This window comes from Dromaius novaehollandiae, chromosome 19, assembly GCF_036370855.1.
Source record: "Dromaius novaehollandiae isolate bDroNov1 chromosome 19, bDroNov1.hap1, whole genome shotgun sequence".
NCBI lineage: Eukaryota > Metazoa > Chordata > Aves > Casuariiformes > Dromaiidae > Dromaius > Dromaius novaehollandiae.
The window spans coordinates 13,015,109-13,151,483 of NC_088116.1; the positions used below are offsets into that span (position 1 = coordinate 13,015,109).

General features: G+C 54.5%; 5 protein-coding genes and 1 long non-coding RNA gene across 9 annotated transcripts in view; 4 read left to right on the plus strand and 2 right to left on the minus strand.

The window, feature by feature from the left end:
- The first annotated feature begins 8,157 nt into the window (after positions 1-8,157).
- HIP1 (huntingtin interacting protein 1) lies at positions 8,158-84,998 on the plus strand. Of its 3 annotated transcripts, none has more exons than XM_064523494.1 (31): positions 8,158-8,393; positions 54,643-54,706; positions 55,690-55,832; positions 56,568-56,624; positions 58,987-59,067; positions 62,459-62,535; positions 62,942-63,003; positions 66,102-66,242; positions 67,487-67,544; positions 70,886-70,961; positions 71,998-72,129; positions 73,014-73,111; positions 73,850-73,922; positions 74,461-74,644; positions 74,760-74,848; positions 75,053-75,169; positions 75,325-75,426; positions 76,545-76,739; positions 77,066-77,213; positions 77,398-77,484; positions 77,719-77,826; positions 77,914-78,050; positions 78,278-78,388; positions 78,688-78,746; positions 79,032-79,125; positions 79,691-79,791; positions 79,972-80,077; positions 80,524-80,647; positions 80,892-80,953; positions 81,482-81,593; positions 82,161-84,998. In XM_064523494.1, exons 1-31 carry the CDS (start codon positions 8,277-8,279, stop codon positions 82,169-82,171), a joined length of 3,126 nt encoding a protein of 1,041 aa, XP_064379564.1. In that variant the 5' UTR covers positions 8,158-8,276; the 3' UTR covers positions 82,172-84,998. The 3 variants fall into 3 exon arrangements, with proteins under 3 accessions (XP_064379564.1, XP_064379565.1, XP_025966682.2); XM_064523495.1 differs by lacking the exon at positions 8,158-8,393 and adding an exon at positions 42,052-42,430; XM_026110897.2 differs by lacking the exon at positions 8,158-8,393 and adding an exon at positions 45,800-45,818.
- Positions 26,949-33,210, plus strand: LOC135330341 (uncharacterized). The gene is made up of 2 exons (XR_010392326.1): positions 26,949-32,352; positions 33,048-33,210. It is a non-coding gene; the product is annotated as an uncharacterized LOC135330341 (long non-coding RNA).
- A 3,030-nt stretch (positions 84,999-88,028) lies between the features above and the next one.
- Positions 88,029-102,084, plus strand: LOC112989627 (nuclear envelope pore membrane protein POM 121). The gene is made up of 13 exons (XM_064523492.1): positions 88,029-88,392; positions 88,578-88,793; positions 89,330-89,491; positions 91,609-91,689; positions 92,029-92,200; positions 93,298-93,389; positions 94,461-94,531; positions 94,814-94,938; positions 95,338-95,440; positions 95,768-95,941; positions 96,238-97,914; positions 98,330-98,458; positions 98,727-102,084. Exons 1-13 carry the CDS (start codon positions 88,097-88,099, stop codon positions 98,819-98,821), a joined length of 3,393 nt encoding a protein of 1,130 aa, XP_064379562.1. The 5' UTR covers positions 88,029-88,096; the 3' UTR covers positions 98,822-102,084.
- Positions 102,085-102,712: 628 nt separating this feature from the next.
- On the minus strand, positions 102,713-106,765 carry NSUN5 (NOP2/Sun RNA methyltransferase 5). The gene is made up of 10 exons (XM_064523498.1): positions 106,584-106,765; positions 105,863-105,985; positions 105,586-105,760; positions 105,288-105,396; positions 104,861-104,999; positions 104,468-104,583; positions 103,901-104,079; positions 103,591-103,795; positions 103,247-103,399; positions 102,713-103,002 (listed from the first exon to the last, which is right to left on the minus strand). The coding sequence occupies exons 1-10, from the start codon at positions 106,674-106,676 to the stop codon at positions 102,900-102,902; spliced, it is 1,395 nt and encodes a 464-aa protein (XP_064379568.1). The 5' UTR covers positions 106,677-106,765; the 3' UTR covers positions 102,713-102,899.
- Positions 106,766-107,315: 550 nt separating this feature from the next.
- TRIM50 (tripartite motif containing 50) lies at positions 107,316-115,455 on the minus strand. Of its 2 annotated transcripts, XM_064523496.1 has the most exons (8): positions 115,318-115,455; positions 115,129-115,205; positions 113,219-113,665; positions 112,080-112,175; positions 110,940-111,170; positions 110,552-110,574; positions 110,114-110,238; positions 107,316-109,776 (listed from the first exon to the last, which is right to left on the minus strand). In XM_064523496.1, the coding sequence occupies exons 3-8, from the start codon at positions 113,621-113,623 to the stop codon at positions 109,169-109,171; spliced, it is 1,488 nt and encodes a 495-aa protein (XP_064379566.1). In that variant the 5' UTR covers positions 113,624-113,665; positions 115,129-115,205; positions 115,318-115,455; the 3' UTR covers positions 107,316-109,168. The 2 variants fall into 2 exon arrangements, with proteins under 2 accessions (XP_064379566.1, XP_064379567.1); XM_064523497.1 differs by lacking the exon at positions 115,129-115,205 and having other exon boundaries at positions 115,318-115,436.
- Positions 115,456-116,931: 1,476 nt separating this feature from the next.
- Positions 116,932-136,375, plus strand: part of FKBP6 (FKBP prolyl isomerase family member 6 (inactive)) — a 23,561-nt gene continuing 4,117 nt past the window's right edge. Inside the window, exons 1-7 of the mRNA XM_026110903.2 lie at positions 116,932-117,130; positions 118,539-118,628; positions 119,123-119,325; positions 120,628-120,747; positions 121,662-121,856; positions 122,183-122,292; positions 125,379-125,469. Coding sequence (XP_025966688.2) covers positions 116,932-117,130; positions 118,539-118,628; positions 119,123-119,325; positions 120,628-120,747; positions 121,662-121,856; positions 122,183-122,292; positions 125,379-125,457 — 996 coding nt within the window. The 3' untranslated portion in view covers positions 125,458-125,469. The remainder of the gene's footprint in view (positions 117,131-118,538; positions 118,629-119,122; positions 119,326-120,627; positions 120,748-121,661; positions 121,857-122,182; positions 122,293-125,378; positions 125,470-136,375) is intronic.

Consider the following 136,375-nt stretch of genomic DNA (forward strand, 5'->3'; position numbering starts at 1 on the left):
GGCTAGATCGCAATGCAGGATTTGTTTTATGCGGAGCTCTTTGTTTCCCTAAAACAGTGTTTTTAAGCATGACTAACCCCAAGCCAGGGTGAAACTGTGAGTGGGCGTCTTGGTGCCATGGAGGCAGAATACCCACACAAACAAGGAGAGCGGGCAGTTGGGGAGAGCCCGTCTGCAGAGCTCCGGGACCCCAGGGCACGTGCTATCAGTGCCTTTTGGAAAGGATCTTCCTTAGCAGGGACACGCAGCTCCCATCACATAGCAAGAAGGCAGTCCTGATTCAGCTCACAACCTGTGGTTTCTCTGCAGCCATCGTAGCTCTGTCCCCAGCTTTGCCTTTGCAGCAGTAAAGGCCTTGGGCACGTCCTTTCACCTCTGCATCTCTGTTTCCCCATTGATGGGACTGCTGCCATCTCAGATCATGCCTAGGGATTAAATTCCCAGGCAGAAGCCCTGTACTGGTACAGTCTGAGCCAAGGCGGGAGGCTTTACCCATGTATGGCAGAAAGAGACTTGTGGTACCCTGCTCTGAATAGCCAAGGATCTCAGGATTCAGCTGGGAGCCTGTCTGCTCTATAACTTCCCTTGTCCTGTGCTCATGAGTGCCTGTCTGGAGCCCATTTAGATGCTAGGAGGAAGTCTCCCTTCTCCAGGCACATGGGGTCCCAGCTCCCGGGCTGGATCTGCTCACCCCACACTGCACAGAGTGGAGTTAGGGAAATGTCAGCCCGCTGCTGGTCCATGCCTTGAGCAGACTAGGGTTGGCACCGTACCATCAATGGTCATCATCTTACCCATAGTACATAGCTTAATCTAACAAGGAGCTTCTGGAGCTTGGCTTTCCCCAGGAGCTGCTAGGAAGGGAGCCAGGCAGCACCCCAGCATGGGCCATCAGCACCAACAGCAACAGGACTGGCTTGGAAGGAAGGTGTGTGCGGAACCACAACCCCAAACCCACATTACCTCTGCACCCTCACTGCCTCCCCACTCCAGCATCTCCTGCAACATGTGTGTCCACCCGTACTCCACTCCCAGGACGTCTGGCAGTTCCCCTCTATACCAGTTGTATGGCCCAGTTCAGCCATTCTGCACCTCCAGCCCAGCCATGACTGACTCCCCTCGCCCTGTTCCCATGCTTCCCCCACTGCCAGGAGCTACCAGCACCCTTTTTCAGAGGTTGCTGCACAGGGACGATGGGGAAGGCAGGGGCAAAACAGGGCTCCCAGGCAGGGAGCAGGGCACATGACTGGGAGCTGCCCAGGCCTCAAGAGTGCCCCTTGCACCCCCATCTCCCCATGGACTGGGCCACACATGACCGATAGACACAGCTACCTGAGACAACAGACGCAACATTTGACATGACCAGGATAACAGACCAAGACCAATGCCACTGCCTGAGACGACAGACAGCAGATTAATTCTGGGGGTGCTAGAAACGTCCATGGAGATAGGTATGACCGAGAAGCAGACTGGGGAACCACATGGACAGATGAGACGAGATAACTGTGATGCACCAAGATCTTGACAACCTGCTGAGCTGCCACCAAAACCTGCCACTCTAGTAGCCCTACTTCTGCCATTTTTTCAGTGCTCTCACACCCAAACATACACACTCATTCTCCATTCAGACTGATCTTAACAATTCTGTTACACATCTCCACACAGGGACTAGAATAAAACTGACAGGAGGAGAACAGGCTGGGGAATGAGCTGGAGATGTCCTCACTGATGCAGCTAAAGCACCAGCACAGCCTAGCTGGGAGCTGCTTTTAGCTGAATGTTCTGAATGTTCTTGCAATGTTCAAACATGGTTTTGATTGAAATGTCAAGATTCATTTTAAAAATTAACATTTTCTATCAGGAACATATATGTGTCTAGACATTTTCAATGAACTTTCTCTCCCTTCAGGTATACTGGCTGTGTTTCCTGCTCCTGCTCATTGCAAAAGGAATTATTGGTGGTTTTGACATCTCTGTTATTCCCTTGTTTCGCTATTTTTGTCAACTCCATTGCTTCCTTGAAGGGAGATTTTGTATTTCAGTTTTGGTTGCTCCTTCTTGCCAACACAAATAATGTAAATCTAAATATTTTGATTTCTAAAGCCTCCTCCATATCATACATCCTAAATTGTAGCTATTTATGGAACCTGTAAAACCTCTGCCTTATGGTGTTTTTCAGCTTCAATAGAAACCACACATGGTCTCTTTGGACACATTATCAGAACAGATTTTGGATACAGCGGGAAGTCTCTTCTTACCCTGAAGGCAGCGTGCTCCACTACACCTACTGCCTGTTTTTAAGTCACATCTGGGGTCACATTATCACAGGAAAAGAAGCAGTGACCCTCGGAGCGGCAAGATCACTAAAATGGAAAACTGTGGTTTAAATTGGGAACAAATCAGGTGGAAACAGAAAAAGAATGACTGGCAATAGTGAGTGATCAGAGGGTGGTGCAGCTCCAAGAAAGACAAGAAAGATCTCAGATTTATCAGGAGAGGTATTTTCAAGACGGATAGAGACTTATCAGTGAGGGAAAGGGAACCTTGCTGGGGGGATATGATCAAAGTCTGCAAAATTATGAGTGGCCTGGAAAGAGAGACAAACACCGACTATTCATTGTCTCAGCTAGTATAAGAACGAGGGACCACCAAGTGAAGCTGGCAGGAGCCAGGAGCCAGGTTCAGAATGAACAGAAGAAAGTGGCTCCTCATACAAGGAATAATAGACCTGAGGAACTCCTCACCAACGGCAATGGTGATCACAAGGAATTCTCCATGTGTATGAGACTGGACATGGAATTTAAAGTGATAAACTCAGGAAGACTCATAAACTGAGAATAGCTGGAGCGACTCATAAACTGAGAACAGCTGGAGCCCAGGAGTGCACTCAAGGGAGGCAACACAAATACTCGCCTTTCCCTTCAAGGGATCTGCTTGTGGCCATACCTGGAGACTTTAATACTGGGCTAGACAGACCCTTAGTCTGCATTCTCTGGGGCTGTTCGTGTTTGACTTCCCAGAGCAGCCTGTTCCACACGACTGCAAGGTCTGTAGTTGAGTTTGGGAAATTGCATGCTTGAGTTGAAGTATGGACACCAAGGTACACCTCCAGATGAAAAATGTTGGTAAATGCCAGCAGAAAGACACCAGTAGTTTCTAAGCACACAGCAAGGCAGAAATACATTGTTGCAGTTTGTGCTATTACCCAAGATAAATTCTGGGGCTCCTAGAAAAGCCTCACTTTTGGACAAAGAGCCTGAAGAGTGGGAGGTGGCTGGCTGCTGTGGCGGGAGGTGGCTCTCACAGAAATTTGGCAGTACTTTCAAGGACAGACACAGGCTGCCTTTGTGAAGTTACAGCCATGCATATGTATCCTGGATTCCCTGAAGATGCCCTCAGCAGTGAGCACCAACCTGCTTGGAGCTAAGTAGGGTCTGTCCAGCACCTATAGAAGTGTGTGGCTATTCTACCTATGGCAGCTAAGGTTCAGATAAACAAAGAGAAAAACTGTTTGCTCATTTTGGGTGCCAGCTTTGAGACACCTGGGACCTGGTATTTCTCTAGCACTACATGACACTTTGTATTTGCGAAGTCTCCCTGCCATTGCCTTCACTGCAGCTGGATGTACTTGTGACTCCTGCAGATCAGACTGTAGGATTTCAGACATCCAGAAAATAAAGACAACACTCTACATGACCACTGGAGAAAGCTGGATTACCTCCATACCATAAAGGAAGACAGGGATAGACTTTGAGTCTCCAGATCTACAAGCCAGGCCTTCCTCTAGCCCTCACCTTGTTTACTCATGGTCTTCTGCAACAAGAACAGGGGTCTTACTGCCAGCACTGCACACCCTGATTCGAACACAGAACACCTTTTCTCAGTGATCACATACTAGCAGTCGAAGGCTGTCTCATAACACATAAGCAAATTAAGCTTGCCATGTCCTACCTTGGGAGCGGTCAGCCTTTCCCCCCTCTTTCTCCTTGCACAAGCAGCATGTGTGAGGTGGTGACCCTCACGGTTGTGTATTCAACTCTGTGCAGTGTTCCTGATGGACCTGCTGCCTGTGTAGTGGTGGAGCTCTCCAGCAGATGGCAAACACTTCCCACTGCCAGGCCCTGCTCCAGAGCAAGTTTCTGATCCAGGCAGCCAGTAGCATCATAGCCTAAGCTCCCAGTTTGGTTAGGTGCCCTCCCTTAGGCCCAACTGATAACCATGTTGAGCTTTCTTCTTGGACGAACAGAAGCAGATGCTGAGACTTTACTGAGGAGAAAGCACCTGATGATGTTTTGGATTTTCATTCCACAAAGGCCTCCTTGAAAAATCTGAGCAATTAGGAGACCTCACTCAGGACAGAGCAGATAGGGCCATATGAAACCCTCATGCTCTGTAGATAAATGGTCCTTTCCAAGACCATCTTCCTGCCCCCTTTCAAGTGGTTGCCTTTCTTCAGCTGCTCTCCCAGGTGGGATCTGGCATTCCTGCACAAGGACCAGCCCTTCCTTTTGCTGCTCACCATCCCACATAGCAGGCCAGGTAGGGCTGATTCCTGCAAAGGCTCTTTGAACAGCACTAGCAGGCAAGAATTTGGCAGCAGCAACTGTTTTGCCCAAAGCATTAGAAAAATGGGATCAAAAGATCAAAACCCACACACGTGCAGGCTCCTCCTAGTGCACTGCATTGCCCCAGGTGATACGGCGTGTGCTCTGCTCTCCCATGAACCTTCCCACTGGGCCTGGGCCACCATCCTGCACCCGAGACCCTGTTCTACCCCTGCTTCAGGTGGCCATTTTGATTCATCAGACAGTTTTGTGTCTGGGTATCAGCAAATAGCCCTGTCAGCAGGTCACAGTTATATTTGTGGTTGCATGATTGTATTTGGGGAAGGCTTAGCAAACGGCCACTGATCTCCCCCAGTGTGGCTTTCCAGGAGGTGTGCCCTCCAGAGATGGCTCTCCTGCCCTGGTGGGCTCAGGACATTATGTCTTGGGGTGTCTAAGATGGAGACTGAAGCTTCGAGGCAGGGTTGGGAGTTCATGTCCAGGGGGAAAAGAGAGAAGAATCTTTGCACAGAGCTCTGTGCCCGTCTGCTCCGGCACAGCCAGCTGGATAACAGAGGAAGGACTGTGGCTCTCTCTGTGCCTCTATTTTCTTGCTGAAACAAGGGGGATCTGTGCGCTTCCTGAGCCTTGTCCAGGCCATGAGAGGGTGAGGAGTGTTGCAACAGCACACTGGGACTCTCCCAGCTCTGTTTGGAGAGGGAAGGTTGAAAAGGGAGCCTCTAGCTCCCAGTTCTTGGGAACAGAGCCTGTCAAGACCCTCAGCCCTCAGCAGTCCCTTCTGGCCCCACTCCTGCCACTTCATATTCCCCTTTGCTTATGGATCCTTTGGGTCAGCTTTGGTTGGGATCAAGATGAGAAGCAATGTCCCAGGGGAAAGGGAGCAGCCCCCATTAGGGCTGTTACGGGCAGGGGCCTTGGAGCATGTAAGCAGCAAGGGAAGGTCGCTCTAAGGAGCCCTGCAGCTGGGGAAAGGACCAGCTCTGGTCCCATCTCCCCAGCCTGAGCCAGAACTTGCTGAGTGTCATGTGCTGCTGAGCACTAGGCTGCCCTAGAGGAGATCCACAGTCCTTTCCATGTCCCAGCAAACACCAGTCCCAGGATCTTTGTCCTCTGGAAGACACTCAAGTGCAGATATCTCAGGTAGCCACTGAAAGAAAGCAGGGTCACCATGCTCCACAGCCCAAGCCACCCATCAAGATCTCCTGTCCTATTCCTTTCCATCTCCCCACATCACTAGATACAGAGGAACAGACTCTGCTCAGGAACAGTCCTGTGCCTTGTGCTCACCCAGAGCATCTCACAGCCTACCTAAGAGCAGGGTACCTGCTCCCAACAGAAGGGAGCCCCCCACATCCCTGCAGAGCAGCTGAGCTTGGACTAGAGCCCAAAAGCACAATCCAGCAGAGCCACTGGGTGGATTGAGCCAGCCTGGGGTGGTTCGACCATCATGGGCTGGATCCCGGCTCCATCCTGTCGCAGCCCCTGCCTTGGAGAAGACAGGAGCAGCCAGTAGGAGCAGCATGTTGCAGCGCACATCCAGCCACCTTCCTCTGCCCTGCGCAGGCTCAGGCAAGGATGGATGTGACTCTGCTCCTCAGTAAGAGGGAGCAGCTAACCCAGGCCACTGCCTCATGATTTCTCACCTGAGGGTTGATGAGAATCCAGATCTCCAGGATCCAGGCTTGCATGCCGGGGGCGTCATGCTAGAGTTGGATTCCTTTAGGCATGCTGAGGGGTGGGAGACGTAAACATATTGGAAGGGCTTTGCAATCCTTTGTCAAGTGCCCTCCTCTGTTCTTTCTTTACTTCATCTCTATTTGGCAATGACTTCATTTCTTCAATTATTAATCACCTTGCTGCAACGGTGACTGAATTAAACTCATTAAACCTCCTCTGGGACCAGCCCCAAGGAAGGAGGCAGGTTTCCAGAAAGAACATTAGAGAGAAGGCAGACAGGGAGTCGAGACAAGCTGGTGTGGGAGGAGATGGCCTTGCTGCACAGTATGGGCCATTTCCCATCCGCTGGTAATTTGACAGCCAAGGCAGGAGCACAAACTAGTGTAAGAGATACCAGACAAAAAGCCTGTTCACAGGTCCCCCACAGAAGGGTGCTTATTTGGCAAATGTTTCAGCTGAAAAAAAGGCACAGAAGTGAATCACGCAGGGAAGAATGGCTTACACGAGTGCTCATGACACTTCACATTCCAAATGTTGTTGTCAGAGTATCCCGGTCACTTTTGGCGGTGGTGGACAGGATGGTTTTGCACAGCTACTCCCTATGCAAAGATGCTGATTTTGTATGACCTGCTTCTAATAATCCAGGAACCCAGCTGGCACAACCCCAGCACAGCCCCCTTTGCTGCCCTTTGCCATCATCAGGGATTAACCAGGGAGCAGCCTGAGAGGGTTTTCAGTGTCTTTGCAAAAATGCTGATTTGTCAGAATTAAGAGATTTTGCAGATATGTGCAAGGTCCTACTGGGAAAGGCTCCTCTGCTGTGGAACGGGATTCCTGGTCAAAATCACGGGAGCTGGCCACAGCCAGGTAATCCAGCAATTTGCTGGGCTGAGAGAGGGCAAAGATCAGGCCACAAGTCTCGGATGAGTGAATGGACCGGAGAGATGAACCTGGATCATGTTATCCCAAAGAGCATTTCAGTCATCAATCTCTCGACTGTTCAGGGGAAGTAAAAAACTTCTCGTTTTTATCTTTCCTTGTTTTTTGGACAAGAGTAACAATCTTCCGCCCATCTGCCAATGCTACCAGAGAAACGCCCTGTCTATTCTCCTTGTTCTGCTCAGTCACCTCTGCCCGCGGCTGCCTCCTTCCCAAGCGCACGCCTCTCCAGAGCTCCCTGCCCGCAGCTGGGATGACCAAACCAGCACCTATCTCCGCTTGACAAAGCCCCACGGAGCACACTGTCCCCTCCCGGGCAGGCCTGGCGGGGGGCGTGAGGGAACCGCGCTGCCTGGGGTCGGGGCCGCGCCTGGGGCAGGGCTGGAGCGCAGCACGCCGGCTGCTGCCTGCCCGCGGCGGTCCCACCAGGCCCGCCCGGCCCCCCGGCAGCGTGGCAGCTCCCGCCGCAGCTCGGAGCCCTTCGGCCCTGGCCCCTCCGCGCCCGAGGAGCCGCCCCCGGCCAAGGCCTGGCCAAGGCCTGGCCAGGCCCCGCCGCGCCCCTCGCGGCCCCCGGGCCTGCAGTGGCGACGCCGCCCGGGCCCGCCAGAGGGCGCCCCGCGCGCCAGAGCACGGGCGGAGCCCCGGGAGTGGCAGCGGGGTGTGAGCGGCAGGGGCGACGTCCAATCAGAGTGCGGAGGGCGGGGGGCGGGGCCTGAGGTGGGCACGCTGAACTGGGAGGTGTCAAGAGGCGGGATGGGGGCGTGACTCGCGCGGAGGGGCGGGAGCTGGTGCTGAGTGGCATCCGCCCGGACCAGTGAGCTTTCCGGCGATCCCGCGAGCCGGCCGCCTGCACGAGCTGGGGCCGGTCCTCCCGGGAGCTCCGGCCGAGTGGCATCGGGAGCGGCCGATGGCGGCGAGGGGCGGGGCGGGGGGCGGAACCGCAGGGAGGAGGCGGGGCGGGCGGGGCGGGCCCCGCGCGTGAGTGGCAGGGGGGCGGGCCAATGGCGCGGGGTCCGGCCAGCGGCGGCGCCGAGCGGAGCGGTCGCGAGGGCGCGGCGCGGCGGGGCCGGAGCGGGCGGCGGGCGCGGCGAGGCCATGGACCGCGTGAGCAGCTCCATGAAGCAGGTGTCCAACCCGCTGCCCAAGGTGCTGAGCCGGCGGGCGGGCGGCGGCGGCCTGGAGGCGGAGCGCGAGAGCTTCGAGCGCGCCCAGGTACCGCGCGGCGCGGCGGCGGGCGGGGCTCCCGCGGCGGGGCGATGCTGACCCAGGTGGGTGCGGCCCCCTGGGTGGGCGGCGCTTGCGCAGGTGGGCGGGGCGGGGCCTGGAGGGGCGGGGCTGGCGCGATCGGGCGGGGCTAGTTGAAGTGGGCGGGGCCAGACGGGTGGGCGGGGCCAGCCCGGCCCAGGGGGCTGCGTGGGGGCAGGTGGCGGGGCCGCAGTGCTCGAGGGCGATGGCGGCCTCCCGAGAGCTCCAGCGGTGCGCCCGCGAGTTCAGCCTCCGAGCCCGGGCAGGGCGCAGGCTTGGCCCGCGGGGCCGGGAGTCGTGGCCGTGCCGGTGCTGCCTCGGCCGCGCGTGCCCCCTGGCTTGGGTCGTGTTCTGCACAAGCGCCCGCCGCCCCGCGAGAGCCTCCGCGCTGTTTAGGCTGGAGGTGACGCGGCGTGGCTCCCCGGCGAGCTGGCTTAGTGGCCGCGCGGGGTGTCAGCCTGGAGAGACTTCCCGTGGCGCTCGCGGGCACCTGCCCAGGGCATCGCGCTGGTGCAGAAAGGGTGCAGGCTGCGGGGACAGCCCCGAACCGGGCCTTCGAGTGGCTCTCAGGGAGAGGAGGTCGTGTGTTTAAAAGAAGACATAGTTTTCTCACCATCGGCTTCCAGAGCCTTTCTGTATTTCACCTACGTTTCCTATCGTAGGGTGGCTCGGATCCTCTCTGCCCGTTTGCTGGGAGTATTCGGTTCAGTAGCTTGGAGTTTCCCAAACTCCTTAGGAGACCCAAAGCTGAAGGATCCGTGCGCCTGTTGCTTCCATGACGTTATTTGTACGTTGAGATTTGTGCAGTACGCTAACGCGAACCCCCTTTTCCCTGCCTCTTCCCGGGGGCGTGCGCGTGCAGAATGTGCACTTTTTCTCGCACAGAAGGGCTCGTGTTGGCCGGCCGGGCCGGTCACCCGCGTACGGGCCGTGCCAGCGCCCCGGCGCGTTGTTATTTCCTTTGGAGCCTTTTGTATTTTACCATATGCAATTACGGAGTTACATAAATAACGAAGCCTCTGCCCTGCGGAGCTTGTGGCTCTGGGGTCGGGAGCGAGACGACGCGCTCCTTTCCCCGGGAATGCCCGTGGGACACGGGAGCTGCGGGCAGGAGGTGGGGAGAGGCACGTGGGCGCTTTTGGGGGAAAAGCGGGTAGTTTCGGGGAAGGGGCGTGCTTGGAAGCAGTCGGGGGAGATGCTTGAAGGAAGCGTATACACAAACGTAACAAAAATGGGAAGTGGGGCTGGGGACAGCTTGCCTCCGCTCTGCACTTTGTGAAGCCTTGGGAAGTAAATGCAAAGTGGTGCCATTTTGATCTACTAACATTTTACTCCCACTCTACAGTCACTGCTGTCAGTGGCTGTGGGAGGTGTGAGGAAGCAAAGAATTCGGCCCCTCAAGGGGAAAAGGAAGTAAAATTAAGGCAGGAAAGGAGTAGAGATGGTTCAGGAAGGGGATTACACCTCTCTGAGAGTGGAGGAAGGGAGGCTGTGTGACCTGGAAGAGAGGCGGATAAAGCTGGCATCCCACACGGCCGCAGCAATGCTGAGTGGGGATGGCGTGTGGCTCCATGGCTAGGCGGTAAAGAGCAAGGACCGGCTCTGCCTTTTTTACAGAAGGAGAAACATAAGGATTTAAGGTTGAACGTGAGACTATGCATAGGGAGTCTTCTCATGTTCCTTGCTTAAATTACCCAGAAAATTAATTATTTATAGCAGTAAAGGTGGAACTAGGACTAGCTTTGAACTCTAAAGGGAGTGCATGCAATTGTCTGCCTTGTTAAGCGCTGACAGCTCTTCGACAGGATAAGGAAATGGCAAAAGCCTCTTTATTTTAGATTTGAACAATCTTCCTGCAGCTAACAAGGAACAGCAAGTCCCATTTGTCAGTAAATGACCCCATGCTGCATGGGCTAATGGGATCTCTACTTCAAAGACACTGTGTATTCCCTCGAGAGCCTCTGCTTCCCACCCAGAAGGTGATAATTAGGAGAGGGCTAACAGTCTGGCTGCATGGAGCAGCGTACACAGCACAGCACCCGAGGACCCGACTGAGTGCCAGCAGCACCGCAGTCTTTGCAAAGCTTGGAACATCCATACTGTCTAAATTTAATTTTCCTTGTATAATTTGCAGACAAGTGACACAGCATGTATTTCTAGGAGGTGCTATGCCAGCACTGCCTGTCTCTCCTGAAATGCTACCTCAGTCTCTTCAGGTCTTTTATTTCTTCAGCTTCAGTGTATTCAGCTCTGTGCAATTTCCTGTCTTTTACTCCTTCATTTTTTGCCTAATTCCCTCTAGTTTAGGGAACTTGCCAGGCCCCCCTCTGATCTTTCACATATCAGACATTCACAGTTTTTAACTTCTTCTTTAGCCCTCTTTTTAATAACCCCTAATGTTTCTTTATTTGAAAGTGATTTTTTTAACAAAAGTTTCATCTGTTAAAGAGTTTCTAAAATGAGGATTTTCCCTGTGTTTCCTGATGCGCAGGCTCATTCCCTCCTCACCTCCAAACCTGCCTGTCGCATGACAGTGAGCACTAGTGAGGAAGAGTATTTTGGCTAAAGGAGCCTCCACGTGCAGAAGACATGTCAAAATGGGCCTTGTATCAGCCTGGATAACACCTGCTTGGTTTTGGCACAACCCATTTTATACAGTTTGAGCTTTATCTTGGAAAATGAGAATACCCTAGGAAGCTTTGGTGATTGTTGTCACGTGCACAGGCGTTCTGGCTGTAAAGGAGTCAGCCCCTGGCAAAGTCCGTCAGTTGGTTTGGGGACAAATGGGAATACATTTCTCTGGCTTCCTTTCTTCCCCCTTGATTAGAAAAGTGTCTTGGGTTTCTTGATGCAAATGTGATGAACGTGCTGAAATGGTTTAATCTTTTATGTTGTGCTGCCGAGGGCCCTGACTTGTCTGTAGAGAGTTCAGATGGAGGTGAGCGGTGTTGCAATATCTACCATGCTTTTGCAGGCCTTTCACTTTTTGTGATCCACCACTGCTTGTTGCAGCAACTTCAGTGGAATAAGGCTGTGCACAGAGCAAAGATGTATGAGGAGGAAATAAAAGCTTTAACAAAAAGTCAAAATTTTGCTGTCTGTTGAGAGAAATGTTCGTATTTCATGTAGCTTCTGAGTCTGACGTTTGTATCATCTGCAAATTCTACTTTATCTCTTGAGGAACGTGCTACAGTAACAAACTGTTCTGAATGAAAGGCTGTATGTTAGAGGTCTGCATGGAAGGTTTGAAGCTGAAGGCCTAGACCTCCGTATTTAGGTTAGCTATTGCAATAGAGTCTTGCCTGCTTGGATTTCCCTCACCACCTTCTCACTGCAGTTGTCCTCAGTGGATGTGGTGATGTGACAGGGCAGAGAAATGAATTTCATTCAGCAGTGACTCCATTTGCTAGTTTGGCAAAGGCAAGATGTTTAGCAGGTGAATGAGCCAAGAACTTAAGGGTAAAAATGGAGTCAGAATGGAAGAAGGATTTTTGTGGGGTATGGAGGATGCACACAGATGGTGCTAAATACCAAGACACACAACAACATGCTGAAGGATCACAGAAAACTCACTGTACTTCTGCTGTTATGACATCAATTACTCTCCAGGAGATGGATGGGAGAAGCAGTGCAAGGGAGGCACCACCTCACTTGCCCAGGCAGCTTCCAAGTGCACTTTGCTTTGGCTGTGATGTACGGAGCCAGCATTGCGAATGATCCTTTCTGAAGGATGACTCTGCCCAGGGTGTTGAAATGCCAGCATGCTGCTGTCACCCAGCACCGACGCAATCCTCTGTGTTCCCTGGAGAACACCGTATGGTGGATGGCATTTTGCTGTTGTCTCCAGTGGCTTCACATCTTGCCTGCAAGGTCTTTTGGAAATGTGCAGCTCTGCTTGCTGCCATCACAGGCGCCCTTGAGCAGCACCATCCTGACTGTGTTGAGAATTCAAGGAGCATCTCCCAGCACTGCTGTCATGCTGGCAGAAATACTAAGAAAACCAAGCATGAACACGCTGTAGTATCGACCTACAGGAAGACAATTGGAAGGCAGTGATAAAATGCCAGTCACCAGACTATACTAGTGTTTCTTCTTCACTGCTACTTAAGACTGCTGTGGGAAATTTCCCTTAATTCCCAGCAAGGATGTGGCCAGCAAGGCCAGCTGCTGTTTGACATCAGTGCTGACCAGATTTGCGACCTCTTGGAGAGACAGTGTTGAGTAGTGCTGAGCCACCCATTGTGCATGATGCGCGTCCCCAAGCGCCAGTGCTTGAACCTGGGAGCTGCACAGGCACTTGCATCTAGAAACCCTGAAAAGGGGAGGACTGCAATTTGCACATTAGAATAACATGTGGGAAACTCTCCTTCCTTACCTAGGAGTAATTCTAGAACTACTCCTAATTCTACCAGGAGTAAAAAGTTAGCACTGTGCCACAGGCAGAGTGGAAGGGACTGGTTTGTCTTGCAGAGCACAACTGCTCTGAGCTGGGCGGAGAGTGGACTGAGATAAAATGGAGACTGCTGGAAGTGCTCGTGTGTCACAGCCATGCTGCACCTCCTGCAAGGTGTCATGCAGTGCCCCATATCCACAATTTCCAGAAAATGTGCAGGGACTGCTGCATGGGAATGGGTGTTCTGTCCCTTCCCAAAGCAGAATAGAGGTAAAGACTTGTTTCAGGTATTTTGGGGTCAAGTGCAATAGTAGAACTGTCTAACGGAGGCAAGTCCAGCAGTGAGAAGTGGTTTGCTGTGTTTCAGTAATGCTCCTCTCGTTCTTTAGAGCTTTCCCTCTGAGTTGCAGCCATGTCCAGGACAGGGCTAGAGTCACAGTCATGATTCCCATTGCTGCTTCAAGGCTTGAGCAGGTAGCAGAAACAGGTAGTATTGAGCTGGCCAGGGTCACGTACAACATGCAGAATTTGCCCTTGCAGGGCCTGCCTCCCCGCAGGTTATGTGCAGTAGCATGCTGGGGCAGCCCTGCTCCCCTCCAGGACCCCTATGGAAATGGTGTTCTTTGCAATTTTTTTCTTCCGAGAAAGGCACTGAATGCCAAACAGGAAGATGGATTACTTGAATCGTTCACTTCAACCACTTTCTCTTACACAGCTGTGCAACGTGCAGCACAGTGGGCCCTTAGGACAATTTATAACATCATAACAATTTATGACTAAGAAATTAGTCTGCGAAGACATTTATGCAGCTGAGGATGATCACTGAGCTGTCTTCATCGTTGCTCATAATATTAGAGGTCATTTACGTGGTCCAGAGGGGGTGTAAAACCCTGCAGCTTACACTTGTCGCATTCCTTAGATATTCATGTGAATCACTGAACAAGTTGCGAGACAATGATGACTTGAACCTGCAGTGTGAAGGCTGTGCTCCATAGCAAGTATTTATCTGGGTTGTAAAGTATCTACCACTGCGAACATGGTGCTGCCAGTTCAGAGGGACTGGGCCAGCTCTCTCGGAGAGCAGTGCCACGCACGCCAACAGCGCTGGGTGACCAGTGAAACCTTCATCTGCCGTCAGCGTGGTTGGACATGTAGGAGAGAGAAGGCAGGTGAGCACAGGACGTTGGCTGTGCATTGAGGAACGGCCCTGTGCACACACGTTGTATGTGAATCCTCTTTTTTCTTCCTGCGTGTGACCCAAGAGGCTCCCAGTCCTCCATTCCTGAAATCTCTGTGCTGACTTTTGCTCCTCTTGCAGATAAGTTGTTGCTTCCTGCCGCCCTTTGCTGCCCTCCCACACATCCCCTTTGGCCGGCCTCTGCTGCCTTCCTGCAGCTCCTTGGCCTCTTAAACTGCTCCCAAATCTGTTCCTCCTTCTACGTGACCTCGGTGTGCTAAAAACAGATCATTGCCCCATGTCAGCTTTCAGCTTTCTGGTGCAGAAAGTAAATTGAGTGTTAACCAACCGCCGTGATAGCTCACAAGAGCAGAAAGGTCCCCGATCCCTGCCGAAGGGCGCTCGGTACGAAAGGGCCCGTTTAGTTTTAGGTTCTCTGCCTCCCCAGCAGCGCTGTCAGCCTTGAAGAGCGTGGGACTGTGACGGCTTCTGTTTCCCTAGCAGGTACACCCACTCCTGCGTTTTGCCTCTTCCTAGGGCGTGCGCAGCCCGCAGCGTTCGGCGGCTGGGCGAAGGTGGAAGGAGGAAGAGCTGGGTGAGGTGGCAGTACAGCAGCTTTCGTTCCTAAGGGCTATTTTCTCTTTCTTTACCTACTCAGATTATTTCTGCATGTGTCACAAGCACCGGGTGTGAGGAGGAGTGAGCAAACACTGGTCACGGTGACAAATCGGCTTTGCTGGGATCTCCTGTGTGCTCTCGGGGTCTAGCTTTTGCACTGTGCAAGGGCTGGGCTGCATTCAGGAGAAGTTCACTTGGGACTTTCCACTTGAGGTGCTTCACCTTGAAAAGGAGCCAGTTCCAAGCCTCACTTGAAAGTCGCTTCAGGTGCCCTGCGTCCTTGACCGTTGTGCCACCATCTCACAATATAAAGGCTCATTTTCCAGAGTTGGGAAAACTATTTTCTTTCCTATTCAGCCGTTGGAGGAGCACTCCCAAACAGCAGCCCTGGAGAGACTGTGCAGAAGAAAAGGAAAGCCAGTTAGACACAAAATGATGTCAAATGGATTAGGCTCCCCCGTGCCCAGTGTTTTTCCAGTGCAGTATACTGTTTCCAGTATATTGCACTACAGTGCAATGTGGCTTGAAAGCAGATCATTGCACATCCTGACCCCCAGCGTGGAGCAGCCAGGGCTGTTGGTGCTGCCTTTGCAGCCTAAACAATGGTATTTAATTAATTCAGTTCAGTTTTATATTGGACCCAGTTCTGTGCGACTCACAAAAGAGGAAAAAAACTGTTTTGCTACTAACATCTTCATTTTTAAAAAAACAATTTTTGTGGTTCAGATGCTGCAGCCACCCGGCAGTTTTGCCAAGAGCTTCAGCTCTTACACAGGAAATGAGGCTCCTTTTAAAAGTACCAGAGTGTTACTATATATATGTATACACCCTCTCTGAAAAGATATTTAAAGAAACATATTGACACTAGCAAGAACAGGAAAAAATAGCTCCTGTCTGTGGAAAGTGACAGATTAAGCCAGCTGAGCCCATCCTAGGGGAGTAGGTGATACAGTGGATTAATTCACTAGTCTTTCATCTGCAGTGAAATGAACTCTTGTGCTTTGTCCTGAGTGATCCTGAATGCTTTCAATGTCCTTTATTTTAATAGGAATTAGAGGTGCTTGAGATTGAATATGGCTTCAGGAACGAATAAATGAGTCATCTCATCTCTTTTCAGTGAGTGCCTGTTAGAAATTTATTTCCATCCCCATGGCTTCATTTAGGTGGCTGAAAATAGTTTATCTCTTACCAGATTAGCGGTATGTGGTCCGCTTCTCTCTTTAATGTAATCTCAGGTGGTGGGATCTCGTTTCAATATATGCAGAAATTGCGGTGAGCTCTTTTTGCGATCGTGGGCTCTGAAAGTGGCCCCTGTCTCAGGAGAACAAGTCGGTCCGGCAGGAGCCGAAGGTCCCGGTGTGTCCAGCCTCTTGCTGGGTTAGTGTTGCTCTGCATGGCGACATCCCCTTTCTGAGCCAAGGGCATTTCAAGTCATCTAGCAACAAGAGGGGGTCTTGGCCCAGATAACACCGAGGGCTCTGCAGAAACGTGGGGAGGATGCAGCTGAGGGAGGCTGCTGCCATTAAAAGCCTTTGGCCTGCAGTTCAGCGTGCAGCGCTTTGATGGTCTCGGGAGGTCTCAGATTTCTCTAAAACGCAGAGCAGTGTGAAAGGTATGAACGACAGCTGTCTGAATTCAAGTGGGTTCTGAGGTTAGGAAGAGATTTTCCAGTGAGAATTTCACTACTTTAATGAAAATAGGAATTATTTTGGAGGTTCTTTTGGGTTCTCTCACCTTGCTTACCCTCTTGTTTTAATGGAGATTCCGCTTTGCCACCCACATGGGTTGTTTTCCCCAAATGCCCCATCTGAAGCAACAGCTCACCCTGTCAACGCGGTCCCCAGGCCGCAGGGCATTGCTGCCGGCGGTGGAAGAGGGAACCGCTGTCTCCGAGAGGCGGAAGCAGGCGCAGGCGTGGAGGAGCAGGGAGCCGCCAAAGCCCAGCTCAGAGAGAGCCCAGGCTGCGGAGGGGAAAGGACAGGTACACTTTGAAAAGGGAAGGAAGCGACTTCCCCGTCTGCCTGTAACAAAGAGGTTACTTGTGCCACATTTGCTCTCGGTTGTCCCCAGCATCACCTGTCACCTCCCCCATGATGCTGGTGCCTGAACACCACCGAGCCCCTCGCTCGGCTGCCCGTCGAGCCAAGGGTTTTAGCCTCTCGTTGAAGCCGGGCAACATCGGGCAGAAGCAGCCGCCCGCTGAGGGAAAGTCTGCTCGGATTCAGGTTAGCTGCATGTGATGCTTCAGAGCCTGGAGCTGGGGATCTATGTCTCCTCCCGTTATGTTCAGCGCACACTGTTGAACAGACCTCGTGGGGGGCTGCGGGATGCTTTGAAAGCAAACGAGAAGGCAGCAGGCAGCCAGCTGAACACAGTTGGAGGATTTAATTCTTACAGGCTGAAAAAAACCAGGGTTACATTGCTGGGGCACAAAAAGACATTTGGATGAAACTGCTCTAACAGAGCAGGCAATCAGCGGAGGGAGCCAGCACGAGCTCTCCAAGGTTTGGAAGGGGCGGCATCCCCGGGAGGCTCCGTTTCGCATGCAACGCTACGGGGATGCGTGGGCTGGAAAACACGCTGGTTGGGTTCACAGGGGCTTTGAGAAAAATATCAGCACGCTCGGCAGCGGGAGGGCTGGGGAGGATGTTGCCAACCCGCAGGCACAGCACGAGCGAATACTCGGGATGCTGCAGCGCGAGGGAGGCGGCGGCGCGGGGCCGCTCAGCTGGGGCGAGCCGCACACGCAGCCACGGGCCTCATGCTCCCTTTGAGAAGAAGAAAGTTCAGAGGAGGGAAAGAGAGACCTGAGGGGAGGGAGAACTGGTGCTGGGGGGTGGAAGAGATGGCAGAGGTCTCTGATGAGCGGAAAGGCGACGGGGATTAATTATTCTCATTAGTTGCCTGGACAGACCAACAGTAACGGGCTTAAGCTGCAGGAGGGCACACTTGGGCTGAACATTGAGAAAATCTTTAACCCTTAGCAGTTCAGGAGCCAGAAGGGTTTATTTGCAGTTTCCAGCATGTCATCACGTGCAGGCATGCAGGTTTAAGCTGAAGCGAGGGCCTCACATCACCCCCTCCGTGGCCGTCTGGCAGGCAGACAACCAAGTGGTGGGACCTAAAAGACCCTCGAGCCCTGGCAGATGGACTGTAGTTTGTATCATGCCTCTGTTCATTCCATCATTCGCCTCTGTTTTTGTAGTTCTTTAGCTGTTATATCTGGCTGAGAGCTGTTAATTGGCTCAGGAAGTAATGTGTTTAGAAGTAAACGAGAGAAAAAATGTTGGGTTTGGGTTCTCTGTAACCTTTGTAAGCATCTGGCTTTAAATACTTCAAAGAGGAAGCCAGCCCTGTGATACACTGCTGTTGCATCCTTTAGCCAGATACCGAGCTCAACAAACGTAGTTTCTTGAACGTGTTTGTTTCTTAGCAGGAAAACGGAATGTATTTGTGACTTGAATAAGGCAAGAACAAGGGAGCAATGATCAGAACCGGTGCAGCCACACAACCTTATCTTATGCAAATCTAACAGTTTGGCTTCAAAAAAAATTTTTTCTTGAAGGTTTCATTTTTAAAATAAAGAATGTTGATAACTTTGCTCCAAAAAAAAAGAAAAGAAAAACCACCTGTGCACAGCTAGTACCACTGGGAGGGCTGGTGAAGACTTGAGTCCTACTGTGTATCCTTGTGCCCCTTGAACAGTTTTGGTGCGTCTCACAGTTTTTAGTGCCCCTTTAGGCTCCTTCCAGACGTCTGAGATGGGTGTGCGGGTTGTCCCTGTGCTGGGAGGGGGCTGACAGGCAAAGCCATTGCCCGGCAGATGCGCGGCAGCTGTTGGGCCGCTGTGGGAGTAAGCCGGTCGCATCCCTGACTCCATCTGCATTGTGGGACCTTGCAGATGGCCTGCTGGATGTGCTGAGACCTGTGGGTCAAGCAATGCCCTTCAAGGCCGCCTAGGCCTGTGCCTGCAGGTGCTTTTCTCAGTGTAGGCAAGAAAACTGGCTTTGAGGGCAGCCTCAGGCACTGCCGGTGCAGGCGAGTCCAAAGAGCCGTAGGGCAGGATACAGACCAGCTACTGCTGCTCCCTCGGTCAGAGATGTGTGCTATCATATCAAAGAGCAACTCACAGCATCTTCTTTTTGGCACTATCTAATCCTCAATGCCTAAAAGCTCTTACCATTAATGCTCTGAACAGCAGCAGTCTCCAGGTGCCCCGTGGCTCGGCACACAGGCTGCCGTGTCTCTGGCAGAGCCGCTCCATCAGACAGGCTCGCAGGTTGCAAGACCACCACCCCGTGGTCCAGCAGCCTGAGTGCTCACCCAAGCTGTAGAGAATGGACTTAAACCCCCTCTGTCCTACGGGGATTCAGATCCCTCTCTCTGGTTTCCTCAGAGGTGACTCAAGTGCTGAGGTGGTCCAGAAACCTCCTTTGCTCCCGCTGCAGAGCCAGGAGCTCAGCAGTCACCTCAAGGGGTGGAAGAAAAGCTGGTTACTGGCCTTAATCTCTGTGACTAGCTCATATGTTTTATTTTGCTCAGTCACCAAATAAAACAATTTCCTGGGACAAATTGTTCCAAAGGTGATAGAAGAAATTGGTGGCACAGCCAGTGAGTCCCAGACTACTGCTGGATCGATTGTACATTGTCTGCTGTTTACCACGTCTGTAAAATCTTCACGGTGGAAGGTGTATATCCCCAGTCTAAATGCAAAAAGTGATGTGACTGGCTGAAAGTCATACATAGACATTTGATACGTCTTAATGTTTGCAGCTTCTGTTTGTAACCACAGGATTTCATTCCTTTCTTTGATGGCTTGTCTTACACATTTCTGCAGCTTTACAAGTCTCACACCCATGGAGAGGCTTTGTGTAAATTGTCTGTGGTCATAGTAGATGTAGTACCACGAGGATGGGCTCAGCCTCAGGGTTTGCTTGGGGTGCAGGCACAGTGTGCGCTCCCAGCTGACCTTTCATGGCATACCTGGTGGAGATGACCACATCCCAGGTCCCAGGTTCCAGAAACATCTTCAGGGCCAGCAAAGATTTGAATCTAGATAGTCTCAGTCCCCGCCACAGTTTGGAGATGGGCATTTCCTCTAGCTGCCTCTCAGAGCCTGTGCCTTCCCATGGCACGTGGCACACTTTTGCTGAACCCTTTCATGCCTTGCCTTTGGCCAGACATCTTGGCTCGGCATTTGGACTAAGGCACATCACTGCGTTCTCTGGTCCCGCTCAAAGCAAAAGTCATCGGCATTGTGGCTAGAGAAGCAATGCTGTTTTCTCAGCAATTACTGAGAAGTTGTTTAGCTCTATTAGTGAGATTACCAGCCGTTTTTCATGACCTGGTCATGAAATTCAGATTGACAATTTGACTCAAATTGCCAGGTGAGGCCTTCTTTGAGTCTCGAAGTGGAGAAGACTCTGTGTTTCTTTGTTTTTGAGCAAACTGACAAAAAATCTATTAAGCATGGTTGCTGCTTGAAGATCTGATTACAGAAGTTGTGGTTACTTTATTCTAGGAGTTTCCTAATTTTATGTTCTACTTTTACATCATCTGATTGGTAGCCAGCTTTATGTAATTACAATAAAACCAAATTTAACTGCATTAGTCTGTGCTCTTAACAGACTGGCCAGTCTGTGTGTGGTTATCCGTCCGTCTGTAGCAAACGCCTCATAAAAGGCTATTGGTTTCTAGTTTTCTCTTCTTCGGGGTCTCTCTCACAGTACAGCTTTCACTCGCAGGCTCCTGCTCTGCAGACTGGTTGCTCTGTGCTATGGGTGCAGCAGCCCCTCGGAGCCGGGACCGCGGGACAGCGGCTCTCTCCGCGGCAAATAGCTCTCTTTTTCCAGCACCTGGTATTGGCAGCCATCGAGTCCTCTGCAGCGGAAGACGGCACATTAAATATTTACCATACAGAAAAGAGGCAAGTTGCAGCAAACAAAGGGACCCATTGGGAAAACAGGATTCTCTCATCAGGGCCAGGCTAGAGACTTTCTATTTATTGTTAACATTTGTTTCTTTTATTCTATGCAAGCAGCTTAGAGCTCTCTGGAGAGTGTATGGCGTTGCTTTTTATTTTAATTAGCAGATGCTGGCTGGAAAATAGTGTTTTCCAGTCATTGTGTTCTCATGAAAGTGAACAAGAATATGGGGTTTCATAAGCCTGAATAATGCTGCAAGGTGCTTAGACCAGGACATTGGGGACAAGCCGCTACTTGACACCAGGAATTGTCATTCTTCCTCCTGACAGTCCAGAAAAAACGTGATGCAATGAGAACATTGAAATTGAATAGTGTGGTGTAAAAGAGCTTTTGCTTACCATATTGTCTTCCTCACCAGCCCAATATCCACTGCTCTTTCCTAGTGGTATGTGTCCTGAGATTAGAGGTCCCACTAAGCAAAGCTCCACCTTGATCTGATATCAGCTACAGAATCCGGGAAGGAGGTTTGTTGGTTGATAGCTAGCACGTCTGCGGGTAAACCACTGTAGAAAATAGTTGAAGAACAATTTGGGCATTCTTCAAAAAGTGAGTAATGTCCCCAGGGTTCCTGCTGTGTCACTAGTGAGGTTCGTCATTGGTCCAAGTTTGGACTAAATGCAATCCCTGCAATCCAGGAAGTTAAAAAACAAATAATGGCATGCTGAAACACTGATAAGTACTTCTAAATCCCAGTGATCTTGTCAGTAGGCCTTGCTGGTGCTGGCCCATACCTTTGCTGGTCCATGGACGTCATGGTTACCCTTTTCATCCTGGGCCATAATTTATATGTATGCATACTGTCATTAGCCATTTCTTTCTTGTAGCTGTTCAATCAACCAGTGGAGTCTTCAAAATTGACCACAACAAAATCCATACTCCAGCTCCTAGTGACGTAAAGATTTTCTGAGGTTTCAAGATAATGCTGAAGTAGAGGCAAAGGAAGTCTTTAGCTTCTTTTCTGTTGCCTGGGAAAATCTCTTCTGGTAGGGTCATTCCTAGTTCATTTACCTGGTAGAGATCCCATGTTTTCCCAGCAAGAAATTTTCTGTTTACTTCACAAGTGGGAATGAAATGTTCCTACAGAGTCAGCAAGATTTGACTGCTTTTGTGGAGGTAAATACTTGTCTGGAAAGGACAAAGGTACATATTTCTGAGTTTTCTGACATTTCCAGTGTAATTCTGTTATCTGTAACTTGCATGGCTAGTAATATCCAGCTGGAAAGCAGGGGATCTGGTGCCAGATGAGGTTTTTAACCCCTCAGGAATCAGCCTCTGGATGTTCACAGCTTCTTCAGTTACTGCTCGATGTCTGCCTGTCCTTACCTGAGTAAGGCTGGCAAGGATATGACTCAGTTGTGGAGCAGTGACAACTCCGCAGCTCCCCTTGGGTTGTCCCCAGCATGCAGATGGCAAAGGGCTGACACAGGCTAGGTCAGTAAGGCCTCTCTTCATGGAAAGAGGCCCCATTTTTGATTCGTATAGTCGGCCATAGCTTTATGTTGACTCACCCACATTGGGAAGTGAAGTGTTGCCTTTCGGTGTGGCCTCATTCCTTCCAGGAGGTCCCAGAGGGAGGCTTCGTACTCTGTGTTTGTGAGTGGCAGTGTCAACCCTGGATGCTGGCAGCATGTTGAGTATGCACTGGGCTGCGTGTGCTTCCCGAACACACCGTCATTGCTCTGGGAACAGCTCAGTCGCTCCTCAGGGTGTTACATGCAGTATATCATAAAGCCAGACTTTTGCCATTCATCGTACAGGAGGGACGTGAGGGGCACTGGAATAACCTGGGAGACCACACAGACGATGTGAGGATCCAAGCTCTTTCTCACCGTCATCAGCTTCAGCCCAGACAGTGCTCAGCTTTGCAAGTGCCCAGCCAAGGCTGGGGCATAATGAGTGCAAGCTGGCGGGAGCTTAATCCGGATAAGACAAAGGTAATGCTAATGGCTTGGGGATGAGGCGGAGGATGGAAGGTGGGATTCAGCCTGTAGTTGTTAGGGAAGCTTGTCTAATCCTTCTGCAGGAGGCACATTGTGTGGGAAGCACTGTGGGCTCTTTGTCCTGGCGTCAGTCACCAGAGCAGCTTTTTTGTTAGAACTTCTCTCCATCTTTGCAGCCCCTTCACGTGGTGCTCTGACCTTGCCTTGCTCTGATCTGCGTTTCTGTGACTTGCACTCAGCACAGGGCTGCGCTTCAAGACCCCTTTGGGGTCATTCAGCACCGAGTGAGCGGGTACCGCTCTGAGCAGCGCTGTTACGCAGTTCATCGCAGTTGACTGTTGAGGTAGCAGAGCTGCTGGTGCTCCTAGGTGAAACCCAAACGATTTGGCACTCAGCAGTCCGAGGGATGTGCCCCTCAGCTCTCCCTCCTTGTGCGCACTTAAAAAAGTGACGTCAGCTGAGGACTTGGGTTAAATAAGACCTGTTCCTGGATTCGTTTGCCCTGGGATTTCTGGTGAGATATTCTTGGCCTTGACTTGTGGATACACCTCCCCTTCAGCCCCAGCGGAGCTCGCATTGCCTAGCCTTAGTGTGTGTTCTCCTCTTGTTTGTGTTCCCGGTTATTGCAGTACCACTTGGGCTCTTTTTATAGCTCAAAAAGAAGTGCCTTGCATTACTGAGTCATCTGGGAGGCCAAATACATAGGGGAGGAGTTGCAGCTAGAAATAGGGATAGTCTTTGCTTATGCATTCCGATTTTATTTTTTTAACCAAGATGTCCAAGTTTGAAAAGACTATAAATGCCAAGCTAAGAAACGCGTCTTGTATTCCAGTTGGACTGTATCTTCTTACTTCTTTATTTTATTCCTAGTACACTCAAACTGACTCTAGGCTTAAGCCTTCTGTCAGATGTTAGGAGATTTCTTCCCTACTGCATCCTGACTTCCGTCACCCAGCAAGAGATGGGGTTGTCTAATGTGGGTTTGGGGCGTCCTTGTGACGGAGTCCTCTATGACTGGCTGAGCTCCAGCAGTAAATACTTCTGCTGTGTGTCCTTTCCCTGGAGCTGTTTCTGGCTTTCTAAGAGCATGAATTCTCTCATCCATGCCTTTATTTTCAGTAACCTCCAGAACCTAAGAATTTGCTGAAGCCTAAGCTCTTGCCTTTGAAGAGCCTGACTTTTCAGATCTCCTTGGTCACAAAGGAAACATCAAAAATGTCAGTGCAGCTGAATCCAGCAAGGTCTGCAGGGAGCTTCAAATGTTTGCTCTCAGAGGAGATGAGATGCTTCCATTTGCCCTAGGATGCCTCTGGCTCTGAACTTAACTCAACCACGCAGGCGGTGGTATTTTATATTTCAGTGCTGGCTGCGTTAGCAGGAGAGCTCTGTGCATGTGGCATCATTGTTGACTGAAGCTGAGTAGATTGTGATAATGGCTTGGGGAGAAGGGACAGGCATTTGCTACAAGCTGCCAAGTTGGAGAACTAGGAGTTCAAACCAAATGGCAAGTGGTTTCAGTTCCTGCCCACTGGGCCTGGAAGTGAAACTTCCTCTATGTAGCAGTCATGAATAAACCAGAGCAAAAAGGAGAGAAGAGTTCGTTTGTCAAAATCTGCAGTTTTCGTACTCTCAAAATGATTTCTGATTCTGACTGTGGTCAGGTGCATGGGGTTTTGGCTAAATGAAATTTCAGAACCAGCTTTGCAAAGCCAGGGAAGAAGAAGTGTTCACTCCGCGCATTCCTGCTCCATTCCCTTCCTCTGCCCAAAGCGTCTGACACACATTTCCCACCTGCTCTCAGCGTCTCAGACCTGGGGGCATGGGGTGTCCCAGAAGGGCCTGCTCTTCTCTGTCACAGAGGAGAAGTATGATTATGTATATCCAATACAGACTTCGCAATTAAGTCCATACTGCTTAAATACTGTATCTGTGCACGCCATGGCTGCATCCTGGGAACAGGGTGGGAAGTAGGTATCATGGGTACGGGTCTTCCTAGGACCCTGGCGTGAGATGGGTGCCTGCGAGGTCCGTCAAGCGCTGGTGAGCCAAGCCTGCCGGCCGAGTGCTCCGAGCTGGGCTGGCCGCCTCACCCAGCAGCAGTGGGTCGTGTAGGTCTGCTCCTCTTCGGTTGGCATGGGTTCATTAAAGATACCTACAGTGGCATCCCAACTGGTTTCTCTTTTTCTTTGCCAGGAAAATGCATCTCAGGCCAAATCTGAACCAATTCTTTTTTTTAATCAGCCATCATGTGAAGATGGCAATTAGCCAGACTCTGTACCTCACATTGTCATTTTTTTTTATGATTTTAATCCGCCTTCCTCCCTTTCTGCTGCGATTGCTAGCTACAGGAACAATTATTCTCTATTTAGCCAGCTGCTCTTTACATCGGCAGACCAAAAAAATGATTTTTCCACATTGCAGAAATACTAAAAACCAGCAGCTCCTATCTGATATTTAGAAGGGATGAAGTTGCCAAGTTTGTTTCTAGTGATAGTAAGTGAATTCTGGATATCTGATCTTCGTACCTCCAAATGAATGTTTCTGCCTAGACGATCAAGACAAGCAATGTGTTTATTGCTTGATGAAATATCTTGTGATATCATGCTCCTGTGAGCAGCATGTGTAGGAATGCCTATAGCTTATTGTTTTTATCCTAGGAATTTCCATCTTTTCCAGTTCAGCTAGGTATTAAAGACTGGTGCTCAGCATCTTAGACCTACCTACTGTGGGCTGACAGTGGAATCTCCAGAACTGCAAAACTATTGGCACATTTGAAGGTTAAACTTAAGGTAGCTATGCCTGGGAGAGCCAACACCAAATGTCTCCATCATGTTAACTGTAAAATACGTAACTCACACCCATAACAAATTAAAACCCTCGAACAGTTTTTTTTAAAAAAAAGCTTTGTGCAGTTGGGAGAAATTTGTCTAAGACAGCAGCATCAATATGGTAGAGTGGGTCGAAGACCTCTGCAAATTCTCAGCTGCATGGACACGAGGTTCTCTGTCTCTCTGTCCTTCTCCAGGGAGCGCTTGGGGATGGTGCAGGGGACTGTTGGCCCTTTTCGCCCCGGTAGCTCGGCTGTGTTCAGGGCTTTTCAGGGCTGTTTCTGGTTATATGAGCCAGCAGATTTTGAGTGCAATCTCGTTTATTTATCAAAAGCCGTACATAACGTCCTGATTCCCTGAACGCAGTAGGAACAGGCAGCAGGCAGTTTTCCTCCGTGGAAGTGCTCAGGTCTGTTTTCCCACAATCTTTGTGCCTGTGGCTCATACAGCTAACCACGTAGCCTTAGCTGGAAACGTCTGACCACTGCTGCTTCTGCGGCTGCGAGGCTGCCTGACACCCGCTGGCTTTCACTGGACCTCTTGCCACCGAGTCACGCTGATCAGCCGTGTCACCTTTTGGTGGAGCATGTTCTTGGCGTAAGGATGCCCAACGTGGTAGGGCCTCGTTGCAGCCCCATGGCAGGGACTTCCACTTCTGCGTTATGGCCTCAGAGCATTTGACAGCTCACTGCCGAACTCCTTAAAAAAAATTCACTCGGTTTCAAGTACTTTCGAGAACTGCAGGGCTCCACTGCGCTGGCTGCACCTCTTATGGCCATCTCCAGGGCTTTAGCCCAGAGAAACGTGGAAGAGGACAAACGCCCAAATGGGCATGCCAGGTAGGAGAGCAAGATCGAGGCTCTGCACTTGGCTTGTTTGCTACTGCTAGAGCTGTATCACAGCATAGGATGATTGACAGTTTTGGAAAGAGGTGCTTGCTTACATTTCATTTCGAGGTCAGCTGTTGATACGTAGCCAGAAGCATATTTTCTGTCTCCCTGAGCTGATGCCTGATCTTTCTGGTGTCCTGTGTGTTGTGCTCCCCTGACAGTGGCACGTGCCCTGCGTCGGATGCACAGGAGGTTGTCAGCAGTAGGCGATAGTATCGTGCATCCTGAAGATGCCGTGATTTGCTTTTGAAAGCCGAGATTTCTCTCTCGGATTAGACTGATACCCTGAAACACATGGAGATACTGTTGCTCCCTCTGGGTCCCGCTTAACCCTCCCTAAGGCTGTGTCCTGCGGCAGGGCAGATGCATCTCCAGCGTGCGCAGAGCCCTTGAGCTGCCCTGCCTGCGGTCGCGGACGGGGTTGGGGTGGTGCCGCTGCGCCCCAGCAGAGCTGCAGCCCGGGTGGGCTGTCCCCACCTCCCGCGCCCTGGGGAGAGGCCCTGCTTCCTCCCCAGCTCCATCCGCGGCCTTCCTGCCGCCGGGCCGGATCCGCCAAGGCTGCTATCACCGCGTCGCAGAGCCGAGGAGCGGGGCGGAGGGTGCAAGCCCCAAACCTCCCCCCGAGGCTTCCTGCGTGACCCTCTCCCCGCCGGCATCGAGCTGCCCGCGGGCGAGCCTTGGGCTGCCGCCGGCTCCCGCCACCGCGTCGTCGCCCTTCCGGCTGCTGGAGAGGCTCCCGGCCGGAGCCGCTTCTCCGTCTTTGTCTGCGTGAAGTCCGAGTGCCTCTGATCCGGCTTCCACCTTCTGCTGGGTGGCACAGACGTGTTTTCCCCGCCCGGAGCAGGGTTCGCGTTTTCTGCTCCCCCCCAGCAGCGGCCCCGGAGCTGGTGTGAGCGTTACTGTATGTCCCTTCGTTCCGGGCTGGGTAGATAAAACGGATCGCTAGTACAAGCTCCAGGCCAGCAGTATTTATTTGTTTTAGAAAAAGAAAAATGAGTAAAACTAATATTTAGATCTCAGGAAGGGACTTTGTAGCCTTTTGCACGGAATCGGGCCTGTGATTCCCCAGTCCGTAAGCAATAAAACATGTGAAACAAAGTTTCCTTTCTATGCTGGGATTTTTCCACCTCAGTTGTTTGCTCAAATTACCTCATACTCCACCCTGGATCCTCTGTGGCGAGCTCTTCTCTGGCACCGACAGGCCTCTGATGTGCTTTTCTGACTTTCAGCAAACAAACAAGCACATCCTGTGCAGCGAACACGCGTGGTGCCAAATAATCCTGTTTACAGCCGGACAGACGAGGGCTCTGCTCCGGGAGGTCGCTCACCTCCATCGTCGAGCTTCACCTGCGCTGAGCGTCTCCCGAAGCCTGGGAGCAGGAGAGGAGCGGGTGCATCGGACGCGGAGAACGTGGCCCGGTGGTGCTTTTAAAAGAGCACAGGGATAGCTTGCACTTACGTACCGGAGTGGAACTGTTGTCCCATAAGCTATTTTTTTCTGCGATTACATATCTGCCAGAATATATTCCTTTTTCTTCCTCTGTCCCCTGGAGAGTCTCTCCTCCTTTGCATGGGGAGTGGGCATCAGGAGAGAAGCCTGCACAGCTTAAGTGCATTATTGAAAGGAAAAATTATGCTAAAAAGGCTGAGAGTGCCTGATATAAAGCCTGGGAAGCAATTTGGGGAGAGCACAGTGTGCTCGCCATAATGGAGCAAGGCCAGATCAGGCCAGCGTCGTCTCGGGGTCCCCCGCGAGGGGAGGATCAGGGCGTTAGCTTCGAGACAGCTCTCCTCTGAAGATGCATTTCCTTTCTCTAGCAGCTCTCGTAGCACGCAGAGCGTCCCTTTGCCGAACCGTGGAGCTGAATTTCTTATGAGCTGTCGGCTTCTCCGAGCCATTCGCTCGCCCCAGCCCCTCCAGCTGCCCTTTCCAGCTAGCAGCTCTTTGGGAGCGCTGGATCGTGAGGTCTGGCAGCAGAGGCGCTTGGAGAAGCAACGCCGCGCGCTCGGACCGCCGCACGCTGGGAAGCTCTGGGTTGCCTCGGGCAGGAGGATGGGGCCACCTTGATGTTGCTGCGCCGTTAGCGGAGCTGTATGAATTATACATCACACGCTGCCGGGCTCTTTGGTTACAACCGGCAGCAGCACACAACGCACATCCAAAAGCTTGGTGGCCTGGGATGAGGCTAAGGGGTGCAAGGAGAGGACTCTGGGACTGGGGCTTGGGGACTGCAGGGGAGACGCGGAGCTGGGTCCCGGTTCAGCGGAGCCTCCCGCTGTGCCGTGCACCAATTCCTTAACCTCTCTGCAAAGTGGGAGCCTGGTTTCTGAAATCCTGGGGTGTCATGGGATACCCATCCTGCTGCAAAGCATGGCAGAGCGCGCTCCCAGTGAAGTGCACTACAGACCTCTGTGGCCTTTAGCCTGAGGTTCTGTGCAAGCACCAAATAAATAGTATTTATTAATTATTAGTGCTGCTTCTTCCCAACAGAAGAGATTTGGACTCCGGTGGTGAGTTATTTCCTTGCTGGGGGAGAAGTGAGTGGGTACAGACACCGGATGTTATTTCCCAGTCACTATTTATTTACAGCATACACGTAGTTCCTGGTTTTGTTTAAGCGGGGATGGATATTAAAAAGCAAAACGGCACCACTCACAGAGTGGGAAAGAGCGGTCGTGTTCAGACCCTCACCACATTTCCAGAGTGGGCTTGCAGGACGTAAAGCGCCCCTGGCCACCCAGATCACCCGCTCTGAGCCAGCTCTTCCCACATTGGGACATCCTCAAGGGACCTTTCCGTCTCTTAATACCTGCTGATTCTTCCGTTCACAAAAGGCAACGAGGGGACTGTTTTCTAATTGCTTGTGCTGTGCATTGGACCTCACCTTCTCCATAGGTGGACCCACTCCTAATCAGCTGGGAGAACTAATTGTAATTGTGTTTTTTTCACGCAGCAACAAGGGAAAAAAGAGAGTGTAATGCCAAAAGAAAAACACAGTTGGAAAAACAGCAGAATGTTAGGTACTCAGGTAGTGGGAAAGCATTGCAAGCTATTTTTAACTACCATTTTGAAATCAGTTAGATTTGTTTGACATTTTCCCTTTGAACTGAAATAGGCATATTGATCACATCGGCTCTCGCTGGCTGCGTAGTTTAATCTTCTTCCCCGCTCAGTTTTTTCCTTCCGGAGAGTTAGAGCACTTTGCATTTCTGCCTCGCCTTCTGGTTGATGATGGCCCAGTGTTTTCCAAACCTTCGGATGGCTTGTGCAGCCTCTAATGAGAGAGGTGAGTCTTCATGTCTCTTTTGGAGGTGGAGAGGCACAAAGGTTAAGATATCCCCATGCACACAGCTGTTTGGTGGTTGAGCTGAAGACAGAGCCAAGATCTGATCATTTCTTTTTGTTCCCAGACCACTAATCTATGCTTTTTTTCTGTATCCACTGTGCGATGTCTTCCTTCAGCCATCCACAATCCAGAGGCTTGAAGATGTCTTCTAGATGTTCAGAGATCAGAAGCTGCACTGCTGGGAAGCAGCTTTCTTGGAGATACAGAAACGGAAAGAGGTCTTCATGGCTGAATTCGCGAGTGTAAGAGCTGAAAAATGGCCCAGTATACCAAAGAAAGTAGAAAAACTTTAGGGAGCAAACTCAGAGAAGGAGGCAATGTTGTTATGAACAATCTTTAAACACAGTGATCAGGCCTGTTGGTGCAACCAAGGGCCCTGCATGTCGATGCGGGCAGTGAATCCTGCTGTTCGTATTGGTTTAGATGCTCTGGACTGTGGAGCAGTTGTGAAATAGCAAAGCGAATCCAGCAGTCTCTGTCTGAGCAGTCCCCAGGTCTGCCAGAGGCGTTACCAGCACTCATCCTGGCTGGAAGTGCCGCTCTTGGCATTGCACAGGTTCCTCTGAAACTGCGGGAAATGAGCTGCCTTTTCAGACCCCTTTCGTGAGAAGTGCTGGATTCCAGCGTGCAGCATCATCGCGTTTCACGCTGACGCACTGTCCTGTCTAGAGGTTTGGTTTCTCCTTTTTCTCCCTCACCTTAACTCCATGCTATGCAAAGCAGGTCTATCTGATCTGAGCCATCTGGTCCAGTTCAATACGAATATTCCTAGAACAGGAAACTTTCCTGGGGCTGTAAATATGTTGCCTATTTCCTATAAATACTTTTGCCTTTGCCCGTTAGTTAGAAACAAGCCGAGCGTCTGAAGTCCTCCCGGTTCCTCTAGCAGTGCTTTCCAAATTGCAGGCACCGCCTGGCACAGCGTCTGAGCCGTGGTCTGAGCCATGCAGCCTTCGGCCCTTGGCTCGCCACTCTTGGGTGGAGCACTGTCTCCAGCAGCCGTAAAAACAGTCCCTGCAGCTTTTCCCAACCAGACCAGTTGCGTGGGGTGGTTACAATTCAGATGAGTCTATTTGTTACTCAGTTGTTATGCAGATGTGACAAATCTGTTAACATTTACATGGATTCTCGTAGGTGCTGGGAGCTGTGTGTGTCTGCCAGACTGGAAACCTGTTGTGAGCGTCAACTCAGCCACCTTCTCTCCTGGTTTTTTGTTCTGTATTGAAATAATGCTCAGGAGATGGTGGGAGAAGTTCCCGCGCTGTGCCTGGAGCAGGGGGTCTCTCAGGCGTGGCTGTGTGTTCAGCTGAAGCACTGTGCACAAAGCAAGGTGCAACCTGGCCTGCAAGTCTTAACTCAAGGGAGCAGCAGAAAGAAGTAGATAATCAGGATGGTTCCTCTGATGGGCCAGTCTGAAGGTCGCCTATGAGAGAGGTTCGTGAGGCGGAGGCGGATGGCTCAGCCTGGAGCCGAGGGCTAGACCCATGAATATTTTTGCATAAAAGCAGCAAGGAAAGCGATGCAGAGAGCTGAATGCCCAGGCTGGATTTTGTTGGGATGAGGATGGTTCCGGTGTTTGGCTCTTGCTGGAGAGCAGCGTGTGCTGGGAGAGGAGGGGGTTACGCCGCAGGGCAGTCAGGGGGCTGGTGCTGATCCCGACGGCCCCCAGCCGCGGGGCCCCGAGGTGCTTGTGAAGGGACGGTAGAGAAAGCGGAGAGCATGCCAGAGGCCAGAGGCAACGCAGACCCGCCAGCTCACGTGAGGGACGGTGGCAGAGCCAGGCAGCAGCCAGCGACCGCTCAGATTAGGGAGCTTTCCCAGGGCCTTGACGTCCCCGGTCTGTCTGCTGCAGGGAGGCCCCTTGGCAGGCTCGTGGAAGTAACCCAGCCTTTGCCGCGGGACGTGTGAAGAACAGCTATTAGTTAGCAAGGGATCAAGAACCTGCTATTTATAATCTATAACGCTTGTCTGTGACTGTGAGGGACACCTGAGCTGCTCCCTGAGTGCATGTTCAGGCTGCTCCTTTTTGGCATTCCTCCATCTCCAGCCTGGAGCACGCCTCAGTCGCCAGCCTCACACCACGTGAAGCCTTCAGCAAGTCATCTCCCCCTCCCTGTAAATGAAGCAGGTGCATCTGAGGCAGAATTTAAGGGCTTTAAAAGGAAATTTATAGGAGCTGTGTTTTATCGACTGTTTCCTGAATAATTTATGGCAGTGATCCAATTATGGAGGGATTGCAAAGTGGAGAGGCGAGGACAAAGCAGGAGCCATTGATTTCTGGATAAGAGCATTTATCCAAGTAAACCTCTGGGGTTTGTAAGGAAGCGGGTGATCGAGGAGTCGCTCGGCTGATGTCAGCCTCAGAAATAACGCACGGTGCCGCAAAGAAGGTCCCTAGCACTGCAGCGCTGCCGGCTTTGCAGAGCTGCCTGATGAGGGCAGCAGAAATTAGAGTGGTGAGCACAGTGCTGATGTTTTGGTAGCACATTTATGAACTTTGCTAACCCATATTTCCCTCTCGGGGTGTTTTGCTTGTCTCGATAGTGTCAGCCTTATGCTTACAAGAAGGAAGCAAATAGCTAAACCAGTGTATTGTGCAGAGCAGGCTGTATTTGTGCAAAGGAAGAGTGTGAGCCTCTGCTAGAGCTGAGAAGGGATTCCAGGTCACCTACACGTATGGATGGGGACGCAAGGAACACAGGAGACATCTGCAAGTGATGAGCAAGCGGTCACGTACACGTTAGCTGAGGTAAAAGGTGCAGCTTTATATCCCTCTGCCGTAATTCAGTTACATCCATTTGTTATTGTTGCTACTGAATGCCCTGCTTTTGGCTCAAGCACTTAAATTGTTACCTTCCCCATTTGTCTTTTATATCGCTTCATAACTCAAATCTGGCAGAGCTGGGAGGGCTCTAAGTGAAAGCTGTAGGGGCAGCATAAAAATAACATCAGACTGAGATGATTGCAGATGTTAGTGTGGGCTGCAGCCGGAAAGGAAGAAAAAACTGCCCGTGAGGTACCTCTGAACGGGTAGGATGTTGCAGCAGCTTGGAAACTGGTGTCCACTTTCTTGTCTTCGGGGTTGGGTGACGGTGACCAGCACTGGTTATCTGCCAAGCTCGTGTGCTTTCCTCTAAGTAGGCACCCACTTTCTCTCATGTAGCTACATGCATCCAAAGCGTTTCAGATTGTGTTTCTGCAAAGCAGCATGCTCCTGGTTTGTTTTGGAGTCAGTGGGGCCAGGCCAGTCCTTTGGGCGCTGCTCCTTGCAGCTCACTGCTCTGCCCCGGGTGGGGAGCGGGAGTCTCTTTTGCTGTGAGCCCGCAGTTTGGGAGGGGAGGATCTGCCTGTCTCCTTGCAACCGTAGCAGGACTGTTGGGGCAACAAGTGGGGAGGATGCTGTTTATTTTTCCTATCTCTTTCCTGCTTGCATTTTTAATACAGGTGCCTTTGCAGAGTTGCTGCCCGAGAGTTCCTGCTAACCTTGAATTGGCCCCATTTGCAGCTGCCGCCTGAGTGATTTTACACGAAGCCGATGCGGTAGCTGTAATAAGAACGGGTATAGATTGAACAAGGAGCTAAAAATAACAAAGAATCAATAATTGTAGCACAAGCCGTGGCTGTATTATTTATTTTAAAAAAAGAAAAAAAGATCTGTATATTGACAGCCCAGCGAGGCAGCTCCCTGCAAGGCCGCAGTGATAGCGTGGCTGGGCTGCCGGCCCGGCGCTGGGAGGGGGTGCCCGGGCCTGGAGCGCTTACTGCTCTCGAGGGCTGAGAGCGGAGGGGCAGAAGCTCCTTGCTGCTTTGCTTTTGCCCATCCGTCACTTGAGTATTCTCAGGTTTTTGTAGACCCCGAGCACTTGATTTATCTCCTGCTTTGGGAGATCTGGAAGGGCTGCATTCCTAGAGGTTCCCGACAAAGCTTGCTAGTCTGAACAGCGAGGTCAGGAGCATCTCGAGAGCGGCGTAGGGCTGGAGGGGAAACGCCACCACTGCCGTGGGGCCTGGCTGGCCCTTGCACAGCCACGCTGTCCACACAGGCTGGGGCTCGGGACCTTTTTTCAGAGCACGCATGCCACCACCGCTGCCAAAATAACCCCCTTTAGCAGGAGGCTGGGCTGCATGGTCCTGCCCCGTGCTGCCCATCCTGCGTCCATGCGGCCAGCTAGACCTGGACCTGTGCCCACTTAAAACTGACTTCTTCTTTCCCCCTCTGTTTCACGTGCACTGCAATGGTAGCATTAAAAAGATTTTAGAATTGTGTTGAGCTTATTCCTAAGGTCTGCTCTGAATAGGATATTTTCCTAAATCAAGATTTGCGATGGTATTTGGATACTAGTAGTCCAGTGAGATTTTCAGAAATGCTGTAGCACCCAAGGTGCTTCACCGCATCTGGTGCAGATTTGTTTTTGAAAAGCAGCCGTTCCACCAGGATTGTAAAGATTTCATGATTTTTTTTTATATTGCCAATGTTAACGGGTGTAGTGTTTTACGAAGCATGTTCATTGCTGGATCACTCCTGGAAGCCTGAAGATCAGAGTAGCCACCTCCGTGTGAGCTGTGCTGCAGTGCAAGCCCACAGTTCAGAGCAGAGATGCCTGCTGAGCTCCAGCAGATCCCCTGAGTTGCTCTGTTCCCACATCTACCCCCATGCAAGGATCCCAGACAGGAGGACAAGTGCTCACCCAGTAAGTTTATGGGCAGTTGAGTTTATGTGTGTGGGCAGTCTGCTGAGTGTTTGTCTGCAGGACAAGAGTCTCTCACTGGAGGATTTGAAAGGGTGGAAGAATTTGTGTCCAATATTAATACTTGAAGTTCCCCTGTGTTAAGGTGATCTAATCTCCCAATTCAGTTAAAACAAAAAAGTGCCACAAACACCAAACACTCAACATTAGTTGCGTTTCTCCTCTAAATCACCATATTACAAATATAGCCAGGTGGCTGGCTTTTCACTTCCTTCTCCTGAAATACCAAATTCAGCCAATGCTCTTTGCACAGCCAGAGGTGACCACCGGCTCCATGGACTGGAAATTAAATCTAGCATAATAAATACTTTGATGGTACATCCTCCCCAACCCCCTGTAAATGCAGAGTGAGTGGCTGCCACCCCTTTGACTCAGGAGATATGCTTAAAATAGCTGAAGCCTGGAAAATACGAAGCAAACGGTATTATATATACTCAGTAGTTGTCCACTGAACCTGCTGTCCTACTTTATATGTCATTCTGGAGCACATAGGGCTTTCAGGGAGAGGACTTCGTGAGACATCCGACTTGGGGATTTACAGCGGTTACGTGCCTCGGGGATGCACGTGGCTCCTGATACGACCCAGCAGGACTGAGTGCTGCCAGGGAGCATTTCCACGAAGCAGCCGGCAGTGGTGGTGCTCTGCCACGTGGCCCGTGGCTCTGAAGAGGCTGCGCTGAGCTCTGCACAGCACCTATTTCCACAGGGGTCTCTCGCTGATGGCTTCGGACAGGGAGAGTTGGCATTTGTCAGCTGGGAGTCCAAGTCAGGCCTTGTCACGCGCTTCAGAAAACACCATTTCATCTTTCTCCAGTAATTTTAAGAGCTCTGAAAACCGATTTCCAGATCCTGGATTGCCAGTCCCTGAAAGTGCTGTAGCAAGTTATCATGCCAGTATCTTGTGGGGCAGGATCTCAGGGCCTGCAGATCAGTCCAGGACAGCAGTATTTGAAATTTTGTCCTAATCCTGAGCGAAGAGAGATGCTTTGGGAAGATTGGTTTAAATGGCTCAGACACTCTGATGCATCTGGAAGTAACTGCATCCCCCGAGGAAAAATAATTTAAGTGACAACTCACGATGCAGCGATGACATTTGCTGTCCTTGCACACAGAAGCAACCTGAAGTGTAAGTATGGCTTGAAGCCCATGTAAGCCCAGGTGAATATGAGTGAGCCATGGGCAAGGGCAGGTCCCCCTCGTGCTGACGACAGGGACAGAGGAGGGATTTCATCCAGATTCAAAAGGGATGAAGAATCACATGGAAAACATTGCAACGGATGCGCTGTGGATCCATGGGATGTTCTCATTTTGAAAGCTTTACTCCATTTTGGTTCTCTTCTCTCTGGGAAGACTTGAGAGATATAGGAAGATCAAGAGGGAGCGACAGATATTATTAGTCATCAAGGAGGGAGGAGGCTGCAAGGGAAGAGGGTTTTAAAAAGCTCCAGGGTATTTTTAGACCTGGGAAAATGAACAGTGGGAAAGAAGAGAGACAGGAGAACTTTTAGAAAGACATAAATGGTTCCTGTAGCAAAGTGGACATGGCTTTCCACTTCATCTTATCTTGGCGCATGAGCTTAGATGGAGGTTGGCTCAAAAAAAAAAAGTAAGAATGTAAAACCAATAAAATAAAGTGACTTCTCGATCATCACTTGACTAACCGTGTCAAACTGGCTGTAATGACAAAAGGCCACGTTTGCCAAAACCCTTTATGCCTACTTCTCTTTATTTTGGTGGGAATTGTCCCCCTCATCCATCCTGGGCTGAACCACACATACCATTTGAGCAGTTTGCAGGATAATAGCTGGGCCGCATCCAGGAGATGGGAGGGCTGAGGATTTTTCCATGATATTGTGAAGGGTCTCTGAGCTCAATGAAGGGATTTGCAGCCCAACACAAGAGGGGGTTCAACACAGCCAAGGGGGAGGGGTCTCCACTTTCCCCTAGCTCACTGGGGAGGGTGGAGAAGGGGGGTCTGCTGCCATGATGGAGCCCTTGTGCTTGCGCGTCTCTTGTGCAAGGCTTTTGGAAACCCAAGTGTGTTTCCCTTTTGGAAACCCAAGCATGAAACCCATTCCTACAGCGGTGGGCATGGGAATTACAAAGCACTGTATGGCAGGAGAACCAAGGAGACCGCTTCAGCTGGAGGGAGAGCAGATGTGCAGAGAAGACAGCAGCTGGTTGGGGCTGCTGGGAGGGAGGAGAGGCTGGTGGCCGGCGGTGCGGAGCTGCCCCGCAGCGTGGGAGCCAAGGCTGCAGCTGGAGGGACAGGTCCCCCCAAATTTCTCTCAGGAAGCAGCAATGCCTTTGCTTTCCCCATTCACTGTGGTGGAAGGTCACAACTTGCCTACCTGTGCTCGCCAAGGGCATATGACAGCTCCCAAAGCAGTGGCATGGACCAGGTTGGGGGAGGCAGGGTTCCCTGCTTCTCCAGGCTGGCAAAGGCATGCTGAAGCCCATCTTAAGGAGCATCTGCAGTGTCTCCCTCTCCCCTCCTGCTGCAGCTCTCCAGCGGGCTTTTACCTGCTCTGCCTTTGATGCCCAGCCATTTTTCCTTGGTCAAAGCATCATCTCTGGGTCGTTTCTCTCCAGTGCCCATCCAGTGCTCCCCTTCCCACTTGCAACTGTGCTCATTTGCAAGAGCATTTGCTGGATCCTAACTAGAATACATTGGCCCTGAAAGGGAGATGGCGAGGCTTTTTAGGGCTGGTCCTGCTGAAGCACTTCCTAAATTGCTGGGGAGGGAGGCTGTTCTGGAAAGGACGGTTTCTATAGCCTTGGAATAAAGTGTGTCGGCCTGCATGTACACCTGCAACGTGGACGATAACTGGGGCACTCTATATATAACCCACACCCTGCCTTCTGCTGCAGAGGCCCTGGCTGGGTTGCCAGCAGCGGGATTGAGCCTAATGGAGCTAAGCGCAGAGGCTGCTAAAAGCGTAAGCGCTGCTCTCCGAGGCCATCGCGGGCTCATCAATTTATCTGTACCCGGGCACCGATGGAGGAGGGGGAGAGGCACAGCGACCGGCTGCAAGGTTGCGCGATCACTGCTGCTGGGAGAGCTTTACCCCGACGTCCCCGCTGCTGTCACCCGGAGCTGGGTGTGCGCACGTGTGTGCGTGTGCGTGTGCACCCCCATGGGCGTGCAAACTGCCAGGGATTTAGAGCTAGTACACGTATCCTTGCACAACCTTAGCTGGAGTGCCTCAGGCTAGCGAGTGAAGTATAAAATCGCTTTGTATGCAGAGCACTTCAAGGAATCCATGCTGAAAGCCTGGCTGATGCTCCTAAAGCTGCAAAAAACGCAGCAGATTTCTGCCTCGGCGCTTCAGCAGCTTCATGGGAGACCCTGAGAATAACCACCCTCCGCTGCAGCAAGCCGCAGGGCCGCGAGCGCTGGGCGGAGGCGGCAGCGGGCTCTGACCCGGGACGAGGCGGTGCCCCACGCCGCCGGCTCCCCCCGCGGCGCCAGCACAAATGCTGCTTTGCGGCCGTGCGGCGAACCGCATCAGGGAACTCCTTTGGGTTTAGCCTGGCCCGGCAAAAAAGGAAAAAAAAATCGGTTTCTCCCTGGGTGAGTTCTCCAAAACGTTACCCCAGCTGGTCGCGCGAGCGCCTGCCCCGGCCCGAGGGGAAGGACGGGGCGGGGGGACGTGGTTCTGTTTTTACCAGCGGTAGTGGCAGTTTGCAACAGCTTAACCAGCTGGTGGAAAGGCAGCAGTAGAGCATCACACGCTCAGGGCCTTCTAAACATTTTGCAGGCCTATTTTCTTCATTTTCTTCAGGTCAGCAGGGCAAAAGGCCTGAAACACAGCCCTCTCTGCGCTCGGTGGCAGAGTGGCTGTCCGCATGGCTTGGCCTCTCGGCTTCCTCGCTCCTCCTTTGCATTTGCTCCTCTTGGCTGCTCTGGTGGGAGGTGTGGATTTTAGGAAAAGGCACCATAAAAAGGGAGAGTGCCCAGTGCAGAGGGAGCCTGCACTCCTTCTGGTGCTCATCCTCCCCTTTCGCCCAGCGCGGTCCAGCACTGGCTGTGCCCCTGCTTCCCCAGGCAAGAGGTGCAGCATTTCGTGATGTATTTATCAGTCTAATTTGTCCTTGTGGTTTGCACTGATCTTCTGGTCCCCTCTGAGCCCCTCGCTTGGCCATGCACACTGCCCTCCTGCTCTTGCCCTCACTCTCATTTTTTGGCTTTGGGAGCGAAGCTTTGTTTATCTGGGACAAACTCGGTTTTCTCTTTGTTCTGGGGATCCTTCCTAAATTGCCTTTGAATTTAGACTTTTCTCTAGCCGCCTTGGCTCTTTTTTCTTTTGCCCTTTAGCCTAAGAGCTTTCTAAGACCCCTCCTTGCTGTGAAGTTATATGGGCTTTAATCTCCCCAGCTCTTTCCTTTGAGTGCTTTCTAATAGCCTTCACAGGCCCTTTTCTTTGTTACCTCCCAGTGGCTCAGATGAGGGGAAACACACAACCACTGTGGCCGGGGTGGACAAGCCCAAGGCTTGCATGTCCTGGCTCTACCAGCTTTTTAGGCTTTCAGGCCCTGCCACCAGCTTTACAGTAGCGCTGTGTTGTTGGTATGATCTGGGAAGAGATCTCATGACCAATAGGTGCTCCATTCTTTGAGTTCCTGGAAGCAAGAGGGAGGCAAGGATCAAACTGAGCTGGTCTCCTTAGTCTTGGGAACTAGAACTTCTACAGTGGCAATCATCTTGTAGCATCCAAGGCAAAGAGCCTTCAATCAGGCTCTGACTTCTGTCTCGAGCACATTAGAGGGAAGTCCACCCATGAGGATGGACTTTGTCCCCTCCCTCTGGGTGCGATTTCCCACTCTCAGAGCGTCCCTTCGCATCCCTCACTGCAATCAGCGTCCAGAAATGCAGTTTTCCTTCCTCTCGTTCCAGCACGAGCACAGTCTGAAGGGCCCTTTGCTGTGCTCCGGACCTGCACAGCGCGAGGAGGGGCCCAGGAAGTGCTTCGCCTTCAGAGCACTTGCGGAGGAGTAAAATCTCTGTCCGGGATCATCTGCTCCTCAGATCTGCTGCCTTGCGTTGCTGATGGAGCAGAAGCTTGGCAGACACTCAGCCGGGTGCATGCTGGGCTCCAGATTTTAGCTCCGGGCTGGCAGCACTGCGGGGGGGTGCCTGGCGCCTGCCGGGCGCATCCTGCTCCTGGATCTGAATCTCCCTTCTTCTCTCTGAACTGGCTGTGAGGACAGATGAGCTGTTTGGCTCAGGAGGGAATTGGTGGGAAACCTTTATTTCGAAAAGGAAGGGTTAACAACAACAAGCTGACTTAATTTGTTATGAAATGCTTTATGATAACTTGCCCTGTTGGAGGGCACTGTGGGATTAAAGAGGGATCTCTGGAGCACAAAGCCTGTGTGTGAGGCCATCAGCGGGAGATGAAACACGGGGAGCCTGCAGCGTGGGGGGAGCAGCTTGCATCCTCCGTGGATGCACACAGAAGGGGACATGCACAAGGGGTTTGATGGCATTACAGGGCATTGCCAGTAAGGCTAAAGAGTGGATCCTGCATCTTACTTTTAAAGGTACATATTTCCCACTAGGTTACACGCTACATGTGTCCTGGTGTGGTGGGGTTTGGGTTTTGTTCCGGATTATTTGCACACGTTCTCTTTGTTTTCCGGTGTGCCTAGCAGGGCGTGCTCTTTGCATACATGCCTTAAGGTCTCTGTGCATGCAAATGAGGCATTAAAACCTTGCAGCGAAGTGCTAATTGCAGGGCTGTGGCCTCCTGGAGCTTCCCAGCTGCAAAAGCTGCAGGCAGGGTGCTCTGGAAAGCGTGGGCTGCGTTGCCGGGAGGAGAGCATGCTGCGTGGTGGGGCCTGGGACAGAAAGTCAAGCAGTGTTTGTGGCGTCCAGTCTGGAGCAATACTAAACCCAGCCGATATTGAATTAATTAATTCCAGCATTTTAGGAAAGATGCCCGGTCCCATTAGCCAAGGAGGAACATCCAGAGGTGGTGGTGGGGTCACTGTGGGGCTGAGCGAGGAGGACCAGGACCTCACATCTTTCATGCCAGAAGGTTTTAGAGGAAAGGAGCCATAGTGTCCCCACTTATGGAGCAGCTTTCCCATATCCTGAGAGTTTACTCCAGCCGACGAGTGCCGGTTATTTCGTAAAGCAGGCCGCAGCGGTAGCAGTGGGCCGAGATTGTCCCGAAAGGTTGTGATCACCTTGCAGGTTTGTGGATATCTTTAGGACTTCCTCTGCATGAGCTTGGACTAGTTCCCAGCAGATTTCTGATGACATCAATTTTCAGAAGAGTATTTGCTTTAAAATAGGACTGTGCAAAGCCGCTAGATGGGTCACAGCATTTGTGGCTGAATCAAATGGCGAAGGATGCCATTCGGTCTTCAGTATATGTAAAAGTTACCGAGATTTACTTATGGGGCGTAATGGGTGGGCTTCTTGCTGGCTAGAAATTGCTCATCTAGATGCTTTTTTCAGAGCTAAAGCTGTCTGCACGTTGAGGATGATGTTTGCATAGGAGAAAGATGCATTGTGGCTGAGGTGTAAACATTTAGCTCTGTTTGTAATCAGACTGTACCTCCCGTCCCGCAAAAACCTGAAGAAAAATGACAGCCTTTTGTGCAACGCTGTTAGTGCAACCCACTTGAGCAAGTCGTGCAGACTGTGCAATTCTCCCACGGGGTCCTGCCAAAACTTGTTCTTTGCAGAAGACACCCTAACGCAGCCGGTTGCAATCGGGTGCTCGACGAGCGGCGGCCGCGGCAGCGCATCCATCGCCTGCGCCCGGTGCTCTGGGCTCTTCCCGGGCTCGCGCCGTGTGCGCGCTGCGGCGTTTAGGAGAACGGGCCGTGTCTCGCAGGCCCGCTGTGCTTTTAGGGAAGGGATGTCTGTTTGCATGCTGTCCCCCTTGGGTCTCCGCAGCATGCATGGCGCGTGGGATCCCGTTATCTTATTAAGAAGGGTAGTTCACAGGCCAGCGACCATCCCTTAGTGCCTGAGCTGAGACTAGACTAGAATAATCTAGGGGGATTATAATGTTAGTCCAGGCTAGCACCGCAAGAGCTACTTTTTTATTTTTTAGGGCTCTGAAGTGTCTCCTCTGCCTTCTGCAGAGGGTAAGCTGCGTTTTTTTTGCTGGGATGCTTTTACCCCCACCTACTTCGGGTTTGCTTTTCGGGCATTTGAAGGATCGCAGAATCATTTGGCTTTCCGTTGTGCCTTCCATCCCAAAAAAGCACTGGAAATAGCTGGGCCAAACTGAGATATTTCCCTGCTGCTGCATTCCCTCCTGCCTGCCTGTCCCCTGGCTGGTCGGAGGAGGTATTTAGTCCCTGGTCTGAGTGCCGGGGAAGGGCCGGGTGGCCGGTGAGCGCGCCGTGCCTGCGACGGGAAGGTAGGCTCGCTCGCTGTGCCAGTCCGAGCGCTTTGGGGTTGCAATTGCAACCAAATCGGGGTGATTGCAGCCAGCGGAGCCGGAGCCGGGCCCCCGGCACCACCAGCCGGGGGAGGTTCCCCTCCAGGGCCGCAGGGCAGCGGGTCGGGGCAGGAGACGGTGGTGATGGGCTCTTCCTCCTGCCTCCCCCAGCACTTGTTGCTGCCCCGAGGCCACTCGCCGGGGCTGGGGGGGCCGCGCGCTCCCGCGCAGCTGCGGGGCCGGAGCGGCGCTTTTGTTATTCAAAGCACAGCGGCAGCCAGGCTCCGGCTGTCCCATCCTCCTCCTCCTCCTCCTCTTCCTCCTCCTCCCCCCCCTCCCGGCGCTGCCCGCCTCGGCGGAGGGGCTGTGCCGCCCCCCGCGGGGGCGCGCCTGGCTGCGCGGGGGGGGCGCGCGGCTGCGCGCTCTCCCCCCCTTTCCCCCCGCCTTTGCTCGCAGCAGAAGCTTCCAGCTCGCTGCCGCCGCGCCAGGCGCCCGCAGCCGCCGCGCTGGCCCCGCTGCTCGGGGCTCCGCGGGCCGCGGCGCTTGCAGCGCTGCGCGGGGCCGGGGCCGGGGCCGCCGCCGCCATGGGAGGCGCCGCGCCGCGCTGAGCCGAGCCGAGCCGTCGCCTCGCGGGAGGCTCCGGCCCCTCGTCGCGGCCATGGAGCTGGGCAAGATGGTAAGTGAGCGGCGGCGCCGCGGCAGCATCCCGCGACGGGGCCCGGGCTCCGCCGCCCCGGGGCCGCGGCTCGCTGGGGCCGCGCCGGGAGCTGCCTCTCCGCCGCCCGGGCGGGGAGCTCCGGCGTTTAACCTGCCCTCCCGGCGCGGCTCGCCGGGGCTGCGCTTTAGGCAGGGCTTTGCATCGAGTGCAGCTCACTCGCATCGGGATCTCTGCGAGTTTCCTTTGTTTGGGAGACTCCAAGATTTGGGCTTCTTCTGCTGTAAAACCTGGGAAAAAACGTTTTTTATGTTTCTTTTTGTTTTCTGTTGTTTTTTTGGATGTGTTGCGGAGCGAAGCATGTGTTGGGTCATTCGGTGTTACTCGGTGATTTGTCCTCAGCTGGAGGTGTCCTTGCGCTTGAGCTGCTGCACCTGTGCCTGCTGTGAGCCAGGTGCCTGGGTCAGGGTTTGCTCTCGTCCACGTACTTTAACTTGTTCCCTCCCATCCCGCCGGCTTTCTCCTCCGCTGGGTCCAGGCTGTGCCCCGAGGACTTGTGGCTGTGTATCGTGCTGCCGGGAGTTTTTTCTGCACGTTTGGGCAGGGTGTCCCGGTGCACCGGCAGAGCTGAGCTCCGTGGGGCCAGGCCTCCGCTCGGGCAGAGGGGATGAAAACGGGCTTGGGGTGGAAAGGGGCTTTGAGGGTCGGCTCCTGGCGGCACGTTCATCTCCCGTGCTGGTCGCCTCTGAAGGGAGATTTGGGGTTTCGTGGTCTCCAGGATGGGAACAGTGAGAGGTAGCGTGGACTGGAGTGTAGGTGCTTTGGCCGAGCTGGCTTAGGGAAAGAGGGAAGTCACCCAGGTCCAGCGTGGAGTCCATACAGTCCTGGCTGTTTTCAGCTCGTTTGCAGGATCCAGACATCTCTGAGGAATAAGTGTAGTGGCCCCAGACATTTCTAGACACCAGCCCTGGCTCTGGTAGTCAGACAGCTTGCTCCTTGCCGAGCGCAGAGGCCGTTGGCTCCGTGTCGGCTTGCAGCCGTTTGGCTGGATGGTGCTGGGACTTTAATAACCCAGTGTGCAGAACATGAACGCTAGCTTAATTTTCTCACCTCTGCCCACAGGGGCAAGGGACTGCTTGCTCTGGTCAGAAGATCTGCTTTGCAGGAGCACTTGCAAGGAAGGATTTCCATGAAAACTCCTGTTGCTGCGTTTGCAGCCTGGCTGTTAGCGTACCGGAGTGCCTGTCAGGGTTTGCACCCCGGGACCATCCCAGCACACGTTACCTTCTTTGGAGCCGGGCGAAGGATGCGCTTACTCAAGAGCATCCTGCTAACGTAGTAAGCACAGCGAGTATTTGTTCTGAGGGGGAAATCTGCTGCTATTTGCCTGAAATCTAAATAGGTCATGGCAAAGTTGAAGTGCAGGGTACCGTCACATTGCGCTGAAGCACTTGATACTAGTTTCACGTGGATGATATCTGAGGCAACCGTATACCGGGAGCTAAACTTGCTGACTGGGTCTTGCCATTGAAAGGGCAGGTTTCCTCCCCGATGAAAAGTTCCACAAGGGGTAAAATTTCTCAAGCGAGTTTTGTCCTGTGATGGCAATTTATCACTGAAACACTTGTCTGGAGCTGAACTTGCATGCTGAGTTTGCACAGTCCAGTTTCTGCTCCCCGCGTCCTCAAGCGGGGGATGGAGTTAGTGTCAAGTCTCACTGCCTTTATTTCCTCCCATCACAAAAAATGCCCAAATGTTTGCATTCGTTGGAGCAGAAGACTCCAGCTGAGGCCATTCTTAAAGTATCGGGCCTACTTGGAAGACCGTGGAAGACTTGTCTTGAGGCTTGACCCTGGAAAACGGTGCCAGCGATCCTCCCTCCGCAGACACAAATCACTGCCGGTGAAAGATTCTCGGCACATAAAATCCCCACTTAAAATCCAAAGCCTGGCTAATAGGACAGCTAGCGGAAAAGGCTTCTGGCCACGGGGGAATGGGCTCGGCAACGTGGGGCACCAGTGCGATTGATTGGCTGCTGGTGACGTCATGCCCATATCGGCAATTAAACATTAAGAGTAACGAGTGCCTGTCTGGGGGAGCAGCTGCTGGAGGAGTGCAGCCGCTCTGGAGGATGCGCTGCCTGGGAGGAGGTGTGCTGGTGCCTCTCGGGAGTCGCCGGTGTTGCCTCCCTGCCTTGTTTTGGTGTGTGTAGGAGGTTTGCTGCCATGTGGCTTGCAAACTGTCTTTGGATTCAACTGGTTGTACCGGGGTCTGCAGTCGGCGCCGCTCGAAATTGCAGCGCGCTCGAGCGACTCGGAGGAGGGGACGCTGTGCCGTGCGAGCAGGGATGGATGGTTTTGGTGGGGAGCAGCAGGGATGGATGGTTTTGGTGGGGAGCAGCAGGGATGGATGGTTTTGGTGGGGAGCGCTGCTGTCTGCAGTGCGTGCGTGAGCCAGGGACGCAGCCTTGCCTCGGACACCTGGCCCTCTGCTAGGCTGTCACGCCTGATGGAGCGAGGTCAGTTCTGGCCAACCTCAGATTATATCTCCTGGTTATAGCAGTGCTGCTTCTTCCCAAAGTGACTGTCTCATCTTTTAGCATCCAGGAAGGAATGGTCTGGGGTGTTTCTCCATCCGTTCATGCCTCTGTTGGCGTGCAGGGCAGCAGAATCTGTGGCACCGATTTGTGTCGGGGCCTGTCCTGGCCCTGCAGAGCTGTTGAGATGGCTGAAATACTCCCCAAGTTCTTTTGCAGGCTCAACTGACTTTTCTTCTGACTTACTGCAGCTGGAGACTTCAATGGATCCCAGCCTTTATGGCATAAACTCCCCAGACGGTCATTAATGAGGATGGGTTATTCTGTAGCCTCAGATTTTTTGCTAGCTGTAGCCCTTAAATCAATTTTGCTTCTGTCCTTTTTTCCAAAGCTTTCCTGGGTATTGAAAGAGTCCATGTTCTTTAAGCTGGATGAAAGATGTGTGTCTAGAGCTTGGATTCTGTCCAAGTGATTAATCTATATAAATTGTTTATGGCGTTTGAGAAATCTAATGGCCTATTTGGGTTTTGATACCACAATTGTATGAAGTGATGCATTCAACTTAGCAGGCTCTTGTTTCCAGTGTCATTATACCAAATGCTTCAAATCACTTCTTAACAGTCAGAGGTCTGCAGTCTGGCTCTCCCTTGCTGGCATCTGACAGATCTCCACCATCCACAAATTGGACTTCTCAAGTCTCTGAGACCCATCACAAGTCCATTTGGTGTTTTTCTTCGTTCTTTCTCTTTGATTGCTTCAAAGATAGAGGAAGTGATCAAATCTCACCATCTTTTCCTGCCTTAGCTTTCATGATGCTGCTCAGCCTGTTTTTTGAGCTTGAGGATCTGCAAAGGCCACTTCCCAGGAAGGATGGTGAGTTAACTCCATATACACACTGTTCATAAATGCACCATTCTGTAGGTTGCTTCCTCCAGTTTGATTCCACTGTGATTGGACTCTGCTACACTGAGGAACAGCTAGGAGCCAGTGGCATGGTCTCCTATGCTCTCTGGTTCATATACTCTCCAAGAAGTGTATATCCTTCAAATTATTTTCATTTTTGTGCTGTGGAGAATGGTACTATGCACATGAGGCAAAGGCCACAGATCTTATGTGGAGGCTGACGACAGCTGTGGTCCAAGTGTGTCTCCCTTCCAGTGCCCTGTCCTAGATGCAGATGTTTGAACATCACCCCTCGCTCTCTTGGGCCAGAAGGTTTTTCTCCTTGAAGTACATGTGTTACAAGAACTGTTCTATAACACTTATATCCTGCTTCGCATTTTGCAGTAAAGCATATGGTGACAATAGGTAGGTTAAGCATGATGTTGATCTGAAGCTGCCATCTTCTCAAGCCTCATGATATCAGATCTGAAGCCAGTAGGCGTTACAGTGCTTTTTGTCACCTTTGCCAGTCGTGTCTATGCCAAGAAGAACCTGACTCTGCGCTCTCCTTGGCTTTCAGCAAAGTTTAAAGACAGGCAATACATCATGGAATTATGCTGGCTGTCTCCCTTGGCAGTGTGCAAGGGTTTTCTCCTGCTTTCTTTAGTTGTGTCAATGTGGGAGGATGAAGATTTGCATCCGGTGACTCCAGTTAGCCATTCCTTCTATCCTCCCCTCCCCTGCTATTTCCCAAGAGGGTTCAATGATTTGGGGCATCTTCTGTGCCACCCGGCTGGTGGCAACACTCTCTCTGGGGCAGCAGGGGACATCACAGACCACCAGTTGCCTGGGAGAGTTCATGTGGGTAGCTCGGGTCCCAAAAGCTGCCCTGGTGGCCTGGCATCCTTCAGGATTCAGGATCGTCTCCACGGCCTTGCAGAGAGATGTCCTTACTCCTCTTTCTCTTGCCAGCCTCCGAGTTGGCTGCTGCCGTAGGCAGCACTTCTGGCTGGGGCAGGCACGGTGTTGGCATATCTTCACAGAATGGTTGAGGTTGGAAGGGACCTCTGGAGATCATCTAGTCCAACCCCCACTCAAGCAGGGTCACCTAGAGCACGGTGCACAGGATTGTGTCTAGGTGGCTTTTGAATGTCTCCAGGGAAAGAGTCTCCGTGATCTCTCTGGGCAGCCTGTTCCATCTTGCTCATTTGGACTTCTCACTCAGCCCGGTGGTCTGCCTCTCCTCTCTGTGCTACCTTTTTCCTGTAAGCTGCGTGCCCTGCGGTTGTCCTGAGGTTTCGGCTGGGGCAGGGCTCATGCTGGCTGCAACAGCCACGCAGAGAGCAGGTTCCCGCGAAAGCTGACTTTTGCTCTCCCCAAGGGATGTTTTCATTGAGAAGTAATCTCCAGCCAGCACAGCGTGAGCAAAGCCCAGCTGATGCAGCAAGATACCCAGGTGTCTGAAGACTGAGGCAGTCACTGCTTTGAGAAAAATATGTTTGGCTTATGGCCCTAGCGAGGGCAAACGCTGAGACGTGCAATTACTGGGATTATTTCTAGGCTGACGGGGGCAGGAGGCTAGGAGAGTGACAGCCCTCTTACGAAGGTGGTCGAGGTGTTTCATCCCCGGAGTGGCTCCAGCACTAACAGCCTGTAGCCGGGAAGGAGAGGAGCGCTTTATTTCTAAGTTCATGGATCCAGTAGTGGAAACCCCGGCTGCAGCCAGGTAGCTCAGGTAGAATGATGGGGAAGCACTTTTTGTGTCTCCCTCTTTGAAGGGAACATTTAGGACTGGGTTGGATGACTGCGAGTTATGCAGTTTGCGATAGGCATCCTCTTATTTTTTATATACATATATATGTGTGTGTGTGTGTGTGTGTGTGTATATATATGCATGCCACCTGCCTCTCCGTGGTCTGCTCGGGCTGCAAAGCCTTTCTTTCATCATTTCCCCTCTGCGGGCGTTGCGTACGAAGCCCGGGTGGTTCTCTCCTCCTGGCGCTACTGTATAAGGTCATGCGGGCTGCGCTGCCGAGCAGGCGCGGGCTGGGCGAGCGCTTCCTCCGGCATTCCTGCGAAGGAGGAACCGGGGCCGAGCCGCCTCCGCCTGCCCGGGGCTTCGCCTCGGCCCCAGCTTTCCCTAAGGGCTCTCCGGGGCTGAGAGCGTGATTAAGCGCTGCCGGCGTTATCCCACATGCTTCGCAGAGGGGAAGAACCTCTTCTGAGCTTGGAGAGCCGGCGTTTGGCTTTGTGCTGCTCTTGGCAAGCCGTGCTTAAAGAGCGCCGTGGTGTAACCTGCACCTTTGAGAAGCTCTCCCGCACCCCCGCTGCCCAGGCGGGAGGATTTCCCCTACCCTCATCACCCCTGCAACCTGCTGCCCTGGGGCCAGAGCGAAGCTTTGCCAGGCTGGGATTTAGGTTTTAATTAATTCCGCAGATTTTTACTGGGAGCTCTGCCATGGTCAGATCTTGGTTACCACTTCCCCCGGAGCCCCTGTGTCTGTGGTCTGCCGTAGGGCTGGGTTGAGAGTAGTTCTCCGGAGGTATGCTCGCTCTCAACTATCCATTTATAGAAAGGAATTAAGGAGAAAAGAGGAACATTACTAAGAGGATTTGCACTGCAACTTACTCAGTTTCTCCAAATAATTCACAATAGAGCTGGATTCTTTAATTGGCACGCATTTCCTTTTGGAAAGGAGACGCGGGAAGGCTCCGTGCAGCTCCTGTGCCGAGCTAAACTACTCTCCACGTAATGGCAGGCTTGTGATTCAAAGGATGGTAATTTGGGGAGATGTGGAAGGGGGCTGCAAATGTGCGCATCTGCATGCAGGAGAAAGAGAGATTTGTTTTGTCGCGCTCAGAAAGCTGCCTGTAACTCTGGCTCTGCAATCCCGCATGCAGTTTTTTGCAGGCCTCCCTGTGGCTGTCGCGCTCTTGGGGAGATGTTTTGGCTTCCCGCGGTGGGCACAAACACCAGCAGTGACAGCTTTGCGTGGGACCGCTCCTTGCCACGTCACCCGTGGTCAGAGCCATTCGCTGAGGGGGATTTTTACCTTTTGTGTAAAACCTCCTTGCAAAAGGAGGTTGCCCGCAGATGCTGCGTTGAGCCTGTTGGAGAGGCACCATCAGGGCTCTGGGGGGGGTCTCGCACCAGCACGCTGCATAATCCAGGTCGCTGCGAGACCCAGAAATGTTCATTATCCTCCAGTTTCCTGTCCTGGGACCCAGCATGATGCCGATTCCCACGGGAACTAAATACACCCGGGGCAGAGCTGGGAGGTCATGCCCATCCACAGCAGAAGACCTTGCATGGCCTTGGGGGCATCCTCCAAGCACTGTGAAGGAGGACAACGGGCTCTGCGGGCACCTTGAGCAGGCGCGAGCTGGGCAGCGCCTGTTGCTCCAGGGCGAAGGTTTTGGGTTGGATGTTTCTGGTCTGTTTTACTTGACTCTGCTATTCTTGCAAAGAGCCTTTCAACTCGGGGCGGCCTTGATTCCTCCGTTTGCTGCGCCGGTTTTTTAAAGAACTTGCTTGAAACGTTATCGGGGCTGCTTTTTCAGCTTTTGGTTATTTCTTTTAGATCTGGCTCCGGCTTGGGGACGGCTCTGGGCCGCGTGGCGCTGACGTTGTGTTGTAACGGGCCACTCGATCATCACACTTGTTGCCCAAGCGGGCACAGTGGCTCGGACGGCCTCTCCTCTCTCTTCCCTTTCCACGTTACGGGCTTTGCTCAAAAAGAGGAAACGGGGGGGTTGCGTGTCCTGGGCAGGGGGTGCAAGATGGTCGGCCGCGGCCAGGCCAGGACCTGCATGATCGCTTGCAGCCTAGCGTGGCTTCGGGGCCGGGGGGGACCAGCATCGCTCCGTTGGCTCAGAGGAACCGGAGATGAGCCATGGGTGTCACGGGGGATGCACTCGTGGCCTCGTGGGTCAGAAACACTTTCTGCAGTGTAGAAGCTTGCAATTAAAATACCCTCGGCCGTAGGGGCTGGTGAGCATGGGGACCCGGTGCTTGGCAGTCAGGATGAAAACACCTCTCCGTGCCCATCCAACAGGATAAAAGAGGTCTATGTTTTCTGTTAAGGCAGCCCTAAAGGTCTCGCGAGGCAACTCGGCCTTCCCGATGGGCACGGAGGCTTTGCACAGAGCCGGGCCCCCCCGCGGCTCGGGAAGGAGGGGAATCGCGGGGCAGCGTGAGCTCGCCCGGGTGGCACTCGGAGCTGCGGGGCGGCCTTGTCAGGTGGGAAATCACGCCGGAGGCTGTTCATCCCCGCTACCTTTCCCCCATCGTGTTTTTTTCCTCCTCTGGAAGGATTGCTTGGAAAATCTGGAGGGAGCATGAGGCTCTGTTTCCTCTGCAGGTTGGGAAGCTGGGGGTGTCTCCTTGGATCGGGGAGCCGGCTTGTGCCAACGGCCCTGTTTTGGAGGGGGGAAAAAAAAAAAACCTGTCCTCGGTTCACCAGGAATGGTCAGTAGGAAACGACATTTTTTCAGCTGGGAGCTTAATTTTCCAGCTTTTCTGAAGGACGTTCCAGCGGCTGCCCCTGCGGGACCCCCTCCGCGGGGCGCTTCCCGCGCCTGCCTCTCCCGGGAAGCGCCTTCGGCGTTCGCCTTGGCTGCCGGGCGGCCCGGTGGCGGCTCCGTTTGGGGAGGGGGGATGCGGGAGGGGCGGCGGGATAAAGCTCGCCTTCCTGCGTGCCGCCGCCGATAATTGCCTCTCCGGAACCAGGCTCGGAGCGAGCCGCCGCGGCAGGAAGCCCTTTACAATGCCGCTCTTTCAGCCGCGCGCTGGAAGGTCCCAGCCCCTCGCGGCGGCAGGAAGCCTTGGCCCGAGGAGCGCCCGCTCCCCTGCGTATCCTTCCCTAACCTTCCGGCAAAGCGCGCCCCTCGCGCTCCCCCGGAGGGGACAAAATGAGGCTCCCTGTGTCCCCGGGGGCTTTCGCTCCCCGCGGAGGCTGCATTCACCCGGTGCAGCTGCGCCGAGCAAAAGGAGCTCAAAGCGACGCTGTTTCGCTCAGCTGTGCCGGCGGCCTCGGTCCCCCCCGGAGCCCTCGGAGGCAGCAGCCTGCTCTCCGGGAATCGCTGCCGTCTCTGCAGCCCTCGCTGATCCCGCTTTGTTGGAGACGGCATAAAGCAAGCGCTTCTGCTTCTCCCAGGAGCCCCCAGGCGCGATTCCTGCTGGGGAGGCAGACGGCTGGATTCAGGGAGCTTTTGGCCCAGAGTTTCAAGGATGGCGATGGCAGAAATGCACTCGACGAAGCTGACGCCTTAGTGAGAACGGAGCTGTCATCTAGCCCCTAATAACCTCGAGACTCCACTTGCAGGCTCCATGTTTTCGGTTAGCTTTTGCACTTTTGCTCCCAAACTTCTCTGTTTTTTTTTCCTTAGCTCTGTTTGAGGTTGCTTGGGAGAAAAGTCAGTCAAAAACCTGCCAGGCCACTTCTTAGTGCAGTAGCTTTCGTCTTGTGCCCTTCCCGTCGTGCAGCCTGCCTGTTCGCTTTTGCATTGAAACTTGCTTTTTACTGCTCTCCCTGCGGCTGCAATCGCCCCTGAGCAAAACCCACACAGCAAATAGAGCCAGGTTTTTATCTAGGTATCCCCAGATAAGCGTTTGGGTATCTAGAGTTGCGTTTAAGTGCTCAATGTGTGTTTAGTAAAGGAAGCATAGGGCAGTTAGTTAGCTCACACTGAGATTTGAGGATGAAGCTGGATGGGATGGGATGGGCTGAGCCAGTGTGATAGTTTGGGGAAGTCCTATTCCTTCCTCTCACTCCAGCCCTGTGTTCCCACTCCAGGAGCTCCTCTGACCCCAGGGTGAGCTGATCCAGCCAGAGTTGGCAAAAAACTAACCATGCAAGAAATGCATGGCTGTCCTGGGGCTCAGAGCAGCTCCTGAGAGAGACAGGGCTGAGAGCCGGAGGGAGTGAGATTGCTCCTTCCAGTGCCAGAGGGACCATCATGACTCTCCTGTCTAAGTGCACTTTCCTGTTTGTAGATGTGAGTTTAGGACAAGGACAAGCCACACTTACAGCCTGCTCCTCACCAGGACCCACCTACTGCTATTGGGATGTAGGGCTATGGGCATCATGTTCCAGGCTGCAGCTGCTGCCGAGGAGGCAGGAGCTGAGGATTTTGTTGTTCTTCAGATTTTGTAAGAGGAAAATGAGCATAATGCTGGATTTCTTTCTTTTCTTTTTTTTTTTAACATAAATAACAATTAGTTGCACACAGGGGGAAGCGCAGAGCTGGAGAGGTGGCTCCCACCCTTAATCTTCCTACATAAAGAATCTGCTGACCTCCACCCAGCAGGTTGGGAGGGGACTGTCTGCTGTGATAGTTTCTCCACTGCTGGCCCCTGCAGGGTTTCTTCCAGCTCTCCTTAGGGCTGGGCTAAGTGGCAGGGTCTGGTCTGCATCCAGACCTCATTTCATTTTGCCTGGACCGAGATGCTCCTGCCTTCCAGCAGGCAATCCTGCATCTTTCCGTCATCTCCTGCAACCCTCAGACAAGCCCCCTGCATCTTACTGGTGAGGAAGCTCCATCTCCACGATGAGGAGAACCGGCCTCCCGGCAGCGGGGTGGGCAACGGCGAGCGTGGCGTGCAGCTCAGCGCAGCTGGAGACCCTCGCAGGCGTCCTTCCCACCGGAGCCGGTGCCGTATGGATGGTGGTTGGAGAAACGATGAAAGGGCTAAATGGATTAGCTGTGCTCTGAAGCACCTGGTGCTGTTGTCCGCTGCTGGAGCGAGCAGCAGTGTTTCCCTTCTCACAAAGCAGGGCCAGTGTGTCCTGGGACACTGAGAAACCAGACGTAGAAATCTTCCTTAGCTTAAAGAGTGGGTGCTTGATTTCCTCTCGGTGTTGTAATTGGTAGCTGCGGGTTAGAACAGAAGCTGTCTCAGCCTTTAGTACGTTCTCCCCACTCCAGATGGCAAGTCCTCTGGGGGCAGAGGGACTTTCCGGGAAGATGGGACGTGGGCAGTGCTCAGCAGTGTGTTTGCCAGGGGAATCTGGGCCCCTCTGTGCCCAGCTACACGTGCAGAGTGTGCGGCTGGTGCCTTCTGTGCTCTCCTCGTTCCTGCACGGCGGAGAGGAGCCAGTCCTGCTTGGAGGTTTCTGCCCTCCTCTCCCCCAGCTGCTGCGATGAAGCTGTAGCAGGGCCATCTTGGAGATTAAGGGAGCTGCTGAGGTGCAGGGAGGGCTGTCAATGAATAAGGCGTGGGAATTAATCCCACTGCTTTCATTGGCTTGCGTCAGTAATTAACTGCTTCTGAGTGTGCTGAACCAGCCTCTCTCTTTCACCGGCGCGGTGTGGATCGTAGCAGGGCAGCGTCATCCCAAGCGTCAACCTAGTGGCAGAAGCTGCTGTGAGAAGGGAGAGCGCGAGCTTGGGGAGAAGGGTCTCCATGCCGGCATCGCAGTGCTCAAACCAAACAGCTTCCTAAACACAAGGGTGACCGCTCGCAGTATCACAGGGCACTGGGGTAGGAGTAACTTCGCTCTCGTGCAAATTGGGTGGCCAGAGCAGCTAACGCATCTCCCAGCTTCTGGTGCTCTTGGGAAGGGAGGTGCAGAAATGGGATAGAGTCAAAAAACACTCAAAATCCTGCAAGGAAAACGCTTTCAACTGCTTCTCTGTCAGCTGAAGCTGAGTGCAGTGGTTTCTCTTGCTCTGCTTTCACCCACGCTTCTCGGTGTGGGCTTCGCGAGGTCCGCAATATTTGCATTGCAAAACATGCCTTTCCTGGCAAAGAGCAAAAGGGCAGTTTGAGGGTTTTGTGGGTACATTTGCGCTGGGGAGAGGCTGCCCACAGCCCTCACTCTTGCAGCCACCTGCCCCAGAGGAAGGCCAGGGTGTTCCTTGCTGTGGGGACCTCCTGGGCCGGGGACCACATTCAAATGAGCCGGGTTCAGATGTGCCACTTAAGCAGTGAGCTTGGGAGAAGGCACAAACGGGAGCAGAGCTGGACCTTGCCGCAGAGATTCATGAATTGGAGCTGGATGTGGGGGAGGCTGCAGCAGAAAAGGGGATATCTGGAGGATGTGAGACACAGTGCCACTTGCGCCTTGGGAGGGACAGCCGTGTCCAACTGTGCCAGTGGGTCCCTCTCCCCCATGCCACGTCGAGCACTGTCTGGTCACACTGTGTCCTGTCCTCCTCCTTCACTGGGTATGTGGCAAAGCCGTCCTGCTGCTTCCAGCCTCAGGGCTGTGGGATGGATGGGGCTGAAGCCTCGGTATTTGCAAAAGCAGATTTGCAAAGCTGCTCTGATTTCTCTGTCCAGTGCCTACCAGTTGATACCAGCTAAGCAGGGACCTGTTCTTTGCTGCCAAACAGCACGTCCAGCCCAGTTCCTTCTCCACTCGACGTGGTGGACTTTGCCATCCCCATGCGGGGTTCCCCGTCCCCCCGAAACTCCCTCCGCGTGCAGCCTGCCGTAGCAGGGGCTGCTGGCTGCTGACCGTGATCCAGGGCCAGGCGAGGGGTCTGCCTTCCCTCTGCCCGTCCCACCACCTCGCGGGCAGGAGAGAGTCCTTTGTGGTCAGCGCTTTAATTGCATCATTATTATGCTGAGTAAATGAATCCTGGCAGCAGCTGAACCTGCCAGATGCCAGGCACATCCCAGAAAGGCATCCGGGAATGAGCCGAGTCCAGCTGGCACGGCACAGCGGCGGCTTGGAGGGCCGGGGACCTGGATGGGACCCAGCCACCGCCAGGTGCCGGCAGAGCCGGGGACCCGTGTCCGTGCAGGCAGGGGGGACCGGGAGCCCGAGCCCTTCCCATCTCACCCCCCCTCCCCGCTTCTGTTTTTCAGACTGTCAGCATCAATAAGGCTATTAATACACAGGAAGTGGCTGTCAAGGAGAAACACGCCAGAAATATCCTTCCGAAAGTTGGCTGCGGGACAAGCGAGCGTGGGAGCTGGCTGGGGCCGCCCGGAAAAGGGGCCAAGGCGAGGCAGCGCGTGGGGAGAGGTGCAGCACAGCCGGTGCTGCCCGGCTGGGCCAAGCTGCGGAGTGCCGCTACGGGACGAGCCGGTGCCCGGGGCGCTCGGGTGAGCCTGCGCAGCACCCCGAGGGGGTCTCTGTGTGATGGCCGGGGCTTTCCCAGCACGGGAAAGCTCCTGCTGTGGCCTTTGCTTTGTTGGTGGGTCTGCACCCAGCCTCGCGTTCCTGCCACTCCCACCGCAGTGCTGCCATCCCGTGGGAGCAGCGATGGGAGAGCCGGAGGGACTGATGTCCGTCAGCAGACTGCCTAGCCTGGGCCTAAGGCACTTAAATCTCAGAGGTGCTTTTGATTGTTTGCTGTCCCTAAAATCTGGGCCTCCAGCACTTATGCAAGGTGGCCAAGAAGTGCCAGTGCGGCCTGGCCCGGAGCGTGCAGGTGGTGCTCCCGGGGCAGCGGTGCGGAGCTGGAAGAGCAGGGTAGCATGTGCCACCTTTGGGGACAGTGTGTGCCCAGGCTGGTGGCTGTGGCTTGGCAACCTCTCAGCTCCCCGCGATGGCCCAGCTCTCCTTGGCTCTTCTGGTACTCGCTGGGAAAGGACAGAACGTTCCTGCACGCTCCAAGCTCCCTGCTGCTGGATGGGACCTGGGCTCAGCTCAGCTGCCCAGCACTGCAGGGACTTGGCACCAGGCTGGACCCATCCTCTCTTCCCATGGAAGAGCCTTTTCCCCTTGAATCCCTGGCGATGGGCATAGATGCTTTTCAAGACCCCTTGTTTTACGTGGGAGAGCTGCCTGCCTGCTGTGGGGGTGTTGAGGAGGGGCGGTTAGGAAGCAGCCAGCCTGGCCTGTTTTGGGGAGGTCACCTCAGGCCCCGCAAAGTCGGGAAAGGAGTGTTTCCTTGACCAGCCTTTCACCATGCATCCTGGGCACGCACCACGAGAAGGGGGCGCAGACCTTCTGGTCAGTCGTGAACCGGCTTCCGCTCTCCGGCAACGCTGTGCTCTGCTGGAAGTTCTGCCATGTCTTCCACAAACTCCTCCGAGATGGCCATTCAAACGTAAGTGCTGCCCTTGCCCCCAAAGGTTCATGGAAAGACCTCATATACATCATTACCCTTCAAATTCGTGACCCTTTTCCTGAATTTTGGATACGGGAGTTGGCACTGCAGAGCAAGGCAGGGCAGACCGGCACTGCATCTGAGCGTCCCTGTTCCCCGACGTGTCTCCTAGCCAGCTTGCACTGAGCAGTGCTCTGGCACCGCTGCCCCCAGCAGCTCTATGCTTATGTCTGGTTGTCTCCAGCCCTCATCCCCCATGTCCTCTTTGCTCTGTTACCTACGTGCACTTTGATTCCAGTTGTTCTTCACCTTCTCCATTTTACCTGGAGAACCTCAAGTCCTTTACAAGTAAGAAAAACTTTTCAAGGGTTTGTCCTCCAAGAAATACCCTGAGCTAGGTCATGCAGAATAGCTCCCCGATGCAGACAGTGCATCTGCAGTGATGGTGCCAGAGGAAACTGCTCTGCTCAGGGAGTTAGTGTGTGTGTGAGAGAGATCAGAAAGAATTCTCCATCCCTGGGTAGGGATGGGGAGACTGGGGCATCCTGGGGCTGGGGCTTGCCTGGGATGAGAGAGCAAGCTCTCTGCGGAGTTGGGAACACCTCCAGGAGTCCCATTTCTTAGCCTATTTGTTAGCTCAAAGTAATGTCCACTTCACCCCCAGTGCCTGGGGCTAGCAGGAGCATGGTGCGCTGCCTTTGCTTGCTGATGCTTTATGCTTGGTTTCTTTTCCAGGTCCTAAAAGACTCTGTGAGGTACAAGAACGAGCTGAGTGACATGAGCAGGATGTGGGTAAGTGGCCAGCCCTGACAGGGAAACAGCTGTGGGACGCTGGGGCCAGGCCGGTGGGCCCTTGGCAGCACCCCGCCAGGCTCTGTGCCCACAGCTGGAGCTGGGCAGGCTGCAGGATGCCTCTGTCGGCTGCTCCCCTGCCCCACAGCCGCCCCGAGGCCATCTCACCCAGAGCAGGATACTCCAGTAGCGCAGAGAGGCTGTCGCAGATTGAAGCTGGCTCTGCATTATTGGTTTGATTATCTTCTTGCCCAAGAGGAGCCAGGCCCTGAAACACTGAGCACTGGGTGGATATCAGGAAGCTTAAAGTCTTTCTAGGCTTGTTCCGGCTGAGATCGCTGGCTCGGCACCTCCAGAGAGCAGCTTGGCCTAGAAACGCCAGGTCTGTTTGGTTTGCTTTGCCTTGCTGAGAAGAGAGGTGAATGAGAGAGAGTATTTATAGCTCAAGAAATACTCATAGTAATGCGAATGACCTCTTTCCAACTACAGTAGGTTAAATGAGGTAGCAGAGGGACAGGAGAGCAGAGAAAGTCACGGCAAGGCAGACTGCCAAGAGATGGGCCAGGAACCAAAGAGTTGTAGGGTTGGGTGGAGGGGGAGGATATGGCTTGTGTATCGTAGGAGGAGAGGATGCCTCTGGAAAGGAGGAGGGAAGAGGCACAAGGCTGGCTGAAAGAGAAGCAAGGATCACCATGAAGAGTGTAGAGATGCAGCCTGAGCTGAGCTGGAGGGGCTGTGACAAGCGGGTGCTGGTAACCACAGCAGGGAAGGAGGTGTAGATGGGACATGTCTATGAGGAGCTTGAGGAGCCGTGGAAAGGTGTCATGAGTGGGACTGCACTGTCCATGAAGGGGCCTGTGTGCACCCTGCCAGCACCCATCCTTGCTAGTGGGCCACAGGCAGCCTGTAGGAAAGCCTTGGCTGCAGGACCTCTCCTGTAGAAGTCTGGATTGAGCTTCCAGAGCTGGTGTGAAGTTGTGAGGGCAGGACAGGAGCTTAAGACAAACCCTGCACTGCGGGGAGTTAACGCAGAGCCGTTTCCCATAGCTGTTTCCCGAAAGCTAGTTGCTGACCCCCAAAATGTCATTTTTTCCATCATGAGAACTCCACAGTACTTGAAAACCCTGGACATCAGACCTCCAGCTGCCCCAAAGCCTGTTTCTTTTCCTACTGACCCTAGCACTGTTTACTGGGCCTTAAGCTCACCTTTCAGTGCAACTGTCAGGACTGTGCCCAAACTTCAATATGAGAAATGCTGGCAGAAACTTGACTCTTAATCCACATGCAGTAGATGTATTCCCAGCATCAGAGCAAAATGGGAGAGCTGTGGCTCATGCTGGCTCAACGTGCCTGGTGGGTACTCTGAACTCGCTGTGCTGGATTTGCAAGTAGTGTTCAGTATCCATCTCATCCTTCAAAATCAGATTTGATCTTCCTATTCTATGGCAAAAGCTTGTAAAACCCTAGAGTCGCAGGGGCCCTGATGTCCTCGAGGTGAGTCTCTGTAGGACTCTCCATGCAGAGTTGTGGGGTGCTGGGCAGCTCTGGCAGAAATGGTTTAAGCTGGAAGAATTGCTAATTACAAAGCCTTCAAAGAAGCGAGGTGAGTGCATACCTCTCATCTCCTGTGTGCCACTGGGAGCTTTGTGCCCCTTGGTCCCTGCAGAGCCCCAGGCAGAGCCAGGCATGTCCCTGCATGAGGACAAGGATCTCGCTATGGTCCCTGAGCTCAGATGAGGGGCCCTCCTGGGCATCTGTGAGTTGCTTCATGCCTTTGCTTTAGGAGTTCAGTTGGGCATCTTTCATATCATGCTGAAAGCATCCCAGGCACGTCACAGTTACGGGCGATTCTCTCTGCTCTGATAGTCAAAAGCAGTGTTGAAACCTGAAATAGAAGAGACCATGACCAGAAAGTCATTACCAAATCATCCCACCGTGATTCTCCCGTTCTTCAGGCCATACATAAAGCTGTTAGCACATTTGCTGCCAAGATGTACGCCAGCCCTCAGCCGATGTGCTCTTGGTAGACATACCCTGCGTGCTGTGGTACCCGGCTCACGCACATGGCATGGAGGACAAGGTGGTTCTTGCTCTGTGTGAGTGGTAGGAAGCAGGGTACCAATGAAGAGCATTTGCTGTGTGTTTTAGGAAGATGGGAGACTTGGGAAGATGGCAGATAGTGGTGGCCCAGACAGCAGCCAAGGTTCAGACAGTCTGTGTCCTGGGAGGAATGGGCTGGCAGTCACACTCTGTAGGAGTCCAGACAGGCGGGTTTCAGTCGCTGCCGCCCGCAGCAGTGAGGAGAAGCCTTCTTCAGAGGTGCAGCCTGCCTCAGGTCTGAACACCTTTCTTGTGTCCCCAGGGCCACCTGAGCGAGGGCTATGGACAGCTGTGCAGCATCTACCTCAAACTGCTGAGAACAAAGATGGAGTTCCACACAAAAGTGAGTGTCCTCCATCCCGTCCTGTCCTGTCCCTGTCCCCACAGGACCCCAGCCCAGCCCACCCAGCACCCGGGGCTCCGTGGCTGGGATTAGCAGCCCCTCGCCAGCCCAAGTGGGAGGATGATGCATGCTTATGGCTGCTGGGCAAACCAGCCACTGGGCACGTGTTGTGGGGTCGTTGGGTTTGCCCGGGGCTCCGTAACTGGGTGCACTGGGACACCTGCCTCGCGTGGGATGGTCGAACCACATCCATGAGCGCTGAGCCCTGCTGCATTCGCTCGGAGGCCCCCAGCCATGGCGCCGGGGGTGCAACCCAGTAGAGAGAGTGCCTGTGGCTTGGTGCTGCCTCCTCGTGACTTCTTCATGCCTGAAAGCATGGCAGCAAGCTCACGAGGAGAGCGTCGCAGGGCCTTAAACATGGGACGAGCAGTGACCGAGGACAGTTATTTTCTTGCGGTGGTGTGGGACAGTGAGCAGGAGGAGCCTCACTTTTGGGCACCAGACCCAAGAGACGAGCCTCACTGAGCCACCACCGCACCAAGCAATGGGTGACGGGGCTGCTGCGAGTGGGGTCCAGGGCTTAGCCCTGCTCTTAGAGCACAACTGGGCCCAGCTCAGGGGCTACCGCGGGAGGTTACATTTTGGGTAAGCAGTGAAAATGCTGCAGAGCAGGACAGTGGCTGGCAGAGCAATCTGAGCAGCGTAATTCTCACTCTTACCCCAGCACGTCCTTTCCTGTATCATGGGCCTCGTGCTGCCACCATGAAATAATGACACAAACTGCTAGTGTCTCTGTCCTTCCCCTGCATCAAAAGTGGCCCAAGGAGCAAAGCCCTGGGGACCGCTGTCTTCGTGACATATTTGGACATGTTGGCTCCTTGGAGGCACTTAGGTTGGTCTTCGCTCTGGAAGCGGAGAGACTACAAAGGTGGTGTTCGCAGTAGAAGACCCTGGGCTTTGGGGTGCATGGCTCCCCCAGTCTGCTGGAATCCAAATATCCTTCTTGATAGGTAGAGGCGGAAGAGATCGTATGTTGGACTGTAAGGAGAGGAAGGCTGAGATACAGCAGTGAACCTGCTCAGCCTCAGCCCCCCGTTGCCCACTCGGGCATCTCCTGAAGCCAGCCCGTGCGGCAGGGCTGGACAGGAGGCAGTGCACACGGCCGTGGACCCAGCAAGGTAAATCCCCTGAAAAACCCTGCTGTGGAGCCCAGCTCCTCCATCACACTTTGAATGCAGGCAGGGAAGCTGGGGATTTAGGCTGGCAGGGTAGCTCCGTTCATGCACAAGAACAGATGAGCGGGAAGACCCTGCGCCTGCTCCGACTGGCGTACGAGCAAATGAGGATAATTTGAGTCAGCACAGCCTGTGCTCTGAGATGAACCAGAAATCGAGACGAGGTAGCACAAAACAAGCCTGCTCAGCCCACAGCTGCCTTTGCCTTCGTGATCCCGGAGCCTCTGCCTCCGCATTACCTGCCCCCGTCCCAGCACCTTCGTCACTCGGCGGCGGAGCGGAGCGAAGCGCTGCATCCCCGAGGGAGCAGGCAGGCCCCGTCACCGGAGCAGCAGCCTTCCCCCGCACTGCGTCGCAGGCATAGCAGGCTCGCAAGGAGCTCCCACCACGTGTGACTTGTAGAGCTTCTTTTAGGAAAGAAATAGCATCTGTTGGTCACACTTGTCGCAGCTTTCTGAAAATCCCGTTCAGATACACATTGCCCTTAATTCAACCTTCAGAAAAGGACTAGTGCTCATTGAAGGCTGCCAGACGTGGGGAGGGTGTGCAAGGGTGTGGGAGAGGGGTAACCCCTTGTCCTGGGTCGAGTCAGCACAGCAGCATGATGTCCCATCCTGTCCCACCCAGTCGTGTCCCCAGCTTGTGGCCTGATAACGAAATTATCAGTCTGTCACTTTGAAATCCATTTTTTCTCTCTGGCCTTTGGGCTCTTGGACCAAAGGAGCTTCTGAGCACTTGAGGCCAGAGGACAGCCCAGATATATACACATATTTTTTTCCTTCTGCCCTCCCCCCCCCCCCCCCCCCCGCCATCTCTCTGCTTGTGTTAGGAACTTGTTTTGACTCTGCAGACCAGAGCTGCTGTACAGGTCCCTTGTTTGGGCTGGGTTTCGGAGCAGATGTGGTCAGAGATTTGGCCAGCTACAGGTCTGCTGTCGTAGCTCGAAGCCAGCTTGCCTGATCGCAGCTCGGTTAGTGATGTTTGCCAAAGGCAATGGGGAGCGTATTTATAGAAAGCAGCGTGATGTGTCCTGTTGTGCGTTCTGAGAAGCAGCGCTCCCATCGATGGAGTTTATTATTTAGGCAGATGCTTTATTATGCTTGGGGCATAAAAATAAAGGCATGCCTCCAAGAACAGAATGAAAAGTCATCGTGGGCTTTTCCAGAAACACTGCCCTGCATGAGTTTAAGTGCCTTAATCCTTAAAATAATTGGCAGCAGCAGATTTGGTACCTGCGGGGTTTTCTTTCTTTCGAGCTCTGCTCAAACACAAACTCTTTGCAAAACAAGGCTCGGGTAGCCAAGGGCTTTGGCAGCGGCTAAGCAGGGGCTCTGGAGCCCTGTGCCCTGCCGGGACAGCCTGCCGTGCTGCTTGGTGCTTGTGCTTGCTCTTCCTACTCAGCAGGTTTCTAAACCCAGGGAGATTGGCCCTTGCTGGAAGAATAGGGGATCTGCACATCGTGGCGGCTTCAGTCCTGTTTCCCCCAAGGCTTTGGGCTTTTCCCCCGTAGTTCCCCTGTAGTTCCCCTGTAGCAGGAGACGCCAGCCACTTCCCCTCTCTTCAGCCCCTGCTCTGGAGAAATGGGTCTTTGCAGAGCTTTGCTTTTCCTTGCGGTGAGGAACTGGGCTTTGGTGGATGATGCTGCCCGCACAGGAGCGTGTTGTGGTGGGCTGGCAGGCTGCTGGCCCGTGGGCATGGTGTGGGAGAGAGCTTGGGTCTCTCTGCCCTTCACTGCGGCTTGCTTCATCGACAACCTAGAATTTGCAGGGACGCAGTTTTGTCCCCTTCATGGTACAGCTCTTCAAGGAAGCCTGCAGGCTTGCTTTGACAAGGCAGAAGGAGAAGACCTGGTGATGGGCCATGAGATTTTAGCCTGCTACCAAAACGTTTGCAAAGCCTGGTTAGAGAGACAGCCTCCACTCCACTGTTCCCCCAGCTGAAGAGGCCAACGTGCAGTACTTCTTGGCCCAAGGGGGCTTCCTTGGGGCATTTGAAGAGCCATCCCTATCTCTTGCACCCATGGCCATGGGCCAGAACAGCAGCTCTGGCCCTCACCGCCTGGCAGCGGCACTGCCCCAGCAGCCACAGGGCTGTGGCCAGACTGGGAAGTCCTCAAAAGCCCTTTCTCTGACCCCTTCTCCCATTTCCTTGTGCAGAATCCCAGGTTCCCTGGCAACCTCCAGATGTCCGACCGACAGCTTGATGAGGCCGGAGAGAACGACGTCAATAACTTGTGAGTCCAGGGCAGGAGAAACGAGGCATTCCCAGGCAGGGACGCCAGGGCCAGGAGGCGAGGGGAGGAACCTAGATGTCGGGTAGTGCTGGTGGAATGGCGTTGCATGTCCTTGCTGGCGGCCTGTCCCAAGTGGGGACAGGGACCCTGCATTGGAGCCTCTCCCCTACTTCCTACCACGGGCAATTGGAGCGGGCAAAACCTTGAGGCGAGCACACTGCAGGCGCTCTGGGAGGCATCCCAGCGAGCACAGCCGCTGCCCACGTCCTTCCCAAGGGGTGCCATGGCAGTGTGGGCTCCTACACTGGATCACTTGCAAGTCCCTCTGGGGTGACGCCTGCCGGAAGATGAGGCTTGTGTGGGGCCGTGGGAATGCTCTCTAACGTTCTTGTTCCCCCCTTCCTAGTTTCCAACTGACAGTGGAGATGTTTGACTATCTGGAGTGTGAGCTGAACCTCTTCCAGACGGGTAAGCCTCTTGTTTTCATGACCTGTGGTTGCTGTGAGCTGCGGGGTTGCGGGGTGAGACCCTGCCGTGGCCGTGGGTGCAGCGCCAGAGGAGGCTGGGCCGCCTCCGCAGTCCCAGATCGGAGCTCATGGGGGTGTTGATGTGTGCGTGATGCTGAGTCGCAGGCTCCAGGAAGGGAGTTGTCTGAGGGCGTCTGAGCTCATCTGTTTTTCGTGCACTTCGCCAGAGTTATTATTAGCCAAAATTATTTCGTGTCAGAGAATTGTGCCTGGCTCATGCCTCCCCCCAGCAGCCCTCCAGCATCGCTGGGAAGCCTGCGTGGAGCCGGCTACGTCGTGCAGCTCTGCCCTTCCTCCCCACGCTCCTCCGGTCTCACTTGCCCGTCTTCATGATCTCTCACTTCAGCCTTCTCCCTGGGCTGGGTTTCTTCTCTTCTTACTTACAGGCTTGTGACAAGTTCTGGTTTTATTAACAGAGGACATAAGCTCCCCCGGATATTTTACAGCAGTTGAGGGGAGGAGTGGGGGTACCACCTGCTCTGTGCATCATGCTCGTAGAGGCTGTAATCAAGCAGAACAGTGAACACAAGCAAGTCTCAACTCTCGGGACTAGGGAGTCATGAGCACTTCTGTATGCAGTAGCAGGATTGTATTTTGGAGAAATTAAAGCAATACCAGGGCAATCCTTCATTTGCTGGGTTTACAAGGCCTTGAGTGCTGGCACTGCAACGTAGCAGAGGCGCGTGATAGCCTTGAAGCAGAAGTGGAAATGTGTCATGGCATGGAGGTTCCTGTATGCTTTTATCTGAGAGTGAATTTGGCTGAGCTGTAGTACAGGAATGTGTTTTAATGGAGCTGGAACAGTGCTTTCATCTCAAGGCCCACAGGAGAAGTGGGACAGAAGTGCATGAGCTCGCTCAGTGGGGCCGGTGCTAAAGGGCTGGTCCATGCCATGCAGCCCTGGTCCCCGGAGTACCTTCTGGAGCTATCGCTGCTGCGTTTCCAGGGAGGGAGTTGCTGGATGGAGAGAGATGAAGCTGCCGTCTTCCCTGATAGCTTTGCTAGACTGCCAGGGCCTCCGGCCCGTGTGCTGGTTCAGGGCAGGAAACCCCTTCGGAGGCTTCTTTCACAGGGCAGGAGCCATGAGCGTGCTGGCCTTTGGGGAGACAAGGGTGTGGGGCTCTGTGTCTTGCTCTTGTAGCCTCCAGCTCCTGGCAGTCCCCCGGGAAGTGCTCCCGAAGCGGTCTGTGTGCCCATAGCTTGATAAGCTGTTTGGGAACAGCTTTCTAGTGCCTTGTACAAATGCCTCAGGTCACATGGAGACTCACTTGCTTAGGAAGAATACCTTGGCCTACCCTTTACAACAGCCCAAACCTACCTGTGACGTGTAAAACGTGCCTCAAATGGCCAAGGGGTGCGGTAGGAGCCCTGCGACCTGCTGGCAGTTACGGGGGATGCTCACGTGGGTCTTAGCGCCGTCTCCACGCTCTCTACTCGCTGCAGAGGACCATCGACACGAGACAGCGTCCTTTGCCTCTGGGTGTTGCTGGAGTCTCTGGCTGCATCTGGCTTTCTGTGCACACATCGCTGGGTGCCCGGCGCCCAGCGGTGACACCTGAACGGTTCTGCTGCCTGGAAATAGCTGGGCATAACTGCAGGGCAGCTGTACGGTGCAGCCCTGACAGCGGGGAAAGGAGGGAGCTCAGGGTTGCCTCCCTGCCTTGCGCTGCAGAGGGGCATCATTCGCTTCCCCCGGGCCCAGGGTTGGTAGCGAGGGGTGTTGATCCTCCTGCTGCTGCCATCATATGCCAAAAATGGGCAGTTTGCAGTCGCCCAAGGGCTGGAGCGTGGCCCAAGCGCCCTGCCACTCCAGCCCATTTGCCCAGTATTTATATCGGAGCGGTGCCATCCGTCAGGGTTTCAGGTGGGTGCTGGCGGAAGCATCAAAATCCCAGCGTTGTTTGGGGTGGATTTTCATCCTTTTCCTCTCACCTGTAGCGCAGGGCCCTGGAACGGCAGTGGCAGGCAGAGCACCAGGCTGAGGGGCTGCATGCTGCCCAGGAGACATGGACCTGCCCTCGGGACCTAGCAGGGCCTCAGGACCAGGCTCCTTGGGCCCGAAAACCTGGCGAGACTCAGAGAATACTTGCTGCTGGTGTGGGGAGAGACAGAGCTACAGCAAGGGCCAGGGCCAAGGCCTCGCGGGGGGCACGAGCGGTTGATGCAAAGCAGCTGGCAGTCCATTAGCCCGCAGTGCGAATGGAAAGCCCTTCAAGGTGCTTTCTGCCGGCACAGCTTCCTCGGGACTAAGCCCCGGCTGGAGAAACTGCCTCCCGAAGGAATAAGACGGGTCCGCTGGTGGGGATGCAGGGCCTGGAGAGACTGTGGAAGGAGGAGCCCAGGGCACGTGCAGCCCACCACTGCTGTGTTGCTCCCGGTTCCTCCCCTCTCCATGTCCGTGATGTCTACTGAGTCCTTGACGGCTGGCCCACAGCATTAAGCAAAAGTGTTCCCATGCTTGCATGGGTGCCCTGGGAAAAACGATCGGGAATTTGCTCTCCTGCTGAGCTTGCAAGAAGCAAACAGGGAGCAAACAGCTGCATGGCAGAGGGCTGGGCCCCAAGGTCTCTTGTTCCAGGTCATGTTGGCCTAATGCAGCTGACCCGCTTCAGATATCTGGTCTGGGAGGAGATGCGCCAGCCTTAAGAGGGCTGTTGCTCTCACACAAATCTAAAATTTAGACCATTAGCTCGGAGCTGGTTGTCTCCCTTGCATCAAGCAAATCCTGGCTTCGACAGCCTGCCCACGTCACGTGTCGGATGGAGTCTCCCCAGCACGAGTTTCCATAGCAGAGCTGTGGCTGGTGGCGGGTGCTGAGACCTGCCCAGGGGTGTCTGCAGGCCAGGAACGAAGCCTGTTGTCCTCCAGGCGCTGCAGATGGGAAGGGAGTGTCACAGACACGCTCGGGCCCGTGCCTGCCGGTGTGAACTGCTGCACAGAAATCATGTAATACCCTGTGACCTTCCATGCTGGGGGTGATGGTCTCCGTGAGTCCCCTGGAACAGGGCCTAAGCACCGTCTTTACTTATTTCCCGGTAGTGTTCAACTCCCTGGACATGTCACGCTCCGTGTCGGTCACTGCTGCGGGCCAGTGCCGCCTGGCCCCGCTGATCCAGGTGATACTGGACTGCAGCCACCTCTATGACTACACCGTCAAGCTCCTCTTCAAACTCCACTCCTGTGAGTATTCCCGGGGCTGCCACCTCTCAGGATCGTCATCTGTCCTAACTGCTGGGCTGGGCCACAGGCCATTTGCAGCAGGCCGAGAGCTCCTGGCGCAGCTCTCCGTGAAGGTGGATGCTGTGCTGCGCTGCTCCTCTCCCAGTGAACCCCCCTTTCTCTGCACTCCTGCGGCTTCCAGCACTTGGTAGCATAAGCCAAAGGCTTGCCATCACGGGCAGGAGGTCTGGCCGGGCCGGACGTCTACATCTGTCTTGGGAGCACATCTCTGCCGTGTCTGAGCACAGCCTCAAGCCCCACCACAGCCCAGGGCCCCGGTCTGGCAAGCACAGGCCAGCACAGAGAGGGGTGATGGGGCTGTGGGGAGCAGAGCACGCTGTGCCCAGAGCATTTCCAGGCCCACAGGCACCTCCCTGCCAGCTGCAGCACAGCTCGCCAGGTTGTCCTGCACAGGAGCAGCCTGGCCGGCAGTTTAGTGGCCCCTGAGCACCTGCCCTCTTTGCCAGTCTGCTGCTGGGACTCACCGTTCCTTGCCCAAGCTGTCTGTGACCTCCCTAAACTCCTTCCCAACCTTTGGCGTGAAAGGAGTCACCAGAGCTGTCTGCAAGGGCCAAGGAGGCACAAGCGATGGAGAGGAGCAAGGGGCAGACCTCTCTTCCAGACCAACCCCTCCCATGCCAGCACCCTCCGTCCCACATTAGCTTTGCACGTGCTGTGGGGCTCCTTTGCACCAGCGGGGCCTGCCCCACTGTACACACCTTGGTCGTGGGGATCGCTGCGTGTGAGGAGCTCATCCAAGGCCCCGCCACCCTTAGAGTGGGAGAATCCAGCAGTCTCAGAGTCCTTAGGTTTCTTCACATTCTCCTTTTAGTCCTGAGTCACAAATGCAGCCTTGCAGTCCCTGGCTTTAGAGAGGTTGGACTAACAACAGCGCGTTGCACAGGCTGAGAAAGCTGCATCTCCGCAGCACCTTGCAGAGACAGCAGCTGAATGCCAGCTTGCAACCCTTCTCAGCCCCTGATCCCCCCCGGCCCCAGGAAAACATCCTCTCCAGGGCCCTGGGGACATCTCAGGGGGATGTGATCCTGCACTGTAGCCCATCCTGCTGAGCCTGGAGCGTTCAAACCCCAGGAGAAGGGTGGCAGTCCCTGGGAGGCACCCGTCCTGTATGGCCATGCGGATGTGCTGTCCCGATCCGTGCATGTTCCTGGGGAGGTGAGGTTTATATTCGCTTTGTCTTCCAGGTCTCCCGGCGGACACGCTGCAGGGCCACAGGGACCGCTTCCTGGAACAGTTCAGAAAGTAAGTGCCTGCACGGGCGCGTGCTCGCTCTCGCCCACGGTCCATTTGCAGGTGATGCTTTGCATGCGGAGTTCCGTTCAGGAGTGCCGCGCGCCCGCTCGGAGCTCCGTGCGGAAGCAGAGCGGGCCACCGGGGCCCTTTACAATTCAGCTCAGCAGCCGAGCGGTGGAGGCGGATGAAATGCAGAATTTTGGCTTGGGGCTGAGAAGTCAACCCAGTCTGACTTCTCTGCCTCTGCTCAGAAAGGGCTTTTCCTGGAGCGGGGCTGGTTTCTCCAGGACACCCACTCTGTTTCACTAATTTGCTGCTATTGAATTACTAGATAACTGCGTTATTAATTCTAAAGAGTCATTCAGCCGCTAATGGCATTTGATATAAAATACTAGCTGATGATTTGAAATCCTCAGCCGTTTGATTGCAGTTTTAAGTGCAGCGTGCAGTTGGCCTGCTGAGATGAAAGGCTCTCAGGCGTTGCTGAGGACCAGTCCTGCCCTTCCCGACTTTGCTGGAAGTGTTTGATCTGTTTAGCGCGGCAGCTTTGCTGCATAAAGAAAACGGGTGTTTAACGGGGGCCGTGAAGCTGAGCGCAGCAGGTGGCTGGCAGGGTGACGTCCCGGGGGAGCGTGCATTCGGGACGGACAGGGCGTTTGGAGCAGCCCACTGCCACCCCTTTGGGAGCTACCTTTTAGCAGCATTTTCTGCTTGCAAACGCCCGGCTCCCGCTGCTCTGCTGGGAGAAGGACGCAGCTGAGGTGCATTTGAAGAAGCGCTGGGGTGACCCGTTCATAGGGCAAAAACCCAGCTGGCCTTTCAAGGAGGGCAGGAGTGCGGAGGAAAGACCCAAATCCTGCTTTTTTCCCAAGTAGTTGTCCTTTGGGCAGCGACAGGACACAGTCAGAAGTGCTGTTACTGGAGAGACCGCCTGTGCCCCATAGCGTAGTCAAGGCCGTTGCCTTTGCGGGCGTGGGGAAGGGAAGAGATTTCCCTGCGCGGTGTTTAATTTCGAAACAGGCAAATTGTACGAAGCCGAGGAAGCTCGTTAAAAGGGTCCAGCTTGCAGGCGTCATGGAGACGGTGTAACACGCAGCGACGGGCAGCACTGCGCGGTGCGTTGTCTGCGCGAAGGCAGTAGGAAGGCGGCTGTGAGTCAGGGAGGCTGCGTGGTGCGGCAGCAGAGCAGGGGAGGCTTCGAGGCGTGAAAAGCCGTCCTCGAGAGCACGCGTGGCCTGCCCACACGGGAGCACGGAGACCAGCCTGGCGTGACGAGTCTAAAACCGTGATAAGGCAACTCAAAATGAGATCCTGAGGAGCGCCTGCTCCAAGCACGGGGTGAGCAATGCCTTCTCGCATAGACCAGGGGCTGGTGAGTCACGGCAGTTCAAGGGAGCGCTTGTGGGAGACGAACTGGGAACGGAAAAGCGGAAGGACCTCAGGGCAGCAGCGGCCCCTGATCTGGAGCCAGGGTCTGCATGTCTGAGGAACTATCCCAAATTGAAGTATCAATAGCAGAGGTTTAAAAGAAACAGTTAAAAGAACAGATAGGCAGAACCAAGTCACATTCATCCAGTTATCCAGAAACTCTCACATGAGAGAGTGGCTGTAACATGTTGCTGGAAAATTGCCCAGGCTTCTTAGTGCCAGAGGACTGCAAAATATTTGAAATTATGCTGTTCTTTACAAAGGGCTCTGGTGAGAGAGGGAGGGGGACGAAGGCACCGGTGGGACTGACCTGGGGCTTGGCACCATGGTGAAATGAGGACGATTTTTACCAAATGATGGAATGGGATGGGATGAACGGTGAAGTTGTAAGTCGGGGTTCATTAGAGCCCTGGGGGGAATCTGTAAGCACGTGCAGAGCGATACAGATGATATAGTGAAAAAGTTTGTTTCCAGGAGAAATTAAGCTGCCCTGGCATGTGAGGGCAGATCTCTCTCGGATTAGTTACTGCTCAAAAAGCGGGAGACAAAGTGCTGGACTTAAATGACAAATGATTCCCGACTTTCTTGGCGAATCCCCAAGCGACTGTGCGGGAACCTGTGTTGTTCAGTTTTTTTCTAAATGGGAGAAAAGGAGAGTGCGTAGTGCAACCCCACGGCCGCTGATACACGATTATTTAGGGCAGTCGAAACGAAAAGTGACCGCAGAGAACAGCGGGAGGACGTCACGACGCCGAGGTACTGTGCAGTGACAGGGCAGCTCAATTCAAGGTCAAACACTGCAAATCGCTGCCCCCCCGGGAAAAATACTAGCAACGATGTCAGTGCACATGTAGGCTCTGCATGAGCTCTGGCCACCCGGGACAGGGATGTTGTATCGGATGTGGACGGCACTAGGAAAACAACAGCTCGGTGGCTTTGGCACGGCAAGTCGAACGTCGGGGATGGCCGGGAAGGGAACGGAGACCAGGGGAGCACCCCTGTGCTGCCGCACGCCGGGCAGCCGTGGCTTCCCCCGCGGCGGCTGTGGTCGCCCAGCCCAGGGGGTGTTACAAGGGCAGGAGCAGCCGAGAGACGAGCAAGGGATGGGCAGAGGGTCCAAGGAGAGGTTACACGGATTCTTCATTTGAGAAGGGAGACCTTTGAGGGCTGTGGTAAAGCTACAGAGTCACAAACTGAGTGGAAAAGGGAGAGGGAACAACTCTTTGCTTTTCTCATTTCACAAAAGCCAAGGTGCCAAAGGAAATGATCTGGCAGCAGGCTTAAAATAAACGATAGAGAGTACTTTTTGGCACAGGATGCTCTTGATGCCAGAATTGGAAGTAGCTCGAGAAAGCAGGTAGGCCTGCTCATGGGAGGGATGCCCACGCAGAGAATTAAATGTGGAGCTGTAGATGTAGCTCCCGGGCTGGAAGCCCTGACCCGCTGGTTGCTGGGAGGATAATGGGAGCAGTGCTGTTTTTCTGCTGTCCCCTCAAGCATGCAATTTTGGCCACTTCGGGGGCAGGACAGAGATGGGGCTGGACCTCTGGTCTGACCCAGTGCAGCCATTCTCTTGTGGTTCTCAGTTTTGGGTCCTTCTCTCTGCTCTTTGGGTCCCTTCCTTTGGGGTGTATGGGAGAAGGCCTCTGGAGTTCAGTATTCACCAGTATTTGCTTCTCAGACAGAGCAAGAGGTGGGAGGCTGGGGTTTGGGGGGGCCTTCCCAGGTCTTGCTGTGGGTTTGATGGCAGCATGTACCACCATCCCCTCCAGCACAGCGCAGCAACTCGGTGACGCCGCTCTGGAGCCAGGCGAGAGGTTGGAGGAGGCATGCGGAGGAGCTGCCCGTGTGGGGATACGTGAGAAAGTGGGGCACGGCATGCAGAGAAGCTTCCTCACCAACCTCTGCCCTTCTCCTTTCAGGCTGAAGGACCTGTTCTATCGCTCCAGTAACCTGCAGTACTTCAAGCGGCTGATTCAGATCCCGCAGCTTCCAGAGGTGAGAGCCACGCAGATGCGGGTCCACCCGGGGCACGCGGAGCGCTTGCCCTTCCCACGGCCAGGGTTTGCAGCAGGGGCGGTGGTGTGCTGCCCTTCCCAGGGCTGGAGGAGACTCGGGACTCGCTGTGCAGCTCTGTGGCCAGAGCTGATCAGAGCCCAGATGTGCTGTGAGGGCCTTCGGTTTGCAGAGGCTGACAGAAGCACACAGCTTGCACGGCCTCACAGTCGGAGCTGGACGGGTCAGAGCCGGTGTCTGCACCCACAGCTCGCTGGGGCTGGTGCACTGCTCCTGCAAGCACGGGAGCTTCCTTCAGCTGCTTTCTGCATAGCCAGGCTGCATGCCCAGGGACCAAGCTGCATGCTTGCTTCCCAAGGGAGTTTATCCGGCTCCTGAGAACGGCCAAGAGCAGAGCGTGGCCTGAGGTTCATCCCAGCAGGCCTCCCTGGGTCTGACCCTTTGGGAAGGACATGCTCCTCTGACTGCTGCCGTCCCTGCCCAGGGCTTTGGTCCAGGATCCCTTCTCAGGGCAGCAGAACTGGGAGGTGCGAGGAGCAAAATGACTTTCCAAACTGTAAACGTCATGCTCAGCTCCTACGACAAGCCCGCGGCATGATGCCGCTCCTCGTTCAGCTCCAGCTCTGCCTCCTGGAGCCAAAGCTGCCTGCAGAGCTGGCTGCAGCAGCGGCAGCCCCTCGCACCCTGGTCGTAGCAGATATAAGACCTATTTTGCTCTGGAAACAAAGCCTCAGCGCTGAGCCCAGCCCTAACCAGGCATCTGCAGAGCGGAGGGCTGGGCCTGCGATATGTCAGCAGAGGGGACACGAGCTGCGTTTCTGGTGCGTGTCGCAGGCACAGCAGCCAGAGCAGAGCACAGCTCCCACCGCGCTGAACCGCAGCCCTGCTAGGGCTTGTTCCCGGCCAGCTCCAGGGCTGCCGGGGATGGTGGTAGGGCTGGGTTTAGGCCAGCCGTGTCTGAAGTCCTGCGGAGGGGCAGGGCTCAGCACTGTGTAGCCACGTTCTCCTCCCTCCCCAGAACCCTCCCAATTTCCTGCGAGCCTCGGCGCTGTCGGAGCACATCAGCCCCGTGGTGGTCATCCCTGCTGAGGCGTCTTCCCCAGACAGCGAGCCCATCACTGATCTGGTGGAGATGGACACGGCGTCGCAGGTGAGCTGCCAAGGGGCCTCCGCTGGGCTCTCCTAGCTGCAATCTTGCTGCGAAAAGGTCGCGTCCACCCATGGGTCCCACGGCCAGCCTGCGTCCAGGGTTGTCTCTCCAAGCTGTGATTGCGTTGGGTCTTAGAAAGCAGAAAGCGGTGAAAGCCTGGAGCCTGCGGGGTTGAGAGGCGTTGAGGAGCCTCCACGCAGAGGGTCGTGTTGGCACTGTGTTGCCAGAGGACAGGTGCCCACAGGGCTGCTGGGAGCACTGCATCATCTGGGGAGGCTGAAGTGATGCCATGGTGCTTCTCTCAACAGTTTGGTGCCCTCCAGTGATGACTGGCTATAAACGTTTTGCTTCCCAAAATCGCCCCGAAGCTCCGCAGGCTTGTGCTAGGCCTCCTTCCCAAGGGCTGGGGCTGGGTGTCACCGAGGCTGGGAGAGGCGATCCTCACAGTGGCTTTTCCCGTTCAGCATTTCGGGAGGCAAACTGGGGTGCAGTGAAACGGCATTGGGGATCTCCCTCCCCAGGAGTTAGTTGGGAGAGGACCACAGCTGTCTCACGTTGAACATTAGGGTCTGGTTTTCTGCATTGGACGCCTGTGAGTGAGGCTGCGCAGCGCAGGGCAGCAGGGAAATTCAGTCCTGCAGCAGCTGTCCCAGGTGTCCAGGTGACACGAGGAGGCAACAGCCCTGCCGGCAGACGTAACGTAGCAGCACGTAGCAGGCAGGTCCAGGCATTGCCCAAGGGCTGGCTCTGTAGGGCTCAGCACCCTCCTGGGGCTTGTGCTCCAGCCGGGAAAGCCGGGGGACCTGGGGCTCGATGCATCCCTCCTTGGGGTGCCTCAGGCAGGTTTGGGTTGACTCGCTGGCTCTCCGTTTCTCTCCCCTCAGAGTCTGTTTGACAATAAGTTTGATGACATCTTTGGCAGTTCTTTCAGCAACGATCCTTTCAACTTCAACAGTCAGAACGGGATGAACAAGGATGACAAGTGAGTTCTCCCTGCGGAGTCTCCGCAGCTTCTCCTCTCCATGCAGGGTGTCACGCTTGGGTGCCGTTCCTGCATGCTGAGGCCTGGGTCTCCCTCCCAGGGGGGCAGTTTATCCGGGGTCCACTCCGGAGAGCACCTTTGAGCCCTGAGCCCAAGCCTGCGGCTCTGCGATACCGTGGGTGGTAGAAATGGCCCGGAGCAGATTGGGAGCTCTGCGTTGCGCAGCAGGAGCAGATGCACGCGAGTCTGCTGTGGGGTGGCTGCTGCGTGCTCCCAGCCCCCATGGCGAAGGAGAGCGCTCCTCTCCCAAGGCACCTGTCCTCCATGCTGGCAGGCACCATCGGGCCACCTTAGAGACCCCGTAGCCAGATCCAAACCAATCCCAAGATCTCCCTACGTGTCTCTTGCTCTTCTGTTATGCAGAAGAGGGGCTGAATGCAAACCAGGGCTGAAGCACCTGGTTTTCTGTCAGGGCTCTGCATTATTCACGTACATTTGTCACATCCCTGTCCCCTTTCTAAGGTAAGCTGGCAATTTTGGTATGCAAAGAGCTTTGAAGGATCCCAATAGTCTTCAGTGCTTGTCTCCAAGCCACAGTCTCCTCTGGGGAAGGGACATGCAGGGACTGGCTCAGCCATCCCAAGCGGACACTGCGGCACTATTCTCTCCTCATCTCCTCACCTCCGTGCTGGTGATCGGGAGCACAGAGGAGGCATCCGGTGTCTCTCTCCTTCCCAGGGACCGGTTAATTGAACAGCTTTACAGGGAGATCAGCGCCCTCAAGGAGGAACTGGAAAACTTCAAGGCCGAGGTGAGTTTATAACGCTCCGGTTTGTGTTAACACGGCTGGGGCGTTGCTCTCCGCAGCGCTGGAGGCGAACGGGCCCCAGCGATGCCAGGGCAGGATGAGGCCCGGAAGCTCCCGCTGTGAACGGGGCAGCGTGGGGCGATGGACCCTGAGGCACTGGCTGCCCAAGGGGTTGCTGTGCCTCTGCGAGCTGCCGGTTCCCGGCCTCGACCACGTCTGTGGGTCTGTCCTGCCTGCTGCTGCCCCGGGTTCGGGGTCCCGGGGAGCGATCTCGGTAGGTACGAGGAGCCCGTAGGTGTGCCGGGTCACGGTCCCCCAGCACCCATGGGTGAGGGGCCCCACTGGCCCTTCAGCCCCAGCAGGGCTGAAGCACCCCGGCTGCACCTCTGCCGAAGGAACGAGACTCGCTCCCGGCCCCGGTTTAGCCGATGCTCCGGCTGGTGCGTTCGGGGCTGTCCCCAAGTCCCCGCCGAGCGCCCCGGGGCAGGGCACAGGCCGGACAGACGGCTGCCGGCGCGTGCCCAGCCTGCCGTCCCCGCAGAGCGAGCGGCGGGCCCTGCAGCTGCGCGGGCGCATCAGCGAGCTGGAGGCCGAGCTGGCCGAGCAGCGGCACCTCAAGCAGCAGGCGCTGGACGAGAGCGAGTTCCTGCGCGCGGAGCTGGAGGAGCTGAAGAAGCGGCGGGAGGACACCGAGAAAGCACAGAGGAGCCTGACGGAGATCGAAAGTGAGGAGGGGGGCCCGGCCCAGCAGCCCCGCAGAGACGGGGATGCCGGGGAGGGGGATCCGCTGCCGGGGTGCCGCCGGGCGCTCACCTCGCTGCACGTGCGTGTGTCTGGCAGGGAAGGCGCAGGCGAACGAGCAGCGATACACCAAGCTGAAGGAGAAGTACAGCGAGCTGGTGCAGAACCACGCCGACCTGCTGCGGAAGGTAGGTCCCTCGCCCGCCCCGGTGGCCTCTGGCCGTCTCCCATCGGCCGCCGCGGGGTGATGGCCAGCTGCTCTGCCTGGGTGGGAGCACCTGGGTTTTGCCCCAAGAGCAAGCTGGGGCCGAGGGTGGGAGGCCGGCGCTGGCCAAGGGAGGATGGGAGGTCAGGTCAGGCAGCCATTGAGCTCTCCAATGCTCTGTCCCCAGAACGCCGAGGTCACCAAGCAGGTGACAGTGGCGAGACAGGCCCAAGGCGATGTGGAGCGGGAGAAGAAGGAGCTGGAGGACTCCTTCCAGCGGGTGAGCGAGCAGGCCCAGAGGAAGGTGAGTTGGGGCCCAGAGCAGAGTGGAGAGGTCCCAAGTGATGCTGGGACGGGGACACGCGGTGGGGATGGGGCTGAGGGAGGGCACTGAACCTGGAGCTGGGGCCAGCGCCCCTGCGGAGTGCAAGCTCAGGACCACTTTGTTCTGCCTTGCAGTCTCAGGAGCAAACAGAAGTCTTGGAAACATTAAAACGGGAGCTGGCAGCCAGCAAGCAGGAGCTGCAGGCCCTTCAGGGCACGCTGGAGTCCAGCACGCAGGTGAGAGCGCTTCCTCTCAGCCCCTCGGGCCGCAGCCCCGGTGCTGGGTCCATCGTCCTCCTATGGCCTCACTGCCGCCGAGGCCATCCTGGCACCGGCAGCCCTGTTCTGACCACCTTGGCACGTGCCGGTTCCTCTCCGGTGGGGCTCGGGGTATTCAGCCCTGCCCAGAAAGCCCAGACAAAACGGTGGCCATTGCAGTGGTCAGATAAGACAAAGCGTTGCCCATCGAGATGCCATCAGCTTGATAACCCGCTTGCTTTTGTCATCGTTTCCAGATCCACGTGGTTTTAGCGATCAGCACCACGGGGTTTAACGCTCCTGGATGCGAGAGCGCACAAAGCAGTAATTTCCTGTAGCAAATCGCCCAGCTGGAGTGGCGGGGTCTGCCGAGGACAGTGGGGATGGGACCTGGGAACCCCTTGGAGCTAGCAGCAGTCCAGGGAGCTGCCTGCCCCAGACCCAGCAGCTAGGCACAAAGCAGGCGCCTCCCACCACATCTGTGCCATAAAACTGCCCTTCCCGCTGGAAAGGCCCAAAGATTTACTCTCATTCGAGCAAGGCGGGAATCACTGAATGAAATCCCTGATGGTGAAAGATGGGAGTCAGTCAGGGTGGCTCTGCCCAGCTGTAAAACTAGCAGGCATGAGCGTGCCTCATGTTACAAGTCTCTCTGTGGACTGACAGCTGTGCCAGAGGGTCTGTCAAGCCCATGAAGACGTGGTCGTTTGCTCTGTAGGACTGTAGGGTTTCTTCCAGGCTCACTATAGAGGTTGGTGCAACAGGCTGCAGCAGGATGTGCTCGGGGCAGAGCCGGCTCCAGAGCTGGCAGCCAGCACCCTTCATCCACGCGAGCTGCACTTTGCGTATCAGGGCAGCGACAGTCGTCAGACAATAAAAGCAAAATGGCAGCTCCAGGGAGCCTTGGCTGGTCCCGCACGAGGCCATCCTGTCCTGCGAGGTTTCTGCCTGGACGCAGTGGATGTAGGGCTGCGACACGCCAAGCAGGGATGGTAGGGTCTTGGCCTGGAATGAGCCGTGAGCACCAAATGCAAGGGTTTGCCTCTTCCCTGTCATGCCCTCCGCAAAGCTCTGATACCTGTTTTGTGCCCGTCCAGCTGGGAGCGGAGCAGAGCACCAGGATAGCGGGCCTGGAGCAGGAGAGGGACAGCCTGAGCCAAGCGGCGGAGCAGCACGGTGAGGAGATGGCAGCCCTGCGGGCTGAGCTTCAGCAGCTGCGGGACGCACTCAGCAGCGAGAAGGAGAGCAGCAAAAAGGTGCTGGAGACGCTGCAGACCCAGCTGAAAGACAAGGTACCCTGACATGGCGTGCTGGCCGGCACCAACACTGGGGCATCCTGGCATTGCTCGGCATCCCAGCAGCATGCCGGAGCCCGAGGGCTGCTCCAGCCATGCCGGGAGGAGCCACACAGGGAGCTGCGCTCCACGGCATGTGGCCATTTGAGTCCTGCTCAGCTGGCCGCTTGGGTTGTAGTAGAGCAGTGCAAAGCCTTCCTCCACGCTGAGACCCTTGCGGGTCTTCGGCAATCAATGAGAGCTGGAGGCAGGAGTGGGACATCAGGGGGTAGCGCTAACCAGCTGGGGCAGCAAGGTCCCTGATCGCCATGGTGGCTCTGCAGGAGAACACGGAGCAGGCCCTCCGGCAGCGCCTCAGCAAGGAGCAGTTTGCCCTGCTGCAGAGCACCGCGCGGGAGGCAGAGCAGATGGTGCAGGACTCCCTCAGCCGCCTTGAAGACCCTGCTCACATCAGCTGCACGAGCTCGGCAGGTGAGTCCCGATTTCCTCCAACATCCAGCTGGCTGGGGAGCGCGGTGCCCTGTGCCTCCTAGCCGGCAGCACCCCCGGCTGCAGGCAGCCACAGTGCGGGCAGGACAGCCTGGCCGTGCGACGGGGCCGTGCTGTGCGCGGGGACGCACAGAGTCTTGGAGTCCCGTCTCTTGTGTGCCTGCAGATTACCTCCTGTCCAGGACGCTGGCAGCCTCTGATTGCATAGAGAGGCTGCAGGACGCACACAGCAAATACCTTTCCGATCGCGCAGGTGAGAGCCGGGCAGCCCCAGGCTCGGGCAAGGGGCAGAAGGGGCAGCTCGGGCATGGAGCCCGTGGGGCTTCCTGGCTGGGAGCTCTGCGCGGAGCCGTAGCACGTGCGAAAGAGGTTGAGGACCGCCAAAGCGCCTCTCCCCGTCGTCGTTTCGGCTCAGGGCGCGTCGTCTGGCCCGCGAGCCCAGGTGGGCAGCGCCTAGCTGAGCCGTGTGCCCTCTCTCCTGCCGCAGACCTGAGCAGCCTGCTGCCCTGCGTGGCCCTCTTCGCCCACCTCGTCAGCGACACCATCTTGCAAGGCAGCGCTACCTCCCACATGGCCCCCATGGAGCCCGCTGACCGTGAGTGCCGTGGGGCCGGGGAGGGCGGGGGGCTGGGCGCTCTTGCCCCACACGCGGCTGCCTCAGCTTCTCCTGCGGTCCGGCCAGGTCTGCTGGAGGCCTGCAAGCAGTGCGGGAGCGAGGCCATCAGCTACCTCAGCGCCCTGAAAGACCCGGCCACCTTGGAGGGCGCTGACTGCACGCCAGCGAGGAACTGCCTCAGCCGCATCGGCGCCATCGGGGAGGTGGGTGCGTGGAGCCGGGCCTCGTCCAGCATGGGCCTCCACCCCTGGGTGGGCGCCGGAGGCCTCAGCAGGCTCCCGAACAGGACGGGCTGGGGGAAGGAGGATCAGGGCATCGGGGACAGCAGCCTGTCTCGTGTGCCATGTCCCCTGGGGCTGGTGGGCACCGGCGGAAGGGCTGGTGCTGGTGCTCTGCCACCTCCGGACGTCCCCTTGTGTCCTGGCCCCAGGCGCTGCGACCCAAAGGGCTGGATGTCAAGCAGGAGGAGCTGGGCGATCTGGTGGACAAGGAGATGGCGGCGACTTCGGCAGCCGTAGAAACCGCGGCCGCCAGGATCGAGGTGAGCTGGCCCTGCCGGGGCTGCCCTGCGGGGCTGCTGCGAGCCCCGAGCCCGCGCTGGCTCTTCCCGAGGCTGTGGGTGCCGCAGCCGGATGAAAGCCCAAAATCTCTGAAAGCCCCCGCGGTCCGAGCCGCACGCCTACCTACTGGCAAAACAGGAGCCAGAGCTGGGCCGGCGGTGGGCCGGCATCCAGCTGGGACGCGCTGCCTGTCCAAGTGGTGCCACTGGCAGCGATGGGCATGGGAGGGAGCCCCTTGGCAGCACGCGCAACTCACTGTGGCTTTTTCCCCCTGCATCAGGAGATGCTGAGCAAAGCCCGGGCTGGTGACACTGGTGTCAAACTGGAAGTGAACGAGAGGTGAGTGCTGGCCAGGGCCCCACAAGTCATAGTTTAAGACACTGGTTTATATATAGGCACTAAGAGAGGAGGAGGAAGGATTTGGGGGATAGAGAAGTGACCCTGGGAATCAGGTCAGCCGGGAGTGCTCTCCTAGAGAACTGGACCTACTGCCCTTGGCATTGGCTGGGAGAGCATTTACCCCAAGGTGCTGGGGTCTTCTTGCTTGCCTCCCTGCCCTACGGCTGCTGTGGGACGTTGAACATGTGGGGGCCTCCCTGCAGCTCGGTGGATTTTGTCTTGCAGGATCCTGGGGTCCTGCACAGGTCTCATGCAGGCCATCCAAGTGCTGGTTCTGTCATCCAAGGACCTCCAGAGAGAGATCGTGGAGAGCGGACGGGTGAGCAGGCCCAGCGCCCTGTGGGCAGGGAGGCGAGAGCCCTACGCCGGGACCCCAGCCCTGACCTCCTGGGTGCCTGCTCAGCCTGGCATCCCCGTCTGAGCCATGGGCCTCCTGTGGCCATGCTGCTCCGAGCTCTGGCCCCTGTCACAGGAAGGTAGAGGCCCAGGCTACCAGCCAGAACAGCTCTCGGGATCAACACCGTCTGCCAGGATCTCCGGCCGAGAGCCCCAGGGTCTTCCTCTGTCTGGCAGCACCTGGCACGTGGTCAGCAGAGCTTGCTGACCTCAGTTGCATGCCCTGAAGGGTTTGAGAACCCATCTACAGCCCCTCACACTGCTCAGGGGAGCCTGTGACATCCAGGGTTTGGATGTCTACCCAGCTTGCCACATACGTCCTAAACTACCTCCTGAATTGCTCCATTTCCCTAAGAGCAGAGGTTTGGGGGGACCCCAGGCACCCGGGCCCTGTTGCCTCAGCTAGCCCCCCTCTGGGGTGGTGGCACGTGTCAGTCCCCCTTTCTCCGGCATGTGAACACGTGTCTTTCTCCTCTGCCAATCCTCAGGGCGCAGCATCCCCCAAGGAGTTTTACGCCAAGAATTCCCGCTGGACAGAGGGTCTCATCTCCGCGTCCAAGGCTGTGGGTTGGGGAGCAACTGTCATGGTGTAAGTGCCACCACGACTGGTGGAGGGTGTCAGGGTCCTGCTGTCCCCAAGGGAGGGCTCAGCAGACAGAGGAAGGGCAGGAGATGAGCAGCCCCTGGCAATGGCAGGGAGCACGTGCATCCAGGGCTGGACGGGACCTACTCGAAGGAGGCCCCAGCCTCTCTCTCTGACCTCCCGTAGCGATGCTGCTGACCTGGTGGTGCAAGGGAAAGGGAAATTCGAGGAGCTCATGGTGTGTTCCCACGAGATCGCAGCCAGCACCGCGCAACTGGTGGCAGCCTCCAAGGTAGGAGCCCTGCCTGGGCACCAATGCAAATGCACCTAGGACGTTCCCCCCTCTGCTGCCCGGGACTGGGGGTGACTGTACGCATGGCTTGGCTGCTCCCTCGAGCACTACCAGCTCCGCAACCGCTTCCTTGCGGAGACGCAGCCGAGCCCAGTGCTGCAGCAGAGGCTGGTCCTCAGCCCTGCAAGCTCATTGTCCATGTCTTGGCTGTGAAGATGCAGCAGCTCCAGCCTCAAGCAGACAGGAGCATCCCCCCATCTGCGCACGTTGCCTGGAAGAACACACGTGCTGCTCTTCTGGCGATAGTTTGGGGGCTCCCAGCAGGGCTGGCTAGGGCCAGGGTGATGTGAAGGCACAGCAGAGCTGCAAGCTGCCTTGGCAGGTCCTCCCCCTTGCTCGGTGTACCTCCCAGAGAACAAGCACATCCCTTCTCTCTGCCCTGGCAGGTGAAAGCAGACAAAGACAGCGCCAACCTGTCCAAGCTCCAGCAAGCCTCTCGGGGTGTCAACCAGGCCACAGCCGGCGTGGTGGCCTCCACCAAGTCAGGGAAGTCACAAATTGAGGAGAAAGGTAAGCGTGGGGCCCACGAGCCCTCTCCCGGAGCGCGGACCTGCGCAGCGGTCCCTGCTCTTTGTGGCGTGTTCGGCTGGCCATCTCCATGTGCGTGGTGGTTTCTGCCTGCGGCTGCCGCTCTCTGCCCACGTTCCCCATGGCCATGAACTCTGTCCAGTCCCTGGGAGCTGGTGGAGCTGGGGAGGGGACACCAAGCTGGGGACCAAGCCTCATGGGGAGGGTGTGTCTTCTTTCCCTGCAGACAGTATGGACTTCTCCAGCATGACACTAACCCAGATCAAGCGTCAAGAAATGGACTCTCAGGTAGGAGGTTCCTCTGGGCTTTTGGATACCCACGGTTCCCCGAGTGTTCCCCGTTGGAGCTGCTGTCCCCCTTGCAGTGCAATAGCCCAGCTCCATTCTGGCCTCCCTCTGCACCTTCCCTGTCGCGCTGCCCCGCAGCACCTGCCTCCGTTTAGCGCCGGGCAGCCCTGATGGCTCCTTTCTTGTCCCTACCTTGCAGGATCCCCATGCGTTTGCAAGTCAGCCCTCCCCTCCCTGCTCAGACAGCACCCAGCCAAACATCTGTGCTCTGTCCCTTCTCCAGGACCGTCTGCCATTAGAGCATTGGTTGGATGTGCATTGGGGGAAACTTTGGGTTTAATAGCAGGAAGGCTGCAGGTGTGAGAAGAATGTGCTCAGTGCATCTCCGCACAGGCACAGCTAGTTTTGGGAGGCCGGGTTGCAGCAGCAACTCCTGGAGCGTGCGGTGGCCGAGCCGGCTGTGTCACCGGCAGCGGCCAGTGCCCCGGGATGCAGCAGGGCAGTAGCAGAGTGCGTTTTGTCCTTCAGGTGCGTGTGCTGGAGCTGGAAAACCAGCTGCAGAAAGAGCGGCAGAAGCTGGGGGAGCTCCGCAAGAAGCATTACGAGCTGGCAGGAGTGGCAGAGGGCTGGGAGGAGGATGGTAAGCGTCCTGTGGGCACGAGGTTGGGCGCTGCAGGAAGCCCGCAGCTTGGGGTGCGCTGGATGCCAGTCTGAGCAGGTTGGCATCAACGGCTGTGGGAGCCAGGCAGCAGCTGTTCCCGCTGTATCCGCTTTCTCCAGTCCATCCTGCTCCTTCTGGGAAGCCGTTCTGGGAAGGAGACACCCTGGCCACGCATGGTCCTGCGCTGGTGCCACTGCCAAGGCCTGGGCAGCAAACGAAGGCAGCCTCTTAGCAGGCACGAGTCTCACGGGCAGAGCTCTAGGAGCCTGGGGATAGTCAGCAGACGTGGCCAAAGTCCTGTGTGGCGTGTGCAGGAGCCTGTGGACGGCTATTAAAAACCCGACCCACATCTACTCCCGTTGCCACCTTTCTCAGGAGCCTCGCTGCTCCTCTGAGTCCTCCTGCACATGCTGCAGCTCGGCCCCGGGGCTCCACTGACAGCTGACCCTCGTGTGCTGCCGGGGCTCTGCTGCCCTTGAGCCACACCGCGAAGCCCTGGGGACCTGGGGGAGGCAGAGGGATCCTCACCGTGTCTCCTCTCTCCAGCTGCAGACTAGCTCCCTGTGCCAGAAGCAGCCATCCGCAGACGCCCCTTTGGTTGACTGGGACCCAGCTTGGAGCAGCCCTTTCAGAAGACTCACAGTAAACTGGTGCAAAATCCGCCCCGAAGCACATGTCCCCTGCGTTCCCCAAGAGCCGCCTCCAGCGCCGGAAGGAGCGAGAGCCCCGTCGCTGCTGGGAGCGGCCCCGGGGCCAGGAGCAAGGGCTCCCCAGCCACCCTGCCTCACGCCAGCTGCAAACTGCACGTGTATTTATTAGAGCTGCTTGGGGGTCTCGGGGGTGGTCTCTAACCCTTTAGTTTCGTTTTTGCACAGATTCTCTGAACTGTTTGGCCCAGGTCCAGCTGACTGAGAGCATTAGGGTTTCCTCCGCCTCTTGCTGCTTCTCCAGCCTTAACGCGTTAACTGGCTCAGCGCAAATACCCCACCAGGAGCCTGCCGTGGTGCAAAGGGCCGTGGGCCCAGCGGCATGGGGATGCAGCAAGGTCAGGAATCGGCTCTCCTGGTGCTGCTGGGCCACCTCTGGGCTTGGTGCTAGGCGTGCTCCCCCGGCCCTACGCAGCCTCCCCTCCCGCTCGCTCGGCTGCTGGGAGCAGCAGAGTCGGGGCGGCGCGTGAGCCTGCCGGCGGGGGCACTACGCGTGCCTTTGGCTGCCCTAAGAGCCAGAATCCTGTGCGGCTGCGGGGTCAGGAGCTCGTTCACACGTGGCAGATGATCTCCAGCAGCCTGGGATGCTCAGCCCCAACCAGTAGGAACTATTGCCTCCTATGAGCCCGTTGTCTGCAGAGCTTGCAGGCCCCGTGGGTGGCCAGGACAAGTCCATATTAGCTGGCCCAGCCCAAGGCTCCAAGTGCCAGGAGGCAGTGGCCATGCTGGGACCAGGCAGCAAAGAGGAGGGACTTGGGTCGGCAGCAGGAGAAAGGTGGTGATGAGCTCCTGGCCCCTTGTCCCAAAAGTGCCCTCTCAGGAGCAATGCTTGGAGTGGAAGAGCTGGGCCGGCTGGCCCAGAGCGTGGGGCCTGGGGGTCCTCGAGCAGCGTTGCCCTGTGCTGTCTTGCCCTAACAGATCACTGTGTCAATGCCAGCAATAAACCACTCTACAAGGTGCTTGGCTCGCGCTTGGGCAACATCTGCTCCCAAGCTACCTACTGCTGGAGCCACTGCGCAAGCCTTAGCTGCAGGCCAGCAGCTCCCAGAGGCATGGAGTGGCTATGGGGCAGCAGCGCAGAGGGGTCGGGGTCCCCCCATGTCCTCACCACAGCCTTGGGTGCGTGGAGGCACAGCGGTGCTCACGTCCCCAGCACCCCAGGCACTGCGCCCCGTTCCCGGGACGCGTGCCGGATGTACAGCCCGGGCTGGGGAACCTTCGTGCCTTGGAGCAGGGGACACTGAGGGCTGGGAGGTATCTGCCAGCTCCCAGCCCTCCGGGCCCCCGGCTCATCTTGCTGCAGGGTTGCCTTCGCCCTGCAGAGCCCCCGCTGTGGGGACAGCAGTGTCAGACCGGTGCGCAACAATATGCAGCAACGTTATTGTCCCAGGCAGCCAGTCCTGCCTGCCCGCCCCCATCCTGCCGGCGCTGAGGCTCTCTGGCTGGGACGTGCCTGCAGCCGAGCTGGAGAGCGCGTCCAGGTCCCTTCGCGCGGCCGAGGCTCTCCGTTCCCAGCTCGGTGCGCTGCCTGCACGCTCCCTGAGCCGGCTTTGGAAAGCTCCTGCTTCTGGGGGGTCGAGACAGCAGGACCAGATCCTGAGTGGGTGCTTGGCATGCAAGATTTGGTCCTTCCCCCTTTAGGAAGTGGTGGCAGGAGTTGGCACGGCTTGTCCAAGGACTGAACGGGCTTCCTGGAGGGGATAGCATGGTCTCGGCACCCTTGGAAGGGCCAGGCTCAGGGTAGACACTGCCATCAGAAGTGCTGTCCTTTCCAGTGGCATCTGTCAGCTGGGCCAGCCCTCTTTGCTGGCTGGCACTTGTACCGGTGGGGTCTGCCTGCCTCCCGCTGCCCAGCCATCCCAGCGTGTCCCCTCCAGGCCAGCACGCTCACCACCCCCAGGAAAATGGCACCGCGGTGCCCTGGGGCTGCCGTGACCGTCTGACAAGCCACCTGTAAGGACCCGGTGCCCCCCGTGTCCTACGGCCAGCCCTGGATCCCTCTGCAGCAGCTGCTGCCCAGCTGCCTGCCCCATGCCTCCACCCTGCCTGCGGGCCCTTCGCCACCTCTCGAAGCAACGCAGGGTGTCCTACCCTGGGCTTTCGCTGTCCCCAAGTCCCAGCGTAGCCGTACCACATATGCCACTTACCCGAGCCCTGCCCTGCGCGGGCTCCGCATCCCAGCCCGCTGGCCCCCCGGAGCCCACGCAGGACCAGAGCGAAGGCAGCTCCGGCCTCCCGGCATCTCCAAAAGCAATATGAACGATCCCATTGCTGCAGGACACGAGGAGACTTGGGTGGTCCCGAAAACCCTGCCTGCCTGTTTCTGGGGTCTCACCTGTGCAGGTAACCCCCAACTACCTCAGGTTTCCAGGCTGTGTCCAAGCTGGGCTGGGCCCCCCGGGATGGCTGGAGGAGGGATGAAGGGATTCAGCCGAATCGCGGTGAAAACGCGATACCGCTCTCAAATTGAAATGACTTTTCCTCGACTTTCTTTTTGTAACTTTCCCAAGCGTTGGGGTGAAGGAACCCCGACGCGAGCAGTTCCCGCAGCACCAGACAGCTCGTAGCCGGCGTCTGGCTCGCGGAGGGTGATGGGCACAGCTGGTTTCCAATGCAGGTTTTTTTCATTGTACAATATGTTGTGTGTTTTCAATTTTTAAATAAAGACTTCAGCCCAGCTGTGCTAGCTTCGGGGGTTTGGAGGTTGGAAGCTGTGCTGCCACCTGGCATTCGTAAGCCAGCCCATTCTGTGGTGGTGCCACTGGTCATTAGCTGGTGGTGACCCCCATGTCCCCAGGGGCTCTGGGGCAGGCACAGGGCACTCCGTAGTTGGTGCTGGTGTCTGCACTGATGTCGTGTGTGCTCAGCCCAAAGAAAGTGACTCTGGAAGATGTTACCAGCATGACATGGGTAGCATTCTGGTGATGGCAACCCCGTGTCCCCAGGGAAGGAGCTGGCTCCCTCCGCTTGCTCTGTCCCCAGTGTGTGGAGCATCTTGTGCAAGTGAGCCCCCCATAGCATGTCTGTAGTCCCTAGGAAGAAGGTGACACCAACCTTCCTTGGTAGAGGCTTACAGAGGGACAGGATCTTTTCTCTACTTAGAGCCAAGGAACAGCCATGGCTTTGTCCATCCCCTCCAGCCCTCCAGTCATTTCCCAGTGGGTTGCTGACGTTGTGGCTGGTTGGGAGCTGCAGGGTCATGGTCTCCCATGCAAAGCCAGCCCCCTTGCTCCTCTGGGCTGTGATGTTGGGTCTATCCAGAGCGGTCATAGCATGGGAGCTCGGTCCTGCTCCCATACTGCCCATGGCTCTGGTTCATGATGGCCATAACTGGAGTATCTGCTTGGAGGAAACTTTCTTGCTAGGTTTGATGCTGCAAGAGGACTTCATGCTCCTTGTATGCTCCCAAGACCTCTAGCAGCAGTGCGGCTCTCTCAGCCCTGCTAGGGCCCTGGGGGCACCGCTGGGCTGCAAAAAACCCTTGGAAATCAACCCTGTGCAGGAGCTTGAGGGGAGGACAGGGTCCAGCACTGCTCAATGGGCCCTGCTGCATGCCGTGGTGGTCCCCGAGCCACAGCGAGCAGATGGTGTCACGCAGAGACCTAGGGCACTGCATGACAGGCCAAGTATGGCACTGGCAGGCTCCTCCACTCTTGGTGACACCAATGGGGAGCAGAGGAGCTGGGAGGCGTGAGGAAAGCAAGGCCAACATTGCGGCCAGGAATCACCAGCACTTTGGGAGTGAAAGCGAGCTCAGCCCTAAAAGATGGGAGTGGGGATATGCCAGGGCCCTGGGGCCCCCCACAATGGGCCTGGGCAGAGCCCATGACCATCACCCCAGTGCCACTGTGACCCTTCGCCACTGCAACCCTTCGCCACTGCCCCAGGGGCCCACTGCCACAACAGTCCCCATGGGTTGCTGGCTCCCCACGACCATGGCGTATCCCCCAATGGTTGCCTGTGCCCCACAGCCACAGTCTGTTCTCTATGGTTTGGCCTGGCCCTGTAACCTCAGCCTGTCCCCCCCAGCTGTGATCCGTCCCCCACTGCCATGGCCTAGCCACACCACCACAGCCTGTCCCTACAGCCATGGCCTGTGCCCACAACCGTGGCCTGTCCGCCACTGCCATGGCCTGTCCCCAGCACCATGGTGTGTCCTCACAGCTGTGGTCTGTCCCCAGCACCATGGTCTGACCCCCATAGCTATGGCCTGTCGCTACAGCTGTGGTCCATCCCCAGTAGCCACGGCCTGTGCCCCACCACCATGGCCTGCCCCACCGCTACAGCCATGATCTGTCCATCACGTACATGGCCCTTCCCCAATCACTGTGGCCACCGTCCCCCACAGCCATGACCATCTCCCACAGCCATGAGCTGTCCTCCATAGCCATGGTCTGTCCCCACTGCCACAGCCTGTGTCCCACAGACATGGTATGTCCCCCACAACTGTGGCCTGTCTCTGCCAGCTCTGCAGAGCACAAAGCAGGGCTCCAGAAGATGCTCCATGTCCTTGCGGGTGGCAGAGCCTGGTGGCACTGCACAGCTTCCCCAGACCCCACTGTCCCCAAAGCACCTCACAGTGCCGCCAGCCAGAGCAGCGTTTGCAAGTCCCCCGGACTTGTCCCCCTGCCCTGACCCGCAGAGCAGGCTGGCAGTGGTGGCACAGGCACCCCGGCAGTGCCACCTGTGCGAGGCACCGGCCACACAATTGCTGCCCAACTGGGGACACAGACCCCCCCCCCGGCCTGAGCCCTTGGGCATGGGGAGACTCAGCACCCAGGTCCCGGCCGGGGATGGGTGCGTGGCATTGCAAGCCACCACCGTGTCCAGGGCACGCTGGAGCCAGGCCATGGCATGAAAGGCAGCGGGGCCGAGGGCAGAGACGCAGGCTGCCTCCAGAGGAGTTAGGCCCGCACCTTGTGGCACCCTGTGCCACGTTAGGACAGGGCCAGGCAGAGCAGATCGCGGAGCCCACGGCTTGGGCGCCTGCAGCGTAGCTCAGGCCTGGCCACCGGCAGCGTGGGGTCACACGTGGCCGGGGCTGGGGTCAGCACGGGGGGGACGCGGAGACCGGGGGCTGGGGCAGGCGAGAGCAGAGGGGGGAACAGGAGGGACGCAGGGGTCAGAACGGGGATGGGGACACAGGGGCTTGGATGGGGCCACCCAGGGGTTGGGATGGCAGCGGGGACATGGGTGGGGATGGGGACACAGGGGTGGGATGGCGGAGACACAAGGCTCAGCACAGGGACACAGGGAAGGGGACAGGAGGACACGGGGAGCAGGACGGGGGAAACGCAAGGGTCAGGACGGGGACACGGACACAGGGTTTAGGCCAGGGACAGGGCCTTAGGAGGGGAGAGGCCCAGGGTCCAGCTCAGGGACACAGGGGCTGGGACGGGTAGGGGACACCGAGGGGGGATGGGGACAAGGACACGGGCATGAGGATGTGGGACACGCAAGGGCCAGGACGGCGGCACGGGCGGCAGGAGAGTTCGGGGACGCAGGAGTGGGGACGGGGACGCGGGGGGGGCGCGGGGGGGACACAGGAGTCAGCCAGGGCCACGGGGCAGCGCCGGGAGCCGCGGGGCGGCCCCGGCCACACGGGACCGGGCCGGGCTGGCGCAGAGGCCCCGCCCCGCCCCCCGGCCCCGCCGCCCCGCCCCCCGGCCCCGCCGCCGTCCGTTGGCGCCGCCCCGCGCCCGCCCCGCCCCGCGCGCAGTGCATGCCGGGCGGCCGCGGCTGGCGGGCGGCTCGGCGCGGCTCGGCGCGGCGGCGATGGCGGGGGGCGGGCCGGGGCCGCGGCCGCGGCGGGGCCCGGGGCCGTGGGGGCGGCGGGGCGCGGCGGCGGCGGCGCTGGCGGCGGCGCTGGCCGTGCTGGCGCTGGCCTGCCTGGTGCTGCGCGGCGCGCTGGTGGGCGCGGCGGCTCTGGGCGCGGCGGGGGCCTGGTGCGCGCTGCGGCCCGGCCCGCCCGCGCCGCGGCCGCCCGGTAAAGCCGCCGCCGCCGCCAACGGGGGCCCGGCCGCCGCCTCGAGCCGGCCTGCGCGGGCCCCGCCGCGCCGCCTCGCCCTCGGGTAAGCGGAGCCGCGCGGCCACGTGTGGGCAGCGGGCGGGCCGCGGCCGGGGCCTGCGCCGCCCCGGGGCGCCGTTAGCGGGCGGGGAGGCGGCCGGGGCGCCGCGCGGGGCTCGGTGCCCGGAGGGCCGGAGGCGGGGGGGCACCATTCCCCCCCGGCCCCGCTGACCCCCGCTGTCTCTTCAGGACGCCGCTGGCTGCCCCGAGTCGCCTGGCGCAGGCCCCGCGCCGCCGCTACCCCATCCAGCAGCCCCGGTACGCCTCGCTGGGCGCCCTGCCCGCCGTCTGCTGGGACGGCTGTCCGAGGAAGAGCGTGCTGTCGGCGCGCAACTCCGGCATGGTGCGCAGCCCCGTGACGGTGAAGATCGCCCGGCCGGCCTCTGGCCTGGCCCGCTCCCCCGCGTGAGTATGGCTGCGGGGGCTCCCGGCGGTGCCCGCGTTTCAGGTCGCCGGGAAGGAGGAAGGAGTCGGCGCCCCAGGCGTGCGCTTTGCGTGCGGGCCCCTGTGGACTGCATTTGTCTGGGAGGGTTGCGTGCAGCTGGGCATCGCTTCTGCCTCGCTTCACACTTGTAAAAGCACTATAAAAACTTCCCTTGGCTGCCAGCAGTGATGAGATTAATCTGCCTGGGGAAAACCGGTTACCCGGCCTTGGTCCCAGTGGTTCTCCTCTTTGATCGCTTGAAGTGCTCTGCCAGGGGAGAGTGTGTGTAGCTCCTGGCCCTTTAATGACCTCTTAATCCCCATCTCGAGCATTGCTTTGTTGCCATGGAAAGGATTGCGCGGTCACGAGCTACCGAAGAGGCTGCCTTGGAGATCCTTTTCCTCCCTTCAGCTGGGCATGGGGGCAGCTGGTGCACCAGGCAGGAGGGGGCTCGGGCCCCAGGGCCTCTGTAACCGGAGGGGTCCCGCTTTCCCTAACTCCTTGCTTTCCCTCACAGCTTGGAGCAGCTGATCTCGCCAATGGCCTTTACATCCAACAGCAGCCTGGACCCATGTGCAAAAGAGACTGTGCTGAATGCCATCAAGGAGAGTAGGAAAAGAGCTGTGGAGGAGGAGGAGGAGGACCAGGCTTTTGGGAATGATCAGGAGAGCAAGAGAAGGTAAAAAAAAAAAAAAAGAAAAAATGGTAGTGCAGGTCACTGCCTGTGTGTTGGGAAAGTCATAAATGGGGCTGGCGCTTCAGTGGTGACAAATGTGACGTATCCCAGAGTGCGCTGATCCTACCATCCTGTGGTAAGGAGTCTGGTGTAGACAAGTGCTGTGGAAAGTGAACTGCAAAGAGGAAGCACCCCTGATCACCCTGCCCTCTTTATTGTGCCAGAAATTCCTCCAAGGCTCTTCACGTCCTTGAGATCAAAGGATGTGGTTTAAGTTTCTGCCTGGGCAAGCTTGTGGGTGCAGTGTGTTCTCTCGCGTTGTTGGATATTGTGAGAGGCCTGGAATGTGGATTGAAGCCGCCTGTCAGGGCTTCATCGGAGGGATTCCTGTGCTTCAGAAAAGATTGCTGTCATCTCAGGGATTAGCAAACCGGAGAACCTTGGCGGGTAATGCTGGATCCTGGTATCTGCCATAGGCTGATCAGCTTGATCCTTCAGTTGGCCCCAGTCTTCAAGGAGAAATGGGATCCCAAAGTCTGAAATTCAGGGCGGAAGCATCACGCTTTAAAAGATCTCTGGGTACTCCTTTATGCACAGTAACTAGCAAAAGGAGGTAAAAACAAAAGGGAAAACAAGAAAGACTATCTTTTGCTTTCATTAGTCAAGGTCAATGATTTCCAGCTCTGAGGCTGAAGAAATGAGGGTGCAGTGTCTTTGCCAGGGCTCTGGGAAGGACAGGGTATAAATCATGGATGCCAAGGTCTGCTGGAGCCTTTTGTAACTGCCCAGGCAGAGCTCTGCCTTTCTGTTATTCTCTCTTCTGTTTTTTATCCTTTCCATTCGTGTACATGTAGGCCATTTGCCTTGTGCCCCCCTCTGACCCTTGTACACCGGGGGCTGCCCATCTGGGCTCTGGCAGATAAACTGAGAGATTGGAGAAGAGCAGTTTGGACTGGTGAAGGCACTGCCCAAGCCTGTTATCCTATGTGCTGCTCTGGGGCCTGCTGTTAGAGGTCATTTTGAGAGCAGAGGGGGATGACTGGCAGTTTCCAGGGAGCTCCCGGCTGCTTTTCCTGCTGCTGCAGGAGCAGGCTGGCAGTGGGAGTTGCTGCAGGTCGTGCAATTTTCTGTTCCATTGACTGATTTTTTTTCCCTCTACCTTTGAACCCTTGCCTCAGGTTGGTGAATCTGAACATGAGGAGAGCTGACTCTAGGATGACACAGGATGGGTGTGCTGGCAAAATCTGCTGTCTCTCTCTTTTATTATTATTATTACTATTATTTATTATTAATCATCATCATCATCATCTTTCTTATTATTTTATTTTAACATGCCAATACCCAGCTCTGCCACAAAAGCGAATTTTAAAGGTGTTAATCATCTGGAGAGTATGAAAAAAGCTGGTAGGCAAAAAATCCGGTGATCTTTGAGGGTAGAAAGGTACCTGTGTCAGCTGGAGAGCATCATGCCACCTGTACAATTGGGTCAGCATGCTCAGAGCTTCAGGGAAGGTGCTTGGACTAAGTGACAGGGCTGATCTTATGCCTCCACCTCTGCTGCGGGATTTGTTCTTAAGACATTCAGAAGTCAGTTATTCATTGAAATGAAAATTTACTTGTGGGAAGATGGATCCAATTTCTAGCTCAAATTGTCTGTGGCACTGGCTAGGAAGAGGTAGGAAATCTAGGTTTCGGAGCTCAGGTTCATTCCAGAAATGAACTGCTAAGTTAGTCTGAAATGTTTTTGGCTTAGAATGATGGATTTAGGCAGAGATTTCATTAAATGAATACTACTCTGCCCAGCAGGCAGTCAGTGGAGCTGCTGGTGCTTGGGAGGAAGCAGCTAGGGATGACAGCAAGTGAGGCCAGGACTAGGCGGAGAGGAAATCCGCAGCCTGGGAAAGGCGGCAGTATGTGGATGGGAAAATCTCTGCCCCAGGTATTGGGTGGCAGGAGAATAGCAAGGTTTGTGCTTTCTGGTGCCAGGCCTGCCTGGAAGAGTTCCCCTCCCAGCCTGGGAGGGCAGCCCCTGCTCCCTGCTGTCTCCTGGCCATCAGCGACTCCCTCTGCTCTCCCTGCTGCCTCCTGGCCATCAAAGACTTTTCTCCTCTCCCCCGCAGGCGCCACGACAGCAGTGGAAGTGGGCAGTCAGCATTCGAACCACTGGTAGCCAACGGTGCCCCTGCCTCTCTCATACCCAAGTAAGTGCCTGTCAGGCCCAAAGGGACGGCTGTTAGCTGGGAGGTGAATCTGTAAGTTTATGCGGGCTCTGGAAAAGATATTTGGTTTTTGCTTGTGGAGCCCAGGTTCTGGGGAGAGCAGGAGAGGCTGTGGCCTTGCCTTTTGTCTGTCACCCACCAGTGGAGCTGTGTGCTCTGACCACAGCCCAGTGGGCATTAGGGCTGTGCTGCTGTGAGGTCTCTTTCTAAGCCCTGTGCTGTAAGAAAGAGCAGAATGGCTTATCTCAACCTGCCCTGCTTTTACAGGACCTGTAGGCAGGATGGTGGCGAGCTCATAAAATCTTTTATAACCTTCTCCAGGCCTGGTTCTCTGAAGAGGGGCCTTGTTTCACACTGCCTAGATGACTGCTCAAACAAGAGGTCACGCACCTCTTCCATGAGCTCTGTGAGCAATATGTATGCTGGTGGGATCCCCAGCTCCATTCGCAACGCCATCGCCAGCTCCTACAGCTCTAGCCGAGGCCTCTCGCAGGTAGGAAACAGCTTTACAAATATACCGCTGGAGCCTGTGGCCAAGCGCAGTGCGGAGTAGTTCGACCGTCCTTTGGGATCGCCTGTGTAACTCAAACCCTGGGCTCATAAGATTAGAGCAGTGATGCCAGGTGCCTGGCAGTAAATACTGTGGGGAGTCTCCAGTGCAGCTTAGCCAGTCAGTTTTATCTTGTCACACTCTCTTAGGCAGGCTGCTGGGTCAGCAGCAGCAGGAAATGATGTTACTTTGTCCTTTGGTGCTTGCTTCTATGGTGTTCCCAATCTGAGATGTCCTCCTGCAGTGCTTGTTTTACGCTGAAGGAGGAAGGGGGCTGTTTCGTCCCTCCTTAGCCTTGGCCAGTCTGCTAGGCTGGTTAGATCCAGGTGGGGAAAAAGAATCTTCTTGCTGCACTGCTGCCTTTTTAGCTGGAGTCAGCAAGTATCCGAGCTCTGCGTTCCCACTCTGACCTGGGCCCCCCCCAGCAGCTGCTGAGCTGTAGAAAAACACTGCTTAAATGGCTCCTGGGTCAGGGCTGCAGATCTGACAGTGGAGCAGTCGTGGCTCATGGAGCTCTGCTGTCTGTGTGGAGGGAGGCTGCCTCTGTGATCTCCCTAAGGAAGGGATTTCTCTGACTGGGGCAAGTCCTAAAATCCTTGAGGTGGGGTCCATGTGCCCTGAGCTGGCAAGGAGGCAGCCTGCTGCTGCCAGAGCAGCCCTGTGCACACATGGGCGTCTGAGACTGCTGAGGTGGCCAGGCCTCAGCCTGCACTACGCAAAAGCAAGAGGACTAGTGTTTGCTGCCTGCACTGTGCTCTGAATAGCAGTGTCCTCCTTTTTCCACCCTCTCTGCCAGGCCAGCCTGTTAGGGGCCTAGAGGCTGCCTGCTCCTGAAATATGTTCACTTTGGGGTGTCCAGACCCCGTTGTGTTCCACTGAATGTGGAGAGGAATTATGTGGTGATGAAGACAGAATGAGGCACTGGACTCGTTAGCTGAGGTCCTGGGAGATGGCATTTAGCATGCAAGCAAGAAGGAGGATAGAACACTTACTCTCTCCCATCCCATACCCTAAACTACTGCTGGTCTTTTGGCTTCCAGCTGTGGAAGACAAGCGGTGTGAGTGTGTCCCCGCTGTCCAGCCCAGCGTCCTCACGCTCCCAGACACCAGAGTGGCCTCTCAGGAAAGCAAGGTAACTAGTCATCCTTCTAGTGAGCAGCTGCTCCTCAACTCCAGCCTGAAGGAGAGCAGAGCGTCTTCCCAGCGGTCCTGGTGTCTAGACCCCTCTCACCAAGGGAGTTGGGACCATCAGAGCATCAAGCCTGTTTCTAAGACGTGACTGCTGGGTGACCCACCTGTGTGGGAATCCTGTTGATGTGGTGTTGGTTCATCTCTCTGCTACCTTGCTACACTGGTGTCCTGGCAGTAGCATTGGGGAAGCAGAACTGCACTGTTGAGATCTCCTGTCCTGCTCTGACACCATGTTATAGATTTAAGGGTTCAGAGGTTGCCACAAATGCAATGTTGTTCTGCGACATCCACCTGGATTGCCTGAATGTGTGAAACTCGGAAGAGAGACAGGCCCTGATTATTGCAATCTCATCAAAAGTGATTCGCAGGTGACTGGCACATTTGCATTTTAGTGCCTGCCTTGGAGCTTATGCCCTTGTTCCTCTCTCTCCCAGCTCAGAGAAGGACTTGATTCCATTGGGGAGAAGCATGTGTCAGAACTAAAGGTGACGCAAGCATTAGCCTGGGAAGGATGGGTCTGAGAGACCTGTGGGAGATGGTGTTTCCCATCTGGGACCCCTGAATGCTGCTCTGAAGCTGATCTCAGCCCTGCAAAGCAGTACAGGTTGCATGCACTGGAATGCCAGACCAAGCTATGATCTTGGAGATGGGAGCAGCTCCTCTGCTTTGAGCTGCTTTCAGGCTGGTGCAGTGAGGACAGGGCTGGTAAGGACTGCACCTCCCAGCAGACTAGGAGCGTGAAGGGGTCAGCAAGCAGCAAAGCCGAGTAGAAACCCAAGGATGGGGCTGTCAGGGCAGTGGGGAGCCTGTGTACCAGAGGCTGGGGAACCTCCCTAGGAAGTCCTGTCTGGTCCTTGAGGCTGAGGATTAATCCCCACCAGCTCAGGACACTGTCTGTCGTTTGGCTGAGGCAAGGATGCTGGTGGGGGTCTTGGTGTGTTTGACCTGTCCCCTCTGGTAATGAGGCCAAGCTTGGGGATTGACCCTAACTGTCTCTCTCCCCTTTGCACAGGGAAGAGGAATCTCTTCGCTCCAACACTTCCACGCCAGTGAAATCAGACAAGGAGCTTCAGACCGAAAAAGGTGAGCACAGGCTTGTGCCAGCTGTGGGCCAGGGTTGGATGTGTCATCAGTCTGAGAAAGCAGCAGGATATGGCTTAGGTCTGCTGGTGAGATTGGCTTGAGATGTCTCATGGTAATGAAGAACATGCTGGTCCCGAACTGGGACATTTCTGTTGCCCCCTGGGTTAGGGTCATCCAGAGAGGAGTCCCCTTTCTCCCTTTCAGAAGGGACTAACGTACTGATAGGAGCCAAGTTTCTCCTCTGCCTAGAGGCAGTTCTGACTTGTCTCTCTCTCTCTGTAGTGGTGGAGACACCTGTGCGGAAGAAGCAGAATTCCCTGAGCTCGCCATCCGTGTCGGGAAGCAGTGGGAAACGCAAGCGGAAGATCCAGTTGCTGTCGTCTCGACGGGGAGATCAGCTCACTCTGGTACGTCGCTGTCTCGCAGCCCCTTTTGCCCTCCTCTGGCGATAGAATGTGCTCACTGCAATTTCTGCAGGGCTGGGGGGAGACTGACCTGCCTGCCCTCAGGAAGGAGGCCCCGTCCTTGGCGGAGTGGGAAGTGACGCTATCCCCAGCCCCAGTGTCTGGTGGGCTGTGCGTGATTGTGCTGCCTGCTACCGGACCAGGTAATGGCCTGGGGAAGGCCTGCCGTGCCCTCAGCGCCAAGCCGGGGGCCATAATAGGTGGGATTGGAGCTCCGCGGTAGCGTGCTGTGGCAGAACCACCTGCTTCACGGGTCTTGCGACGGCCTGCCTTCACCACACGTTCAGAGAGGCTCTGCCAGCTTCCCTGAGAAGGAGCTAAGCTGCTGCTCTTTCTTGGCAGCCCCCACCGCCTCAGCTGGGTTATTCCATCACCTCGGAGGACCTGGATGCGGAGAAGAAGGCAGCGCTGCAGTGGTTCAACAAAGTCTTGGAGGATAAAGCTGGTAAGGACTGCACCCCTGGGCAGACTAGGAGCATGAAGGGGGTCAGCAGGGAGCAGAGCTGAGTAGAAACCCAGAGGTGGGACTGCCCGGGCAGTGGGGAGCCTGTGTAATACAGGCTGGGGAACCTCCCTAGGAAGCCCTGTTTCATCCTTGAAGTTGGGGATGCCGTTAATGCCCCACAGTCCACGGGGAGTTAGTGTGACGAGTGAGGTTTTGCAGCTCCAGAGCTGTGGGATGTTCATGTAGCTTCCTACCCACCGGGGAAGCTCTGCTGATGGGTAGTCCCCTGCAGCATGTTATGGATACTGATTTCTTGCTCCTTTCCAGTAGATCCAGCCCCCAGCACCACTGCAGAGACTGCCCCTCATTCCAGGCCACTGGCGTTCACGGTGACCTCCGCAGGGCCTGCGCCTGTGTCAACAGCTGCACCCGCCAGCAGCAACTCGCTCTTGGACAGCCTGAAGAAGATGCAGAGCAGCCAGACTGCCCCTGTGTCGGCAGGTGAGGAGGAAGAGAGCGAGGCAGCCCCAAGAGGGGCTCTCCAGCTTCTTGGTGGGGGACAGGCTGGAAAACTCCATGTTCAAGCAGCCTGCAGGCAGTGGAGACAGGCAGGCCTTGGGGGGCAAGTCTGGGCACTGAGCCTGTGCTGTTGTGAGCTGCAGTAGCGTGGCAGGCTTGGTCTGTCTGCTATGGGGAGGTGCTGCTCCAGGAGCCTTTGCACCACGGGGTGGCTGTTTAGCAGAAGGGCTGTCTGTGTATGATCCCTGTCTCTAAATCAGTTCTCTACCCCTTTCCAGACTCTTCTGGAGCTGCAGTAGTGTCTGCACCATCTTCATCAGCACCACAGCTGCCTGCTCCAGCTGTATCACTGGAGTCGAGTTCGTTACCTGCGACTTCTGCCGACACCAAGCCTGTGCCCATATTAAGCATAACTGCCCCTTCTGCCCCTCCTACCTCTGGGGCACAGCCTGCCAGCAGCCTGGCGAGTCTTTCATCCACAGAGCTGGGCCCAACCCCCAGCAAACCTGCCTCCTTCCCAAAGCCAAGCATCCTGTTTGGGGTGCTGAGCACCCCTCCAGCCAGCCAGCCGGTGACGACAGCAGCTGCTGCTGTTCCCACCACGACCCCCGTCTTCAAACCCATCTTTGGAACTCCGCTGAAAAGCGAGAGCACAGCACCCTGCACGACTGCTGTCTCTGCTGCGGTTGTGTCTGCGAGCTCAGGCCCTTCCTCAACATCTTCTGCCACTACCATGTTCAAGCCGATCTTTGGCAATGTGACAGCAGCTTCATCTCCAGCAAAGGCTTCTCCTTTTGCGTTCAAGCCGATGTCACAGCCAACCTCAGCTGCAGATCTGCCAGCAGCCTCTACGACTGCCCCGGCAGTGTTCACGGGCCTCCCTGCTGTCATCTTCACCACTGCAGCCACGACTGCTACCACGCTGAGTTCTTCCACAGATGCCACCACTAAACCTGTCTTCAGCTTTGGACTCAACCCTCCTGCCTCCACTGGCCCTACTACCAGCCTGACTGTTACCACTGCCACTTCCACCAGTACGTCTCAGCCATTCCTGTTTGGAGGCCCAGCCAGCTCAGCTCCCAGCACAGAAGGCAGCTTTGCAGCCTCGGGGCCTGTGTTCCAGTTTGGAAAGCCAGCTCCAGCCACAGCCCCTGCCACCACCAGTGTCCCAGGAGGCTCTGCCTTTGGCCAAGCACCTTCAAACTCGACTGCTCCCACCACTGCTGTGGGCTTTAGCATTTTTGGAGGCACTGCCCTGACATCTACCCCAGCAACCACAGGTCAGTCAACGTTGACATTTGGCTCCTCTGTTACAGCGTTTGGCAGTTCTTTCAGCACAAGTGCGAAGCCACCACCGCCGTATCCTGGCACAACAAATCCATCAGCTTTCAGCACCGGTGCTGCCGAGAGCCAGCCACCTGCCAGCAAACCCTCTGCAGGTCCAGTCAGCTTTGGCCCCTCTTTCGCTTTTGGAGCCCCCACAGCCCAGTCCACCGCTCAGCCAGCATTTGGTAGCAGTGCTCAGCCGGCGTTTGGCACAACCAGTACCCAGGGCTCCTTTGGCACCAGCAGCACCCAGGCAGCGTTTGGAACTACCACGTCGGTCTTCTCTTTCGGGACTGCCACTTCCACCACAGCCAGCTTCGGTTCCAGCACCCAGACCACAACCAGCAGCACTGGCACTGCTGTCTTTGGCACCACCCCCTCTCCTTTCACCTTCGGGGCGTCTGCCCAGCCAGGTCCCTCTGCCAGTGCCTTTGGGATTGGCACACCTGCCCTGAGCAGTGGCTCCCCCGCTGTATCATTCAACTTTGGGGCCGGGCAGAGCGGAGCAGCCACTGTGGCAACGCCTTTCGGCTCTTCCCTGACGCAGAGCACGCTGGGCGCGCAGAATCAGAGCACGCCGTTTGCCTTCACCGTGCCCAGCACTCCTGACAACAAGCCTGTGTTTGGAGGTGAGCCGCAGTTGTCAGGCCCCTTGGCAGGGTGGAGGGCAGGGCTGGTTGTAGGTAGCTGCTTTCTTCATGGCTCTCGTTGAACTTCCCTGGGCTCAGGAGCTGGTGTTTGTGCTGTGCAGGGCCTTCCCTTGCTCACTTTAGTCTGCTGTTCTTGGCCCCTCTTAAAAGGGCAGCTCTCTAGCTCAGCATGAGTGCTGAACCCGGACAGATCCTTCCCAGCCCTGGAGAAGCCAAGGTCTTCACAGCGTTTAAAAGCAATCTGGAGTTTCTTGGAGAGTAGAAACACTTCCAGACAGTGATCGCAATCCCTTCTTGCTCATTCCTGCTGTTTGCAGGGAGTGTCTGCTCCCAAAATCCAGGCTCTCCTGTCTCCTTTGCTAACCCACACTCACAGTGTCATGTTGTTTTCCAGGAACTCCTGCTCCCACCTTTGGGCAAAGCACACCTGTCCCAGGAGCAGTGGGGAGCGGAAGCAGTAGCCTTTCCTTTGGGACACCCAGCACTCCTGCCTCAGGCTTTGGGGGAGTCGGTGCTTCTTTCGGTAAGAGTTCTTCTCGCCCTGTGGGGCCAAGGGGCTGTGTTGCTCCATTTGGGGGGGGGGGGGGAGGGCGGTGGCATCAGGGCCTGTGACAGGCCATGTTCTGGGAGCTGGGGTTGATGCTGTCCCCTGCCACTTGCTCGGGTGGTACCTCCTGGGCTCTGGGGAGGCAAAAACCTCCGCTCCCTCTGGGAGGGGTGATAACGCTGGCTCTGTGTTAACACAGCTCTGGATGAGGCTGGAGAGACATATGCAACCTTTCTGCTTCCAGGTCCCTCGACCCCTGCGTTTTCCATCGGGGCAGGATCCAAGACTGGGGCTCGCCAGCGGCTGCAGGCGCGGAGACAGCACACCCGCAAAAAGTAACCTCTCGAGTTGTTAGGCCCCAGCTGCTGGCCTGCTGCGAAGAGCCCCTGCGCCAGCACGCACGCAAGGGGCTCCGGTCTAAAGCAGTCCCCGTGGCAGGACCAGTGGTGGCGGGGGTCCAGCCCCCACCTCCTGTGCCAGCAGGAGACTGTGCTGGGTAGCAGTGACTGGGGTGGGACAGGATAAACCAAACCCTTCGTACTTGAACAGTTCCTCAGCCAAGGCTGGATGAACCTCTGTACATATCTACAGCGTTTCCTCCCTCATTTTATTTTGCCATGTTTCATAATATGTAAATTTTCCCCATTGCTTCTTCTAGCTGTGCCTGTGCCCTCCTCCCCCAGCCCCCCCGACATTGAGCCCCCTGCCCCACAACGTGGCAGCCAGCAGAGCTGCAGGGTGCCAGCTGACCCGCACGTCGCTGCTCAGAGCCTGGCTGGAGATCCGCTCTCGTGGCACGCTGCTGTCTCCCTGCATCTCTGCTGCCCGACCCTGCTGGGCGCAGTTCTCGAACTGCCCCAGTGCTGCTGGGTGAGATGGTCTTCACCAGGTCCAAAAATCTTTCCCTGCTCTGTAATCTGATGACCTGGTGAACACCCTTCCTCTGGAGGATTCTGCTCCAAGCTGGTAGTTGCCATCCTTGCAGAACGCTAGCCTGGATTCATGGCAGTGGGGCCCCCACAAGGGTGGGCGTAAGTGTTTCGGTGCCATAGGTGACTGATCCAGCTTCTGCAGCTGGGTTAAGACCCCATTGTCATAACTTACATCTCCCATCAAACCTCTGGCTGAGGTCTCGCATGCACGGGATAATGACTGTGCCATAGTGTCAGACCTCAGCTGCAGGAGTGCTGTGGCAATGAGCCGTGCTCAGAGCTGCGAGAAGTGTCCTCCCCTGGCAGGGCCAGGCTCCTTCCAGCAAGGGAGCCCTGGCCCTTGCTGCTCTCCGCCATCTGTGAGGCTTTGGGCTGACCCTGATCTGCTCTGTGTAAAGCATTGTCTGTTTTGCTTTGTTTGTGCTCCTGTTGATGCACTCATTGAATCGAGTTTGGAGGAAGAATTGAACCGTGTGCGTGGCGGCATGTTGGTTATGCCGGATTTGCTGTTTGGAGTTTTTTTGGGGCGCCTGTTCCCTCGCGAGGGGTGCGCCCTGGCTAATTGGGTGTTGACAGTAGCATCACTGCGTGGCTACTATTGCTGGGTGAGTTCTGTCCTTTTGTCGTGACTGAAAGAAAGGCAGCCGGGGTGGAGGGGCCGGGCCGGGCACGGGGACTGCAGCCCTGGCAGTCTCTCCTCTACTTGTTCTCCCTTCCTGCTGTTCTCCTAAGCTGGGCCAGCAGCTAGTGCCTGTTGACCACCTTGTGGTCTTCTAGAGCCAGGAGGAGTCCAGAGAGGATGGGTTTACCCCTGATTCCCCCTTTGGTTTTCACTTTTTAGCTCATCCCCATCCTTTTGTTTTTACCAGCTCCTAAGAGCTACGGTGCTGTGTCCAAAGCCCCTGTTCCCACCCAGCCAGAAGTGGGGCTGTTTCTATATCTGGGAACTCCTGCGGGAAGAGACTGCCAGGCTGAGGTTCCTCTAGGAACCGAGAGCTGGCCTCAGCCCCAGTGGGGCCTCCCCTTCTCTCTGCCCCGGGGAGAGGGACCGGCACCCCTGCCCCACACTCTCCCCACCACTTCCAGGAGTGCTTTGCTGCCGGGTTTTTTTACTCTCCGAGCCGTGTGAGTGTGTGTGTCTGCCGAAGTCTAAATTAAAAAGGAAAAAAAAAAACAAATATTTAAACATTTTTTAACAAAATAAAAATTTATTTTTATATTTAAGCTAAATTGCCTTTGAATTCCTTCAAGCTTGGTTCAGTGAGGTTGCCAGACCCTGCAGCGCTGGTGGTAGAGTTTAGCTGTGCAGTTGCAGTCTGGTGAGGAGTTGGCACGTGGGCCCAGGCCCTCAGCTCTGGCTGCCCGCACCAGAGGGGAATAGCTGCGCCAGGGAAAGGCAGCTATGTCCCCTGGGCTGGCCAGGGCTGCAGCACCCCAGGCGTGTGCTCTGTGACCATGTTCTCCTCCCAGGCTGTAACAAAAATGTCCTTATTTTAAAATGTGATGTATGTGGATGTGACTAAACTCTTTTTTCTTTTTTTTTTTTCTCTTTTTTCTTTTTTCTTTTTTTAAATTTCCCTGAGGATGAGAAGCGGGAGCTCTTGCACATTACAGTGGCAAGTGTGTTTTTTCTCATCTACCAGGAAAAACAGGCCTCTCCCAGCAGGCACAGGGAAGGCAGGCAGGGTGAAGGGACTGTGTGGTGCAGCAGGGAGGCAGCCCCTCCAGATAGGCAAGCTGGCCCCTTCTCCCCCTCCAAGGGCTTACAGCTGCCTGGCCCTGGCATGGGTTCCTTCCCATACCAAAATGGCTGGGGGGATCTGGTGGCCTGCTGGAGGGCTGCTGTTCTGCTATGGGCATGGCCGACCTTTGCTGAGGGAGTCGGCTTGGGCAGACGTGGCCTTGGAGGCTGAGGATCTGGTGAATAATGGGGGGTTATCACCCATGAGGGCCAATTTGTGGCATTTGCTCCCTCTCCTGAGGGCAGCTTGCTGGGGCAGGAGACCACCTGGCTCCTCATCTACTGCTGCTTCCTCTTGCAGCCTCTGCAGGTCATCGCTGGCTCCTCCACAGGGGAGGACAGGGAGGCTCCCTAGGGCAAGGAAGCAGGGCGCTCGGGCTTGCAAGCTGGTGCCTGGCTGGTGGGGCAGTGTTGCTTGCACCCTCTGAAGGGCCTTGTCTCACAAATGCTGGTGGGAGAGGGGTGTCCTGTCTCAGCCTCCTGAAACTTGGGGCAGCTTCAGGCACAGGGCTGGGAGGCAGACGGGATGGTGAAGAGCATGAGGACGCATGCTTTGGAAGGACCCAAGTCTTGTTTCTCAGCCCTCTGCACCAGCTGGTGCACGAGTCCTGAGCCTTCCCACCCTTTCCCATGGCTTAGAAATACCAAAGCTTGCCAGGGGCCAAGGCTGCATCCCTAAAGGAGCCATTGCCCCCCCCTCCCCACCTCCCTCCCCTGCACAGACACCTTGGTACCTGCTGGGAGAGACCTGTGTAACTGGGTTGCAGTATGTGGACAGTGGAAGTGGTGGGAGGCTGGATTTTAACTCAAAACTGAAGACTTGGATCATTCCTGGTGTGGCTGATGAGAATTTTTTTTTTTTTTAAGTGTGAATGTGCAATTTTTTTCCTTGCTTCTGTCACTGATTTAAAATAAAAAGTCTGTGTTCATGTCTGGCTCGCTGTTGTGTTTTAGTTGTGCTGCCTGCAGCTCCTGAGCCTGAGCAGGGCACTGCACTGCTGGAACAGTAGAGGGTGCTGCTTTCCTCCTCTATTAGAAACGGTTCTAGTGCTGATGGAGGGACAGGACTTACTTCACCATTATTCCCCCCCACCCACCCTTTGCTCTGCTGTTAGGGTGCCTGTATATCAGGCACCTGCCAGACCAAAGGCATACAAGAGCAGTAGCTGGGCAAGATACTGTAATGCATGTACACTTGCTGGAGAAGACAGAGAAGAATTTAATGCCTGTTTCATTGCTGCTACTGCAGTGTTTACATAGTACTTTTCTCAAACCCCAGACCAGGCTGAGATAAGGCTTTTTAGGGGGACAAAGTAGTAAAACAACATTAACCCAGCTGGAGAAATCCAGACAGGCAGGGTACAGAAATTCTGGGTATGTTGAACGCTGCTATTGTTTGATTAAACGTCCCAAACCTGCCCAGGTCTGGCTTTGAGAGCAAGCCAGCATAGGGCCGGATGAGCAGTTTCCTCCTTCCTTGCCTGGTGTGTGCAACAGGATACCCAGGGGATAGGCAGTCCCAGCAAGGGATGCAGATTTACAAAAGTCCACCACAGCTGCAACTGGTACAAAGTTTTACTTTACAGGTCCAGCTCAGAGAGGCCCCACTGTCCAGGGATAGAGACAGACCTCCGGCCTTTCATTGCTGCAGTACGAGGGAGGTAGCACAGCAGTGACTGCAGCAGGAGAGGTCTATACCGGAAGCAAACAGAGCTTGGCCATGTGCAGTCCTAGAAAAGCCAGTTCATTCTTTCACTCGCTGCTTTTTCCTTTTCTTCTTGTGAGCAGTCCCTGGCTGTGCTCCCCTTCCTTGCTGTAGGCTCCCCTCAGCTGCTGTGGGCAGGGAGCTGTGGACGAGAGCAAACAGCCTGAGCTAAGCACCCGAGGCCCTGCTCAGCCCAGTACCGTGGCTCCCGCAGTCTCTTTCTGTGCTCAAGTGCAGTTTGACTCCCCTCCTCCACCTTCCTTCCGCCTTGCACCCTTCTAGGTGCCCCTCAAACCCCCCAAAGCACCAAGCTGCAGGCACCATAGACACCCAGGCAGCTCTGAGCCCAGTTACCATCCCCCTGCTAGAGTCTCCCGGGCTCTTACCTGGGGACAGCAGCCTCTTCCCCACACCGCTCCAGCACAGCCACAAAGAAGCCATTGGTGAGCGTCTCTGCAGGGGAGGCTCGGAGGCAGCATTCAGCTCCAGGGAAGGTAGCAACTCCTCGGCAGGGCCAAGCAGGCAACACGTTCACCAGCCTGGCGTGCAGGACAGACCGGGACAGCGCTGAGCAGAGCTCTGCACCAATTCTGCTATCAGCCATACTCCCCATAGCACGGCACAAGAACGAGCACGCTCCCATTGCCTTCTGATATGCCACAGCAGCAACCCAGTGGCATCACCCTGCTGCAGCCCATCCCTCCCCATCTCTTCCCTGAAGCAGGCAAACCTGAAGGCTGAGCCCTGCTCCTGGAGCACAGCATGTACCACGTCCTCATTCTCCTCCTGGTGCACCGAGCAGGTGGAGTAGGCCAGGCGCCGGACAGCCGGGAAGCTCAGAGCATGGCTCAGGATCTTGCGCTGGAATCCAGCTAGCGCCTGCAGCCGCTCTGCACTGGGGGCAGCCTCCTCTGTCGGCACCCGGTTCACCATCCCTGCAGGGAGAGCGGCACTCACCCACAGGGCCAGGCGCCAAGAACCCGGCTCAAGCCTGCTGCCTTGAAGCAGATGAGAGGGTCTAAGCCCTCCCCGCACGTTACCTGAGCCACTGCATGACGGGTCTAGGAGGATATGGGTCACTTTGCTGTACTTGGAGTCCCTGGGATCAACTGTCAGGAAGTCCCGCTGGGCCAGCTCAAAGCTGGTGACCCCAGCACGCATCAGCATGGTGTTCATGGTGGCCAGGCGCTTGGTGTCCAGGTCAAAGGCAAAGATCTGCCTGAACATAGAGCCCAGGCCCCGAGAGAGGAATGAATACCCTGCCCAGCCCCAGCAACCCTGCTCACCACACCAGGCTGCCCCAGCCACCACCAGCAGCCCCAAACACCCTTCGTCTGCAGGGAGGCAGAGCTCCCACATATGTGGGCTAGCAGGGCTGGTCTCGAGCAGAGATCTGTGTTAGCAGCTGGGAAGCAAATCTAAGCAATTTCCTGTCCTCTCAAGCCTTTCTAACAGTTATTCCACCCCCATGACTACCAAAGTCCTCCACAAACCCAGAGAGAAGTGGGTGTCAAGCCTGAGCTAGTGCTAGCCTGTCTCCTGCAGGCTTGGGAGGCTTGGGGCAACCTGGACTCCTTCCCTTCCCGGTACACGCAGCCTGCGCTCACCCCTTGTTCTTCAGGATGGCAGCCACATGGCTGGTCTTGTTCCCAGGGGCGGCACAAGCATCAATCACGTGGGAGCCAGCAGCTGGACTCAGGAGGAAGGCAGGGAGGCAGCTGGCCTGCAAGAGGGTTAACAGCCATCAACCGTGCAAAGCCACCAGTACCTCCTGCACCACCCAACATGTTCATCCAGTAGCTACAGGCTAGGGAACCAGAGCTACAGGGAACTCCACACCTGCAGGCCGCACTGAAAATTTCTGCATTCAAAATTCAGCCTTCAAATCCTGTAGCAAACCAGGCCCAGTCCCTAGCACGCAGGAGAAGGCCCACCCTGCACTCATTTCGGCTATTTGCTCACCCCTGCAACTGCAGCCTCTTGCTCCCCAGCTCACCCACCTTGTCCTGCAGTATTATGTGCCCGGAAGTATAAAGCTGGTTGTTGTGGAAGTCTGTCTGCGGAGGGAAGACCAGCAGCTCTGGGAGATGAAGATCCAACAGGAATTTCTTCCCCGAGAGGGAGCTCAGTTCCTCCACGCTGCCCACAAGCCACATAGAGGATCAACACACAGTCCTGCCTCTGCATTCCCAACGCTAGAACTCTTCAGAGCCCAGGCGGAGAATCCCCCTGCTTCCCATGCCCCCACTCCACTTGGGCACCAAGCAACACATGGAAAGGCAGAAAGCAAGAATGAAGAGTGTCATGGTAGAGATCCCAAATCACCAAGATCAACAACCCTTCAACTTACAGGATCTCTTCCCAAGCCCTTCTCTCTCACTGACATCCCCATGAAGGGGCCCTGGGACAGCGCAGAGATACCTTTACCTGGCTGCCTTGCCCAGGTAGGAGTAGCCCTGGCGCTTGAAGAAGTCAATCACGTCATCCACACAAGTCTTCAGGGTGTTCACTCGGACGTAGCGCGGTAGCTGGGGGGCTGGGGAGACCACAGGCAGGTCAGACATGCGTCAATGATCCCAGCTGCAGCCTGCACGCTGTGTGGGAGCACTCCGGGTGGTCCGGAGGGACAACCCTCTGCTGCGCCAAGACAACCCGGACCCTCACCTCCCCGGCTCATGAAGCTGGGACAAGCCCGCGGTTCCCGTGGCCCCCAAAGTAAGCTCACCTCCCAGGCTTGCTCCCTCCGCCGGGGCCAGGAGATCCTCGTTGCGGCTCACCTTCCGCTGCACCTTGAGCCGGGCCAGCTCGGCCTGCAGACGGGCCCGGTGGCGCCGGGCCAGCGCCTTCCAGCGGCCCCCGCACTTGAGGCCCTTGCCGAAGAGCAGGTCGTACACCAGCACCTGCGGGCAGCGCGCGGTGAGGGCCGGGCGGCGAGCAGGGCCGGGCCGCGGCCGGCCCCAGGGGGCTTGGCCGCCTCAGCGGGGGCGCGGGGCCGCCCTCACCTTGGCCAGGTGCGGGGGCAGCTTCTTCTCGGCCTGCAGCAGCGCGGCGCCGGCCAGCAGGGCGTCCAGCACCGGCGAGTACCGCAGCGTCTCGGACACCAGCGCGTACAGCTGCCTCACGTGCTGCGGGGGCCGTCAGCGGCGTCGTGCCCCGGGGAGCCGCCGGTGCCCCCCCACGCCTCGACCCCCCTCCCGGGACCCCCCCGCTCCGGGGAGCTGCTAATGCCCGCTGCCTCGCCCCCCCCCCAGGACCCCCCGCTCTGGAGAGCCGTCAGGACGCCCATCTCGACCCCCTCCCGGGACCCCCTGCTCCGGGGAGCCGCCGGTGCCCCCCCCCGCCTCGGTCCCCCCCGGGACCCCCCACCCCAGGAGCCGCCGGGACCCCCCGCCCCAGGAGCCGCCGGGACCCCCCCGCCTCGGCCCCTCCCGGGACCCCCCGCCCCAGGGAGCCGCCGGTCGCCCCGCCTCGGTCCCCCCCTCCAAGCTGCCCCCACCCCAGCCCCCCCAGGACCCGCCGGTCTCCCCGCCTCGAGCCCCCCCGGGACTCCCCACCCCCCCGTGTCCCCTCGCCTCGGCGCTCCCCCCGGACCCCCTCCGCCCCGGGACCCGCCGGTTCCCCCGCCTCGGTCGCCCCCTGGGACTCCCCTCCCCGCCCCCGGGGCTCCCGCGGGTCCCCCCCGCCGCGGGTCGTTCCTCCCTCCCTCCCCCGGTCCCCCCGCACCGGGAAGCGGCTGTTGTACACGAGGCTCTTGAGGCCGCCCTCGCCGCGCTCCAGCCCCGCCAGCACGGCGGCCGCAGCGCTGTAGAGCGCCATGGCCCCCCGCGGCTCCCGTACCGCCGGCCGCGTGCCCCAGCGCAGCGCGACCTGCCGCCGCCGCGATTTACGGCAGCGCCGGCCCGGCGCGAGGAGGGAGGGAGGCGGCCGTCGGCTGGGGGAGGCGGCGCGGCGCGGCCTGGCCGCCAGGGGCGCTGCGAGGGGCGGCGGCACCGGGGAGCGGGCGCCGCTCCAGCCCGGCAGTGGCGGCCTGGAGCTCCCGGGGCCGGGAGCGAGGGAGCCGGGCCGCCCCGCCCGCCCTTTGCCCGGGGCCGGGCGCGGAGGACCCCGGCCGCGCGGGGTTCGTGAAGCCCCTCTCGGCTCAGCTGGGGACTCGAGGGGACTTTGAGATCTTCCAGGGATCTCTGAGCTCGGACACCTGGCCCAGCCCAGGCCCCAACATGCCAGAGCTGCCCGCCTCTGCCGGTGAGCCCTGGCCGTGTTCCTCTGCTGCTGCTGGGACCCAGCCAAACCCAGCAATTAGGCACAACTGCAGCTTGACATGGGCTCATACATTCAGCACAGTTGCACAGTAACACACATTTTTGTGTGTTACACGTAGAAGAGTAAAGAGAAAAATAGCCACACTTGACTTTTTAATAGTCATAAACTCTGACAATCAAGGCAAGCAGAAAACCATGATAAGTGGTGCACGCTTTTACATCAGAGATACAGTGACATAAGAACCAAATCAAAAATGCTACTTTGCTACTTTGAAAAATACTTTGTATTTTTCTGAGAAACTGCCTCTGACTTGCATATTTTTCAGAGCCACCTGTATGCTGAGAAGAGGAAGGGTCCTGCCGCTCAAGGTGATGTCGTTTTGTTTTGAAATCAGATTGTAACACATGTCTTTTGGAGGAGTAGATATGATGGGAACTTCTCAAGGTTGGTAAAAATAGGAAGCAGTTCTGTTTCTAAGATGCTGCAGATCTAACCGTAAAAGATGCACGACCAGTTGCCAATATATGAGGATCCAGCCAGACTGACATGGTAACGGAGAAGAAAGCATTGTGTAATGTCTGTTGCATTAGAGCTTTAATGGGTTACTGTGATTTAGGAACTGGAACTGCTTGAATTTCAGAACTAAAGCAGCAACATTTAAATCCGTAGTAACTGGTAATAAAATGCGTGCTCTGTGTCAGATATTTTGTCTCACGTTCCTTGCAGTTCCCCAGAATAAAGATGCCCTGTGGGCCTAGTTGGAGGGAGGCAAGACTGTTGGGAGTGCTGCTCTCAGGCTGTTTGTAGGGGTAGCAGGCAGAGCCTGTTGGGTCGTGACTCACCTGGGACATCGGGGTGCCTGGTCCTGCTCTTTTCACACCTCCTCGCCCCCAGTGAGCACCTCCACATGGCCAGTGCTGCTGCCCACAGCCCTGCCAGGTGCAGTGTGTCACCCCAAATCAGGCTGGGTGGGAGACACCCTGATTTCAGCACCAGCTAACATCCCTAAGAAGCCGGAAGAGATGACCTGCCTAGCCAGGCTGGCTTGCTGCCGTCACGGTCCCACAGTCCCTCAGCTAATACGTGTCAGCCCCGTCAGCTGCTCACTGGCTAGCAAATAGCTCTCTGGCTGCTGCTTTTAAGACACCCATTTTCCTCTCCCAGCAGCCCTATGAACCCCTGCAGACCACCGCAATGGCCTGTTCAGGTCTGACTGCAGTTCTGCTTCCTCAGGCAGTGACAGTGTTAGCCAGCAACCAGCTCACCTAAGGCAAAGTCTGATTATTCAGAAGAAGGGCAGGCCAACAAAGACCCTCCCCGGATGCTTTACAGCTTTCCTTCTTTAGTCCGGCATTCATTTCCATAGGGAGATCTTTGCAGGCCAGATGTACTTCAGTTCTGCTTGTTAGGTTGAGGATGGGCATTCACAGACCAGGACCGCCATTTTGTTGTTAGAGGAGACTGGAAGGACCCTTCCAGGGTTGCTGAATCTCGTTCTCTAGTAGAACAGGTTCCACGTCAAACAACCCTGTCCACAAAATGACTTTTGTCTGCTGTAGGCCCTCTTTGCCTGCCATCTTCCCTGTAGCATAGCTGCAGGCCATTTCCCTTGGCCAGAGCAGTCACTAATCAATAGCCAGCAGAAATGCAGTCAACAGAAGACTCTTTGAACGTGCCACAGGTTTCCCTAGTGCCTGTCTTGGTCTGTTCAGGTGGGACATGGTGATCAGGGCAGAGCATTGCTGCCTTTGTATCATGCTCTGCATGAGGGGGACCGACTACCAGTGCAGGTCCAGAGCAGCCCATTGGTGTTTGGGCAGAGACAGGTGGCAGGAATTAGCCATGGGGCCAGGACCAAAGGCAGGCACTAGGCCTGAACCCCCTCCCCACCAAAAGTGGCACAGCAGGCAGCTTTGCTTAGTGACAGCTTCCTTGTCGTAAAGGGCCAAAGAACCTGTTTCCATGTCCATCCCATAGCTGAGGTAGCACTCCAGGAAATAAGGCAAGCCCTAGTCTTCCATGGCCAGAGGTTCATCCTGCTGGACAGACTACAGTTTGGTGGGCTCCTCTGGGGCAGGGTGTTTGTACGGCACGTGGGGGTGCTGGCTCATGGCAGGTCTGGGCAGGATGATGGGCAGGGAGTAGGGCCCTCGCTCTGGCCAGCACAGGTCCACAATAGGGTAGAGCTGGCCCTGGAACTCTGCCTGGAAGGTGTAGATGGGGCTGAGCTCATCAGGGCTGTCGGCATTGTAGAAGGTCAACTCTCCCTTCTCGTAGTGCAGATAGATCCCGATGCGCTGAGGCCGGGCAGCCAGTGGCAGGGTGGCCCGTGGGGTGCTGAAGGCCTCGTAGATTTTCCCTTCCTTTAGGCCAATGAGCCACACTCCATTCTCAGGAGACTTGCTGAGCTTCCCTTTGCGGCTGACTGTACCCTTGATGATGCCAATGCGCCAGTGGTTCCTGGTGCCCACGATCACCTCCCAGTAGTGCTGACCACAGGAGAAGCCCTTGCTGGTAAGGATGCAGTTGCTGGAGTCAAAACGCTTGGGGTTGCTGTCCCGGCGCTGATAGAGACCACACTGCACCACTGTGTCACCCTTGAAGAGTTCCAGGAGAGGATGTGCAGTCACGGGGTCCAGTTTCAGCATCTCTGGAGCTAAAAAGAAAGCACTCAGACTCCAGACACACTAGCAGGCAGAAGGACTGGCCCTGGGTGATCCCAACTCAGTTGTGAGGGCCCGGGACAGCCATACAAGCTGGCCCTGCTGAACTTTAAGCAGCTGCAAGCATTTTGCCAGAGCAGGCTGTTACCGACATGACATGCTGGGCCAGTCCTTGCTCCAGGAGCTCTCTTGGAAGTGAGGGGTCACAACCACATCCAGAGAGCAAGACAGGGGCTGGGGGCAGCATGATGCCAGCTGAGCAGCCAGTCCCAACAGCACGCACCAGCAGGCCAGGATGTCTGGGGTGATGCCAGTTGGGCAGGTCAGTACCTGGCAGAACCCGGCGGTGCAGGCGCTTCCACACAGTCATCTTGATGTCATCTTGGTGGAAACATGGCTTGAAGGAAACGGGGCTGAAGATGCCATCGCCCAGCTGCAGGCTGGGAAGCTCTGACCTAGAAAGACATGGGCAGCTATGACACAGATGATGGGGATGGTGTGCAACCTTTTCTCACCTGGCTGCTGTGTATGATGGTGACACCGGTGTCTCCCAGCTGCTCTTGCCTTCCTCTGGGGCTGCACGTACGGCTCCAGCCATGGCTCTGACACTACCACAATAGCGATGCCCGCAGAAGTGAGCAGGGCAGTACATCTGTGCCAGGCTGCCCCAGCAGTGCTGGGGTGACCACAGGCCTGAGCCCTCCAGACCCAGTGCAGAGGCATTGCTGTCCCCATTGGTGCTGTTTGCTGCTGGGTCCCATCACTCACCTGAACTGGGAGGAGCTGTATTTCTGGAAAACACAAGAGAAAGAGAGAGTTGATGCTGGGAGACTTCCAGAACAGCAGGTCCTCTGCCTGGTCACAGCTCACACACTCATTCCATGGGCTGGAGAGGCCAGTGGTCTCCTCTCGTGGGAGGACTGAGGGGAGCACCCTTTGTGGAGGTGTGTGCAGAAGGGAAGGTCTCCCCACCTGAGGAAGACCATGGTTGGACAGAGGGCACCTGCCTCTCTCTTCTTTTGGTTGCCTATCTACACTGGATGGTCATACCTGCTGCCCAGGGAAGTGCCCAGGGCTATGAGCAGTGGGTGGCAGACTGCAGAGCCTGGCTGGCCCTCGCCACCTTTGCCAGATGGCCCCTGATGAGCACACTCACCCGGATGAAATCAAGCTGGCTCTCATTGTTGAGCATCTCCAGCGAGCTCTCCATCTCCTTCAGCCTCTGCAGAGCATCTGACGTCTGCTTGACCTGGGACTCAATGGAGGTGATAAGCTGGGTTGCCTTCCCTTCGACACTCTCCAGGAAGGTGTCCTTCTCCTCGTCGATGTACCTGTGCAGCTCCTGGAACTCCTTACGGGTCACACACTTGAAGACATCTGCCTCATTCTGCAGGGAGACAGCAAGTGGTTGTGCAGGACCAATTTGATCCATCGCCTTCGTCTGCTTTTTAGTTTCAGAAATTCCACCAGCAAAGGCTATGTGTTCCAGTAAGTTGTCCTCCACTCCTTTTTCAAATAAAGAGCAGCCCTTCACAGAAAGCCAGATGATGCCTTCATCCTGCTGTCCTCAGCGGCTCATCACCACAGTACCCCTGGCTCACACCTCTCCTATCCCAAGTTTTGATTTCCTGATGTCCCAACCAGCTCCATCAGAGCCCTGCTGCTCAACAGAGCTCTTGGATTCCTCTGCTCCCAGGGAACAACCTGTGTCCTGGACCAAGGGGGAGAAAGTGAAGCTACAGCTTCATTTGGGTTCAGCCCTTCTGATGAGCCCTGCTGGGAAGCTTTAGCCTGAGAAGGGATGCCAGGAGGTCCCTAGGAGAAGCCTACAGCATGGAAAGCCAACATGCAGCTAAACCAGGCATGAACTCAATGTGAATTCCCAGCATCGCCCGGGCAGGGAAACCAGTTCTGAGCAGGGTGTTTTTTATCTGTTATCTCACCACCTCCAAGGACATGAGGTCAAACCAGCTCTGACCGGTGCTCCTGCTAGGGGGCTGAGTGCTACCAGAGAAGGCTACGTCACCACTTCTGAAAACAGGGCTGTGCTACCAGAGAGGGCTACATCACCCCTCCCAAAAACCAGACCATGTTTAGTCCCTCACTTTCATGGAGAACAGCAATCCCGGGGAAAAGGGTGGAGGACAAGCCATGTCTGCTATCCCAGGGAAGGGAAAGGAGGAGGAGAGGAGTGGAGGAGGAGAGGCAAGGAGACCCAGCAGCTGGGGTTGTCCCAGCAGCTATGTGGCAAAAAAAGGACTCTGGGAAGCAGGCTCCCTTGGCGCATAGCACTCACTGCAATACGTATTTTGTTGTTGATGAGCCTGCTGAATTGTTCATCCAGGTTCCTCTTGCACTGGTGGACGTCAGTTAGCAGCACAGACAGCTCCTCCTGCAAAGGCAGCAGATCTCTTTAGTGGGGGCCTCTGTGCCAGCCTACTTGATTGCAGGCTGTGCCCCTGTGTTTGCCTGCCCCTGAGGAACGGGTGGCCCTAATAAACCACGTTCTCCTAAACTTCCTGAGGAAAGCACTGCCCTGATCAGCACAGAACTGCGAGTGCCTGGGAGCACCCCCGAGCCAAGTGAAGCCCTGCACATCCTCCCATCTTTACTTCATGATGTAAAGGAACTGGAGCTGCCAGAGGCAGGAGAGCACCCAGACCACAGCCCTGATCTGGATGCTGCTGACCAAAGTACTCTTACCAGGACCACCGGTCAGGTGTCTCTGCTCCTGTTCCCAGCCCTCCATATCCTTTCCCCTCTCTATCTTCCCCCACTTGTTCAGGCAGCATCTTCAGCCCTGTGGTGGCTCCACACCAGGTGACGAGGAGGTGAGCAGCCTGCAAGCCAGCACCGGGCCTACGACACCCTGTCAATGCTGGTGCCAGGGGCCTGGCTCAGGCAGGTGTTTTTCTGTTGCCTCCCAGTCTTATCTCCCCAGTGTCAGGAGCTGAGGGTACCCGTGGCCACGTGCTTTTCCATTCCCTGGGCTGTCATGTGACGCTGGGCAGGGGACGCTAGCTGTTTATGCCAACTGGCTGAGGCTCCTGTTTTCCCCGCTCTCCTGTGGCACCTCGCCTTAGCCCTTATCTCCAGACTCCTTTTGATGGTATTTGAAAAGTCTTGGAAGGCCCACCCCCGCTCTCCCTGACCCTCAGCTCTCCCCACTGTGGGTTAGCCACCAAAACTGTGAGCTCACTAAGCTGAGGACATGCTGAGACAGGGCCTGAGACAGGGCTGCCCCCGAGACCAGGGACCATGCCTCATATCTGGCTCTGCCATGGGCCCATGACCCCCATACCAGCATCATTTCCAGCCTGTCCCTTGAAGGATAGGTGACACTTGGTAAGCAGGTACTGCCCTGCTCAGGGCTAAGATTGCTGCAGGTGCCCTAACCCCCACCCTGGGGGGTCCCCGCCAGCCCCGCCTGCCAACCTTCATCCGGCAGTATGTGGTAGAGATGGGGGTGATCTTGTGCTGGCGGTGGTTGCCGATGGTGCCGCACAGTCCGCAGATCACCTCTTGGTCATCCTCACAGAAGAGGCTGAGGGGATTGTGGTGGACTGGGCAGGACTCCGGGGTGGACTCTGCCTCGCCCCGGCTCTGCAGCGCCTCGATGACACGGGCCAATGTGACGTTGGGCGGCGAGGCACTGCAGTCCACGCTCTGGCGGCACACAGGGCACAGGAACTGCCCGTCCAGCTCCGAGGACAGTGTCACCACGCAGGACTTGCAGTACGAATGCCCACACTGCAGCATCAGGGGCTCCTTGAAGACCTCCAGGCAGATGGGACAGAGGAGCTGGTCCTCCAGCTCATCAATGCTCATCTTCCGAGCCATCCTGCCTCCCAGCACGGCGCACGAAAGCAGAAGGGACCTGGCCTGGGAAACAGGGGTAGGAGATCAGTCCTATTGCAAGGAGCAAGCACATATGAGTGAAGACAGAGCACACCACTTGGGGAAGGTGAAACAGAGACCCCCTCAAATACTTTCTACTCCACCCCGTCAGCAGCTCAGACACTTCTGAACTCATCATTATGCTCCAAGCAAAGTCTGAGATGGTTGTTTTAGTCTGAGAATCTCTGATCGGTTTGGGCCCTGCCAATATCAAAGTCCGCCTGGGTCAGGCCAGATCTGCCTAAGATGTCAGACGTTGTCACCAAGCTGATCGCCATCTGGGACCTTTGCCTGGCAGCTGTGTCAGACTGGAGCCCACCTCAGGGGTACCTGTCTGAATGCTAGGTGTCAGCAGGGCTTGAGACAGAGCCAAGAGGGATTTTCTGCTGAAAAAAATATTGACCCTGGTCTGTTTGAATTTCTACAGGTCTTGTTGGGCTCATTGTCTCATCCTTGGCACAAGCATTAGCACAAGTGATGTGTCTAAGCAAAAGCAGACAGAAGTCACAAAGAGAGTCCTTATCTAAGAGACAGGGACAACAACCACATGATAAACACCTGTGAGGCCAGATTTATTGATAGGAGGGTTGGGAGGCTGAGCTGCAGAGTCCAGGGCTGTGATTGTACCTCACCTCCTTGAAACACAGTGGGGTCTCTGATCCTCGCAGTGCTCCATGCTTCAGGCCAGCACCCCACAAGCTGAAAGCACTGCATTTCTCACCCAGCCCTGACGCCTCACATGGCCAGCCTACTTAACTATAAAGTTTATCCGGCCTTGCTCCTTTCCTGTTCCCAGTGCCATGGGATGTAACCAAGTTCCTGGGCCACTTGGGCTCGATGGTCCATGCTGTGCAGCAAATGCCTGCTTCCAAGCTGGTATAGCTAGCACCACACTCCCAGTGCAGAGAGAGCATCAGCACCTGGACAAGCAGCAGCAATCTGAGGCCCAAGCCCCAGAACTGGCACTGTTCTCCCAAAGGAAGTCACTACACTGCTATTCAGTCCCTCATGGTGGAAAGTACATTAACTTAATAGTGTTTCCTATGGAAATGATGAAAATGTGGCAGTGTTGTGCATGTCTGCTCTTTCCCCCCAAGACACAAGCCAGAGTGGCCTGAACACACCAGAGGGAGAGTGCAGGTCACAGAGCTGTTATGGTCTCCTCACTCACATGAAAATAAACCTGAAGTTGAAGACAGAGACGCCATAATTTCTCCAGGGAAAGGGAAGGCTGTGGCCTGAGATCACCTTTTAGCATACACTGCTTATCCTGCATGTGGGAGATCAGTGGGGAATCAAGCAAGAAAAGCTCAAATTTCAGCTCATGACTACTCAGACACCCATTGGGCCCTGCACATGGAAACTAGCTCTAGCTGCTCCCTCCACTCACAGAAACACTCCCTCCAAGAGATCCAGCTAACAACACCCCCAGTCATCATGCCACTCACTTGTCCTGTGCCGGCTTCCTCTCTGCCCTGGCTCAGCTCTTCCTGGCACACCAAGCCCAATGGATGTCACTTGGCTCCTGCAGACCAAGCCGAAGATTTCAGCCCCCGTGGCAGAGCAGATGTGCCAAGCAGTGGGATCACTGGCTCCTTGGCAGGAAAGTGAGCTGTGCTGGCCACCCAGCTACTCACCTCCTGCAGCTTCAGCCCCGCTGAGGATGTCCCTGCTTGCCCAGTCTGGAGAATGACGCAGAGCCTGCAGAGGGGAGGCAGAAAGTCTCGCTCTCTTGCAGCCCCAGCTCTGACGAGCGTGTCACCTGCCTGCCACACCCCGTGTCTCGACCCCCGTGAAACGCTATTCAATGCCCCTGAAATGCAAGTGTAAGTACACACATCATATGACTGTGCGGGCAGCTACAAAAAGAGCCAGGCTTGATAAGAGACTTAGGTGTTTGCCTCACTTAACGGCCAGGTTCCAAGAATCCTGCTGTTGTTTCAGTCATCCACGTTGCTTAGGTCAGCAGAATCGTTTGCACCAAAGCACTTTCTTATCAGCTAAAACTCTTTTTTGATTGAAACACAGTATTTTTCCTTTGGGTTGAAACCTTTCTTTCTTTTGGAAAACCCCAGAGGAGAACCCAAAGCATTGTCCCTCCAGTTTGGGATAAGATATGGATGTGTGTTTTTGTGACTATATGTTTGACTTATGGCAACTGCAATAGTTTCTCTCTTAGCATCACCCCAGATAAAGCTGAAGATGAGACAAGGCTTTGAAGCCACCAGGGTCCAGTCTTGGAGCCACCCTACTGTGGCCATTAGATGTAGATGGGGGAGCAGGGAAGCCCAGGGATTAGAACATTTGCCCATGGCTCAAGAGACCTAACTTGGCCTCCTCCAAAGGCCTTGGGGCCAAATGCTTTGCTTCTTTGGGGCACTGTAAACCAGGTAACTGCACTACCCTTTTTCATAGGCAGGCTGTGAATATAAAGTGTCCGACTCAAAGGTAGTAACAGATTAGGAGGCTCTTCCACCTGTATATTCAGAAAAAGCTTTTTGTTCAGAGATGGATTTACTAGGAGGTCTGAGACACTCAAATCCGACGGTTTATCTCAGAGAGTGAGGCAGAGAGTGCCTGGGCTGCAGTGCGGCCTGTGGAGCTGCTGCTGGTGCCCAGACAAGCAGCCGTTCCCAAAAAGGCAGTCTGGGTTTCTGTGAGGGAGATAAAGCGAGGAGAAGGCCTGGGAGGAGCTGCTTTCCCCAGGAGGCCCACAGGCACTTACAGGGGAACGGCAGGGAGCAGGGGCCTGAGGCGGGAGCACTCCCCTAGCCCCAGCAGGCCCAGAAGGAGACACAGGGCTGTGGCAGGATGGAGGAGAAGGAGCAAGAGAAGAAGGAGGAGCAGGAGGAGGAAGCCCGTGGGGCCCTGCAACCTGCCGCCGCCGGGCCTTGCCCCAGCACCGGCGATCGCGGGCCCCGACACGCGAGGGCTGTGCGCGCGGACTACATCCCCCAGCGTGCACTGCTTCGGCGCGGCAGGCCCTCCCTTACCAGTGACGTGTGCGGCGCTGATTGGACAATATCCGCACAGATACATGTGCTCCCCCGCGGAGGCGCGGTGCCGGCTCGTGGCTTTTAGGCGGCCTGCTGGGAGGGGGGTGCTCTTCGGAGCCTGATTGGCTGAGGCCGCCGCATGCGCTGATTGGCGCGGGGGGCGGGGCTCGCCGGGCGCGGCGGCGGCGGTGGCGGTGGCGGGCGATGCTGGGCTGCGGCGCGGCCCCGGGTGGCGGCGGCGGCGGCGGCGGCAACATGGCGGGTCCGGGACAGGTGCCAGAGTGGGGGCAGCGCCCGGCAGGGCAGGCCCCGGGCCCCGCCGCCCCCGCGTCCCCCTTCCAGCGGCTGGTGCAGGCCCGGCGCCTGCAGGACCTCAGCGGCGACGGAGGGGTGCTCAAGGAGGTGCTGCGCCCCGGCGCTGGGGAGCCCGTGGCCCCGGACGCCTCTGTGGCAGGTACAGCCGGTGCCGGCCGCGGTGCCCCGGGGCTCTGCACTGCCAGCCTCGGCTGCGCGGGCCCAGGCACCTGCACCGGGGCCCCCCTGTGCCGGTGCTGCGGGGCCCCGGCAGGGCTCGAGGGCAGCGCTGCTGCTGCACCCTCGGGACAACCCTGCCAGGCCTCTGGGGCCCGTGTTAGAGTTTAGCCCAGCTCTGATGCCCTCCTGGCGCCTGAGCGTCCTCTGCCCCGTGCTACCGGCCAAAAATCCTCCGGTGAGCACCACGTGAACCCGCAGCACAGCCCCCCTGCTACAGGGTGTTGTGTCCTGATTCGTCTGCGCAGGCCTTTAGGCTTCAGCTCAGCTCCCCGGAGCTTCACCCTCCCCTGAGCAGCTTCCTCCCCCAAATGGCTGTTGTTGAATCTCAGTGTTCGGTTAAGGGAACTAAGAAAAACCAAAATCCTTGGAAGCTGTAGACTGCAGTCAGGGTCTCATGCTCACGTGTGTCCTTTACATCTCAGTGCAAGGTCTCTGTGGGCCGCAAGTTGCATGTTGGAGGAAGTGAGGAGGACAGAACCTGCTTTAAAAGATACCCTAAGCCTGTAGAGGGTAGATGTTTGCAGGCTGACAAATTTGAGTGCTTCGTAGGACTTTAAGTTCTTGTTCTGATACCAGTGCTAAAGTGCTTATACGGTAGTATGCCTTGCTGCTTCAGAGACTGTCTGCTCTCTCTTATCAGTACTGTAGCACTTGGGATAATCTGTTTAACTTCTTGTGGTGACAGATTAAATGAAAGGACATCTTGACCTTGAGGAAAGCAGGATTTCCAGGTTCCACCTGTGTCCACAGTAGATAGAAGCAGTCTGAAGCTGAAAGCGGTTCCTGTTCAGGGCTTAGTCATGTCATGAGGAACCAGTTGTAGAGGGTTTTCTGCTCTGAATGAGAACTGTAGCTACCCATAGAGCTCCTTGGAGAGCAGCAAAGCTCAGTGGGGTATGTTTCTCTTCCCAAGTTTTGGGTGGGAAAGGCTTTGTTACATCTTTCTGCAGATAATGGAGGTAGTTTAATTTTTCTGGCCAAAGTTTCCATTTTCCTCCTTCACGAAACTCTCATCAGCTCTTAACAAAATCACATCTCTCGATTAGATAGGAATCAATACTGTGAAACAGCTATTTTTTCTGGTGCCAGTGTTAAAACACAGCCAACACCACTTGGCTACTTTGTTGTGATCAGGTTTTTGGTATAATCACAAGGTGGTTTGTGCTCCCTCTGCTGCTCTACAGCTCAAGGGGAAAGAAAAGCAAGGTGAAAGGAGGTTGGTGTTGCAAAAGCAACTCTCAGTGTGCCACTGATGGTGGTGTTACTGGTCGTTAAGTCAAACTGTTGCTTTGTCATCTTTTCCCTGCTGCTCGTTTTGGGATGTGCAGTGAAGTACTCTGGGTACCTGGAATACGCAGATGAGCCCTTCTGCACGAACTGCTACAGGAAGCTTCCTCGACTGATGAAACTTGGAAAAGGTAAATTTGAGCTGAAAAGTTTGTCCTGGGACTTGAGCGTTTTAAAGACCTGCCCTTTACGACATATTAATTTAGACTCTGTTTAATGCTTAGATTATCTGAAACCTTTAAAGCTCCATGCAGGTGTTGGTCAATCTAGAACTGAGTGCCCTGTGCCTCTCTTGACCATGGGAGTGAACAGCTGTGCTGTCAGTGGTGTTGCTGGGTGCTGTCCTGGAACAAATACTCTCTTAATGTTTTAAAATCACCTGAGAGATGTTGATGCTTGCTGTTTGCTTGTTCCCATGGCCGATTGCCTTGATAATCCAAACATCAGGAGCAGCAGTATGTGGGCACAAGTTGTCATCATGGTGGGGAGTTGACTTTTGCAGTTACTGATTTTTTTTTTTTTTTTTTTTTTTTCTCCAGGCTTTAAGAGAAATCGTTATTCAGAGTTGGGGAGGGAGGGTTCTGTTTTTGAGATTCTCATGACCTTTCATTTCTTGTTGTGGCAGACATTACGCTAGGGGGGCTGGAAATTGGCCTGCTCACCATGAAGAAGGGAGAACTGGCAAGATTTGTCTTCACACCGGATTATGCCTATGGGAAACTAGGCTGTCCTCCTCTGATTCCCCTGAATGCCACAGTCTTGTTCGAAGTGGAGTTGCTGGACTTCCTAGACTCGGCTGAATCTGACAGATTCTTTGCTTTGACTGCTGTGAGTTGCCTTGATAAGGTTTGAGCCATAAATCTGGAGGCTAAAACTTTGCCGTTGTTCCCTTCAGTTGCTGTGGATATAGGATCATATGTTAAACATGTTTAGGTTAATGCAGGTATGAAGACCCTAGGCTGCTGGCCTCACTCGTGCTCTGATACAAACATGTGCTCTTTGCTACTGTCCCCACACGCTTTGCTCTCTTTGCAAACTAGCATAGAGGGAGAAGCTTGGTGCTACTGAACTGTCTTTGCTTGCTGCAACGTGGTGGAGTTGGTGGAACAACTTCCATTTATTTCAGCTCTGCAAGAAACCTCTTGATCTCACTAGAGGGCACCAGCTTCCAGGAAGTTCTGTGAAGTGGCAGGAACAGTAACTAGCTGCCTGTTAAAAAGAAAAAAGTCCTGTTAGTTTGCTGAGTCAGTGTGCCCCTCCTCCCTTCCCCCCCCTCCCCCCCCAACCCCTTCCACCAATTTTTGTCTTTGCTTCTTGGCTGCTGTCCCAAGTGCTCCCTCACTGTTCGCTTTCCTCCCCGGTGAGTTGCAGTGTTATTGTTAGTTCCCCCTTTTCACATAGAAAGCTTTGGGCTGTGGTTGTGGGTCAGCGGTCGGGGCACAGGCAGCAATGCTGATGGAGGGAGGCCCTCTTTATTCCCCCATTGCTGTTGCAGAGGCCCCTCTTTCCACACACTCCCTGAGAGCAAGCTGCTCTGTCGTTGCATGGGGAAGATCTTCCACCCCTTCCTCCCGGTTGGCTGCCCCTTCTTGCTAACTGCCCTACTCAGAGCTGGTTCAAACTCTCAAACCTAGAAGAAAACCTGTGCCTCGGTTTTCTGGGTTGGTGTGTTATGCGGTGTCTGGCCAGCCCCAGAACTGGCATGAGGCAGGAATACACAGCTGCCCTTGGTGAATGACAAGCCATTAGAGCAGTGTAGACTTTCAGGCAACTTCACCTTTCATGCCAGGAGTATGGTTTGTGTGTTAGCCGTCTGCTGTGCGTTAAGCAGGTGAGAGAGCTGGGCAGGATTTAAGGACAAACTCTTGCTTTTTTTCCCTCCCTTTGGTCCTGATGAGCTTTCAGGCTGGTTTTGTAGCACTGCTCACCAGGAGTTGTCAGCACAAGAAGAGTAGTGGCGTGTTGCAGCCTGGAGATGGGAAATGCCACATGGCAGTGGCCTGGCTGGACAATACAGGGGCCTTGGCAACGGTCTGACTCCTGCTCTGTGCGTAGAAGGGGCCTGCAAAGGACTCTTCTGTCCATGATCTCTGCTTGCTTGAGTTGAAATTCAGGTATTTCCTTATACAGGAGCAGCAGGGTGTGTTTCCGCTACAAAAGGTGTTGAAAGTGGCAGACACAGAAAGAGAGTTTGGCAATTACCTCTACCGTCAGCAGTGCTTCATGGATGCCAAAGACAGATACAAACGGGTATGACACTAGAAAGATGTTTTTTCCATCCATGGGCTGTAGAAGTAATGATTATTAAGTGCTAACTCGTCATAACAAGTATGATTTAGAGAACAAATGCTTAAATTTTATTTTCCAGGTATAGTTTGTTATTTAAGAACAGACCTTAAGTGCCTGCTTTTGTATGAGCAGCAATGGTAAATGAATGCCATTGAAGGAGGAGAAGGGATGGCAGAAATACGTTGACCTCTTTTTCTTAAGCTTTGCGCCCTGTGGGCTCCAGCTGTGACAGAAGAGTATATCTCAGTGTCTTTATGAGCTCTGAGCAGTTTGCTTGATTGCTTTGACTGCTGAACTGGGGCCTTTCAGGTCAGCTTTCCCTAGGAGAGGGTATAATGCAGTGTGGTCTTGTATTGCGGTAACATTCTGGATTAATGCTTTCGGAAGTAATTTAGGATCCTCATGCTCTGGAAAGAGGTGTCCAGTCGCTTGAGTGCTTTAACTTTACTTTTAGCCCCAGGAAAGAGAATGTTCTGTTTTTTCCTGAACTGTAAATTTGTGAGATTTTTCTGTCTTCCATTTGAGATTGCTTTCTCTTGCTATTTCTTTCTCATAAGAATATTTTAAGTTTCTCCGCTTTGATTTCACTTACATCTTTGCCCTTAAAAATCTGGTTCCTGTGTGTAATTTTCCCCTCTTTTGCTTTCTAGTTGCTTGATAGGTTCCTAAAGCTGTGTTGTACCTTTAGGAAGATACAGAGTCCTATGCCTGAGCTGGCTAGTCATGCTGATAATGCCATGCAGTATTTTTAGGATTCTGATATTTTTAACTGACCTAGGTAAATAGAAACATGGATATAGCTGGCTGATCAGATGGATTTCTTACTTTCCATAACAAACCCATGACGTCTTGATGCTGTTTCTCTGTTTGCTCAGGCATGCTCCATCCTAGGTCGCAGCCCTTCCACTGAGGCAGAGCAGCGTCAGATTGATGCTTCTAAATTGCTGGTGCTCCTCAATCTCTCGCTTACTTACCTGAAACTGGAGCGTCCTGCCCGAGCTCTGACATACGGAGAAAAGGCTTTGGAGATCGACCAAAGAAATGCCAAAGCGCTATTCAGGTGTGGCCAGGTGGGCTAAAATAATTCCTCTAGGAGATGCATCAAGCAGTGTCCCAGTCAAACTGCCCGTGGGGAGTACCTAGAATATACTGAAGAGAGCCACTAGACTGTGGGCCAGGGCTCTAAGCTCCTACAGCAGGCAGAGTGGTTTGTCTGCATTTGACCTGCCGGAAAATCTGGCCTTCTGTAAATCTGTCACACAGCCCTTTTCTTAGGGGATTCCTGAACTACCTGGATCGGTCTCAGAAATGTTTGTGGTTGTGCATGTTTCAATCCTGAAGAATGGTAGCGAGTCTATATTTATCCTTCAATGTATCTGTCGTCTTTCAATGACAGGCTTGTCTCTGCATGACAGAATATGAAAAAGCCCGGGATTTCCTGGTCAGAGCTCAGCATATACAGCCGTTTAACCACGATATTAACAATGAGCTGAAAAAGTTGGCAAGGTGAGAGACCTCCTTCCCATTGCTGGGGAAGAAGGGGTGTTTAGACAGCCTGGAAACACCCACTCGAAATTAGTTTAGTGTTTGTTAAAGAAAATAACTATTGGGGCTAGTAAGGGACTGGGGAAAATGCAGGTCTTTTTAGCATGGAGAAAATTGGTTCAAATATTTTGCAGACACATTGGTTACAGGCGATATGCGAGAAGCTGAGAGTATCCACGCTTTCCGTACAGGTTCTCTGGGGGGATATCCGTGTTGTACTTCATGTGAGTAGGTGGGTCAGGCTGATGACAGAAAGGCAGGGGCTGCTGAAATGCCTTGAAACCAATGAAATACTGTAGGTTAGAGCTTATGATAATAATATGCTGGAATAATAAGCATGCTTCAGCTTCCTTGAAGAGGATGGTGGATTACAGCAGCTCCTCTGCACTGCAAATGCTTCACTGTACAATGCTACAAATACTAATGTTAATCTGTAGGAAGGTCTTAAAAATGAATTTCTTGCTGTCTTGGAGGCAGTAAATGAGCAATCCTGAAGGCAAACTTTCTCTTTGCCCACAGGCTGAGTACAGCACAATCCTGTCAGCCGTAGTCATGTTTTAGTCCCACCAAAACATGACTAACACTAATCTCCATCCTCATTCTTTTCTTTGAAATCGGCAAAAGCACTAGCTAGTTCCCGAAAATGTGTGCTGTACTGCTGGCACTGCTGACAGATGCAGAGTGCAGCGAAGTCCCCGGCTTCAGAGATCACAAAATGGCCCTTGAATAAGGACATTTTCCTTTGCCTCAGATGCCTAACAGTGAAGCGTGGCTTGTAGGGAGCAGTAACATCTCTTGTTAGACCAGTTGGCACAGCTGGAAAAGCCAGTCTCGCTGTGGGCTGAGTCCCTTTGTCAAGTGACATTTAGTAAAGGGCTGTGCCTGCACATCTGTGTCTGATATATCAAAATCTCTTTTAATAGTCTGTGACAATGTTAAGTCTTCAGACTTCTCCTGTGACCTCAGAAGCATGGAGAACTTGAAGGCAGTATTAGTTGCCAGTATGGACATCTGAAATGCACCACTTACATTCGTTCTAGTCTGTCTCTGGGTGCACAGCTACCGAACTGCTAAATAAACACAAGTAGTTCTAAAATTGTTCTGAATGACTAGGTAGCTCCTCTTGGAGGTGTGCTGTATGGATGGTGTCAAGGACTCATCGGTGCTAGAAGTATTGATTCTAACAGCCTCGTGTTATCTTGGACTCATTCCAAGTACATCAACTGGTAGAAGAAAAATCTTGCTGATAAGGTTGGGCTTGTCCTGCCAGGAAGCAGTGAGGCATTCTGACTTCAGGGAAACAGTGCACAGGCTTGTCAGCACCGACTCTGGAAATGGCAGCACAAACAACTAACGCACATTGCGGTAACCTGAGTACACGATAAACCACTGTCGTCTTGGAGTTTCTGCTTCAGTGCCAGTCAAAATTGCTGTGTTTTTTTGCTTTTTACTACGACAAAGGGTGAAATTAGTATAAAATAGTTGAAGATGATGTATCGGATGTTGTTAATCATGCCACACCTCAGGCTAGATCTCTGTAATGTTGCCAAACCGAGCTGCTTGTGAAAGCCCTTCATGCGATCTGGCAAATGCTTCAAAAATAGAATATGAATCAAAATCTTGTTCTTAAAGTCTTTCCATTTCTTACTGAGTACATTTATGCTTTGCAAAAAGGAATACTGTGTGTTAATAGCTTGCTTTTGCTGTCTAAAACAGAACTTTGAAAAGCATCCATTTAAAAACTGAACAAAGTTTTCAGCAAAATTCACTTTCACCAGAGAGAAACAGGGAAATCCTGGGCCAGGATTTTGTGGAATATGTCTCGTATCAGCTATAGTGTAGTTTTATAGTCTTGTTGGTCTCGAAGTGGCTGGCAGTTTTATCAGAAGACAGGCAGTATATCAAATCCAGAATAAAATGTGGTTGTTCCGACATCCAGCATGAATCTCTGCCTCTGAATGAGTAGCTCTTGAGTTTCCTGCTTTGGTAGGTGATGTTTTCAATGCCGAGTGCCTGCTAGTTGGAGGCCAGGTAGGCATCCCTGGTCTGCTTAGCATAGACAGACATGACAGTGTCTATCTGCAAGACCTAGTGTTTCGTTCAAAGAAATCTCAGCGCAGTAAGTCTCTTAAGTTCTGGACACAGAAGGGCTGGTGGAAGAGGGCTAGGAGGACGTTGGCTAATGTCACACCTCTGCTGCAACGTGCTTCTGATGTGCTGTAAAAAAAAGTCTGCTTTTGACCTTATACGGCAGCAGAGGCAGTAAAGCTGCCTATACATGCAACCATTTATCCCTGGGACAGTGCCCAAATTGAGTCACCCTCTGGGTCAGGGATTCTTCACCACTGAGACCTCACTCCTGGTGAGGTAGGAACACAGGACATGGAAGATACTGTGCTTCCTCCCAGCACCCTGTGGCACTGCTGCTTGGAGAAGCAGTAGCTAAAATGGAGCAGTCTGCTCAGCTTTTGCCATGCAAATACGACTCTGGCAGAGAAGTGAGAATGGAGGAAGAAGTATTTGCTATGTGATCCACATATTCTGGACTCATGTCCGTGTAGTCCCCTACCCATCCTCTGCCCAGATTTGAGAGGTCAATGGTAGATAGCTTTTCGCTGTACCTTACCAAGGAGCAGGGCACTTGGAGGATGCCTCCTGCTAGGCACTGGAGTAGCTTCTTGCACAAGGAATGGCAAAAGTGTAGGAGATACCAAACTAGAGTATAGGATACAGGTGGGGGATTCCTCTGCGTCATACACTTGCAAAACTGCCTTAGAAAGCATCTGGCTGGCAAAAATCAAATGATCTAATTGGCTAATAGTCACCAGCAAAGTGGGGACCCAAGGTCTGGTGATGAGGCACAATGTTGCCAGCTCTCATACCCTGGCATGGCAGAAACAAGGGCTTGGAGCAGCTATTCCTTTGCTAGCAGTATGTTCTTTGTTGTTAACTAACTAGTTTAATCTAAGGGGAAAACTTTCTAATTGCGGCACTGATTGTTAACTGTCCAGCAATCCCATGACGCCATGGTGTGCTCTACTTTGCAGCTGTTACAAGGACTATGTGGATAAGGAGAAAGAAATGTGCTGCCGAATGTTCGCCCCTCTCAACTGTTCTCCTCTATGACCAGAAATAAAGGTAATCAAGTCATGAAAAGGGCTGAGGTCTCCCCAGACCTCTGATACGTTGCCTGGACAGTGTTTTCAGGTGGGGAGCCAGTTGTTTTTCTGCACAGGAGGATTTTAGAGGCAAAATGTAACCTAAAGGGGGTTGTGGAAGGAAAGGGGCAGGAGGGTAGAGTGAAAGGCTACTGCGCTGTCTGCCTGGAGAGTCTTTCCTGCCAAGCAAGCTGGCATGGAGCAGGAACCTGAGACTGGCAGCACTTGAGTAAGTTTGGTTTTGTTGTTTTCTGTGCTGCTCATCCCAGCTATTCCCTCTCGGAGCCAGGGGGAGAAAGAGCTGTGTAGTCTTGTTTCTCTGCCAATTAAAAGAAACAAAAAAATTGTTCCTGTCAAACTTAAGAATTGGATTTCCTCCTCCCTTCCAGCACTCCTGTCTTGAGCTGCTGGAATGCTTCACTTCAGAAAAATCTAAATATTTTATTTCTGGCTTTTTTTGAAATATTAAAAAGCCTGTTTGTATAGAAAATTTCAAATAGATGTTTTGGTCTCTCTAAAGTCTTAAATCTTCTAGCAAAATTGACAGGGTTTATAAATGCACAAAGGCTCTTTGATCATTCTTTTTTTTTGTCAAAACCTTGGGAGGGGGGCTGAGGGGGAGTGGAAATCTTCGCTGGTCTCTTGCCTCAGGGTAAGCCCTCGGGAAAGGGTTGTGGAAAATGACAGCAGCCTTCTGTCAGAAAGCATCACTAGCTCAGGGCCTTCAGGGGTTGCTGCCATGCGATCTCACACAATACAGCAATATTTTGCTGAAAATGAGTATTAGCAGCCTTTCCGTCATGAGTGGTGAGAATGCAGGATGCAGCCATGGCATTTTAAGCGTGGCTCTTTCTAGATTCTCTTGTCTGTGGTTGCGATGAAGGTAAACTAGTATTTGAGGAAGAGGTTTGATTGAATGGCTGCTTCATAAAGCAACACATCTCATTCCTGACTGGATGTGCATCCTTGCTGTAGTTTTTACCCCTCCTGTCTGCCACAGGCCCCTGATCTCAGCTGGGCATATTGCTAAGCTGCTTAAGAGCACAAATTCTTCTGCTCCAGGTTCATGAGGAGACTGGCCAGATCTATTAACAGGTACCTATCCCCAGGCAAACAGCTATGAAAGGGGGTTTTATGACTGACATATGGTCTGGCCAGAGGTATGCAGGAAGTCCGTAGCTCTGCACTTGGCAAGGAGGCTCTGAGTCTGTTTGCTGAATTTCAGAGACTTGCAATTTGAAAGCCTATATGACTTGCGTCTCACATTTCTAGCTGTAGCACTTAGCTGTGCCTGACCTGGGGAACTCATGTCCATCTGTGTGTCAGCTGGCCCTCCTTCATGATAGAACTTGGAATGAACCTGATCATCTCCTGGGTTCTGAGAAAGACCTACTAGAACAGAAAGCAGTGTCTGGCAAAGCATGGTGGGTAGCACTGAGTCTTGTCATGGCTACAGTGTCCGAGGAATGTCTCCTAATTGGCATCTGAAACTTCGTTGCTAAAAACACTGACTTCCCATGTTAATTTTTGCTGTATGAGACCCTCCAGGCTGGGGGGAGAAACAATCCCTTCTTGGTGGTGGTTTTACATAGTTTTATTTCTTGCTAGAGCATTTGGGGTGTGTGTGTGTGGACGAGGGCTACCTTAATATCGTTAATGTTGGGAGAAACAGGGTAAGGTTACGTAACCTCTTTCTTCCTGAAAAAAGCTTGGCAAAGATACTGGCTTCCACGTAGTTAGTTTAATGTGACATAGCTATTGTCGTAAGTAAAATAATGTCTTCAATTAGTGGCGACTGAGAAGTGACGCAGAATCTGCTGGAGAAGGGCAGAGGAGAAACCTCTGTTAGAGGAGAGTTTCTCCTGAGGAAGCTTAAAGGTTTGGCTGAGCTGGCTGTCGGCAGAGTTTCTCTGCTGACCTCTATGGATGCAGCTACAAGACTCTCCTGGAGTTCTGCCGCTTTACATAGATAATTGAGGGCTGTCAGTCAAAAAGGTTTTTCACCTTCTCTGAACTCAGTTTTAGTAACAGTGTATAAATGTCTTCCAGACAGATATTAATCAGACACCTACATAACACACCATAGTGCTTATTTGCTGCTGTTCATTCATCTTAAGAAAAATCTCTTACCGGAGGAAGCTCTTGAAGGGCAGGGCCTTGTGCTAGCTGGAAGCTGGTTTGCTGCAGTGTCTTGCTTAAAACTGCCTTACATATTCAGAGAGGAGCAAAGCAGTTCCAGCTGAAACTCCCACTCTGTATCAAAGCACCAGTAATTAGTCAGAAATGAGGCAGAACATTCTTTTGTGTTTTTTGACAGCTTTGTACAAGTTTGGCTTAGGGCACGAGCCATACTTAGTCCAACAGGCCTGTTTCATCCTTTCTGTCTTAAGTAGTTAGTCATTAGGTGGCCTGTAAACTTTGCCTGTAGCTCGCGTTTAACGAGCCAGTGGAATCACAAAAGTTAGGGAAAACTTTCCTGTTTACCAGCTGGCAGGTACTTGCTAAGCACTGAGCTGACCAGTTGTCCAGTTTGCCAGCTAAATGACTTAGAGTTGTAGCCTTGGCACTTTCTCTTTTATGGCACAGTGCTGTATCCCTCTGATGCAGAGCTCCTACCCAGGTAGGTTTGATGCATGTTTTGGTGAATTCTGGCACGCTTGTTTTTGTTACAGGAACAAATGGTTTGTTTTTCTGTACTAAATAGTCCAGGGCTGTGTTGCATTTTCCAGAATGACATTTAAGGCCAGACACGCCTAAATATACTCATCCTGCCTAGTATTTCTGTATCCCTCTCACTGTAGACTCTAGTTGCTGTAATTTCCGCAAACAGCATCATGCTCAGGATACTCTTCCTTCCTTTTTAGCGGAATACACTTTTTTCCTTTTTAGTGGAGTTCCAGGTAAGAATAAATCTTAGCCTGCTGAAATTTGAGGTCACTTGTTCTGATGCTTCCTAGAGGAGTTCAGAAATATTCAGGGGTAGAAACAGAAGTGAGAAAACTTATGGCCTTAAATCTGTCCCTCTGCAGTTCCTTGCAAATACAATAGTTTGGGTTGCATGCTTGCCCCTTTGGGGGTTTGGGTTGCTTGCCTGTGCCTATACGCCTGTGTGCTGTGTAGTATGTTGGGGCAGGTTACTTGGTATGTGTATAGCTGAAAGTTCCTCATTGTCCCCTGAAACTGCAGACTGTGGATGGGCTGAGGACCACTGGCTTACTGGAGCTTTCTGTTCCACTGAAGAGCACAGCTTTTTGGTGAAAGACTTCTAAACCCTGCAACAAATGGAATTTCTTATCATTACTGTAATCCTTTGTGAGCAAGAAAGAATTTAATTATGAAGAGTGTAGACAAATTCCCTAGAAATGTCTGGATTCTAGTAGAGGGTCTATGGTGATGGTTTCATTTCAGAAAGATGAGTCTCTTTGAGTGTCCCCCCCGAAGCTGAAAGGTTGCCTCTAGTGTGCATCTCAACTCCAGTACATAGGAGAAGTGGTCTCAGCAGTTGAGAGCGTACAGGGAAGTGTTCCAGTGAAAACAGACAATATTGAAATTATGGCAGGAAACTATGACTCTGAGGTCAAACTGGAGATTGCTACGAATAGCAGGGCCTAGCAGTTTTGAAGCCATTATTTGGTGAGAGTTGGCTGCAGAATTGGGGCTGTGTCGCCAGGTAGAAGTGAGTATAATTGGGCTTAAAACCAGCAGCAGTTGCCAGTTAAACTGACCTAATAAGCTAAAAGAGACTTGCAAATAAGCTGAGAAGTATGCACATAATACAGTCAAAACTCCTGACTTGGGAAAGCTCCAGACTTTGAGTAAACAGCAACTTGCTGCTTCCCCTCCTACTTTCCCTTATTGCTGAGCTGAAGATCTAAAATGTACCTCCTGCTGGGACTGTCCCTACCCACTGTGTAAAGCTGAACAGCACAGAACCCAGCAATTTCACTTCTTCTTTAGAAGATGCAAATTATTGTACCACAGAGATGTCCTGTGTTGCGAAGGAAATTCTGTTAAGTATCTGCTTTATGCTAAGTATTGCTAGAGCTAGTGGGAAGGCTTGAAGGATGACTTAATTAAGCATTCTCCTTGCTAAGCAGAGGAAGGAGAAAAGCTTTAATAAGGTGGTTGGTGGTTTTTTTGTTTTTGTTCAGATCTCTCCTCCTCTGGCATCTTTCCTTTTGCAGAGTTCTGCAGTTGGAGCTTATGGTAGTGTCTATAACAGCTTACAAATCTTCCAGAAAGGTGAGGGGTCTCCCAGAAAACTGCAAGTGGAGTAGTGCCTGCACCACCCCTGGTCTAAGGATCCTCTGCCACATGTTTCCCAGCCCGTTGTACTAAACACGGGTGTCTGGGTTTTTTTAGACCATGACAACAGGTCTGGGTGAAAGATGGTGTGGAGAGAACTGAGGACCGGGACCAGAAGGTTGCTGTTGGGTACCTGAGTCTGGGATACTGTGCTCTTTGAACCCTGACGTGTGTGTGTGCTGGGGGTTTGAAATGTGAAAGCTTGGTTACAGAAGTCCTTGATGAGGGCACTTATTTCACTAGAAGCAGCTTTGCCCAGACCTGGAGGTCTGACCTGGGCTTGCAAGTGAAAAGATCATGTGAAAAGGAAAGGCGAGAGACCCATGCAATGTCTGAGAGACTGCTCTGCCATGCCTGTCCTCCAAGGGCAGTGTGGCACTTAGTAAAGTGATGGTTCTCCAGCCTCACCAGAGGGCTGCCTGCACACCCAGCCCAGGGCCACCCACTCTGAACATCTAGCAGATACCTAAAAGCTTGTTTCTCCTTCTGCATGTTCACACACGAGCCTCCCAGGTGAGGTGAGAGGGATGTCCTGACTCTGCTTCTCAAGATCCTGGCTGTCTGCCTGGGACCTGCCTCATCATATTTGCCCTGCTGAGGGCAGATTGAGCCCCCAGTGAATATTCCTATGTGAGCTTTTATTTCTTAGAGCTTTCCTAAGCAGCAGGAAGTTAAAATATGCCGACTTCGCTGCTGGTATTGCAGATCAGTGGAGAGTGGAAAAAGATGCTGGGCTCTTCAGTTTCATTCCCATGATAATGCTTGGTTTATCATGCAGTTAGAATTTTAAAGATAATGGGCTATGTGTAAGATGTGAATTTCCTTATGAGGAAAGATTTAGTTTTGCAGAGCCTTCAGAGTTACTGGCTTTCACTTCCAGCAGCAAAGATATGAATGGTTACTTGAGGGCTTTCCACAAAGTACCATTTTTAAAGTCCCCTTTCTCTACCCCATGTGTTTTGGTGTGATAAGTTGTATGAAGTGCAAGTAAAAATGTTTTGCTGCGTTGGAGGGCAAAAAGGCAAACTGGATAAACCTACCTCAAGCATGTAGTGACCAAACAGGTTTTTTGGAGCCTGCTGCAGGTGTGTGACTCGTATGCCTGGGATCAGATTATGGCTTAAGTGTGCTGTTAGCTGAGGCACAGAAGCCCCCAGTGCTGCTCTTGGTTCTTGCCACATTACAGACAGTGCAGTGAGCAGCCCTCCATGGGCTTTTCCCATCGCAAGCAGCAGACAGGCAGAACTGGCATGCCTGGCCACCAGTCCTGCTGACCCAGCGTGCTCCTGGCTTTCTTTCTGAACTAGCAGACGAAATGTCTCTACCCTGATTAGTTTTAGATTGAGATTTTAAAAGATCGTGCACAGCCTTGAGCAGCAAAGCAAAGGGCCCTTTTCCATGTAATGGTGTGGGCTTGTCCTTCCTAGTGTGCTTTCTTGGAGGGCTGAGAGTATGGAGCAGTGGAATCGTGCCTGTGAACAGTGTATCATCTGGAGCTTGGAGGATGTTACTGCCTCTGAAGAATGAAAGATGTTTTTCAGTGCCTGCTTATTTCAGTGGTGCTGCATCCTGAACCTGAGCAGAAACACGGAATGATCTAAATCACGGTGTGCATGGACATAGGCCAGCCGTGGCTAGGCTGTTGTCCCCGTTTATACTATCAGCACTGGGAACAATCCGTGTTGCTGAATGCGAGTGTTGTGTCTCACTACTTCAGCACGGTGTTGCACAGAAGAGCTGTGCTATCAGGACCAGGCACCAGAGCCTCTAACAGCGTTCAGAAGCAGGAGTAGCTGGGACCGAACAAAAGACAATTCTGACATACACTAGAAGAAAAAACATTCAATTGATGATGGTGCAAACCATGCCCTCATGGCTGATTTTTGGAGGGGGATCCTAGGCTAGATCATGGCATGAACAGCACCAGGGCATTTATTGTTATGTCTGGCATAGTGGCAATAGTGCTTTGCAACAAGACAACTTTTATGATGCTTGGCACCAAGGGGTAGAAGGTACTGATGACGATTTCACATCTGGGGATACTGCTTTTGGGAAGGCTCTTTGCTGAAGATGCTGGGAGTGTCTTGGCACTGTTGTGAGTTGGTTTGCAGATCTACAGAGAAAATGGATGCTTGCTTCCTCTATTTGTGGTAGTGGTAGAGATGACCTTCATGTGCCTTTCCCAGTAACTGCTCTGCTTTATCGAGGAACTGTTGATTTGATATAATGCTGAGCATTACTGACAGTGTAGTTATCTGAGCTTATGAAGTCCTGGGAGCTGTTTTAAGGATCAGTTTCAGCCTAGACTTGCTAGATGAAGTCCTTTCTGACTGAGATAAGTGTGTGTTGAGTAGTTCATCCATTCCTTTCACCTTCCTGTAATTGTCCCTCTTGTAAGACCTCTTGTTCTCTTGAAAGTGGTTTTGTTGTTTTGTCTGGGGTGCTGATTTAAGGAACTCTTTTTTAGAAATACTTGGGAATGAGCTTTACTTTTTGTTTCCCCTCTTTGCTTTAAGTGCCCTTGCCTTATCATAGACCTGAGCAGACTGGACAAACCCTTCTGCCGTGATCTCAGGTTCAGGACGATAGTGCATGTCATCAGCATTCAGTGTCTTTGAAATCAAGACTTGTTAAAGCGCTCTGGTGAATGTATCCTTCCACTTAAATGTCTGTCTGGCTTAGAGGCAGTGCTTGAAACTCATCCTGGATCATTTGCAGTGCTGAGAATCATAAATTGACTTACAGAAGAGGCATCCTGAGGAAAGCAGACATGTGAACACAGATCTTCAGATGGCAATGAAAATTCCTATAGCTTTTGCGCCTTCATCTTTGAATTTTGACATCTGGTGCGCCTGTAATAGGGTAGACATAATAGCTCTTGGTCAGAGAGCCTGTTCAGGCTTAGGTTTCCTTCAGACCTGGGAAGTCTCTGAGCTTCTGCATGTTCCTTGTAGTGCTTCACTCTAAAGACAGGCTTTGTGGTAATCTTGGCCACTTGAAGCACTAACAGCTGGACATCCCCAACCAACACATTAGAGAGAGAAATGAGAGTACGGCTTACTGCAAAATCACTTTCATAGATAGCAGATAAGTGGTGTCCTAATTTCAGTGTTTCACTGAAGCTGTCTTGCATGCTTGGGGACAGACTCCCTGTGATGGAGATGTGTAGCGTGCTCTTTTAATAATTGCCCAGAGAAGAACATGTGATAGTCTAGTGTTTTAAATAGCTAAGCTGTTTCTTCTCTACATATGACAATGGGTGACCCAGCACATCTTGTTATCAACCAGCTGATAACAACCTCAGTGCCTACTGCTTTTGCATCCAGCTCCAGCCTCTTCCTGCTGCTTTTGATGTGCTTCAGAGCTAGAGATCTGTAAGAAAACAGTGTGGAGAACTGTGCATCCTTTCCAAGCCTCATGCTTTGAACTCTAAACTGATTGATGAGATCCCTGTGCAATGATTACAGTACTGTGCTTCTATGTTTGCCATTGCTGGGCTTTCTTCTTGCCATTCAGAAGGGTTATGGCTCACTAGTAACCTCTTTTGAGATCCACATGATGCATTTAAGAGAGAGCATGCTTACTTCCTGGTAGCAGTAGCATTTCTCCAAGCTTTCATATCAGAACAGAAGTTCCTTTTGGACTTGTAGGGTTTTGGGTGAAGAACACTTCTCAGGCAATTGCCTTTCAAGTAGGTCTTCGCTCCTTTGTAAATCTGTGCTCCAAAGGTGTGCATATAACATGCACTTTTTCAAAGTGCTCTTCTGCAGCTGTAGGATGAGATACACCATATTGTTCCAACTACTGAGTCAAAACTTTCCTTCTTTTCTTCTCCTTAGTCAGTGGCCATCCCATTAGGGTTTAAAGAGGAGTATTCTTACTGTAGGCAGAGTGCCTCCCTTCCAAACACATGGAGGCTACTTTTAGAGAAAAGTAACTTGTCTGCTGAAGACCTTTCTCTGTGATGTAAAAGCCAGGCTAGACTTCCAGGCTATATTCTCTCCACAAAGTTGATTATTTGCTTCTATGAGAAGTGCGCTTCTTGCTATGGGTTGTCTCAGTGCAGTACTGTTGGGAGCTGCTGCTTTAAAGCATGGGCTTAATGAGAGCCAAGCTGGCAGGAGCTGTGCCTTGTTAAGCGCACGCTTGCTTTCCAGAGGCCTCGTGTTTTGGCAAAAATTTGATCTGCTACGTTAGGTGCCCTCATGGCACTGTCTTTTCCTACAGCCTTTCTAGAGACAGGAAAGGGGGAGCTGGATAAGAGGCAACTACAGTTGCTTATGTAAGAAAGGAGCTTAAACCAATTTTAAAGCCTTATTTAAACATTATGTGTTAACTATGGCTTTAACACAGTAAAAGTGGTGATGATTATAAATGACCAGTGACCTGGCATGTTGTTTATTGCAAATTGATGATCAACTGTCTTGTCTTTATGAAGAATGAATTAAAATAGCTGGTACCAGCAGACTTGTGTCTGAACTTCAGAGTGTGTGTGCGTTGCTGCCTTGTGTGACTGAGTGAGCTGCTGCCAACCTGCTTTTGAGGGATGGAAGCAAACGTTGGAGTGGAGTCCGCGCTGGAGCACGCTGCTCTACCTGCAGGAGCAGCAAACGCTTTGAACGCGATCCAGCTCTGTGTGTCTTCGGGGCCATGTGCTTCCCTTCCACTTTTCTTTTGATTGTGTAGCCATTAGGTGGAAATGAAAGAGATGAACTGATCAAACACTCCGTGGAATGGCTTTAGGGTTCCAGTTTGAATATTTTTTTAATTAGCTGCATGTAAAGACTTTATTACTTCAAATAGCAGCCATGAAACCAGCAGACTCGCAGTGTGATCCTTTGTTTTTCTGGTGCACGAGAAGCCTCAGTAGCTGTAGGTTTTATACCCAGCTAGACCCTCTGAACCACAGCTAACAGCCAGTGGAAACATCAAGTGATTATCTTATAAGTATGCCTATCAGGGACACATAAAAAGAAGTGCTGCGTGTGTATAGTATTAGACTGACAAGTAGCAGAGGAGAAGGCAGCTGCATTTTAACAGGAGCAAAGATGGTTTTCTCTAATAAAGTACAGAATACTGTAGCACATCAAGTATAATGATATTTTTCACTTTAGAAACACTTCTTTCCTTGCCCTAGTTGCTAGGACTTTATGCTGCGACCTAGAAGAATGATTTAAGCATTTTTTATCTCTGATTAATTTTCAAAGGATGAAGAAAAGAGATCGGTTGAAGTGACTGCTAGTAGTTTTCTCTTTAGAAACCTCTTGGGCAGGGTGGACACTGGATAGCGCTGTCAGCCTGAAGCTGAGTGTAACACAAGATATTCCCATTATCTGTGTGAACCTGCGGTTTTGAAAGGTTTGGCAATAAAAGGTTGCCTGTTAAATGAAACTGCAACATGGGATTTAATTAGCCTGAGTGAACTAGGACAGTGACTATGTGCTGACTTGTTACTATGTATCCTAGTTTGTGCCAGACTAGAAGTCTGCTAGGGGCTTATTTCTGGCAATCTTGAAAATTGTTCAACTGTTCTGTGCTTTTATTAATCCAAACTGTAAATTTGGGCAGCCTTTGCAAGAGGCTGATTGTCTTGATTCAGACTTACAGTCTCATCCCGTTTCTGCTGGATGTCCTTTGAGTCAGAGGTATTGAGTTGTCTCGTGTGGCTCTGAAAGCATTATAGCAGAATAAAACCTTGGTTTTTCAGGATCACTGGGAGAGATGAGTAATCTGGTCTGACCTCATAGCTATCCCTGCTTTGAGCAGGAGATAAGACTAGAGACCTCCTGAGGTCCCTTGCAACCTCACTGATCTTGTGATGTAAGGACAAAATAGTTGTCTTTCAAGGATGTCGAATATGTGAGGTATACGTTTTGCACATTGTGTGGTACTTCATCTTCTCATCCTTTAGTCTGGGAAGTGTTTGTTTTCCTCACAGTTACTGCTTTCTTGCCTTCTGGTTAGCAGTCTGTAAGTTGATATCCTCTAAGGAACATGCTTCTCTATTTCGCTACTAGTAATTTGATTTAAATTTGCAGAGATCGCTGCTGCAGCAGAGCTGGCTGAACGTGCCAAAGTGGCTGCAGCCGCTGAAAGAGTAGCAAAAATTGGTTTGGGCTGCTAGTGTTCTTGAACTGGGAGAAGATAGCCGTCTCTTGAATGTACATCCTTTGATCCTCAGAAAATCTGTAGGACAGGTATGGGATATCTTGTGGAAAGGTTTCCAAGGATTTTGTTTGACTTTTTTCCACAGTTCATCCCATGAATGATGGAGTGATGAGACTGACTTCCCAGCAGTGTTTCAATACTGTCTGTATTGTGGCTAATTAGGGAAACACCCTCCGTATCAGTACTCCTCCACGCATGGCCTTAGTGTTGCCAGTTGCGGTAGCAACATGAGCAGCACAATACTGAAACGTGTAACAGGCACATTAAAAAGCAGCATGAATGCGTGTAGTGGATGTGTTTTGTCCCAGATTCTTAGTGGCTTTGGGGGCAATAGGGAACTCAACAATATCCTTGGAGGTACCACATCTCCCCTGTAGAACTTCGCTGTTTGACCAACACTTAAAAACTAGCAG

What these genes read in the sequence shown, in the direction of transcription:
- HIP1 (XM_064523494.1), top strand. Translation starts at nt 8,277, where the DNA reads ATGGACCGCGTGAGCAGCTCCATGAAGCAGGTGTCCAACCCGCTGCCC. An exon ending in GCATCGGCGCCATCGGGGAG is followed by an intron (nt 78,051 to 78,277) that starts GTGGGTGCGTGG and finishes TCCTGGCCCCAG; the next exon opens with GCGCTGCGACCCAAAGGGCT. An exon ending in GTCACAAATTGAGGAGAAAG is followed by an intron (nt 80,648 to 80,891) that starts GTAAGCGTGGGG and finishes CTTTCCCTGCAG; the next exon opens with ACAGTATGGACTTCTCCAGC.
- LOC112989627 (XM_064523492.1), top strand. Translation starts at nt 88,097, where the DNA reads ATGGCGGGGGGCGGGCCGGGGCCGCGGCCGCGGCGGGGCCCGGGGCCG. An exon ending in TGGCCTCTCAGGAAAGCAAG is followed by an intron (nt 93,390 to 94,460) that starts GTAACTAGTCAT and finishes CCCTTTGCACAG; the next exon opens with GGAAGAGGAATCTCTTCGCT. An exon ending in GACTGCCCCTGTGTCGGCAG is followed by an intron (nt 95,942 to 96,237) that starts GTGAGGAGGAAG and finishes ACCCCTTTCCAG; the next exon opens with ACTCTTCTGGAGCTGCAGTA.
- NSUN5 (XM_064523498.1), bottom strand. Translation starts at nt 106,676, where the DNA reads ATGGCGCTCTACAGCGCTGCGGCCGCCGTGCTGGCGGGGCTGGAGCGC. An exon ending in TGTACAACAGCCGCTTCCCG is followed by an intron (nt 105,986 to 106,583) that starts GTGCGGGGGGAC and finishes CGGCCCCCGCAG; the next exon opens with CACGTGAGGCAGCTGTACGC. An exon ending in GAAGAGGCTGCTGTCCCCAG is followed by an intron (nt 103,003 to 103,246) that starts GTAAGAGCCCGG and finishes TCTCGTCCACAG; the next exon opens with CTCCCTGCCCACAGCAGCTG.
- TRIM50 (XM_064523496.1), bottom strand. Translation starts at nt 113,623, where the DNA reads ATGGCTCGGAAGATGAGCATTGATGAGCTGGAGGACCAGCTCCTCTGT. An exon ending in ACAACAAAATACGTATTGCA is followed by an intron (nt 111,171 to 112,079) that starts GTGAGTGCTATG and finishes GTCTCCCTGCAG; the next exon opens with AATGAGGCAGATGTCTTCAA. An exon ending in GCCAGCTTGATTTCATCCGG is followed by an intron (nt 110,575 to 110,939) that starts GTGAGTGTGCTC and finishes TGTGTTTTCCAG; the next exon opens with AAATACAGCTCCTCCCAGTT.